The sequence below is a fragment of the Synchiropus splendidus genome, chromosome 1 (assembly GCF_027744825.2).
Source record: "Synchiropus splendidus isolate RoL2022-P1 chromosome 1, RoL_Sspl_1.0, whole genome shotgun sequence".
Classification (NCBI taxonomy): Eukaryota; Metazoa; Chordata; class Actinopteri; order Syngnathiformes; family Callionymidae; genus Synchiropus; species Synchiropus splendidus.
In genome coordinates, this window is record NC_071334.1 from 27,740,578 (window position 1) to 27,849,788 (window position 109,211).

General features: G+C 42.2%; 3 protein-coding genes across 7 annotated transcripts; 2 read left to right on the plus strand and 1 right to left on the minus strand.

Moving 5' to 3' along the window:
- The first annotated feature begins 4,699 nt into the window (after positions 1–4,699).
- On the plus strand, positions 4,700–97,489 carry LOC128752186 (disintegrin and metalloproteinase domain-containing protein 12). 3 transcript variants are annotated; one of them, XM_053853122.1, is made up of 23 exons: positions 4,700–5,122; positions 19,014–19,126; positions 23,388–23,461; positions 48,143–48,221; positions 52,692–52,768; positions 58,128–58,314; positions 63,070–63,135; positions 64,071–64,142; positions 64,489–64,658; positions 64,917–65,001; positions 69,058–69,206; positions 79,418–79,595; positions 81,290–81,379; positions 82,142–82,337; positions 82,416–82,524; positions 83,509–83,707; positions 84,458–84,535; positions 88,085–88,193; positions 88,315–88,450; positions 88,519–88,651; positions 90,740–91,003; positions 94,044–94,204; positions 95,831–97,489. In XM_053853122.1, the coding sequence occupies exons 1-23, from the start codon at positions 4,735–4,737 to the stop codon at positions 95,898–95,900; spliced, it is 3,183 nt and encodes a 1,060-aa protein (XP_053709097.1). In that variant the 5' UTR covers positions 4,700–4,734; the 3' UTR covers positions 95,901–97,489. The 3 variants fall into 3 exon arrangements, with proteins under 3 accessions (XP_053709097.1, XP_053709098.1, XP_053709099.1); XM_053853123.1 differs by having other exon boundaries at positions 90,743–91,003; XM_053853124.1 differs by lacking the exons at positions 90,740–91,003; positions 94,044–94,204; positions 95,831–97,489 and having other exon boundaries at positions 88,085–88,209.
- Positions 97,490–98,455: 966 nt separating this feature from the next.
- On the plus strand, positions 98,456–105,669 carry LOC128747585 (putative pre-mRNA-splicing factor ATP-dependent RNA helicase DHX32). Of its 3 annotated transcripts, none has more exons than XM_053845564.1 (11): positions 98,456–98,823; positions 99,740–99,933; positions 100,643–101,018; positions 101,088–101,327; positions 101,408–101,501; positions 103,194–103,343; positions 104,037–104,228; positions 104,320–104,460; positions 104,798–104,988; positions 105,148–105,338; positions 105,406–105,669. In XM_053845564.1, the coding sequence occupies exons 1-11, from the start codon at positions 98,560–98,562 to the stop codon at positions 105,587–105,589; spliced, it is 2,217 nt and encodes a 738-aa protein (XP_053701539.1). In that variant the 5' UTR covers positions 98,456–98,559; the 3' UTR covers positions 105,590–105,669. The 3 variants fall into 3 exon arrangements, with proteins under 3 accessions (XP_053701539.1, XP_053701556.1, XP_053701547.1); XM_053845581.1 differs by lacking the exon at positions 98,456–98,823 and adding an exon at positions 99,423–99,664; XM_053845572.1 differs by lacking the exon at positions 98,456–98,823 and adding an exon at positions 99,423–99,616.
- Positions 105,670–105,851: 182 nt separating this feature from the next.
- Positions 105,852–108,618, minus strand: bccip (BRCA2 and CDKN1A interacting protein). The gene is made up of 7 exons (XM_053845607.1): positions 108,428–108,618; positions 107,756–107,830; positions 107,611–107,691; positions 107,450–107,536; positions 106,957–107,141; positions 106,563–106,731; positions 105,852–106,488 (listed from the first exon to the last, which is right to left on the minus strand). The coding sequence occupies exons 1-7, from the start codon at positions 108,566–108,568 to the stop codon at positions 106,318–106,320; spliced, it is 909 nt and encodes a 302-aa protein (XP_053701582.1). The 5' UTR covers positions 108,569–108,618; the 3' UTR covers positions 105,852–106,317.
- Positions 108,619–109,211: the final 593 nt, after the last annotated feature.

Below are 109,211 nucleotides of genomic sequence, written 5' to 3' on the forward strand. Positions count from 1 at the left end.
ATCTGAAATCAGAAGCAAACAGGAGACTCAAGAACATGTATCAAATAAATCAGAAACTGTTCTGTTGGCACTCGCTCGACAATAATGACACAAAATTCTAGGGATGCTCTGATCAATCGGTCAATTTCATGATCATTATCGGCCGATTTCAGCTGATCACGCGTGACAGCCGGTGCTCTGATGAAGCCCTGCTAGTAGTGATGCCTCCGCCCCTCCCCACTCACTAAGCAGTAGCATCTCTGCTGTAGAGTTTCTTTCAATCTGTCATGGAAAATGCTGTGTGGGGAAGCGCCTTCAAATTAAACACGCCATTTAAAGCACCACCACTTGGAGTTTTCTGGACTCATGAAAATGAGACCGCTGGTTCCTCAGCAGCAGGCTGTTAGTCCAGCTGACGCTTAGCAACATCCGCCGGTCCGAGCATGACATTTGGAATTATAAGAAAAAATTATTCATTTCACCAAGCTGGATGACCAGCCTTTCTCAGGTGTCGTTTACGCAGAGACGGAAGCGAAGACGGAAGCCGAGATGTCGCCGTTTTGGAGTCCGGTGCAGGGTTCATTTGCCACCTGACTCTGAAACTTTTGAAAACAACAGGAGTGGAAACTTTCCTAAATTTTCCCTCTACAGTATGTAAATATTTCACTAGAGATTCACCTGCGACCTCTCACATCAACTTAAATGTTTTTCAGTTGTCCTTTTGACACAATAATTGCTGCATTCAGCAAAGTTTCTCTATTTTTTCCCAGCTTGAATGACGTATATAAAAAAAGAAATGATTTAAAGTTCATTTTCTTCACATCTTACACACAGAAGGTCTCATCATTTTGACTGCAAAATGTCAACTGTGTCAATCCATGTGATCGGTATCGGTGATTGGCAGCAAAAATCCTGATAGGAGCATCCCGACAAAATACGCAAGCGACTGAACACACAGAGCGATACTATAAAAATAGAAAAAAAAAGATAACGTGAGGTCAGAACACTCGCACAAAACAAAAAATAAGACAGAACAGAAGCACGAGCCAGTGAGGATTAGCGCACAAAAATAGTTGACCAAAACACAAGGCCTTAGAATCCGGGCCAATGACATTCTGGCACACTGCACTGGAACAGCAGTGGCTTTATCCATGTGGAGTCAGCATGGTTGCTGATTCGTTCTAGGTGTGTGCCATTACATTAGAGATAGAGTGGGGGTAACCACAGGAAGACATGACAAAATAAAACCAAAATAAAACCCAAATATGACATCCCCTTATATCACTTTCATTTAAATATTTTTTGTGGCAACAAGTGATACAGTTGCATTTAGAGGTTTCAAAATAGTTTCTTTCTTCTGGTGGTTTACAGAGAAATAAGGAATAATTTCATAATAATTGGAAATTCTCACATCCAAAGACTGTTTTTGTAACAGGCTAGCTACAAGAACTGTGGTAAGTGGTCAAACACAAACATTATGGATAGATGAAAAGAGAAAATTGACCTAGGGGACATTTATGATGCACTAAATAAAAATAATGCAACACGCCACTTCAAAACATGCTTGAAGTAGGCAACAGGCGTAGAGCCTGTGACCCTTGCGCAAATGAGTGAGTCGCAGCACGCAATAATAACACACTTTCCTCCTCCCAGCTCTATTATGTCTGTAAAGGTTGGAACAATTCACAGTCATGGCAGACACTTAAAGTCAGAACAGCAATTTCACTCTTCACAGCAGATCTGACTTTTAGGAAGAGAAATGTGAAGCTGCTGTGGAGAGCTGTCAGTGTGGCTACAGACTTGGTGTTTGAGGAGGACAGGAATAATACTTGGCGGTTGTCATGGTAGCCGCACTGTTGATGTGGAAGTAGCGAACAAAACACATTCACGGTACAACTAAAGCTGCTGCTCTTGTTCATGATATTATACCTCTGTAATAAATATGAAATATTAGGAATCTTAATGACACAATTTAGTGGTTAGCAGTGAATTGCATGTTGAATTACCCTAATAATGTTTGGTTTTTGGCTGCTGTACTAATGGTGATAATAATAGTTAAATATTGTGGTAATAGGTGCCAAAGCTGATGTGGAAATTAAATTAAAAAAATAAAATGACCAGTGTCAGAAGCCAAAAAAAACCTGTTGTAGTAGTAACAATACATGACTGTGATGTGAGGAAATAATGAAAGGCAATGGAACTATTCGTTTACTCATATTGGCAGAGAGCAAAAAAAAAATTCATTCCTCGTGTCTACCACTAGAGGGCGGGAGCGTCAAATACTTGCGTGTTCCTAACGGGTGGCTTTGGGCCTATTGAATACTGTGTCTATGCCAATAAGATAATGTAATGTATTTTTAAAGGGTAATTGTGGCTCCTTGCGGCTGCCCTCCTCAGCTGTCCCTGATAGTGTGAAGTGTGAGTGATGTGTGTGAGACAGAGCTGTGATTGTCCGGAGACACACAGCCCTCAGTGTCAGCGATGCCCTCGTGAGTCAACACTCAGTTGCTGAATCTCTGTGACCCCAGAAAGAGGGACCGAAACACTGCAAACAATATAGCAGGGTCTCTGCATGAGCAGCTCAGCATGATCCACAAGCTTCTGAACTGATGTGTTTGTTTATTACAGAGGCTCTGGGATCAGCTTCTCCAAAGGAGCAACAAGTAAACAACGGCTGGCGACATCTACATACACTACCAAGTTCCAACGACTAGAACTTTTCTTCTCACAATAATTGTATGTTCGTGTGAAACTGAATGTTCCGTTTGCTAGAAATGATGGTTCACTCTGTGTAAAACAAACCATCTTGATGAATCCTCACATGCTGTCATGAGATGAACGAGTGACTCATTCACCTCACCACATAATTCTACGAACAAGCACCAAATCGATAAGTGTGGAATGTCACTCCATCTCACCCTTTGTGTCTGCCAATGTTTTGTCAACGGACAGTGTCAGGACGGTGAAAAGGTCAAACCATTTTACCCAAATTTAAAAAAACGATTCATTCACTTTTACAAGCGAAAATTGTCAAACAAGGTGAGGAAATATTCTCTCAACAGATGAAGCAATGGCCTGACTGGCAGATTAAGGTGTATCTCAACCCACTAACAAAAGAATCATCATGAGACTGACTAATAAAATGAAAACCCGTGGTTGTATGTTTTACTAATGTTTGTATCTTAACAGCGTGTCGTCCATTTTTCCTTCACTAAATTTTTAAACTTTTTTTTTCTCTCCAATTTGTTCCCTCTGACTCACAAAGCACCTGTGTTCAGAATACTGAATTAAAACGTGAAAATCGAAGGCTGGACTGAACGTGGTGTTTCTCTGTTCTATTATTGGAGAGAGCACTGTCGATGCAGATTTAGATTCTGTGTTTTGATGTGAGGAGGACGTGCTCACGCTCGACGAGGCTGCCCATTAATCGTGGTTGAATATTTATTAATGCTCTCATCATGGCTGCTGCGATAATTGTTCGATGTCACGTGGCACCAAGGCAAATTACACATTTATAATTGTAATGAGCATAGCATTGTGTATAATATAAATATGCAACGTGTCTTATGATGTCAGACATGCAAGTTTCATGATAAAGTTGGTGTATCTTCTTATTCTTCCAACATGAAGATTTAAATCCATCACCTGGGCGTGGATGAACTAATATAGAAATCCAACATGAACACAATCCTATTGTAACCAATGACAACAACACACTGTACATCCGGTTAGTGGTGTGTTATGGAAGTAGTGTGTGATACTTTTGAAAGACCCAAAAGAGAGATAGCAATAAACATAAATCATACTGGCCATATGCAGCTCCTTCAAATGTATAAATAAATACATGGAGGGAAGGAGAAGAGGAATGGGGACATGAGGGAACATCTGGCTGTATTCCAGTGAGCAACCATGCGGTGGGACAAAGTCAAATACAAAATGCTCCTCTCAAAATAGGTGCCAACACACTATTCTTCAAATATACAGTACGTTCCGGTTCTGTGTATTAATCTGCCGCTGCGTTGGCAAATTGAATTGGTCAAGTCAAATGTATCATGAAAGAGAAAGTGGGCGGAATTTGAACACTTCGATTCCAAAATAAAATACTGCAATCCGTATTAGTGATGCAAACAGTATAAACAATTATTATTGCGTGTGCAGTTAAATGAGCTCTCTGGGAAGTTCGTCTAACCAACACTACAACCGCCACAGTCATGAGGATCTGTATTGCTTAGTTGTGGTGAATGAGCTGAGCCAACAGACAACACTGTCCATGCTCCTGCTCTGACTGAAAGGCCGCAAGTGGTGAGGGATACAACACCGCAGATGCAGGAAGGAAGATGGAGGAGGATTCTGGGGTGAAAGACGCCTTGCCCCTAGATGGCTCCTGCCCCATGACCCAACATTGGCTAAGAGGTCTTGGATATGTTGAATAAAATGTCTGTCAAGTCTGCTGCGTTATAATTGTATACCATTACTTGACATAAGAAATGAAACAAAAGATGCATTGTTACTTGGATGCATTATTGCGAGCTCTGACTGTGTGATGACGCTGCTCCGTAAATACTGTCTTATCATGAAAGTTTGTGCAGGAAGTAGATTCTACAGCTGCCGCTCGTGATTGAAAAAGACGGACTTTAGGACCTAGTGGCACACCACGTTGAAGCACATGGTCGTCAGTCAGAAGACAACAGTTCCTTCAGTAATAGTCCAGAATCACAGTCACACTTGATCGGGTGACACTTTCCGGACCGTCGGATGCGTGTTTTCGCTGCGTCTGCACCCGCTTTCACTCTCATCCCCTTGTATATTCTCACTTTTTATTTATTCATCCGTCTTTCACGCGGACACCGATCTTTGAATGGGGAGCGGAGTCAGCTGTCGTCGGGGTTTCCGAAAAACCGGGCGCGCACACTTGATCATATTTCAGGGAGTCGTTTTGTGTGTGTAGTGTCCCCCCCCCCCGGCCACACACACACATCAGCTGTTGCTGGACTGTGTTTGTATGATGGTGGAGCTGCTGTGAAGCACTCGGGCATCATGAACCCTGGCAGCAGGAGTGTGAAGTTGACTATCGTGACAGCGCTTCAGGCTTTGTGGGTCTCGACGTGCGTGTGTGACGATGTCCAGTCCACATCTTCAGCAGGTAAGAGCATCCTCTTTGTTTACCGAAAACTTCACTTTCTGCGCCTTCATTATTCATGTAGTCGTCGGAGTAGCGTGTAATTTTAAGGTTCAGCATTTTGCTTGCAAATCTGCAGAGAGACAAAGATGAATTATTGATGCTGCTACAACTCAGGTTGTAACTACGGTCGCTCGCATCAGTCAAAGCTGTGAGCCAAAATGAGTCACTTACAGTCACGTTGAGTGACTAGCTGAATTATTTTATACCAACTAACAAAACGATTAAAATCATTCTATGAAATTATTGTGCTGGTTCGAAATGAAATTATTGTGCTGGTTTGAAATGAAATTATTAGTAAAAATGTAACCTCATTTTATATTTCAAGTGATGATTAGATTTTTTTTTTAGCTGTAGCTGACATAGCTTTTTGCTACATAGAAGCGATGCTAGCCGGCTACTTTTCAGAGGCCAACTAAAAAGTATTTTGCTGCCGACCACCGATACGGATCGGAGTGCCAATCACCACCGATCACCGATACCGATCACATGGAATGACTGTGAATTTGTAATCAAAATGATAAGATCTGTGTACATGATGTGAAAAAAATGAACTATTAAATAATTTTAATTTAGACACGTCTTCATATACCTCTTCAAGGAAGTAAAAAACAAAAAAAAAAATAGAAAAGCCTTGCAGAATGCAGCAACAATTCTGTCAAAAGACAAACTGAAAAACATTGAATTCGACATGAGATGTTGCAGTTTAGCGAATCTCAAGAGACTTTGCTATGTCCGTGAAATATTTACCTATTGGCCGCTTGTAGCAGGACTCTGAAAGTTTCAGATTCAGGTGGCTAATGAATGCTGCAGTCGTCGAAACGTAGACGGATTCAGTCATTTGCATCTCTGCGTAAACGATATTCACAGATCATGCTGATATCGGCTGATCAGGATCAGTGGCTGATCAGAGCACCCTACTCAGAAGTGGGTCAATCTGCTTTGTTAAAAAACTTCAGCTACTAAAGTTGACTGTGTATAATATATACAAATCCACTTATATTTCGTATTATAATGTATTGTTCACAGTGGAATAGGGTTGCAATGACGCGTCGTCATAGTCGGCTATAGTCAACTTATCAATTTGTTGCCAGAACCATTGGGACAACAAACAATTCAAGCCACATCTGAGCAATCACGATGTTGAGTTTCACCACAGCACTTAACACTGTATACAATTGTTTACTAACACTCCAATTGTGTGAATATTAAGTATTCTACTTTGGTCTTTGTCCATTCTTTTTAAATGTTTGTAATGAAATTGGTCTGGTTGGTTTATATTTGCGACAAAAGAATTGCGATTTTGCTTGTTTATCATTGGTAATATTCACCATAAAACAACTGAATACATTCAAATACGAATTTATGAATAGGTAGTGTAAGCATGGTCAACTGTCACAACTGAGGAATCTTTCATTTTGATGATATAAATTCACCTTGCTTCTTCATAGCTGTTACTTAAAAGTCTGTCTGCTCAATGTTAAGGCTTTAAATTGACATAACTGCATCATCGGTAAAACATTTAAACGGTCTGGATTCTGCACTGCCTGGTAGGCCATGTTAATCCCATCCAAGAGCAAGTGCTGTCATGGCTTGGTAATAATATTTCCATCTCAATGCCAGTATTGACACCGGCTCTGCATCCTGGGAATTAATTACCAGCCAGGGCAAGTCACTGTCTCTGGGACTGAAGCTTGTGGAGGTTGTTCATTTATTCATCAACAGTTCATCGTCATAAGAGGAGGAGGTTTCCTTGATGTGTCCTCCCAATGGGTTCACACTCTCGTCAAAAGTCATCGGTTCACAGATGAAACCCGCAGCGAGTCTCTGTGTTGGAGGGATTATTTACCTTCCTGGGGAATATTTGGATCAACGGGGACAAATAAAGAGAGGCTGCAAAATCCCTTAAACCTGTCAAGTGTTGTGTTATTGTGACCTTTTGAACCGAGATGCTGTTCAAAATGTTATCTATTTCATTTGGGGAAAATTGTGAAAAAAAGACTGTAAAGTAGTCTAACGCCTGCTTCTCTTTTGTCACGTTTGTTGAAATAGTGGAGCAGCTCTTTTCCTCACTGTAGGATTCTTCCTAGGAGGCTCAAGAGAGATTGCTCATTGGGTCATGGTCAGTGGTGAAAAGCCCTTGCTAGAGATAAAATCCTTCCTAGAGGAGTTCACTGTTAAATGTGTCCATACTTAATGCTTTGGGTTGCAATGCTCCCAGAGCCAATGCCATTTCTCCTTTACTCGGAAAACGGAGCAATGATGTCACGACTAATCGATGCATGAAGCCGTCAACAGCAAATTTTAGAGTTGTATATTTTGACTAGTCGTTGACTGAGGGAAGGACGAAATATGAGACAGATTGACATCTTCATGAAGACTCTGTATTGCTCTGGAGTTGAGAACAAGTGGTGGAAATGGGTTTTCTCTGCAGGGAGCCTGGAGAGGGTGGGGGGAGGAGCTTAGTCATCTTGAAGAGACTCAGGGTGGAACCTCTGCCCTTAGTATTGAGATAAATAAATATGGGTTAATTCAAGGGAAATTGGGATTTTGTCTTTTTTTATCAAATTGAAAAAAAGCCATATAATATACCTGAAGCAAAAATCTGAATTATACTATATTAATATCATACAATCTATGCAGTTTAATTTCAAATCATATCAAAGGGCAGAGGTACTTATTACAAGAAAAAGACTTAAAACCTCCATGAAACAGAACAAATAAGTTTATCATTATCAATGTAAATACATATAAATTTGCATGTGTACTTCTCAAAAAACCTCTCTGAGAATGGTCAGTCAGATGGATGAGCATGTGCTCCAGCTCTGTTTATGCCTGCTTGTTCTTGTAAGAACTGGGAGTGAATGAGAAGAATGCGCTGCAGCAGTTCTCCAGGTCCGAGCAATAAGTGGGAATCATTAGTGCCTTCTTTCACGAGCTTGGCGCTTCGTCTCCGGCTGTCAGGAATCCAAGGCTGTTGAGGTGAAGATTGAGTGCTGCGGCCCCATGCAAAGTCATGTTTGCATACATATTTCATGACAGAGTTCCTTGACTTTTATCACCAATCTCCTCCCCACCACCACCACGCCCCCACTCCCGCGTGTGTTGAGTATGTTTCTGTCCTTGCCAGGACTCATTTGCGAACAATTTCCTCTAATGGTTGACACGTTTAGTGTCAGTCGGTATTTTACTAGCCAGCTGCTTCGGGCGACAGTGTGCAGTGTGCTCAGACAAATGAAAGTTGAGCTGGGAATGTATTTTGGTACTTGGTGAAGGATTCCTATCGCAGAGGAATGGAACCGTCACCCATGCTATGTCAGGAGAGCGTCTTCTCCCGGTGAGGTTAGATTCGGATTTTCCAGATGAGATGTATTTCAAGGAAGCTTGTCAGATGTGATTTTAACTGTTTGGGTAGGAGGAACGGCTGCTCTCCCACTTCAGGGATTCTGCATTAAGATAGCAGTCATTTCTTTAATGCTGAATTGGACTCGTATGAACCCTCCAACACACTCCCCTCCAGAAACCTGATGCTGGCTCTGGATATTCTCCCTGGACGTTCACACCCTGACAAGTCAGAGTTGAGGTCAGTGTGCTTCTCCCCGAGTGTCTTCGGTGGGCTGAAACGCTTCCATACATACTTCCCCCAAAATCTGTCATTTTCACATCATCATGGTCCACGTTTTGACTTATAGTGTGCTCGATGAGACTTATTTTTGGAGCACAAGCTTTGCTTTGAAACAAAAAAAAACTTTAATACTGCATTGATTATTGCAAACATATTATATTGAGCTTGTGACCAATACACATCACAAGTGGTCCAATCCCTTCCCTATATAATTGTATATGTGTATTCAAGTTCACGGCAAATCTGTTCATGTGTCTTCAGGGAAACAAGTGAGGTCTCATGACAAGTACAGGACCTTGATCTTCACAGTGGAAAATATTGCTATTGCGGTTTTCTTCATGGTTCTAACTTGAGCCACTGCATCTTAGCTGTGAACACCCTGAAGCATCACATGATTTTTGACATGTTCTTGAAATAAAACTGTCTTTAGATGTGCCATTAGCTGGTTCTTAAAGCCTCACTACGTCGTTTTTGGCCCAGCTACTGGTGTCCCGCCCCCATAGTCATGTGCATTTGCTTAGGAACGATCTGACAACTTACAGTGAAAAAATGTCATCACCAGTGGTAATATACGCAGTGCAATGAAGCATATACCTGAAAAGCAAACCCTTTTCTTGTTTTTTTCAATCGATTTACATCTGGACTTGAACTCTATCAAGTGAAAAGCTGAGGTGGTTGAAAGAAGACTTTCAACATAGGAGGAAAGAAGCACACACACTACCTGGATGGAGTTACCAGTGCATGGGTACATGCAGATCCCTATATAAGCCCAACGCTAGCATGAATCCACTCTTTTTAAAACTTAGCAATGGAGATAAGATCCAGCTGGCTGAACAGTTTGAGGGCACCACATATACTCTGAGAACTTTAGTTACATCCAGGTAACTATTCACTGCTTCTATTTCACACATGCATCACCCGCTAACGGACTTGGCTATTCATATTCATAAACTAGCCAAAGGGCTTAAGGATGAGCTACCTCCTAGCCAGGACACAGAAGCTTTGCTCCGTTGCCGAAACAAAAACCCACCCCACTTGACCTCACTATGCTGTAGAGAAGATATTGCATTCGGTGACAGACAGCAACAAATCGGCCATGTCAATCCGCTTTACAATGCGGTGGAAGACGCTATGCCTCTAGTCGAGTGTGCCCTCAACTCCTGACCTACTTCCTCATACAATTTGCAAACACCACTACAAATCCAATGAGAGAAATTGGGGATGTCTTACCACCCCTTTTTTGCAGATTGAGTACTGACATTTGAGTACTTTCCGGTGCCGAGTACCGCTAGGGGTAATAACTTATAACATCCATTGAAATGTTCTTTTTCAGTAGGTTCCCTGAACAAATGTGACACCACTGCTCCAGATTTAACTTTTAACATTTCAAGTTTATGCATTATGCATGCCTTCCATTAATACCTGTGAACACTGCGCTGAGTCTGCGGAATATAGTGAGGGAACACTGCGTTGGGTGCTATCATTCATGAGTATTTGATGAGTACACGTACAGCGAAATAGGCTAGTACCCTGATGCTGGTATCGGGACCCCATAACAGCCAACTGGTCTTCCAAAAACTGGCTGCAGATCTGATGTAGCAAGCCAATGCCTGCACAGGGCAAACCCTCTGCCACTACCTGGCCTCGTCATTCTGATGTAGCGGTGGATAAAAGGCGAAAAGAAGGATTAATACACAATCTGACGTCCTCCTCCCCACCACGAGGCAGGTAGGATCAATGGAGAGGGCAGAGTGAATCACTTACAGTCCAGTGGACGTCACCATTTAAGTAATCTGAGACCAATAGTAGACATCTGTCCTCGCCCCTGTATGAGTGCAACTCCAAAACCTACCCCTTGCTGGAACAGAATGTATCCATTCAGGAAGTGATCTTATGTACTCAACAGCAAAAGTAATCCTCGAGTAATCAGGAATTGAATTTTAAATTTCCATAATCCACGTGCTGTGCTTTCAATGTGGCACAACACACTGACGCGAGCCACGCAACAGCTGAAGAAGGATGGCGCAGGCGAGACACTGCTGAAGAAGCGTGTCAAGACAGAAACTGTCCAAAGCATGAGACCATTTCCACCTGGAGGTGAAGACATGGTGACTGTGTTCTGTGCAACAACACCTCCATCCACAGTTCCTACACAAGGCTGTCATGAGGCAGCTGAGCTGACAAATAGCATTCTAAATATGATTATCATGCCCACTTTCAATCACTGCATCTTCAGTATTAATTTTAATTTCATTTTAATAAATTCACTTTTTGTCTTACAAAATAAATGTATCTTAAAGAGGAAACCACTTGGCCATTCACAAATAAGTGGAATGTCATGTTTTTTATGTGTTTTTGTTTTTCCTTTTTTATACAACTACTCAATCAATAGAAACAAGATTTGGTGGAATACTCGATTACTGTGTTACTGGGTAGCAGCAGCCCTAACTACATGTGATCACTGAGGCCCTTGTGGACTAGCACATCCAGAGCCCAGCTGAGCTTTTGTTTTATTGATATTTCATGTCTTCACTGAACTGCTTTCTTAGATGTGGACCTACCATGGGGTTTGTTTGACTTCTGTGATACATATTCCAAACTAGCCGGCATAAATTGTGGGTTTGGGCTCATGAATTATGCAGAATCACCATAATCATGCGCTGTTAAGCGACTCTCGCCCTGCTGCCCTGATTCTAGATATTATTCATCTCCTGCTGACCTCAACTTTTCTCCTTTATTTTGCTCTGCTTAAGCATTTTTATGTTCTGATAGCCGGAGCCCTGTGCTTCTGATATCAGAGGGGGGTTCCATTTGGCTGCTAAAGAAATCTCTCATTGTTAGCAATTGCAGGCTTTATACCAAGCAAGTCCAGACATGGTTTTGACCTCTGTCGCTGAGGCAGACAGGCTTCACACCATGCAGCGAGCGCAAGCGTCCTATCCACGGGCGGCCATAACAGTGTCACCAACCAGTGGCGCAATTACGCCGCGTTTGTGAACATTAACGTCCTGCTGAGAATGGCGCGCTATTTTGCTGCAGGACAATTTATTTCACTTCCACTAATTTTATGCCGACATCCCGTTTGTAAATGAGGGGTGGTGATCTTAGGTCTGGCTAGGGGGCTCCATTAGGACCGTAAATATGCTTGGAGACAATTTGACAATAAATGGAACCATTATCAAACGTAATTGGCTCCCATTTTAAAGTTGACTCCTATTCCAAACGTGTCACTCAAAGGTCGCCACTTTATTCGGTCAATCCCTCCAGGGGTGTTGACATAATGTCGCCGTAGTGGGTCACATGTTTATTGTGGAGCCAAGCCAAGATTCACAGGCACTTTTCACCTTTGCTCTCTAATCCCTGTGGACCTTGAACAGTGGCTCGAATAACAAATTGCGCCGCAAGGTGAAGATTTGAGTTTGAGTTTAGCAATCTGCAAGAAAGGATAGCACATTAACTTACACGGATCGACAGACGCAGTTGATCAACAGTCTTGTGAAATAAACTCTTCAGAGGTGGACTGATGAATAAACTGGACTTGAGAAAAGGATTCTAGAAAAGCCTTTTATTTAGCAACAGTCAATGTTGTCAGTTTAATAGGCAAGATTTTCAGAGTGCTGCCACACAAAGAGCACCACTGTGTGCTGACATTTCTGTTTTTTCTAACCACAAGGATGTATTCCTTCCCAAGGTTAAGAATAAAAACCTTTTGATGTTTTCAGATCTTTCCAAAAAACATGAACACAACAGTTTTGGATGTGGTGCATAGGGTCTTGAGTGCCGGAGAGGAATTATTGAAAGGAACTGGACATTGCTGAAACTGTTGATTTAAAATAATTGGTTAAAGCCACTTTGTTGCATGGGTTTTGTTGTTTATTAGTAGCCGGAGTATCCTTAATTCGTCTTTCCTATCCTTTTTAACAGTGACAGTGCCTCTGCCATGCCTGTCAATCATTCTTAATGATATAGACACAAACATTCCTTCCTTTTTGCTGATGTCACAAGCAACTTTTTGGCTCTCAAACTTTCCTGGCTTTGTCCCAAGTTGCTGTGATTAAAGACATCCGAGGTAACTGGATGAAAATGCAGTTCATGAGATCATTTTTGCTGCATTTGCTTGGACATGCTGTCCTTTTTAGCTTGCTGTTTTTGGAGTCTCAGCCTTGAAAAATGACAATGTAAACCCATCACTTTGTTCTAATAGGTTCCTTGTGTTGTCTTTGGAAAAGCATGTTTCCAATTTGAGTTTGTGTTGTTACTGACAATGTTTTGTGGTGGAATCACATCTGCCTCTGTTTACTTATTTATTTATTTTTGCTGCCTTCAGTAGAATTGGCATGTGAAAAGGTGTCCTTCAAGCTCAGAAGATGCACCTTCATTTGCTAGTTTCATTTTTGAAATGAAGAGAAGAAATGACTTTTATTAAAAAAAACCTGATAACCAAAACTGATAAAAACTGTTGACTCTTGGAATATGTTAAATCACTTAGAAACGTGATGAAGTAGTGGTTGGCACTGCAGTCTGCAGTATCCAGGGCTGCAACCAGTGACCATTTCAGTAGTCCAGTCGTCGCCAACGGTTTTAGCTATTCATCGACTAGCCAGCATGTGATGTGTACTCACATGCTGACACTTCTGATTATAGTCTTGTAAATAGATGTATATGTGTTGTGTTTGGCGAATGCTGCATCCAAGTCCTTGATGTGACCATTGTGACACTTTCCCATACTTTCAGTGCTGGAGCTTCGTACTGTAGACTGTGTTAACTCATGCATGTGTCCACGACTAATGTAAAAGTTGATCATAGTCAACTATGTCGACTAGTTGTTGCAGCCTTACTTCTACCTCTTTTCTGTTTCAAGCCGATGAACAGCCGAACACAACGTCTAGTACACAACCTCTACCCCCCATTGCTGGAGGTAATAAATGTTAATCCATCATATGAGGACGTGCATATTTGTTTTGATATTTTTTGGTCCAGCTGTGCATTAGTTAGATACCTCTGTTTTATTTTCTTCTCCATAGTTACAGGGTCAGAATTTGAGATGAGACCCTTTGTTTCCCACTAGCCCAAATCCTCTTCTGTTGAATGGAAATAATTAAGAGTGGTGAAATAAAAAGTTTGATTCTGTCTCCGAATTTTCCTCCTGTAAGGTGAAGCTACACTCAGAACAAAACCAGCTTTTTTGCAAGACATGTTGCTATTAAAGTAAAATTTATCACCTCATCAATAATCCCTCCTGATCACATTTCAGTGACCAAGATTTCCAACCACACAGCCACACGGTCCCTTTACCTTGTTTTATTGCAGCAGTATAGAAAGCACAAGCACTCCTTGTGTCCACTGGAGCGTAAAATGAGGCAATCTGGGCCAGAAGTTGGCTTTATTAGAACCTCTGTTTACACTCTGCTTTATTGAACTTATAAATAACATGTTAGTCCTGGTGCCACTTTTACCACTCCTCTCATGCTGCTGGTGCTCGTACAAGAGCCACGTAGACATTGCACTGTGGACTAGAGCAAATGTCACACAAGCATGTGGAAAAGAAATGAGCCTTTCCACTAATATAATTCCATTTATAAGCGAAATTAAACCTCAATAGAAACCACATTAACAAAACAGTTATTCACGTTTGAAGTTGTGGAACTAAGTGATGTATGGTTGTGAACCGGCTCTTTAAAATTGATGTGGTACGTTCTTTATTGAAGGCGATGGCCATTCCAGATGCAAGTTCTAACTTCATAATCCATGGAAGCTCAGTGTGGATTGGTGCTGTGCAGTGTGAGCATGAGTGTATATCACAGGATTGTTTAATTATGCAAGTGCATCACTTTACTGTTTTCATTTGTTCTTTTACACTCTTTTTAGAGCACATTATGTTTTATGCTTGTTCAATAAAGAGTGTAGAACTCAAGCTCAAGTGTGGTGCACTGCCACATCTTAAATTAAAGTTGCCACAATTTAAGAAAAATGTCTCTTTTTAAAGATGAAATCTCACATGATCAAACTTATTTTATCAACACTCAAACAAATGGATAACACATGAAGCATCATGGAGGTGGGCATGAACATGACAGTTCCTGGGGTGTTTTTCTGCCACAGTTTACAAAAAATCCTGGTGGAAACCCTGGATTTAAAAAAAATGTTTTCTAACCATTTTACTGCTTGTATAAACACAAGGGGGAAAATGAAAAGACCAAGACCACAACCTATGAAGAGGGCGAGACCAAGATAGAGACTGAATTGAATAGGAGCACAAGTCTAGTTATTTCTTGTTGTAAAAGAAACAATGGTCTTTTTTAAAAAAATTAAATCAAGAACTGAAATGAAACCATTGGAGTGAAGTTTGGTCTGAGTCTCTGAGTGCTTCGGTCTCAACACGGTCTTGTCTACAACACAGTCTGAACTATGAGGTGTAACCGGGGAAAGTGCTCAAGGACATAGATGTCTGAAGCTGGAACCAGCAACCTCTTGGTGACAGCTGCTGTTGTGCTCATTGCTTTGAACCACTTACCATTAATGGCGGCTGCTCTGCAGTTTGTCACGGACCGGAAAGGAAGAAAGATAATCATTGTCTCCTGGGTCAGTGGAGTCAAAGAGGCGGCTCTTTCAAAAACAACCTTTGTAATAGGGGAACATTGTCACAATTTGGTGTTTTACTTACATTGCGCTCATCTCTGAATTAAGATTTGAAACAAAGAAAATGTGTGGCTGTAATTTCCTTAAAAAAATCCTTTCTGAAAATCTGTTCACCGGTGTCACCACACGTGTTCTGGGAACCAATAAGCCTGTGATAAATTTTCTATGTGTGTGGTAGAATCCTGTCCTTGCCTTTGTCTGCTTCTCATCATTGGGGTAGAAGTGGGTGAGGACTGCTGAGCTGGTCACTTCTGGCTCTCCACTATCAGTGGGAGCAGCTGGGTGATGAACTCCAGACTGGTGGTTTTCATAGGAAAGGACCAAAACACTGCTCAGCTGGGGTTGTTTGACCCTGGTTAATAGTGCTGGATAATAAGCAGACTCAGCAATTTGGCCGGGCGACTCATACGTCCGTGGATGCATGTGAACCTTGAAAAAAAATCTTCAGACGGCCTGTGATAATAACATTAATCTGGGATGACCTTAGTTTCTGCGGAGTGGAGTTAGCAGCTCGCATGAAAATGAATAGACCTTAGAGCATTGGACTTACTTACTGAACATGAATTGCGTTGCTCTGGATTAGATTAGCGCGATCCAAAATGAGCAGTAAGTGAAGTGTTGTGACCACTGCCTTCAGCGAAGACAGACAGTGTTTCTGTCCCAGGAACAGGCAGCAAATGTATGTGGCATGCATCTAGGTGAGATAATGGAATGCATCTCTACAAATCAGTGGGCTCCAATAAGTTTAGGAAACACTTCCAGCAAGTTTGTTGACATATCCCCTCAGTATGAATCCCCACTGTTTTGGAAAGTGTCAGTTGAACGTCTCTGGTATAAAACACTAAATAAGCAAAGATTTGATTTCGGAAGTTTGCATGAGCACAAATGAGGCGAAATAACTCCAGCTGTGTCAGTAAGGGACCAGATCTGCCAAATGGTGTCCCTGCTGTGTCAGCCTGATTGCTGTGACTTAGTTTTGCTTTCCTGACTGTTTATGATGCACTTTATTTCTCCACCTCGGGGAGGTTGTTTTCATTGGCGTTTATTTGATTGACTGGTTGAAGCATTGTACACAAACAACACAAATTGGTTTTGCATGCATGAAAGCTTGGTGTGTCGGAGTGAGTTTTGGGACAGCAGTTGTTTACAATGTGTCAGCCCAATAATGTGTCGTGAACTGGAGCCATAAAGGTGCTAGTTCGCGAATGCTATTTTGAACCAACCGGCATGTTCAGACTGGGAATGAACCGGCTCAGAACCCGGAAAGTTGGTTCTCTGAAGGAATCTCACAGGAATCACAACATCAAAGGTGGGTGGGTGTTGAACATGGGAAACACCGAGGTTCTGAGAATCCCAAACGGCACTGGTTCCAGAACCAGAACCGTATCAATAGCTGTATCGGGTGCCTTAACCTGGCATTCAGTTCATCCCGGAGCAGCAATTCTGCTTCCTTAAAGTGGCCCACTAGACCACTTGCATTGCACTGACCTGGCTGTGACAACTGAGTTTTGGACAGCATCATCTTAATGTAGATTGGAACGGGCCTGTAGCTTTTAGGGGTGTCTTTGTTTTAGAAAAGACACTATGGACCTCTTGACGTCTGCAGTGCAAAGTGTGTAATTTGCTAAAAGCCATGGAATGAACAACATACTGCCATAGATAAACGTCTTCCTCCCATTGGCCACCAATGGTCTGATAAAAATCTTCCTTTAAGTTACATTTAGAACAGACACAAAATGTGTGATTAATTTGCATTAACCGCGAGTTCACTCAGGTTTAGTGCAACTAATTCAGATTAAAAATTGTAATCTATTGACAGCCCGAGTTGTGATTTGTGTTGTCAGAGTCTGTGTGTCCTGTGTCTGTTCTCTGTCCTGGAACTTTTTGATCTTGCTCATCAAGGTTGCAAAATATGAACGACATTTGAACATTTCTCAGCTGCTGGAAGTGGAACTGTTGCAAGTCTTAGTTCTTTGATTGACACTTTGTGTCACAATTTTCTCCTCTGTTCGCTGCCAGCTTAACTCCACTCACTTGTGTGGGACAATATTGTATTTTCTGAATTAAATACATCCAATTGTATTCATTCTGGACCCTGTTAGAACTCTGTCAGAAGAGACTGAGCACAGATAATAGCGCAGTGGGAGCAATTCCCTGAAGCTGTGTCTAATCCCTCGTCGCATCCTGGACACTTGCCTCGTGCTGTGAGTTATCATGTCAGCAGCAGCTCCTCCTTGCTCCTCATTGTGAATTTCTTGGAGAGGTCTGCGCTACTGAGGGGGTGGTTACGGCTTGTCCATGAGCTAAGGACTCACATTGCTTGAGAGAACCGATTAGCAGTGTTCATGTCGTTGTGGCTACAGCTCAATTCCACCTAGGGCTGATGAAAAGTAGGTGGACATATGGTGACATCTGATGTAAGACACTGTTATTTCTGCAATGTGAAGTACACAATGGGCCTATAAATAAAGGCAACCATAGAGAAGTAGCAGTTTGGATGACAGCTTTACTGCCAGCAGACCTAGAAGCTGCTGTCCTCACATCCCAGTCATATTTTCGTTTACATTTACAAATGATTGCACTCATGCTCACTCATAACATTGTGTATACTTCAAAACATGTTACTCTAGACCAGGGGTCATGGACCTATGGCTCGTGAGCCAGATGTGGCTTTTTGGCAAAGGAGTCTGGCTTTTTGAACGGCTTTCTGACAACAGCACTCGGAGAGCAAAATGCTGTTAAACCACAGCTTCTCTGACTACGTTCCAGCTTAGTCATCTTGTTCGACGCTTTAGCAAGTTCAGTAATGGTGACTTCCTATGATGCTCATGCAGCTCACTGAACCAGTCACGGTCATTGATCACTATGTTGTGGAAATTTGTGGGCAAATAAGCTTCATGCTGTCAAGATTGCACCACGTCACATCAGACCAATGAAATTATAGGCCTTTTGTTGACATCGACATGCTAAAATGTGCTGTTTTTGACCGCTCTTCGGAGTGCTGCGCTGCTCAGCTGAACAGTTATAACGGCAGGACCATGTTGTAGCGATCAACCACTGTGGTTGGTTGAATGCATCATGGGAATAGTTCAGGTCACCATAACTGAGTTTATTATGCTCTGCCCGATGTAACGTTGTCAACGGCAGCATTAGCGGGATATGCTGCACTGTAGGCCTGGAAGAACTCTACTTTTGTTGGTCTTCACTTTCCATTCGGTTGTGCTCTTACAGTATATATATATATATATATATATATATATATATATATATATATATATACATATATATATATATATGCACAACTAGGGCCAATTTTAGAGAACCCGCGCACACACGGAGAACATGCAAGAAAGTATTAGCCACATTTTTATTTATCGAGAGTGTTGCAAGCTGCAGCTGTTTATATAATTGTTTAAGCACATGTGCAGTAAATTGCATGTTTCTAGGCAAGAGCATGTCTATGGACTCCCACCTTCTGATGAGTTTCGACGTTGTTGACTGTATTCTTTCTCTGAAATTACCCTCTCTGTAGAATCAAAAGTCCTTTGTGTCACAGATGGACAGTTAAGGCTTTTCAATTTTCTTCGACAGGAAACCTGAGTGATTATCACAGACCAACAATAAAGCAGAAGAACTATGGGACAACTGTACCTCTTCTGTTTACTGGACAGGACTGGAGACCCTTCAGTTGGCTTAGATCGCAGGTAAGCTGTTATTTTTTTTATGTGCAGAATTTTTTTTTCTTGTATTCAATTCTATTTGTTATGTTGCCATTGTAGCATTGCAATACAGTACAACGGGGTCGTGGTGGGTGATATGAGGATATATATTTTTTGTACAATATAAAAGTATTGTGTCATTTCCGGTCTATCATTGCTATTACCACTACATCAATGCGTGACAGCTAACAAGACAGAACAGTGAGGAGCGTCGATCGTAGTTTTAAGTTTAGAGTTTTGTTAAATCAAGCGATCCATGATATCAGCAGTCAACAGTCCCCCCCCGTCCAAAAACATCATCAAAACAACGGCAACAGATGTTGATCTCACTGGATACACAATATCTGCAGTACCCCTTTTGTTATATATATAAAATAAAACACATTGTTAGTTGACGCTGACTTTCAAGATCCCTGCATATACTGGTTTTATTTTATTTTTTTCACTTTTTTATTTCGGTTTTATGAGACAACACTTAGTCATTCACATGTGACAATAAGCACATTGGGAAAGTGTTGCTTTTTTCCTCCCCTAGCAAAACTGAGCAAAATAAGAGAATTGACAACAACCCCAAGTCAACTAACGTTATCTTACAAGTGACAACAATGAAAAAATTGTCACAATGAAGCTGGTAGGTGGAAGCCCATAGTAAACAAAAACAGTGTATTTAAAATAGGGAAAAAAGTTATCTTAATAATCCCAGCTTTTAAATGGAGTCCAGAACATCTATAAAGGAGAGAACATTTTTCCTTTCAACTATATTTTCATGTGTCTCTCAAAACATACATTTAAGCAATGCATTTGGATCTCTCCAAATGTATCTGGATATATTAACACTATTTTAATAGCCACAAAAGAAAGTTAGACAATCATTGTTTATTGCACATATAATTATCTCAATACATTTTTAAATGTCTACAGTAAAATAGTCTTTGTGTTGGCTCATGCCTTCTAACTTCTATGATCATCTTTTCTTTTTGATTTAACCTTTATCCTACTCCACACTTTCTTCACACTCACACAATAAATAAAATATGTCATCAAGGATGTAATGTACGACAGGTTTTACTGGTACTCACTTATAGGGAGTGTGTTGAGGTGGCACAAAATTTAGCTGTGGGAAATAAGTTTTTTGCTGATTCTGCATCTGATTCACCTCATTTATTTCCTCTCTCTTCACATCTTCTTTGACTTTATGAGCACAAACACCATGTGGTACAACTGTACCGCAGTCTCGTTTCCAGAGATGTCTTTTCTACCTTCTGACCTTGACGATGGGCTGTGAAACTTTGCCCATATACAGGGCAAAAGTAGAAATTTCTTTATTATATAAAAAACAGCTGCAAAAAAACCCACTCTTTCAGATATATACATAAGTGTTTGAAGTAAAAGAGAACCAAAGAGATGCTATAATTTGGATGTGATAAACAAGATTTCTCGCAGAGCCGCTAGATGATGGTGGACTGGGCAATAATTTGTTTTAAACTTTGGCCATTATCATGTTGTGCATTTTTTGGTCTGCCATGTTAGATTCTGCCTGTTGGCAAAATCACAGTGTACAGATGTTTCAGTTTTGAGGTTATTTCCTGCAGTTTAATGCATACCTATGTTGATGCTTATTTTTGCAAGAATAATTTACGTCAATTTATTGATAATGTGATTAAAAAAATGTACATGTCAGGTTGTTGGTATTTTGCTCCTGGCTATTTGTTTTTGTGGTTATTAAAATGTACTTAGATTCATCTAAGACAAGCTCAGGAGAAACTGAGCATGACGCATCATGCTCAACTTAACATAAAGGACTTGACACAGGATCCATTGTACTGACATCCAACCAACACCGGAAAAATAAAACTAACACGTAGATTTACATGAAGTGGCATGTAACCTGTTCCTTCGCTCTCTACAAAATGTATGAAGAAATGATGCTCACATCCGTTAATGGAAATTCATGTCAACTGATGCAAGGTTTTTGAAATAGACATTCAGTCACCAAAATGTAATCATTAAATTCCTATGTATTATGTTTTGTAGATTGTTTGTCTCAATTTCAGGAATTTATTTTAGCTTTGTTGTCTTCCCTGGAGCCACTCTCCTGCAACACAAATACAAACCTAATTGCAAATATAGATGGATTACCGATGCAACAGCTTGGACCAGGCCAGATTATCCATTAATAATGTCATTTTTAAGCACTTTTATCTTGAGCGTTGGCTTGAATGTCTGTGCTGCGGTTAGTTCAAAGCACTTCCTGCTTCTGCAGGGTTCAGCACGGATGAACACACCATCTCCATCACAGTGAAATCATGAAGCTAAATGGAGATCATTTGTTTGACTGCAATTCCCACTTGAATAAAAAGCGATATCTGTCAGCCACGAGAACAACGCCTTGTTCTTTACCCACTCAGTTGAGTTAATTAAGTGGGGCAGTGCAATGAAGGAGTCCCTGGACTCAAGCTGGAACTGAGTCAAATTGAGTATGAAATACATGACGTAGATCATAAACTACAAAGGAGCGTGATCTTTGCTTGAAACTTCTGTCTGTCCCTCATTTTGCAGCGGTATACTTTTATGATCCATCCACATTTGCGCCTGTTGTGAAGATGGATGGCTGCTTGACCCACAGCGTCCGCAGCGCTGACCACATCTGACCCAGCGTGAAGTGTGTGCTGGGGATGAGTGGGATCGCTGGGTAACACGAGTGCGATGATTGATATTGAGTCAGGGCAAGATGGTGCAGGAGGGGGGTGTTAAGTTTGTCCTTGCAGCGCAAATAAAGCAGTCGAAAGCAGCTACAAAACAAGCATTTTAGTGAACAACTCAGCAAGTTGATTCAGAAGTGTTTTCTACTCTGTTTTTTTCTTTTCCTTGTTGGATTATGGCAGCTACTAGAGAGTTGAAGTGATATACAAATTCATTCATGACTTAATGAGCTAACTCGATTATTAACATTTATTTATTTTATTTCGGGAGGGTGTGTGTTGTGGGAGGGGGAGGGAGGCCTGCTTCAACAGTCCTCTTGTAAAGCCCCACTTGTCCGGACTACAGCACATTGTGAATGGTGTGAGAGTGAACATTCTAGGAGATGCAGCTGAATGGTCGGCTCTGTATTTTATGGCTCAGGGAAGATATCCACACATTCATGATTTACTTGATGCGCATTCCAGAGATGAACTGTGAGCATTAAATATGGGCTTTCACCTCAGCCGTCGCCGCTGAAATAACCACGATTAACCACAATTCTCTAGAGGAACAGCAATAACAGCAATACTATTCCCTGCAAGAAGCTTGTCAACTGAACACCCTCAAAAGCCTATCTGAGGATAAAATGAAACGAAATGGAAACGGAGCATCATGCGTTTACACTGACACAGTTTCTCCTGTCAAGGTCACCACAGGTCAAGTCATTTAATCTTGGCAAACCTCGAATGTTATCAAGTTTACCATTCATTTTGAACAAGAAAAGGTTGAGAATTGCAGAAATATAATTGTTGAAAATGCGTTTAATCGTGTGGAATCCATTCCTTGACTTTTTGGGACCCAGGTTAGTTGAGTTGTTCTGGAGAGCCTAACTAACACCAGATTGATGACAGTTGTAATGTGACGTAATGTTTGTGCTTTATTGTGTGATGGGACTCTATATACAATTGACAATAATAAATGTTCATTTAACAATAAATACACAAAAAATGCTTGACATGCATTTTCACTTTGTTGACATTTCTGGTTAAGTCCAGATCCAGTTCCAAGTCCCCATTTTTAGGGAAAATAACACATTCCAAACAGCATAGTATTTGCCCTTTTAATTCCACTTTCCTGAAGTGACTGAGCTTGGTTTTCGTGAAGTCTTCTTTTTTATATTCTTCCCTGCCTATCATGAGCTTATTGTTTTTGGTCAATTCATCTGTCACTGTCTGAACAATTTCACAGAGCCATGACTTCGCTCTGCAGCCTCTTAATTACCAGTTATTATCATATTTGGCTTTGCTTTACAATGTTACCCAGCGTCTTTTAGCCTAATAACAAATGTGTCCATTCATAGAAGGCATTCGCCACAATCGTGTTTGCATTTTGCCAAAAGATCATAAGCAATCCATTGTTCTGTTTTTATATTCAGAGCCGTCTGTTTGATTCAATGTAATGCATTTGTTTTTGGCTGGTATTAAAGATAAGCAAAGTGGGAAGCACTGGAACATACTGAAATGAACTCTCTTTATTCAGTCCTATTCCTCTGTTTTCTCTGCAGCATCACCCAAAGTCACTGAAGCTCTTGATCGAAGTAGATCGTGATCAGCTGGTCCTGCTACTGAAGAAGAACGAGTGAGTGCTCTCCCATTCATGGATTTCTTTGTGTCACAGAGGTCTCTGGACTATAATTATGACAACAGATGTTGCACTGAGCGTTTGGGTTTTGAGTCAAATTTATCTGCCAGTGAGGACAAGTCATTTTCCTCTCCTTCGGAGTGTTTGTCAGTGCTCCCAGTTCAAAGACTTGAAAGAGGGGAAGTTCTGCATACATCGCTGAGACGTTGATGAATAGTGACATACTCCCTCTTCTTGTTCCTTTGTCTTCTGTATTTGATCTATTGGAGGAACACAAGGGGAAAGGCTGCTTTGTTTCAACACAGAACGCTGGCTGCTCTCAGAGTATTAAGATACTGTCAACACAGTGTCAGTCTGAGACTCTTAAGAAAGAAGCGATGCTATAAAGAAAGGCGCCGTTTGACATTGATCCATTTCAAGGGGAAAGTGGATGAAAACACATTTTCTATCTTTTTTTCATATTTGCATTATCAATCTAATGATCACATTGCTCTACAAGTAGCACAAGCAGTACGTACAGCATGCATGACACAGTTTGTGAGGACTTGAGGATGGACGAGGAGGAGACGATGACACAGTTACTCAAAAAGCTCTTACAATTATGTCAATGACAACTCCTGCTGCATTATTCTACATATTCCAAACACTTCATTTGGACAACTGCTAGTACCTCAGGACACAACATCGTCTGCTGCATCACTTTCACTGCACCTTTACTATAACTGTAAGAATTAGGCGACATAAAAAAAACATACTGCTTTAACAAAGGAATCAGCAACGATGCCTGGGAGAGGAATTGAAACTGCAACTCGTCTACCGCCTGTTGTGCAAATATTACGACAACAATAAACACAAAAGCAGGCTTTTGCAATAAACCTGCCGGAGCAACTGGAATTCTGTCATTACCTTTACTGAGCCACTGAAGTGTTTTGTTTCCTACACTAACCGAGCAACAAAAGGCAATATGGCCCACCTCTGAAGTGCGTTTGCAATCTCAGACGCTGACTAACTAAATGTGTCTCTGGCTTCAGTCGCTGATGTTGTTAGGAAGAACCTGATTTGATTGATGGGACAATATGTTTTCCATCCACTTCTCCTGCCACACATGAGCAGCCAAGCAACAAGCCAGTGTAGTGTAATAGAAGGAACAGAGAGAGGGAGAGAGACAGCGGATGTGTTTTAGAGCCAGACCCATCAGTGAGCCCCACTTGTTCCCTTGATTTAATATATGTAAATTCCAACCGCAGACAAAGCTTTCAATGCTAGAGCTACATTTTTATGTCTTTGGAAATATTTTGACCTTCAGTTGGGTCTCTCCGGTACCAGCTTCTGCACAGGTGGGTATTTTGACTCGCCACTGTCAAAAGTCTTGCTTGACTCATAAGGACTGTCCTGTGAAAATCATTTCTAAATGGGGTATTTCCAGTGGAAAAGTCACAGGTGCAAAAGCACCTTGCCTTTACAGCTGTTTTTAATCCACTCTGGCTGTCATGTCCCTCCAATACTGGGAAATTTAAAGTCCACATTTCAACACTGGTGCCAAGCAGGTGATAGATTGGTCTGTTCGGAGCGATTCCATTGAGCCTGAACACCTTTGCTTATGCCAGCATCTGGGCTTGTGCTGGACAGCACGCAGTATGCTGGCAAAACAGTAGCATGTTTTGAAGTATCTTATTCTAGTGAAGTTAAAAACCACATCATGTTCAGGGTGAGGATATTGTTCTACAGTTTGGAGCAAGGGTCTCCAACTCGATTGACGCCAGAGGCCAAGTCTTGGTTGAAAGGCTGATTTGAAGAAGACCACAAGCACCAGTGGTGACACAAAGTTAATAATGTGCAGCATTCATGGTACCAGTCTTCAATACCGTGTTGGTCAACGTTCTTGTCTTGTCCCAGCATGCACTGCTCGGTTGAAAGGCTGAACTTCAGTTTGTTTGCTGTTGTTTTTTTTTTTTTCTGTATGTTATCTTGTATTGTCACGATCGCATTTAGCAGTGTTTTGGTGATATACTGCCCTACTGTGGCTGCACCTTTGTTAGAGTTGGAAGCCTTGTGGCGGGCCGTGTAACTGCATCCTGCCTAACGCAAATGGATCTCAAATTTCATACGCCTGGATTAAGACAGTGGTTAAGGTATGTTCAGCTGTTGGTGCATCTGACCTGAACCTTATAACCTTATAACCTGAACTTTTTTTTGTTATTATTGTTGGTTTAACTGAGGTTTGAGATTGGTGTGTGTATGTGAAGTGCCGTTTTAAAGCTGTAGTCATGAAGAGAGGGGCCAAAAGGTGATTAATACGTGATCATTTTCCCAGCATGCCCAGCCCTACTAAATTTAACCTCTTGATAGATGAAGATGAATCGCAGAACCCTCTGAATCTTAATAAGTGGCAGCAGTGCCCGCTGCTATGGGCCACGCATGCTTGACAAGATGGATGACAAGTAGGACAAGGATCTGAAGAGGCTCTGTTTTGCTTGGTGGGAGTGCTTTGTGGATCCAGACCTGAAGCCCGCTGTGCTGACACTCAGTGAAGGCGCTTGTCAAGCTGACTGGATGTGTGCCATTGATGAAATCCAGTTGTTCAAACACAGACAACATCTGTAGAGGGGGAAAAAGAAGACATTGAGAGCCAGGATGAAATGATTTAAATTAAGCCTCGGGATTTGTTTTCTCTGGTCCCTGATAATAAATATCGCCTGCAATGACTGGTTGTGCGTTTGAACTGAAGTGAACCTTGTTGGGATCATCATTGTTTTGTTCTTTTGCTTTAGTGCTTTTAATTTTTGTTGATAATTATGATTCTGATTGTTCCGTGCTCGCATGGCCATTTATAGAAAACAATATTCCACCGCTCGGGGTGGAGCCGCTGCTCCTCCACATCGAGAGGAACCAGCTGAGATGGCTCGGGCATCTGATCCGGATGCCCCCTGGACGCCTCCCTGGGGAGGTGTTCCGGGCATGTCCTACCGGGAGGAGACCCCGGGGAAGACCCAGGACTCACTGCAGAGATGATGTCTCCGGTCTGGCCTGGGAACGCCTCGGGATCCCCCAGGAGGAGCTGGAGGAGGTTTGTGCAGACCGGGAAGTTTGGGCTTCCCTGCTCCGAATGCTGCCTCCGCCACCCGACCCCAGATAAGCAGTAGAAGAAGGTGAAGGTGAATATTCCACCGCCAAGAGTGACCAAAATAATCTTTTTGGTCTGCTTGGGTGCAAGTACCTGTGACTTGACAGCATTTTTTACGGTCACCAGAGAGGACAATAAAGAGTTTGTTTTGTTAGATCGTACATTGGTAACTCATGTGCCCACATTCATTCCATACCGGCTATGTTCCTGCCCCTGCAAAAAGTATGCTAGACTAGGTTCACCTAGGGTAAAGGGACACATTGGTAGTCTGCCCAAGACGAACTTCCCCGGGCCGCTCGGTAGAAGCACAAGTTGTGCACATAAATGTTTCTAAAAACATATTGCAGCAGGTGGGTTTGGTATTTTCTGTGTGTGGCTATCCTGGCTAACAAGGAATTATTGTATATATTTGGTGTGTGAGTCGTTTACTATCTGTCAATTCAATGATTTGAGTGATTTGGATTCCAATATCTGGGTTCATTGTTCAATTTAAAATCAATTTTCAATTCAAAACCATTTTTTTCCTTGACAATTTCTGGTGTGATTTCTGATCATGATCTACTCCTACTCTACTTTTCTCATCTGCTTTGCAAGACAGAACAATGAACTCTCACATTAGTGCTTCTTTTTAAATTAAAAATGGTACTTCTCGAAACAAAAGTGGTACTTCTCGAAACAATAGAATAATATGAACCGTGTCCAGGATCACTATCCGCAGGTGCTACATCCAGGTTCTTCTGTAAGAAAAGAAGCTTATCCACATGTGCTGCAGTAAGACTACTTCGCTGTGCTGTCACTATATTTCCAGCGGCAGAGAAAACTTGGAGTGAAACGTGACATTGATGTTCCTGGGATTTGAGCAGCCACTTAGCTATGTAGTGAACGGTGAATGTCAAAAAAGAATGGGATGCTCATCTCCAACATGTTTGTTTAGATACTTTCCGCCTCTGCGTGCATTCCTGAACTGACAGTGTGGTGATGCCAAGCCATCTCGCGTAGTTACAAAATTTTTGGTTGGATTTTAAACATTGTAAACTGATTTTGAATCGCAGCTAATGAGAATTTTTATGTGAATCGCTATATGTACGTTTTCTCCCAGTCTACGCTCATTGAAACGGCAGTCTACCAACATGCTTAGATAACCCATTGTCTGTCTTCAGTTCGTGGGCTCAGGCCTCAGGTCTCAGTGATGACAAGGATGTTCTGTTTTGTTAAGTTTAATGTGATTTCATTTCATTAATTTCATTGATCTATACGTATCGACTGTCCAAAAGTAGGCCTGAAATTTCCAGGCAATGTCTACAAATTTTATCATGGTCTGAATCCCTGTAGATGCATATAGTGCTCAACTTCTGCACTGGTGAATCGTGGCAGCTTAAATTTTAAAATTCTAAATGAATCAATGCTGCAGTCCTGTTTACCTCAACAAAAATAAAGTTTATTCTGAGGTAAAAAGATTTCTGTGGATCTTGAGAATTCCTTGACACCTAGAGTTGTGTTTGAATTGACCTATTGACTTTTGTGCCTGGTCTCTAGTCTTGCTCATGGTCCTCATTGTCAAGATGTACAAATTTGGATTTGGATTTCTTGTGTTACATCGATGTAGTTGCTTGTCAACATGAAATGCTTTCTATGTACAGCGTTTGATTGGCTTCCCTATGTGAATTGCCAGTGTAGGTAAAATATTTTCTTGGCTTCCAAATTCTCTCATGGTGGAGCTGCATGGCATTTCTGCAGATGACCGATTTCAATATATACGACCAGTGTCAGTATAACCAGGGCTTGCACACTAAAAAGTCCATGGTCGTTTTGGTCTTTCTTGAAGAAGCAGAAGCCTCGCCCATCGAAAACGCTAGTATCCCGGGGGCTGTAATCTTGTTGTCCCGGCCACGCCCACTCTGCTGTCATTGGTCAGGAGGAAACCTTCAGCCCCCTCTGCTGACAACTGCTGTCAAACAGGATCTTCTAGCTGCACTGCTAAATGCCACGGAAACGGTCCACTTGTCAGTTATCATCCCTCGCAGTCGAAGCTCCACTTCCTCACCAGTACAAGCGAGCTGACATGGTCCCTCCTGTTCGCAGGCTTGATAGTTCAGAGACGAACATATACAGGAATATGGACTGGAGGATGGTGATGTCACTGGAGCATTGTTGGACTCAACACAAAATTAAAACCATGAACGAGGGATGAGTTAATGCTCTACGTATTACTGAAAATTGTCTCCAAATAAAAAAAAAAAAAATGGTTCTGTCTCTCTGTCACTTCCGTGTCTGCTTCTGAGGGCGGATGCATCGGCCCTATATCAGCGTACTGTATGTTGTTCGTGCACACACGCAACACTTGACATTGAGATCATAACAATGGCAAACGGCGAACTAACTCACTTGAGTGAAGCACACAATGCATGTCTGATCTGATGCAAAGCAGGCATGTCTCAGCCATGGCTGGATTTTATCAGAAGGTGGGCGTGTTCAGAGCTGTACTGGAGGCAGGTTTTTTTTTGTGATGTAATAAAAAACGGATGAGATTTCTGACAGGGGAGAAGTTTAGAAAGCATCTTCACAAGGACTGAATTGTGGACCAGAGGATTTCAACACCTCTCCCCTCTGTGGAGCTTCTCCACCAATATTCAGCTTGCAGGAGACCTCACTGATCATGGCAGTTCTTGTGCACTTCAGTTTATCATTTCCAAATAAAATGTTCTTTGTTTTCATGTTTTAGATGAGCTGGTGGGACTTTTGGCTACAGGATTTGTTTTCATTTTGAACCTGCTGGTTGGCTGGAACAACTCATCAAGGGCCTTGTACTGTTTCCAAAGTCCCATTTGAGCATTTCTCTTGTGTCTGTGAAAAATGCTTGTGGTGATGCAGTATGTTTCCGGCAGTCATCTGTTTAACGAATGGACAGTATATCGTTCATGTGTACATAACAGTCGTAGTACACACTTCTTTTGAAGCCCAGAAATCCCTTTTTTTGTGTTTCAATGTACATGATGTACTTTCTAAAATGTATCGTCTGGTTTGTTCGCAGTTTATTTTGTTGTGTGTACTGAAATGTGGCATTTGGTGCACTTAGCCACATTTATAAATAAGTATGTAAAAATGTGTACATAGTTTGCTGTCACGGGTTTGAGTTGCATCAATAGTACAATGAATGATCCCGCAACCATGGCTGTGCACAGGATCACTATACCCCAAAACTGCTCTTATTCACTTGACCTGTTTTGCAGTAATGATGCCTTGTTATGATTTAGGAATAAGCCAGTGTGTCCTGAGCAACTGAGATTGGCTCCAGCCCCTTGTGACCCGTAGCTGAAATACAGGGAAGAAAATGAGTGGTTACATAGGGCATGTTTTATTCAAACACACACATATACCCTGCAATGAAATGGCGACCTTTGCTGCGTGTCCCATGCCTTTCGCCTTTTTTAGGAGTTATAGGCTCCAGAGCCCAGTGACTCCAGCATCCTCGAACAAGTGGCAGGAAATGAATAAGTGCATGCATGAAGGAAACTTTTACATGACCTCGGAAGGTTTGAATATGGCAACTGGACCATGTAATAGTCCATACTGGTCTGGTTGCTAAATTCAAACCTTTTGTTGCATATTAGTTGGGACTGTTGTCGAATTTAGCGCCACCAAATCATTCCTGCATGAAGAGAACCCATATTCATGGATTTATGGTTGATAGTTTGATATGATTCCGTGATATACACTCAATATTTTATATAAAATACTTACAAACTTGATTGGAGATGCCTCTAAAAGTCTGCCACACCTCATTTCACAGCCTCACCAAACACAGGCTGTTTACGTTTTTGCATCTGTTGCTCCTTTATGTCTTTACAGTATATGCACACCTCATGGAGTATTAAGAACCAAGCTTAGTCTGCCGCACACTCTCCATCTCCTCCTCTAATGGATTGTACGGAAGAGGCCGGGGGCTGCTCGCTCAGTCGGACAGAGGATTGTTTCAACTTTATGCATTTGTCTTTCTCTCTGCTTGACATGATGTTTAGTCTTTAGGGTTCTTGAGGGTGGGCTCTCCATCTTCTGGAGTCCTTTGTTGCTGCTGGATAAACAGAATGGAGTGAACTCTCGCAGACACTCATCCTTTCCCCAATTAAAGGGAGGGATGCTGTTATATATCCTGACTGAGAAGAAGCTTTGCATCTCTGGATTTGATCTAATAACACTCTCTGACTACATTATTTATTGGTGATGTGTCCGGTCTGCTTCAGTGGAGACATTCTTTAGTCTCAGTGAAACCATGTCGGGAAGCAGCAAACAAAAGTGAACAAGTACTAGTAACCAACCCTCTCTTGGTAGACAAAAATACCAGAGCGTCCTCCTAAATAAAATTATAGTCTCTGAGCAACACACAGACCATTTAAATAATTCAGGCAGTCACGTCTGTGGAAGAAACTCTCGTCATTTTAAGCCAAGTGTGTATATCTAAACCTCTCCACAAGGAAATAAAAAGGATGTTTGTTAACTTGCTGCCAGCAGGCCAAATATTTTTTTTAAATCAGTTCCACATTGTTTTGTGATACTTATCATGTAATAAGTATCAGTTCTTTGAGATGTTGGGTGCGTTCGGGCACCGCCTGGATGATCTGCGAGGGCTTGCAAGACCAGACAGCCACAGCGCAGGGGGGTACCAAGGTGATGACAATGGAGGTGGACACTGGAAGTTCCCGTGTGCTGCTTACTCACCAAGTGGCGACTGCTACACTTGTCTGCAGGCAGCTTGTAGTTACAAGAAACACTTGTGGAGATTTCAGAGTAATTTCTGACCCTAGCTCACAGGAGATAAACTAGTTAGAAGTTAGACTGTTGGCCCACAAATACAGCTGTCAATTATAATAATTCATATAATAATATCATGAGCTTGTAATTTATCCCCTGGGCACAAATTCGGGGACTTTATCACCAAATAACATGATAAATGTCACGAAAAAAGCTTATCCAAAAATAGTTTTGCACCAGTTTTTTTAATGGTAATTTCCTTTTTGGTTCAATTTCTTTGTTTTCCCTTGAGTTTTTTCCCCATCTTCCTTGAGGCACACAATAACTGCGATGTATTTGTAGTCCAGACATTAGGGACTCACCACGAGGTACTTTAGGATTTTAAAAAAAATGCAACTTAAGGCAGAGGTTTGAAATAGAATTTGCGTGGTAGTTCCATGCATTGTAAACTCTGGGGCAAAGAGCATTGTGCTCTTCCTTTCATCAGAATGGAGATTACATCGGCTGTCTTTACAGCCTTGTTCTTGATTGCTTATCTGAAACAAACCCGTCTTGCATCTCGTGTCGCTCCATAATCAGCCTCTTGGACCCACATTTCAAGATAAAGGAAGACATATTGATGGGGAGATGGTGGTGGAAGCTTTGTGAATTTCCAACTTGAAGCAGTTATGTCCTCTGATTCAAATCTTGCAGGAACAATCGCACGCAGCTCCACTTGGTGCAAGAGTCCTGACAAATACGTCTTAGCTATCTATGATGACAGACAATGGACAGCCAGTTCACGTGGCATGGAAATTACCTTGCAGCAATAAGATTGTATCTTGCTTATATCGGTGTCTGGCTTCAAGTCTGTACATTTTCCCACCGTGAAAAAATACATCATTGTGCAATGTTAAGCATCACCTGACTATTATTTACTGCTGTTCTTCCACTGCTGCTGTGCAGCTATGCTCATTTATTCTCTCTCTTCACGACCTTTCTTTCATCACGAAAACAACACACAAACATATTTTGAAATTCGTTGAGAACCTCCAAACTTTCTACTCCACTGACGGATACATAAAAGTTACTTGGAAGTCTTTGTACCTTTCTTCGTGTGCTCCTGGCTGCAAGGCCACGATACACTAGGATTCATTAATTTCAAAGACGGCCAACAGAAACAGGCTCGTCTTTCTTTTGTAAGCTCCTTAAACAACATCCTTCAAAGGAGGGTTTTTGGGAAGGTCCGTCTTGAGGGACGCTCCAATAATTTCGGAGCTCTCAGCAATAATTAATAAGCGGGGTGATCCGTTCCTCGTACCTAATTACTCCAACAACCAAGGAGAAGTATGGCCCTTGTTTAGTGAGGCCTGTGAGAGTCATGCATGGTTTGCTCTCAATGCTTTTTTCGTCTAAGGCTCTCTCCTGAATTGGAATATGCAAAGGTCAATTCAATGCCTTCCTCATGGCTTAAGGTCTGCAAAGACTGATGATCAGCTAATAAGTCTTGTTACGCTTGCTCCTCAGCGCTTTGAATTGAGTGAATACAGAGAACAGAGGAAAGTGGTTGCATTTTCATAGGAGAATACTAATGTTGCCAGCCAAAAGATGAGCTGCCACATCTTCTTCAATCTGGTATAAAACCCGGTGAAGAGGCTCCACCCCGTCCAACATAATGAGCTGTTTCTGTTGATTTTTTTAATTTTTATTTTATGAATATATAACATTCATATTGATATAAAATGATTCAAGACACAGCAGTATAACATAAAATCTAAATGATCTACTTATACGAATTAGAATGGGTCTGGATTCTTTTCCGCTGCTTTTTCCAGATGGACCACGGGATCTCCAGCATCCAGCTGCTAGACCTATTCTGCAGCTTCCTTCCGTAACACACAGCCAAGTGAAACGCACTGTACGCTGCGGCGAGTTTTCTCTGGGGAGGGGACATGCAATCGTTCACTCACCTGGCTTCACTCAGCAGCGCCTGGTCCTACTGATAAAAAGACGTCTCAGACAGTTTGCAGATGGCAAAATGATTGCAATATTTTAAACTCGTCATGTAATCACTGATGTCTTTCAGTCACCTTAACCTCAAACATAGTCGTTCTAATGCAGCAGACACCAGATACTTCCGTTGCTTTTGATGGACACGTGGCCCGATCTTAGTTATGGATTTTATTGTTTAACCCTATGCTGGTGTTTGGGAAGTGTTTTTACTTCTGTGGTTTGTCAAGTCTCCCTCCGCTACAGCCTGAACAACCTGACAGTGAAGCCACAATTGAGACGTAATCTCACTCCATTTGCTCCTGCTGGACTCCTTTCATCTGTCTCTGTTAAAATGAAGAAAGCAGATTGAAATGTAAAAATGATTTGCTTCAGTTTGTAATGAAATGTTTGTCATCTCCGTCTCCTTCATGACTTGCAGTAGGTTTCTGTCGATTCGCTTTTCTAGAGATGTAACTGCAGGTCTCTGACCGTCCTGGCTGTGAACTATGGAGATAATAATTCCAGGCTCACTCCTCTTGACAGACATGCCTGTGTGATTGAATGTCAGCAGGGAGGGAAGTTCGTGCATTTCATCCTGTTCGGTCCATTTTCACACTCAGTCGACCTTCCTCTGACCAAGTCTTGCTGTGAGCGGGGTTGTTGACCGAGCGGCAAAGCTATACATGGTCATCCATCAGAGGGTGACAGAAACATTTCCTTTTGGAATATGAACGTTAGCATGTGTGTCTTTTGACCAGCGCACCAGAAATAAACCTGAAGGTTTCCTTTGTTGGACTGATACAGTGGAGAAAACATGGGATTGTAAGCCTGTTGTTGAAGTTGCCGTGGGTTTAGGAGTGTCTTGAGATGTTATGAAGTGAGTCTTGATCCTTCTGTTTCAGTCACGCAGGGCCACTCTGTTATCAAGTGGAACTGCTTTTCCTCCTCATTGAGTGAACCCAGGTTGCTCATGGGCATGGGAAACATGAATTATAGAAAAACAAAGACGAAAGAAATGATTACATTACATCTATTGGCGTATTGGGGTGGCCCTGGGCTGGACCCTATCACACGGCACACAGAGTGAAAATGTGTTGAGCTAAAGCAGAACACCCTGATGATATTAAAGGGATCCCTGTATAAGATAAGCATGTCCTGTTTTCTTACTTAAGATATATTTGCACCTATGAGCCTGGACAAGAACACTATGGCCCAGTCTGACCTATTAAAAAGAAAAAAAAGGAAAAAAAGGCGCCGCGGCTGATGAACCTCTCAGACGGCACATTTGTCATCTTTATTTTTTTTCCCTATGTCTTCCTGCTTTTGCCTCATTTAATATCCTGCCTGGATGGGAATCCTGTGTTGGAGTCTGACGCTTCTTCTTCATCGCTAAATTTAGTTTTGTGATAAACGGCAATGGTGCAGAACAAGTCAGGGACTCGGAGTGTCTAAGCCGGGCTCTTATTTCTATGTCATGGAGAAAGCAGATGCTTTGGTTCTCCATTCTCTGTCTCTGGCCCCATGGCGTGGAGAGATGGACGCGCAGGGAGCCGAATGTGACCAGAGAGTGCGGTTTCTGGTGTTGCGCTTCATCAGATGAGGTGTAAACCGAGCCCCCCTGTTCTTTCGTCCACCTGACCTCTGGTCCTCCACAAACTTATTTCCTCCCTGTCAGCAGCTTGTAATAACTCCCTGATGGGGTATTGGACATGGCAGGTTCTTTTCTGGTTGGCCGTCTTGCGGCTTCCTCACTCATTCTCACCTAATTTGTCCAGTTCTGGGGACAGCAGTGGGCGGCCAACAACAATAGGAAGTGCCTGGGTTTGATGAAGCGAGTCTGGACTATAGTGCGGCGCAGAAATTGGTGTAATGTGGGTCAGTGTATACACTTTAGGCAGGTTATATATGGATTGGAAAACAAACGGCCGCGGTTATTGACTCCTACAACAGATTAAATTAAGTGTGCACTTTTCTTGGCAGCAAGATATCAACCGTTGTTCCACATCTAAGACAGATTCCAGTAACCTTATGTCCACGTGAAAGTTATGGATCTGAACTGTTACTTTAATGTTACTTCTACTAAAAATACAGACATTTGCCCCACGGCCAGCTGAAAGAGTTTTTTGCCTCATTATGAAGCTGTTGATTTATTGCTTAGGTTTTCTTGCAAGTCCTTAGTTGGAAAGAAGAAAACAGATCAAGTAATGTTTCACAGTATTATTCACATGTGGTAATATGTGGTAATATATAGGTAATCCATGAGTTAAATGACAAGAAACTAGGTGTCTGATTGTAATATTCCTCTCTTTTGGAATATTTAAATTTGGATTTCTGTAGAGATAAAGTAGTCTTATCTCTTCTAGTCGTTCTTCTGACATTCTTTGTGGTCTGTCTTTTAGTTTTCATGAGCAAGCTTACAAACAGAAAGCAGGAGGACACGTCCCTGTGGACACCATCAGTGATAAGAAGACGTGGACTATAATTATTTGATTTCCCTGAAGGCAAATACAGACACGTTTAATTAATTGAAACACTGCTTTGCGTGTGTCCGTTTACCTTGTAAAAGAAAATGATAGTCTCCGAGCTCCCCTGTTACTCATTAGTGCTAGCACTCTATTGAACGAATGTAGATGCATTTGCTCTGCGCCTGGAGCCAGTTCTTTGTGAAACATTTAAATGAATGTGTCCTCAATGATGAGTGTGTATTCATCCCTCCCGGGGTATGGCCTCGATTCTATGAATAAGCCCATGGAATGAAAGAGTTAAAGAAAATATAAAGAGTGACCACTGACATCTCGAAGTACCCGTTGCTTCTTTTGGTTATACACTTTGACTGAAGACACGTGTTGTCCGGGAAAATATATGCCTTTTTGTTACTGCATACACCAACCACCTTCACAAGCCAATTTTCGATGCTGCACTCATTGCTGTGGGTATTTATTACCTCTGTCAAGGAGGTCATGTGACCTTGAGTGTTTATCCACCTGTAAGCAAAAATAATCTTGACATATTTAAATGACAGTTACAGATAAGGTTTTTTTTTTTGTGGAGTTACGTGTGGCTTTGGGAAGGTTTCTTTCATTCCAGCGATGCTCTAAGTGGAAACTTAGCTTTATTAATCCCAGCGTTTCATGGAATCACCAAAATAAATTTCATGTGGCTGTAGTTGATTTTGTTCATTCTACGTTGCTCTAGGATTGATGTATAAGATCGCTAGAGTTTTGAAAATTGTATATACTGCCAGGCTAGAGTTAAATTTGATTGTTCAGTATCATGTCATCCTTTTATAGACTTACCGGTATGTGAAATGAGCTCCTTGGTGGGTGGTCAGTGGACTATTTTTTGTCCAAGCTGTCCCTCATGTTGACCAGTCTCTTGAATTTGAAATTGAATTTGAATGAAGAAAATAAAAAAGAAAGACTCTTAACAATGCATCCTCCTTTTAGGGTGAAAGTTAAAGACTTCACTCCTACTCACCAAAACAAACAGAACCCCAGCAAATGATGATATTTATGTAAATATATAAATAAAACTTTATAGTAACAAGTATAACCCAGAATATAGGAGCTGAAAGCGCTTGTAATGGTCAGAGTTCATGGTACTGAAAGACTCTCTGGAAATGAATTTCATTCCCTTTCAAGTCCATCTGGTGTGCTATGGAGTCACTTCATGCCAAGCTCTACCTGCTAACCTGGTTGAATGAATCTGAACCAGATTCTAAACCAGAGCATGAGCCTGTTTGGTTACCAAAGCAGAGACTCAGTGCACGGGTAGTGGATTTCCCACAACACTGAGTTACCCCCCACATCTCCATCCATAAGCATTGGCCTTGCAAATGAGGCAGAAAATTTGTTTGCTGATTGTGCTGAATAAAAAGAACGTGCGGCAGGGATTGGCCCTGCAGCTGTCAAGATTGGGGCAAAAACAATCTGCAACATTCAACAAGCAGCAAAGCACGGACATGCTCCCACACAGACATGCATAAATCATGGCCTGACTCCCGGCATATGTGCTCGGTCCTCGACATAAACCGGGTCACATTCTTGCCTTCCCACGTTGCTGCGCGAAGACACACAACCAAGGCTGTCCGGAGGGAGATGGCAAGGCAGAGAGGCTCTGTGCTGTAACAGAAACCCTGCAGGCAGATGAGGGGAGAGAGCAGGATGAAGGATCTTCCCTCCAGTGATCCACTGCAACAAAGGCGATTTCAGAGACTGCTGCTTTGGCATCTGGCATAATTAGTTTTACACAACAATGTCACTGTGCTATACCATGGAAATAAAGAGAGGTTTGGGGGACTCTCCGCTCAGCGCATACCTCCCCTCTTCTCACTGAATGTACAGCTTTAGTGTTCATCCACAATTCATAGCTTCTATAAATCATGACCAAAATAAGACTTTTTTTGAAATGTCCTCACTGTAGCCGTGGTTGAGGGTTGATTGTTTTCAGACATCATTGATCCCGTTGTGAACGCCTCAAGGTGGCGTGTCCAATTGGACGGAAGACACACGAGAGCCTCATGTGGTGTTTTGAACTCAGAAGACTTCAAACGGCTGAAACAACTGTATCATTTAAATCCTTAATGATCCAGTCCACGCCTAGAAGATTTCCCATAAAAACCAGTAAACCAATAAAAGTTCACATAAATGTTGTTTTTATTGAGATATTAAGTATTCATTGTTGGGCTTTATGGTTCAGGCTGCACTGGACGGCAAAAATGGCATGCAATTCGTTTCACAATCGTCGTGGGGTCTTCTGACACAACAATAAATGGGAGGTGTCAGTGTTGTCCAATGATAAGGTGTTTTAATCCCGAAGCTCCAAACTGTTGACTGGGAACAGGTTGTAGAATTACACAACTCTTCAGCTTTCCAATGAAGAGTCCAAACCTCTCATCGGTTTGAAGGAAATCCACATGGCGTCTCTTGTTACTCACCCACTTTCTCATCTTGTCACATGCAGTACAGGCAAAGTCAGGACCCACCTCTCACTCAGTGCACACAACTATTTACATAGTAGATTCTCACAGAAGGCATCAGAACTATGAATGAACACATATGGAATTCTGTTTTTTTCTTTGCTACATAATTCCATATATCCTGCTTCATGCATTTGATGTCTTCAGTATGTAGCTACAAGCGCCTACCACTTGATTCCAGTTTATTATTCGGATGTTTGACCATCTGTTTGAAAGTAAGTGCCCAGCTAATGCCTCTCAGGTCAGCAGCTGTCAATTGTTTGTGGCTCAGACCGACAGAAGTGATTGAGAAAGTGACGCCTGCTTTGGTCATTTTAAACGCCTGTAATAGATTCATGGATTGTCATCTGCAATGATTTGTGTTTATGTTTTTGTTGTGACTTTTTTTTTTGCATCAGATTCTCAACCCAACAGCTGTGTCATGTGGGGCCCAAATCTCAGATTAATAGACTAATATGTTTTCCACACATATTCAAATGTTCAGGCTGGATCTCTCTCCCGTCCCTCATTGGCTCAGCCATTGTTGATGTGTATTCATCATGCCGTCAGTGTAATTGGTCTCCCGTGGAGTCATCCATCTCTCAGACAGTGTGCGGAGATGACACTTTATTGATTTCATGGCGCATTCCTCCGCCTCACCGCATCAATCTGGAGGCGACAGTTTGAGCAATAATTGCATGGCACTGCTGCTAATTACTATTCTGCGGACCATCAAGCTGACCAGTTAGTCGCCCTGCGACAGACTGCAGGTGCTTACATGGAGACGGAGTCCTTTTTACCCGCTGAGCTTCCTTGTCAGAATCTCATCCGCACCAGTGGGTCGACCAATCCGGTGTTTTCAGATGTGGAAACGGCGACTTTTTTAAACCGGGTCATGCTGATTTCTTCATACAGTCCTGGCATGTGCTCGACATGGTTTCCCCTCATTTTGTATGGTTCCATTTTTGCGTCGCTGGGGAAAGGATTAAAACTAGTACGATATTTTTAGGGACGAGACCTTAGTGAAGGCTTGAACCATGGTATGATCCTTCCATGCTCAGGTTGTTACCAAAATACTTGGCATCAGGCCTTCAAATTCATTTTAAAATATTTTTATATTTTCATTTTTAGATATTTATATCAGGGGTGGTGCTCGATTAAAAATTTAATTTGAGAAGTTGTGATTAGTTAATCTCAATTCATTGCAGTTTAATTGTATAAGAATATTTGCCACAAGCCACATTTTTCAATTTGAATGAGTTTGGAATATTACTGAATCGAATGATGGACCATACATACATTTAAACCACAAAATATTGTTTATTTTGCATCAGTTTGACAACAACACAATAAATCACGATGGTCACCTTATTTAAACTGAAGATCTTTTAATGTCTTGACAATATTTGTATAAGAATTTCATACATTTCATTACATTCAGAGTAGTGGAAACCCTGGCCATTGTGTAGAGAAAAACATCCCTGAACAAAAGCAAACAGATGCTTTTGTTTGCTTTTGTTCAGGGATTCCTCCATGTTTGTTGTTGTTGTTATCATCCTAGCTGCCATGTGTCTTGTGCATCAGTGTGATCAGTGGACCAGGAAGTCCTGCACTTACAAAGGTTCCCTGTTGTCTGGAGAGCAAACTGTTACATTAAATGTAATTCAATTAAACCAATTTCTCCATACGTCATACCCTCATGACTGCTGTTCTCCGATTAGTCATTGTGGGCTTGAAAAAAACCCAAAAATAGTTTAAACATCAAGGAGTTAAAGGAAATAATTTCAGCAGAAAACACCTTAGGTGTCCTGCTTTATTTGCACAAGTTATTGCAATATATTGACCTTTCGTCTGTGTTTCTGTCGGTTCCAGTTATGGTGCTCTGTCAGTGACACGAGACACGTTCAGAGCAATTCTTGCTTTGGGGTCCTTTGACTGATGTGCACACTGTTTGACACGTCAGCCTGTTTTTCGTGGATTTAAGCAGAGACTAGGTGCAAAAGAGCCTTTAATGTAGAGTATCTGCTGAACATATAAATAAAGTCAAAAACGTCTGACTTCTTTTTTTTTTTTTTTGCGCCACCATGTGCTTGTGCAGAAATAAATTGGCTGGCAATGCTTAACGGCTCCGTTCATGACATGCCTGGTGGAAGAGTTGCATTGAGATCAGGGGAAGCAAAGGGGAATTCTGCTTCTCTGCTCTACTTGGCGGCCGACTGATGTCAGGCAGATCACAGCCAGAAAGACTGGCCCTTTTCCCTCGCTTCTGGAAAATGTTTTAAACTTGGAACGCTTTTATCCCTGAGATTTGTGAGGGATCAATGTGGCCTGCTGCACACGACTCCACTGTTTCTGCCATCCGCCACATGGAAATAAGAGGCGGTGCGACAGTCTCATCGCTCACATGCCAAATCACAGTCCTCGTAATGAACTTACCAGGAGTCCACCTTCATTGAATCTGTTACAATATGTGTACTTGCATGTTGTTCTTCCATCATGGAGAAGTAACCCAGATCACTTGGCTCTCGCGATTCATAGACAGTTCTCATCTATCATGGTTAACGTAAGGATTTGTCCAGATTAACTTGTTTGAGTCTAATGAGACACATCGGAACCTGTGACAGAAAGATCAATGGGCATTGATTCCGCTTGTCTTTGGCTACTGTGCCATAACAGCTCAATAAGCATTATGCACCCCGCATTCTTTGGAACAGCACTCAGGTACTTGTTGCTGAAAGATCAGTATAATCCTTTCAAATGCTTGTTTGGACACAAGAAAAGTCCTGCTTTTCTACGGTGCCAAGTAAAGTCTCTCAAACAAGGTGTTTTCAGAATTTATTGCCATGGTCAGTGTGGAGCCCACTAACTAGGAAAGTGTTTTGGAATGAAGTGCTGACAAAATAAAAATAAAAATAAATAGAATAACAACAAGGCTGTTCACGAATTCAACAGTCAAAGAAAAGAAAAAGGGAAAGAAGATGAAGAAGAAGCAAGAAGAAGCTAAATAAAAGGATTCTCAGAGCATGGTATCTGATGGAAGCAGACAACACTCTTCTCATGGCCAATTTGTTTTACCTCTTTCTCTCTTACCTCTGTTGGAAAGTTGTTGACAGATTGTGTTGCATGAATTCTTAGTTAGTTTTGGAGGGATGGAGGGGGAAGCATGGCCCTCCCCTTCAAAATAACCTGTGCCATGCAACCGGCTGTCAAGAAGCATAATCGCTAAAACCTTTCATCTTACAGTAGCTGCATATGCAAATATTTAGATAACATATAACCCACAACTGATTGCAACATTATGCTAGACGATACCAGAGATCCACCAAGATGTATTTTTCAGGGCCGATAGCAATTATTACTAGTCATTTATTAGCTTTCGGTATTTGGAGCCGATATTTATTTGCAGTAAATAGCTAAAAATAATCCAGCTGCAACTCTTACAAAGTTCGAAAATGAATAAATAAAATAGCTCCATGAAAAAATCTGCAACAAAAAACGAAAACATTCCTGAAGTGACTTATCTTTGTGATAAGAATCAAAAGGTGATGTCAGTTCTGAGACTCAAGATAAACTTGATGAACTGAAATGGTGCCACAGGTTGGAAGTGTTTTTGCTCTGTCCCACTGTTGCGCCAATGCTGACTCCTTGAGTCCATGCTTTTTTACACTCAAGTCCATCCATCTGTAACATGGGATGCTAAAAGGACATTGTGTTTTGCTGCACCTCAGCTTCATGTGTAGTACACACTATTCAGAGCTCTGTAAGCATGCTCTCCTGCAAAAAAAAAAATAGACTTAGTTGAGTTTTTAATCTCTCTCCATCACACACATAGGCTTCTACTATCACATATCATGTTCAAGTGATATCAATGTTTTTATATCAATATTATTCTTGGCTCTGTTCAAGTGATTCACAGACACGTTGGGATATTTATTTCATCTCCGGCAGCGTTTTCTGTGTTTATATACCTCGGAAGTGCGGACCCTCTCCACATTTCTCCCAACTTCTCTCTGCTGTTTGAGGACGTGCTGCCTACATACTGTACGACCGCGGCTTCAGATTGGCTCAGCCTACCCATGCGTGGTACGCATACCAATCAGATGCCATAAATTGATACTGCATGAATCTGTCAGATTGAAAAATACACAGATGTTTATAGCATGTCATTATGCCAAATATCGGTACGGATAATCGACCTCGCTAGCACTCAGGAGAACCCTGCGAATGATTTACATCTATTGAGCATCCACAAACTAAAGTAGAAGAAGTGTACGTGTATTTTTACACTGGATTATGGGACTTTTAAGTGTTGGGAGTGATTTAACAGGGGTAGCGATTAGTGAGAGACGTGAGTGACTAATATAGTTGAGAGATTTAAGGGTTAACAGTATAACCACTGTTGAAGCTAGCAACATATGCAATTCCTCACTAAGCACAAAGTCACCAGTGCTGCATCCCATCTGAGTCTCTCATCTCATTTGAACATAATCGTGTTGTTTTAGTGGTAAACCCCGGGCTTCTCATGTTATGAAAAAGAGTGGTGACCTGATCTGAACTGACAAAATGAGTGTAGCACCCCAACACTCCAGCACTGATATAAAAGTAAATAGAGAAGTGCAGTGCATTTTCTATGCGGTTCACTATACAGTATGTGGAAGGCTGAAGTTTTTGACCTTCAGGGGATCTCTGTCAAGGTCACTTCAAAATGACATGTCCCGGAATGAGTAGTCACGACTCCATCAAGGCTGGGGCTCTAGTTTCCTCAACACACCTCTCCATTCAGTCTCTCCTACATGCAGAACAAACACAGCAATTAAGCCCACGCGAAAGATGGACTTGCTGTTGTATTAAAATGGATTAATCTTTTCGTAGGTCAGTGCGTTTGGATTTTGTCAATTAGCTTGGAATCTGATTAGTGGCATACTGCATCTATTTGCATTATTCTGCCATGTAATGCTTCACAAGTTATCCAAATAGGAATATTTGCTGCACTTTTGAGGTTCACTATCTGCTTGTCATTCTGTCTGTGCAGGCGACACTCAACGCTCAAATGTCTTAAAGGGATGTCTTCTAGAATGTAGACAGCATGTCAAGGTGTCAACCAAAATGGCACCTGGGCTGCTTTCCTTTCTATATTTAACATGCAACTATCAAGGCAATAACCACTATTATTTTAAATGCTGTATGTAAAGATATTGGAGCTTTCTGTTTACTTAGTGGATCATTATCACTCAATATATATAGATTATTATTTTTTAAATCTCTCACCGTCAGTCGATCTGTCAACCAGGAATGATGTAGTTTGAGAAAATATATGTACATTTGTGTGAACAGTGCAGTTGAAAGGGAAATGTACACCTTGAAGATACAAATTCCTGCAATGTATAAAAGTGAAACTTGAAAACCTCTGCCAAACAAAGAGGTGGCTGGTCTTTGTTACTTACAAAACCACTCATAATCCTTTGGGTTGTTTTGCCATTTTGGATGAACACGCCTAACCCCCTTGGTGTGAGTAATGGTTTAGAGCCGTTGTAATTATGAATAAAATTAGTCTTTCTCATCACACCATTGTATTAAATATTTGATGACTAATATTTTTAAATATTAACAAATACAAAATACAATGAAGCCATTTTCTGGGCAGCTCATTTGTCATTGGTCTGGTCTTTTGCTCTTCCTGGAAAAAGAAAGTTTAGAGAGATGACAAGTACTGAACCCATAAACAAGCAAACTGCTGCGACAGAAAACCAGCATCTTTAGAATTGTCCTCGCATCACCTGTCAAACGTCTTTAAAAAGGCCTTGCAAGTCACAGAAGTAACATCACATCCCCTTGTTGACTGTTATGATACCTCTCCAAAAGGCTAGTTTACTGTCAGTAACCTGTTGGAGGTGGTCTCTTGTGTATTGTAAATTAAAAGTGAACCCCTGTCCATCCCACTTCATCAGCTGGTCAATACAGTCTCACGAGCGACGGCCGAGTCGGCACATGACGACCAAGTCATGTTGGAGTTTTCCTTAGATCTGCCATATTTGTACTCACATTCTGCCTCCTCCACTTACTTGGTAAACATCGCAGTGATCTGTTTGAAATCCCCTTCAGTTGGCCTGTTGATCTAAAAGTTGTTTGTCGTTCAGATGTCGGGAAAATTTGCATTTTTCTGTCCTCATTTAAAGCCCTTCCCAGTCTTGCAGTCAGATTTTTTTTCCCCTGATATTTCCTGATTTATCAGTTTCAAAGAGTTTAACCTCATAATGAGACATGCCTGCCAAAGACTTCCAAGCTACTATCATTTAAATGTAGTATTTAAAAACAGTCAAATTGTCTTTCTTGAAGAATTATTGATGTTTGGGGACCATAGCTTAAAAGTACAGCGCAGATCTGTGGTGTGGGACACTAACATGTCCATTTGGATTTACGAATTACAGAAAATAATAATTAATTGACAAGAATAATGTAGATTAATTCACGTCTGAACTGCTGGGAACAACCAATTCCAGGTGCACTACATTACACAAGGTGATGGAGAAGTTAGATTGCTGTGGTGGATGGAAAATTGGAACAAAAAAAAACGTTTTATCATGTAATATATATTAAAGAAAAGATGTATGATATATGTATCTTTTTTCTGTGTCTTTCTCTGCATCTTTAAATAACTATTTTGCAAGGTGTCACCAGATGAGTCTCACACGAGTGAATAAATTAACTTCAGTTTAAATACTGCAGAAGGTTAATTTAGTCACAGAACACCTACAGGCTAGCAACACAACAGCGCTGTGTCCTGAATATTATTAGATGCTGTGCATAGATAGTCGCATGCAGAACTCAGAGAAATCATTTGCTAGCTCATACATTGGTTGTACTGTTCATCCTTAAATCTCTTTATAATCTTGGTCTGTAATAAAGAAATTCACTACAAGTGCATGTCATAAAAGACCGGATGACACAGTGGTACAGAGATCTGTATGTTTGCCATAAAATGTTTCACTGAAATTCCATAGAAACTGGCTTAATGGGAAAGTTAATTTAACTTAAAAGTGAAATTCATAATGAATAATAAATATTAAGGAATATTTGTTGTCATTTTTCTTTTAAATTGTGCAGAACTTCATTGTTTTTGAATGTATAACACAATTATTTTAAAAAAAGCAACGTAAATCATTAAAATCCTTCATCACATCTGACAAAACAAAGTATTTTACTAATTCCACCTGTTTTTCTATGTTCCAGTTTAGTATGTGACAAATTGAACTGAACTGCCATTTGTTCAAAAAAAAAAGGAGTTCAAACCAAAGACTTTTGTCTGCTACACTCTTGTGTTCCAAAACTGTCTTGTATCACACTTGTATCAAAATAAATGTCTTGACACGAAAATTAATGTAAAGTTAATGCAAAAATTGTGTGCTTTATGTCCACTATAGGACACTATACTTTGAGATTGCTAGTTGAAGACTATTTTTGAGCCAGGTGTGCTACCTGCTTTGCAGATCGACCTATAATAGACATGTATTGAGGAATAGGTTGCCTTTTTCTCAATCCTTCCATTTGACCAGCTTTTAGTCTCGTCCCATCAGCGGTGCAACCGTCTGAAATGATAAAAAAGCACGATACACGCCGAATGCATGAGACTTAAGACCATCCCTGAGGGTACCGGGACTTGGCTCTGAATGATGGATGAGCGACTTTAGACACACGCTCGACCAGTGGTTCTTAACCCTGTTGGAGGCAACGAACCCCACCAGTTTTATATGCTCATTCACCGAACCCTTCTTTAGTAAAAAATAAAATATGATCCACTAACTGCAGACTAGACTGAGGGGTGGACCTCTGCGGTGGAGGCTCCACCGAACCCCTGAGACCGACTCACCGAACCCCTAGGGTTCGATCGAATCCAGGTTAAGAACCACTGCGATAGTCCAAGACATTTCGGTCGAATCGTAGTTTGGTGCCCAGTCCTAGTTGATGTTCTGGTGTCGCCAAAAAAGAAACTGGATTGTCGAATTGTCATTTCTTTTAACTACCCAACTAGCAAAAACAGCATACTAGTCACAGTTGTATTTTGTTTGTTCTTGACTTTGCTAAGATATTGGTTCCTTTCTTTTTCTGAAATGGTATCTGTTATTTCAACTGAATTTTTTCGTTCCTTCGTAGAATAAACCGGTCATATTTTCACATAACTTTTGTGACTTGGTTCTTGCTGAAGGAGAATGCATGCTGCCTTCCAGCCACAGATAACCACTTGTGTCTGTGCAGTCCTGCATCAGCAATTATGTCCCCGAGCTGTGTGTCTGACACGTCCGAACGAAAAGCAAATGTCCATTATGGGCAGATGTTGTGGTTGTGTATCCAATATCCCCGAAATGCTAATTAAAACCAAAGGGTTACATTGTTTTATTTGGCGTTCCCGTCTCTCTGGCCTCACTTTGATCCGGTAATTATGACCGCTCTTTGGCTCCGCAGAGGACAAGAGGGTGGAGAAGCATCTTGTGTCATGCTGACTGCTCCAAAACAAAATAACCCCCATCTCTGGATAGTAACAGCTGACACTCCCAGCTGTGTTGTCAGCGGTGATGTAAGTAAGAGAATCCAGCTGTGGATTGTTCTCTCACCGGATTAGCACCATCCAACATCTGCTGGTGTTGAGGAGTCTCCACGTGCACCGTGGGACGGTCACATTCTTACTGGTACAAATCATGATCACTAATGCACAGGCTGGAACCGTTTTGAAGAACCTGGGGGAGATGTCATCTTTTGATCTCCCTGCTGTTGGTCTTCTGCTCTCTGCTGCTGAGTGGTCTTGGTCGGGTTGGGCTAATCGAGATCATATTCCCAAGCGCAGAATGAAGGCTGTTTAGCAATAGTTTATTTGCCAGCTTGATTTCAAACATATTGCAACAAACTATAATTTCAGGGTTGATTCACTCCTGTCTTTAGAAGAGCTGTCGTCACTTTTTCTGGAGTTGGCTCTGCAAAGCCTTGGCCTGGTGTTCTCTCCCCTCGACTCCCCATAGATGCATTGGCCTCCACATATATACCCAATATGCTAGAGCAAATCTCCAAAGGAATCTGGTTTGTTACTTGTATCCTTGATCTGTCTAAACAGTCACAGAAGAGATTTTAAAACCTCAACAGTACAATGCTCATGCGCTGTCTCGGCTAGTACCTTCAATGTGAATTACATCTAAACACTCACAATAACGTCCTAATAAATGTTGTCATGATTCTGGCTGGAACACAGGAGACCACAATCTGGCTGTTTTGAGCAGCACATTTACGACTCGCAGTCCCCCACCGCTGTCGTCCCTCCGTGGTTTTCCTCAGTCAGTTGCCCAGTTGGAGAGTCGTTGCACACATTGTCAATTGACCGCTACCTTTTCAGTTTCTCACTACGTTGGACCTCTTCCCATCTAACTGACTGTGGCATTGACCCATATTTCTAAACTCATGTCCGTCTACTGCTGAGAAGTTGTTGTTCCAATTCTATTTTTCAGATGTTCGGAACCACATTTTTCTCAGACAATGTTTGTGATTATGATATTGATTCTTGTATCTGGCCTAAACAGCCATTTGTCAGAGTTCCAATCTGATATTGTACAACACGCCACTGTCCAAGATGAATTGGTTCACGCTGTCCGTCACATTGAATACAGATTGATTGAGGTTGTGTCATTCCTTACTGTTATATCCTGCCCTGACACACATTCCTCAACCGATTCATGCTCTATTGACGCTGGATTTTCTTTGAACTGACTATTTGTCTTGCACCAGGGTCTCGCTGGAGTGGGACAGCTGATTGTTTTTGTTTTTTTTTCCTTACTTTTGATGATGTCCCAAAGGGTTCCTCCTGATCTTCTCTTGTCTTCTCATGTCTTTCCAGGGGGCTGTTTGCGAGCAACTATAGAGAGACTCATTACCTGGAGGATGGCAGTGAGGTCACGGGATCCCACAACTTTACGGTCTGTACTTAAAACGTATTTTTGTGCGCTTTAATACTTAAACAGGTGTGCATGATGTCTTCTCCACTTACTCACCAACCTCTTTCAGGTTGCCGTGAGCCTTTTTTTGGAAATCTGTGAGAGTAAAATTGTGGTCCAGGTGGAATTTAAACCACCTGGAGTAGACTTCCGTGCAGTCTTGTGAAAGGAGAAGTGTATTATTATATGTGAGTAGAGCCATTTTTACTCTCTGCTTCCTGCCTGCACTAGCAGATTTATATTTGATGGAATAAAAGGTTGCCAGAAGTCAGAGAACAGGCTCTGTTTGAGGGAACAGCTCAAGCCTTCCATTATGGATAAGTTTAACACCAACCAAAAATTGCTTTGTTAGATCAATGTGCAAGGGGGTTCTTACTAAGGGCATGACTAAGACCTCCAGCAGGTGTCTCACCAAAAAAAATATCTTTGTCATCATGCCCAGACGATTCATTTTAAGAAGCTCAATTCAGTGTGTCCACCAGGATTTTTTGAACCTGTGGTGGCGATCTGAGTTTGAACAAAAAGTTAGAGATTTTTTGCTTCGGATTTGAACGAAAATCCAGAACTCAAATGTCCCCCAAAAAAGCCGGAAAAAACGTAACGTGTGCGGACCCATCAGCTGACCCACGACACGCTTTGTTATTGTGTATAACGCAGCCTCTGTATGCAGACGTGTCCCGTTGGCTACATTTTTCTTCATGTTGAGGTGTAAAACCTTTCCTGTCTCCACACTGGACCGTGGTACAGTGTCACAGGGGAGGTGCTCGCTCTCCACACCTCCGAGGCTGGAGCTCACGCCAGGATTTTAATGTCCTGTTGTGGGCTGGAGCTGGGACAGGGATGAGGCGAGTCTGGGACAGAGCGTTACTTGGTTTATGACTTTGTCACAGCCAAACTGCACAGAAGCGCACATTCAGAGCTGGACACTCACCGGGCACCTCTTCACTTCTGGAGAGACGTCACTCACTCGGCAACCCCTCCCACATGCAGCGGCCACACACATAGACGAACAGCGCACCTGCAGCAGACACTCTACATTGACTCCTACAAAAGCCTATTTTAAGGCTTGGAACGCATTATTTCTTTTCCCATTCATTGTAATGGGAAAAATCAATTCAGATTTTGAACAAATCGCTTCTCAAACAGCCGTCAGGAACGGATTGTGGCTGAGAACAGAGGTACCACTGTATTTCCAGTCAAGTATCTGAAGTCACAGACATAGTCAGATTTCAAAAACGTCATGAGCCCCTCATAACTCATGCAGAGTCTGTCTGTGTTAGATAAAACATCCAGTACACAATGTAAATATATATGGCCTGTGACATAATTTCATCATATCCACCACCAAAGCTACAGTCTTCAGGTCTAGAATTCAATAAACTATAATCCTGTTTGGGTTGTAGAATTTCTGAATCATCGAAGAGGACGTCATAACTGCCATGTGCACCCAATGTTGCATCAAATTAACCAAAACATATTGTTTGATACGCTCATCATTTTAATTTTAGTTGTAATTGTTTTGAACAACAACCTTTTTGATTTAAAAAAAAACTGTTAGAGCATTACCCAGTCCGATTTGTCTCATGCAGACAGTATTCTCCCTTCTGCTGGGAGATTCAGGATTTTAATCTCTCGTTGGGAAGCAATTATAGTTTTTTTTTTTTTTTTTACCCTGTTATCCCGAACGTATAATGATATTCTGCCTGCAAAGTCCATGTCGGAGACGCCTGGCCTACTTATAGCTATAAGGCACAATACTGGAGATGAATGTAATTCAGTCATGTCCAACCCACACAGGAAGATGAGCAATATTTTCCACACAAGACTGCAGCGAGACCAAAGCGGCTCCATTAATGGTTTGACTTGGCCGACTTTCCTGGATTTCTAATTCCTAAGTGGGAAGACAATGAATTAGCTGAAGGGATTCGTCTCCTACCCAGGGTCCAATTTTCAAGCGGAATAATGATGAATAACTTCCATGGCCAGGCTCGACGGAACGCTCCGTGGCATACACGACAGAAACGCTGATATTTGTGGCTGGTTACTGTCTGACTGACTACAAATTAGTACTGTCCAGATTTTATAGAGATAGAATAATCCAGTGAAGATAGAAGCTAGAAGGTCAAATCATAATGAGATTCATCACATGAAAGCTTTAGAAAACAGTAGAAGGCAGTGGGCCACATGGTTTGTGAAAATTGGCTTGATATTCTTGTTTCATAAATGTCAAACATGTGCAACAAACTGAGTGTGCAGCTAGAGAATGGCTACCTGGTTGTCTTGTGAGGTAACACCAGTCATTTTGGATCTGTTGGCTGTGTGAGTCCTATTTTTTCCAGCCTCAGTTACGGTAACACGTGACATGGTGAGGGCATATCTAGCCTCATGTTAATGGATAGAGATAAACCCATGTGATCCTGTATGGAAGATATGAGTACCAGCTTATCTTTGTGATATATGCTGAGTACATCACACGCATTTGAAGGTCTCATCCCACTCTTTAGCTTGTTCGAAATTCCAATTTAATCGAGAGCGCCACGAATTAATTCTGTATTCTGGATTTTTGCATGCGTCCGATGATGAGTGCTGTTTAAAACTATCCTGTTCTTCAACACACGCTTCTCTCTGCTAAGATCCTTGGCCCTCGCTAGGGCGCTGTCCGAACGTGGGGGCCTCTCGTAGATTACACACTGCCTGTCATGGCCTTATGGGAAGTCACCTCACGGCTGCTCTCCAAAGTATTAAATGAGAAGAGCCTCCTCACCCTGGTCCTGAACCCCATCGTCTTGCTAATTAACCCATCGACACCTTTCACAATCCATCCATGTCTTCACTCCTTTCACTTACCACCAGCTGCCAATTCTACATGGGTGGACCTTTCTTCTTGGAAGCGGCCGGGTCCTGTGAGACCGACCCGTAGTTATTATGTTTGTCCTGCCAGCAGGGAGGAGGAATACAATGATCTCGGAGCGAGGGTTGTAAAAAGTTCACCTTGTGTGAAAGGCAGTGTTCTCTGGAGTCTTCACTGTGAGTCAGCCCTCCCTCACCTCCTCCCATCAGTCCAATTCACTCACGCCAAATCTCACCCAGTCAATCGGGGAGACAATAAATTATTGTTATTAGCTGTAATGAAATCCATTTAGAGGGAAAATGAATCACTCGCAGGCCACGCACATATTAACTGGGAATAATAAACAAGCTGACGCCTCCCCTAATCCTGGTATCGGTTATTCATCTTTCCAAATTCACATATGCAGGCGTAAGCACTTTTGTCGCTCATTCATCTTTGGAGAAAAAGTCTATTCATGTCCTGTGTATCTATGCATCACAGTCATGATCTCATCAAAGAAACATGAGGCGATAAGATTAACTCACCCCACTGAATCCAGTCCCGCTCCTCCCTGTTACACAAAAATGTCATATTTCATCCAATGTGCCTCCTGTCTTGCCACCTGTTACCTGAGCATAATGGAGTGTTCCCTCCACGGACATGTCCAGCTGCTTTCAAGCTGTGCAGTTATAGATGTTTTAGCATAAGGGAGTTCATCTCTAAGATTAGCATATGAGGGAAGAACTGCACATGATGTGTTTGCTTTCTAAATGTTGATGTCGGCAGATAGTCGAAGTGAGGCAGACCAACAACACGTATGGCGAGGGATTTGGTGGCACCTTTTGGTCCTCTGTGTTACATTGAAAGGCATGTTTAGGTTTTAAATGGGACTTTGAATTATATTTTGAGGATTAAGAAAACATGCAATCTTCTGCAAAGATACTGTCACATTCAAAATGTGAGATGAACTACTCTGATCACAGAGCAGAGAACATGACTTAGATTATGGTAATTGAGTGCAGAATTAATGTGAGTTGAGGAGGTATGATGCAAGACGCAGCAAGAGTCCCTATTAAACAGACATCCAACATTTTAGATCCACCATTTACAGAGGAAATTTGACATTTAGATTTGCTATATTTGGACAGCAGGTGGGTTAAGAAAAAAAAAAAAAGCGTATTTTCCAGGACTGGTGGTGAAGTGTGGTGCCGGTCAAACCTCAGTACCGGCAGGCAGCAGTGGCGGGGAAACTGTTTTCACAATAAACCAGACATTTCCTCCCCACCCTCTTTCTGCCAGCGATGTTTCTATAAACATGGGCTTAATTCACTTTCTACACTCCCTGTGGCGGCTTGACAGGTGGTCCATGTAACTGAGCACCTGGGACAGCTGCCGGAGAAGCGAGGTTGTGATAGGAAATGTGAAACACTGAGAGGATTTCGGCGTGCATTAACTCTCATTATTGAGCGGGAATGACTCCTGCTCACCTGACCAAATACATTTCAGTTGGGTGCTGTGGTGGTTAAACTGTACTGACACGAGAATGTTTTCCCGCCACCAGGGCTAAGATCCTTTTGCCCTTGATTTTAAATCATGTTGTCTTCTCACTCTTGCTCCCTCAGGCGAACTGTTACTACCATGGTGAAGTGGAGCATCATGACGACTCAGACGTCAGCCTCAGTACCTGTGCTGGAATTAAGTGAGTGTCTCAAATTTAACACCCATTGGCGTGTTGCTGTAGCTCTTCCCATCATCCCATTGAGTTTTATTCTCTTGCAGTTACATTTTTTAGGTGCCTCTCCTAAACTAATGACTCCAGAATTCATTTTTTTACATCAAATTTAGTTTTAATATGAGCAGCACATCCTGCTGCCATCATATGTCACAGTTACCATACGTAAAGTTGTACTAGTAGTACTACTCAGTTGATGACAACTAATGCTAAACTCAATAGCAAGTGGTGAGTTTGATACGGAAGAGAATTAGGGCCAGTCAAGAAAAAAAAAGGCAGAATTCTGTCTTTAAAATGAGAATTCTGACTTTAATCTCAGAATTCTGACTTTAAAGTGAGAATTCTGACTTTTTTCTCAGACTTCTGACTTTAAACTGCAGTATGATGATTCCCGCCATCATCCAACATCGCAAAGTGAGAATTCTGAGATTAAAGTCACTTTAAAGTCAAAGTCAGAAGTCAGAGTTCTGAGGAAAAAACTCAGAATTCTCACTTTAAAGTCAGAATTCTGAGGGAAAAAATCAGAATTCTGACTTTAAAGTCAGAAATCTGAAGAAAAATGTCAGAATTCTCACTTTAAAGTCAGAATTCAGAGATTAAAGTCAACATTTTTCTTCACTGACCCTAATCCTCTTCCGTAGTTTGCAACATGGATTTGGCCCACTCTCTCTTTTTTTCCTGGAAATTAACTTGTATTTTCATGAACTGTTGACTTTTATGACCAAATCATAAAATGACAGGTTTTCTTCATAGGTTTGCCTCGCTTTGTTCTTTTGTACAAACTTAAGGTTGAGACAGAAATCCTCACCACTGAAGTGTTAGCAGTTGAGCTAAAAATTAGCTTTACATAAGGGCTCCTTTGATCTTGACCATGTAACATTCAATGTTATGTGTGATGTCTCTATGATTCATGTGAGGTCCTTGCTACCCGTATTTGAAATGAATGTGATCTTCAGCAGACGGTTGTCATAGATACGGCTATTCCATTAGTTGCATCTGATCTGGTGAGCATCAGTCAAGTTTGACTCATGCCGACTCAAATGCAGATAGGAGGAGAGTGAAGGCCCTCCAGACATCCACTCACCTGCCTGCATTTATTGATGACTACCCTCTTTTTCAAAGCCTAATTAATTGGCAGATGATTTTGTTTAACCAGCCATCTGGTTACATGACCAGCTTTGTTCGTATTCCAAGATTTTTGGATTGTTATTAGGAGTCAGAATTGTTGCCTCTGGCTCTGTTTATGAGTCAACTTTAATAGCATCCATCCAACCCAAGGATAAAAGGTGAAATATCTCCCAGACTCTGGAGCAAGTCGAAAGGAACAATGACCTGGTTCACGAGAAACTTTGCAGATGTCCAAGTTCATTTTCAGTGTTTTCGGTTCCTATTCAGCAACAAATGTCAAACTATTCCTCAACCAAGAGAATAAGAAGAAAAGCAGCACTTCATTATTAGCATCAGTGTTGCACATGTTAAAAGAGTTTACATTGTTTCATGTCCTTGTCATATTGTTGGCATCAAAACCAGCCCCAAGTGTGACTTAGTTCGGTTGAGGTGTAGATACACACAGGAACGCGAGCAGTCTGCGTATGTAGTTCAGATCAAGTTAGTTTGCCTTAATGTGAGACTTACAGCCTGAGGAGGTTTTGTCTTTATAGGCTGCTGAAAAATGGTTCTGGGTTCGTATAAAGGCTGAGCCAGGGGCCGCATTACATGAAGTGACAGGTATTGGGGGCAAAATTCAAATGAAAAGACAGAAGTTCACAGGAAAAATAATCTCCAATATCTTTTGAATTTTGCAACTTAAATATTCTAAATTGGAAACTATGTTATTATGCCAAGAATTACTGTATATGATTACAGTATGGTATGTGATTGTTTCATCTTTTCATTTACATTTGCATGTAAATAGTTATCTTAAAAAAAAAAAAAAAAAAATATATATATATATATATATATATATATATATATATATATATATATATATATATATATATATATATATATATATATATAAATAAAAATTAATAATATTTATTATCATTGCAAACAAAACGAATACGGAACCAAGGCCATCACCAAACCGGGGGGAAAAAAACGCAAACGAACAACCAAGGAGGAAAACCTGAAATAAACAAACCAGAAGTCCCAGTAGCCACAAACACGTCTATGATGTTTATGTGTCAACTTTTATCACATCCATCTAACCAAAGGATAAAAAGTGAAATATCTCCCAGACTCTGGCGCAAGTCTAAAGGAGCAATGAAAAGAATCATTGCCAAATGTATAAAATAACAGTCTATTGGTTTCAAAAGAACCTATTCTTTTGAAACCAATATGCAAAAAATAGATTCTTTTGAAACCAATAGACTGTTATTTTATACATTTGGCAATGATTAAAAAGGAGAACAGAATCCTCAGCAGAATAACACGCTGGTAAGAAATAAACAGAAATAAGCAGAGGATGATGAGGTGATCGGTGGTCACAACTCACACACAATAAATAGACATAGCGGAAAACTCAACGCTTAGGGACAGAAACAGAAAGGTGAAAAAAAAGACACGCAGGAAAAAAAAAATCATAAAAAATAACAAAAAAGCACCAGAGAACAGAAGAAGCACAAGAAAGTCAACTTGGAACTAGACTGGAACTAGCAAGGTTACAGGCTCACAGGTACAATGGTTTGGTGATTGGTTCCACTTGGGTGTCATTATTCATGAAGCAAGACAAAGGGAGAACAAACGCAGAAAGTATAACAAAATAAAAGCATATGCAAAACAGACCATGACATGATTATGTATTTCCAATATTTGCCCAATATTCCTCCAGTATTTGCAGGACAAGAAATGCTGTCAAAATGAGCGTCACTCAACAGAAGAATCAAAAAAATAAAACCAGCAAAAAATAACTAACAACTTACATTTCATTCAAATGATGCTAAATAATTTAAAAGTGTCATTTCCTCTGAAATATTTGCTCGGACCTCATGAGGGCTACATATGTACTGTCAAAGTGTGGAGCACAATCTGCCTCCTGCCCAGGTCTGGGCTGAACTTTTCCAGATAAAAACTAGTAATGCACTGTTAACCGTTGTAAATGTACCAACTGATCCAATATATTTGAAATGTGTCTGCTTGTTGTTGTTGGCTATTTTTTACGTCAGTTATGTGGACATGTGTAACCACCAAAGTGAATGGAGAGCTCAGTGGCTTTCGGGGATTCGTTGGTGCTCATTGGATGAAGCCATGTGACTATTTTTGGGCTGTGATTTCTCACGCCCCAGGAGCAGATTAAGAGGATGCTATATAGTAGGTGACATGGTAGTTGTTAATTGTAACTTTAAATATAATAAGCACTATATAAAACTGATGTATTATTATTATTATTAAATCATAAACAATTAAAAGTCCCATAAATATGACCAATTGAAACGCAATCAGCACACGTGAGAACATATTTTAAACGTGAGTCATAATAATGTAAATAATGCTGTTTAAATAATAAGTCATTAATGTCTTACCGTACTTGTGTTGCGGTCGGGTTTAGGATGCATTTTATAGTGGGAACTGGAAAAGATGATGACAGATGCGGACGTATCATTTAAGAACACTGAGCCTTTTGAGATAAGCACATCCCAAATGAATATCACAATGACGAAAGATGGATCACTATTTATCTGGACTTTTTCCACAGAGATGTTCCAACGTGGCCAGCTCTAGATAAATCATCTACAGTGTTGTAATGAGTGCAACATGCATCCTGAATTCCTTAAAGAGACATTTGTTTCTGGTTTGGACGGTTCTGCTGATGCTTCAGGGTGGGGGTGAAAATGAGTTCATTGGGTTTGAATGTTGTGCAATGTTTTGTGGATCTTGCTGTTGATCCGGAATCACAGCCATTTAAATCTTAGACTGGATGTTTAATACGTGAGGGAAGAATTATAAGGAGCCAGGGTGAAATTAAGAGATTTTATGGAGACGTGCTGTTGATCTGCGTTTTATTGGATTCCTTGAGATGATCAGTTGTGGTAGGATTCAACCGGAGTGTGTTTTTATTTTTTTCTTCTACTTCATTGTGTTTTCCGTTTGATGGTTTTTGTTTTCCCCTGATAAATATGTTGAATAATGAAACATCGGCACGTAGTTACTGAACCTAATGTAGCATCTTTAGTCATGGGGTTTTTTTTTTCAGATGCCAAAATAAATCCACTCCATTGGAGGGAGTGTGACTTAAGCAATTCCCCCGACAATTGGTCTTAAAAACGCAAATCATTAGTGGATCCTTAATCCACTATACTGCATGACTCTGAAGGGTTTGAGCCTGGGGAAAAAGTGTGAAATTGTTGCGGCTATCCCTGTGGAGAGGTAGAAGGTAAGAAGGATGTGGCCTGTGATTATAATTAACAACAAACACAGGTCTAAAAATGATGTTGGCGTGGGGCAATGGAGACTCTCAAGGTAACCTCCAAGTAAATAGCATATGTGGGTGGATTAATCCACTGTGGATAATGCTGCAGCATTTTAGCCTTGGGACATGCAAGGAATTGTCATGTGCAGATACTGTATATTAACAGTAAAAGGGATGAGTTGGCAGGTCGCTGCCATTAATGCTTTTTTTGAAAAAGAGAATTAGCTTCATATGAACTGTATAATTCAACATCAAGACAGCTAACAACAGTACATTCTTGCTTCAGCTGTTAATATCCATGCAGTATTTCTTTAGGCTGCAGGGTTTCAGCCACATATTAACTAGCGTCTTGCACCGCCACAGCTTAAATGTGAGCCACCACGGCATCAGAAAAGATCTCTTCTCACATAAAACGTATGATAGTAAAGTGGAAACATCTAACCAAGAGGATAACACATCATGGGGGTTTTGACTTGAAGGTTTTCGCTATGTTATTTGCTGAAGAAATCTGAAAGAAAACATCATAATGACTGGAGTCTGTTGCTCGCGGAACTCAGGTCACACATTCCGACCGGACATATGAAGAGATGGACCACGTGAGGACGGCTGCAGATTGGAGGCAGATTTTTGACAAATTTTCACAAATTCAATAGAACGTTCCTCTCTGTTTCTCTCTCACTTCGTGATTGGTTGTGTTCCGTACCATTCGAGGGGCAGTTGTGCAGCAGCTCCGCCGCAGAAACCCTGGGCTGCACTTTGTTGGTATGTTGGTACAACGTTGTTTGAGTTTGCTTTCGCTTTAGGTCTATAAGGGCTGCAATTCTCTCATGTGTCTCAAAGATGAGAATTCAATATGTAATTACAGCGCTGAGGTGTAGTGCCATCTTAAGTGTCTTCTTCTCTCTCTCTCTGCAGGGGCCTTGTATCGCTCAAAAACAGATCCTATATACTGGAACCATCCACAGATCACACAGACGGGACTCACTGGATCTACACAACGGAACACCTCAACTTCACTGCGGGAACATGTGGCCATGATTTCAACATTTCGCACCCATTTGAGCACTTGGCCAGCAGTCCTTTCAGGGCTTTCAACACGAGGGTAGGAGCATTCACGCAAAGTAAAATCACATTTAGATGTCATTTAATATGATTTTATTGCCAATTTAATAATGAGGAATGGACTGGAAATAATGCAGAAAACGTTTGGCACTTGTTCTTTTCTTTGGCCCCTGGAGATTCATATGTCTTTTGTTATTCTCATATCACCGCCTTAAATAGTTCAATCTGTTATGTTATAGTTTGGACTGCAACTTAAAAGAAGGCGTTTTATTTTGTGCACCAGCTGGCTTGGCTCAGTGGGAGCTGAGGAGATTCAAGATTCACTCTGCGGACAAGGTACTTGGTAACTAGGAAGAGCAGGTAGAGCAGAGAGTACAAGAACATGCATGGTAATCTGTGTTCCATAAATTCGCTCGTTTATATGCTGACATTTTCTGACCACTTGCTACATCAAGCATGGACGTGTGGAATTAAACACGTTCCCTATCTGACAAGCAACACCACTCCCTCGATTCTTCACTTTACAGATAAATCATCCGCTCCATGGTCCTGGAGAGTCTCCGCTATGGGACTTCAAAGATTATCATTGTGATAAGTTGAAAACAGACTGTGAGGACGGCTATGAAGTGAGTTAGCCTGGTGCGCCAGTTACACACAAGGAGACAGTAGTAGCATCAAAACAACCCACAAAGAGAGGTATACAAAAATAAATCAAAGAATCAAATCAAATATATATATATATAAAAGTATATATATATATATATATATATATATATATATATATATATATATATATATATATATATATATATACTTTTTTTTCAGTAATACATAGATCTGCAGTTAACCAGCGCTTAGTCCTGTTCAGGGTTGCAGGGAGTGCTGGAGCCTATCCCAGCAGTCGCTGGGTGAGAGGCAGGAATACACCCTGGAATACACGGCAGTCCATCGCAGGGCACACACACACACACCAAGGGGGAATTTGACAGTGTGCAATTAACCTAGTGAGCATGTCTTTGGGCTGTGGGAGGAAACCAGAGTACCCAGAGATTTGCTTAAATGGCCTTTATTAGTCCCACAGTGGGAAAAGTCACCCACACAGGGGGAACATGCAAACTCCACCCACAAGTAACTGTCTTGTTTTCCTTTTCATATGCATTAATTTAATACTGCAGATGTACAGAGGGATAGGCGAGTAAATAAACATATCCTCATCTGGTCTACTGACGTGATTTTATTTATATTAAAATTTAATTAGTCAACTAATCATGTCAGTTTTGGATCACTATGAAAAATATAATGAGTTCCAGTTGCCAGGGTGTGTTACACAAACATGGCTGCACTCGCCAAGTGCTTTTGAGGCAGCATCCGTATAAATGAGATGTTTTACAAGCACACATGGTAAAATTCGAATCAAAGGAAGACCAGATTTGTTGGCCCCGAAGCAACAGATGAGGATGAGATCACCAGGAAAAGAGAGAAGGGAAAGTCATGTTGATGATTCATACCAGTGTGAGGAAATATGGTTTCATTTCCAGGCATAGAAATGTGCGCTAATGTTTTTATCTGATCACAAATATCTGCAGTCTCCACCTAAAGCAGCGATAGATTAAAGTGTTGCAGGCAAAAACTTTTTTGTCTAAGTAAAGACAGATGGATTGCGTAATGGACTGCAAATACCATTTCGTTTCTCTGGTGATGAAGCATAAAAATCAATAAAGCGTTGAAGAATTTCACAAGGAAGTGGACACAGAACGCCAGAGATTTGCTCAAGTTTGAAGCATGTTGGCGAGTCTTCACTGGCATGTGACACTTGGGCGCAGTGGCATTCAGATAAGCGCGGATGTGTCACAACCTCCGGCGCTGGAGATAAAAAGTGGAGCTGGCAGAGCGCCACTGGATGAGGACAGTCGGATTGCAGGAGGAAGAGAGAGATAGTCAGGTGACTGAAGCTGCCCTGCGCCAGCTGCAGTGGCTGTTAATCTTTCACATTGTAGTGCTGAATTGCACAAATATTGCCGGATTAATTCAGCTGATATTTGTACAGTGCAACTGTGTTAATGACCAGTAGATTCTGCACTGTTACAGCTGGTAAAGCAGTGAGCTATCCCAGCTAACATAGCTAGTTGCTTTAAAGTGACTCCCATCATGTAACAGAGAGCTGAGAATATCCGTCCCTACTTGGCCTCGAACACCGATGTTCCATGGTGCTACACGCTGACCTTTACATGAACACTCGGCGCTTTGCGGTGGCGTTGTATGGGCTGTTCCAACCTTGCAACTATGGTCTGTCACATTTCTTCGCCCCTTCTAAGAGAATCATTTACTATATCGCGTCCGGAGGCTCAGCGTGCCGTTTTTCCCCCCGGATCAACAGTTAGCATTGTCATTGTGGGTTCCCTCCCCATCAACAACAGCGGGATGATACATACATTAGATACTGTATGTAGATATTCTCACTCCCAACCAGTCAAATAGCTACTATTTGCAAGTTCATTTTTTGCGAGTGACGCTAAAGTCAGCCATTCCCTTGCTTGCTGACATACTTGGCTTTCAATTTAAGCACATTACATAGTGTATCCTGATGTTTTGGGCAAAGCGTCACGTAAACGCAGTGTTAAGCCATGGGGTGTGGCTCCTTTCGCTCTGGACAAAGATATTCACTTGTGTGTGCCATGTTCTACGCCCAGCCCCTCACTTTCGAACGTCACACAGCAGCGCAAACATTTCCAACACTCCATTGAAACAGCCAAATATTGACAAATAAAATTGGACGTTGGCATACATGTAAATATTGGACGCAGATGTCCACTTGAACATACTGTATTTGGGAGTGAGAATGTGTCGAATGATGAACTCCAAACAGGCCTCTGGTGTTCTGTCTGCATGTTGTAGTCCCACCAATAGCTGGTGTTTGAAACCTGATATGGACGGGTATTAGTGTGAACTAGAAGCCTGATTCTCATGTTAGAATTAGAATAAAACCAACTCATAAGGTGTAGAACGAAAGGCTTGATAACGAAAGTTATCGATAGCAGTTCTTGGTGGAAATGTGGTGGTTGTATAGGGCTGAGTTTTTATCATATCTGTATCACAAAATGAAAATATAGGAACATTCACAACATAACATATCAAACCTCCCAGGTCTTGTCTTGCAATGTAAAGCAGAAGCTACCACAAATCCACCACTATCACTACTGCACCTGTCCTCCCAGGTGCAGCCAGTGACAACTGCCTCAGAAGGAGCGCAGCGGGGAGACTGGCATGTTCCACTGATCTAGTGGCTAAAAAAAAAGGTTGCTGAGAGACTGGTGTCTAATTCACTGACACAGCCCAGCCAGTGCTGGTGGGATGATCTGTGGAGCCTGTATGTCCACGGCTAAACTACATAGAGGTAAAGTGGGCGCATAATACCGTGGTATGTGTCTTATGACTTATTGTTTCACAATCAAGACACGGTTTCCAGAATGTAAAATGAAAGAAGAGAGACAAATTTACCTAAAGGTCCTCATCATAAACTGGAACAGGACGTTTGGGCTTAAAGTAGAAAGTGAATTCCAACTTGGTGGAAAGCTGCCTTTGTGCTCCCAAGTACAAGATAATGGCCACGGGCGTCATTTCGAGCACACTGGTCCATTCTGGCTTATCTATGGAGGCGACAGATAAGAGAGAGGACGTGGTTCTGCCAGGCCAGCGTGGATCAAGGGCCTCAGGTTGAATCAGGGCCATGATGTGAGCGCAAAACACTGAGCCAGCAGGCGAGTGGCAGATCTCTGCGAGTGAAGGGACAAACACAGTCTGAGTGTGTCTGTGCCATCGATTTTAAACCCAACCAACTCGACGTTCTGCAAAAGTCTCACATGCAGAGCAAGAGCTTTTTTGCCTCAGCCAGTCACATCATCAGTCATTTGGATGAAGCTTTGTACTTACCAACTTTGTAATTGGAGATTTATTTATTTTTATTTTTTACAGCTTTCTATGGTTTTAATATTTTAGCTTCAGATACAAAAAGTCAAGTTGCTAGTCGTATTTTCTTCAGTCCCCATGAAAATGCTTTGTTAAATTGTAATCTCTTCAAGGTCATGCCTTAAAAAATATACTTTTTGTGAGTAATTCTCATGTCTTTGTAATGATATTCGTTCTTCGACATTTTTCTCTTAGCTCATCTACCCCGTAAAAGTTCATAGACAAATATAGAATTTGGCCCCATGAACTGTACACCCCTGCTCTCTATGTATTCTGGAGTAAATACTTGATTCATGTGACTTGGCCATAAACTGCTCCCGGTGTAATTACTCTGTCAGAAGAATCCACAAAATATAACTTGATTACAAAGCTAGTATCTGAAGAAGGCTGTTTTCTCCCTTCCTGCGCCGGCATGGCGATTTGAAGAAAATTTAAAAAAAGTATGAACACATCATATATTGTCTGGTTCTCACAAAGAACGGCTGTATTTGCAAATATATTCTTCCAGCAGTGCAGATGGTGCCGCAGTGATTTATTAGTTAATAACCAGAAGGTAAGAGCCGGGTGTTATCGGCGACTGTTGGTGTGACCTCACCGGCTGTTACTGGGTCAATTGTGAAGTGTAGCTGAAGGCTGGGTGCCGCTTCCCGTTTCTGCCGCCTGATATAGCAAGTGTACTTGAGGTGAAAAGCCAACTGGAATGGGCGTCGGCTAAATTTGGGGTGCATCAGGATGAGATTACGCTTAACCTATGAATGTCCTTCACATTACCTTGTCCTCCTCCCTCTGTCACATCTCCTTTGTATCATTCTTCTCCTCTTCTCTTTAGCATAAACGCCACGTGCAGTCTACGACCAAGTATGTGGAGCTGATCATTGTGGCTGACAACAGAGAAGTAAGTGGAGCTCAAGCGATTCATACTGTCGACACTGCAGGCACCGTCATGTGTGCCCTCTGTGTGTGCTTATATTTGAGGTTAAATTTGTCTGTGTTTAATATATTAAATAGGTGTGTACATCCCTCTAACCATTTGTGTGACACATTTGGGACCTCAACTTACCGTAGCCTTGTGTGTTTTTCTTCAGAATAAATAGTGTATTTTCCCCGCTTACCAGGAAAAGTCCTTGGGTCTTTGAGAACGGTGTTCAATAAAGTCAGCGATGACAGTCATAGGTTAGGGTCATAGGTCTTTACGACTGAATTGCAAGAGAAAGAAGGCTTCTCCATAGGTGCAGTGGTCAGAACATGACAAAAAATGGACCAAGGATACTGAACCTGTTTACTGAGCTATTGACCGGGGAGTAGAATGACGACATGTGATATGGTCAGTCAATTCAAAGTTTCATTTGACGTAGAAATGTGTACCTTGTGAATTCATGAGCCCTGGTCATCCATGGCCACTGCTTTACCTTGTGATGTGGAGGAGATAATGGGCTTAGACAAAGGATTATTTTCTGAAAGAGTACGCCCATGTTTTTGCCTCGGTTCTCCAAAAAACTGCAGAAGAGAACATTAGGTAATAGTGAGGATCTGTCTGTTTCACCAATGGGTCCATACAGATGGATGACAAAAGACGACAGTCATTGACCTTCCCTTCAATCAGAACCCATTGTCTTCCCACTCAAAGAGCTCTGAGTGTAAAAGGGTCGTTCATTATGCCAATGTCATGCTCCTTACTGAATCCCTGAGAGCCGTGGAAGCCGGATTTCGCCTGAGCTCCTCTAGGGACCTTTGGTGACAACACATGAAAGTGTGAACGTTTTCAAGGCATCTCACAATCAGAGCTTTCAAGTTTGATCCTCACCTTTCTCTTCTCTTCTCGTTGCCCAGTTCCAGAAACAAGGCAAGGACATGGAGAAGGTCAAGCAGCGGCTGGCTGAAATCGCCAATTACGTGGACAAGGTAACAAAGGATGGGGGAGGGCCAGGCGGCGGCGAAATGTGATTTATTAGAGGTCACGTCGAGCCTGCTGAGAATTAACCGGCCTGTGAGCAGAGGCTGATTGGATTATGTAAGGATGATCAATTCCAGAACTCCACTCAGGGATGTTGTTGGGGAAAATAAAAAGCGCTGCAGGAGGTGGTTTCATCAAACACTGGCTGATTTATGCATTTGGAAAGTGCTGTTCTGATAAATGCGTATGGATTTCTTCAAAGCCGCGTGTCACACTTTTCCCGTGGAGGGTAATGTGCTGTCAGAAATAAAATGAGGGGAACATAAGAGTTTAGCCTCATCTCTGTATGCTCAGTTCTACAGGGCTCTGAATATCCGTGTGGCTCTGGTGGGCTTGGAGGTGTGGAGCGATGTCGACAAGTGTCCCATCACCCAGGATCCCTTTGCCACCCTGCATGAGTTCCTGGACTGGAGGAAAGTCAAGCTCCTCCCTCAGAGGCCACACGACAACGCCCAGCTCATCAGGTCGGGTCTTGCTGAAAACTTCATGACGATTAAATTTATAAGTCTATTACATTCAGCTGCAAGCACCAAATATTTTTGAGGTCCTTTCATTACGATAACATTTTTATTATTTTATTGCACTATAGTGGTCACAATATGCTTCTTGCTCAGGAAACTAAGATTCGCATCAAATCTGGAATTGCAGTATTTTCTTCTGCAGTGTTTTTGAAAGTAAGTTTTCCCAGCTGCAGTGCTGAAGTTTTTTTTTTTTCTTCCCAGTGGAGTATACTTCCAGGGCACCACCATCGGCATGGCGCCTATCATGAGTATGTGCACGGCTGAGCAGTCAGGTGGGATTGTGATGGTAAGTTGTGCTGAGTTTGGGCTACAGAAATATTATTATACTCCAGTATAAAGTAGTCCAAGTCAACACGGAATTTTTTTGTAATATGAGTAGGTCATCCAAAGTGTTTGGGTGTGGCTTGATGCAGACAGACTTCCCAGCAAATATCAATCTGTGAATAAATACCGAAGCTTTCTGAAAGTGTGAAGCCCCAAATACAAGGAGTGAGAGTTTGGTGTGGTGCGGGCAACTAGTATCAGTATCTGCAATTCCTGCCACTGTGCAAGTGCCCTCAGTTGAGTTGTCTGGTGTTTAAAATGAATGAGGAACTGGAGTCTGTAATAATGATTAGTTTTGTTGCCTTTGTCTGTGACGTGCTCACTCTGGATACAATAATGTCTTTTACAACCGTGCAACTGAAGATGCATATAAAGTGGCAGCACTTAAACAAAGCCACCAACATGAATGATTTCTTATTCTCCAGCCCTGCAGACTGTTATCTCTTCCCTCCTGGTAGACGGCTGTTTGTCTCCTGCGTCCTGCTTGGCAGGTTAACAGCTATTCTCCAGATGGTCCTCAATTCATGTTCTTCCCTCATGTGATCGTAACCACGAGTTGAATAGACGCCTGAGCTGGAAGCATCAGGAAAGAAGTGATAACTTAATTACATCCGGTTTAATATTAGACAGTAAAGCGTTTCCTTGAGCTCCTCAAAATGTAATGAGTCAACGGGGGTTCTGCTGGCTACCTGTTCACTCACTCATAACGGAATATCAGCATTACATTATTACTCCCTTTATGTTGTTTACATATCTGCTTTAGCTAGTCGATTAATACTTTTTAAATGTAATTCCATCAGAGCCATGTTTTTTTAACATTGAATACAGCTAACAACCAACAATTGTAGTGTATTTAATATCATTCAATTTAATAACGAAATTACAATAACCTTTACCACTTAGTACGTGCCATGTCAACAGTTACCATCAGGTGACAACTCAGAACAAGACATATGCTGTATTAAGCACACTTCTCTCTATTTGAGATCCAGTGTGATATTGACAACAAGGCACCGCAATATTATGCAGTGCGATCACTCTTAACAATGAACTCAGTTATGGTGACATGAACCTAAAAAGTTTCCATGATGCTTTGCAGTCAACCAATCGCCCTGGATGGTCACGACAATATGGCTCCGCCTCCACAGCCCGAGCAGCTCAGCACTCCAAGACCAGAGGGGTAGTAGGAAAAAGAAGTCGTAGTACATAATGACCAAAACACAGCATTTGAACACTTGTCATACATAAATATAAGTACTAGTAATACATAAATATAACACCTGTAATTTTTCTGGTCTGATGTAACAAGGCTCAATTTGGCATTAAGCTTGTTTGTAACATAGAAATCTATGGTTTACTGGGCTGCAGAGCATCATGGGAAGTCAGCGTAACAGCGCATGTTGTTGAGCGTTCTGAATTCAATTGCTAAACTAGTCTGAAATTGGGGAAAACTGCCATCTGATGATGAATCTACATTATGCAGAGAACCAGATGCAGTTGTCAAAACATCCAGATCTGGCTCGCGAGCATTAGGCTCCTGACCACTCCTAACCCTTAACTCCATAGGCTCCCGATGAGTGTGACAGTATGATACTGTTTTTATCTGTTTCCCTCTGCTTTGTGCTTAGTTCAATGTGAGCGTCCGTTTGGGCAACTCTAAGTGAAAGTGTTCAGTTCGCTGTCAATTTGGTTTCATTCGATATTGCATCCAGCTCGCACACCAGTTGTAACATTCCAATATAAAACTGTTAACTATGAATCATTCTTGGAGGATGTCATCAGTGACAGCTGCGGTTCCCAAGCCTTTTCAGGAACGACCCCTTGGAAATTACATTTTCACGGACATAAACCCACATAAGGTTTTGGTTAAAAAAAAAAAAATGTGTGTTTAATAGAAATTTGTAGCAGCTACATTTTTCAGTCTCTTTCATACAGTCTTCTTATTACAACACAACTAATCGGTAATTATATAATCTGTATTCTTTTTACAAAAGGAAACAATAAAGTTTCTTGTAAATCGAGATTTGTGCACATAAATCCATCTTGTGGATGTAAATTACAGGTGAAGGTGTGATGAATCTCAATCATGTCAGTATTTGACGGCTGTTTATGGCTTGTTTTTCTGTCTTCTCTGCAGCATTGCGACTGCAACCAGGACCCCATTGTTGCCGTTATGTATACTCTTTTAACTAGAGGTCTGTGTGGGCATTCATTCATGAAAACCTGTGTCTTCTCGGCTCATACACATAAGGATTTTTCTTACACTTGGGAAAAGCTAAATTACCGTTTGGCTTGCAACCTCTAGGTAACCAATTAGCCATCTTAATTTCAATCCAAACTTTATGGAGCCCTCATGAGTAAGTCCAGCAGCATCCGACTCTCCGGGGAGAGTGAACTAGATTTGAATCAGCCGCTTCACACTTGCAAAGCTGTTGGTGCCGACACTTGATGACCGTTGTTTTCGCAAGCCCCCGGCGGAGCTGTTGATCAGTCTGAGCTCTGGCACAACTGAATAATGTACTGTGACGAGAGAATCCGGAGGCGAGGCACTCTGGCGCGCAGCTCCTAGCTGCCGCTGCATTATTCATCCTGCCTCTTGATGTGTTCATGTTTTACACACCTAGCAGGAAATCACAGAGCTTCAGCCAGCGGTCGCTTTCACTCAGCGTGTCACTTCATCTTTCATTGGCTCTTCCAATGCTGTTAGCGGTCATTGCTGTCCTCGACTGACTGGCTTTGAGTCCTACCACTTCCTTAAAAGACTTCAAATGGGTGTTATACAATGTATAATGATGAAGTCGTGTAAATCTGTCCACATGAGCTTACAGTATACAGCGAGGTGAAGTGTCCGAGAGACGAGGCAACTCTTTGCTACATAAGGTGCGCAGGACAATGTTCTTGCTTCTGTTTTAGAAACTTCATATCCCATCCTGCGCAGTGTCATTCATTCTCTTTGGACATGCATGTTTCTGTGAAGACATCGCATTCTATAATTCAAATCAGTTTATTTTATTTGTTTGGATTATGGGTTTTTCACAAGCAGTTTATAGAAGGTATCGTAGAAGAAGGTCACACATAGCAGAAGAAATTTTGGTTACACTTCATATTTTTATTTTTATTTTTTTAGTTCATTCATAAGACATAATTTCACTCAGTGAATTATGGCTTTATAGAAGATGTTTTTAATGTTCATGGATGACAACTAATAACAATGTTCCTTACGTATTATAAGAGTTAGGGCCGGCGGTTCTTGAGTCCATACAACTGGATTAAGTTAGGTCCACACGTAAACCTTAAGCAGTAAGTTACCATACATTATTACGAACATTCATAACAACATGTTCTATAAAGGCGTGTAAATGCAATAGTAAAGACAAGTTGGTATGGTTGAATTTCTCCTCATGATATGCCCTAGAATGCACTCACAATACACTCCCAGTAAGCTGCACTCGTAAGTCAAAATGCTGGTTTTGCTCAGACAGTCAAATGACTAAGTTGGGCCTGGGGTGTTCTGCAGGTAAACGCAGGACAACACCTGAGGAAGGGTCTTCTCATGCTGTTACGATTGAAGTCAGAAGTCGGGTGCATGTCTAGTGTGCTTTATTTGCTTTTATTTGGGCAATTTGCCCAGTAGTTACAGAGCCATATGTGAAGATCTCAAGAATTGCTGGATAGTTCCATTGTGAAGGTCAACAGGTTGCTCTTTGTAAATCTATCTGACATTTCAAACTTGTATGGTTGTAATAGATAATGTTTTTTGGGCGGTTAAATGACACTTGTTTTGAGAGACTGCACCACTGGGTCCACTTTGGCAAGCATCGCCATAGTTCATCACATCCCAGGAGTTCAGAATTAGACACTTCAGATTCTAATTAGCTCATTCTCTGCTTTGCTGCAAGATTGCAACCAGATTTTATTGAGGCTCATCGTTCCCCGAAGAATTTGTATTTGAGAGCGCAGACTTCACCCAAGAGCTGTTGAAGCTTACGTGTAATTGAAAAATCATCTTTTGTTGAAGGACCACTCTGACAACCCGCTGGGAGCAGCAGTCACCTTGGCCCACGAGCTGGGACACAACTTTGGAATGAACCATGACACGCCAGAGAGAGGGTGTGGATGCAGAGCCACAGTGGACCGGGGCGGCTGCATTATGACGCCCTCCACTGGGTGAGTCACTACATCTGTGTTTGTACTTCAACTGCGCTGTTGGGGGATCTATTCCAACTATTCTGCTCTTATTCATAACACACTAGAAGCAGCGCATTTGATGTCCTTTGCATTTCATCTGTCCTGCACATGTGACAGACACATTTGGAGCGATTTCACTTGCATTTCTGACAGCAGACCAGTAATATGATTTCCATTATGTCCCTTTTCATCCACACACTTGTTATCGTTTAAATATATTTTTTAAACAACTTGTGCTTTTTAAAACTTAAATAGTGGTTTTAAATATATTTGATCTTGAAGAAATAACAATAGGCTTCAGTAACTAGCACCTCCTGTATGCTTTGCTCTTCTTCTTCTCCTCCTGCTGTTTCTCTTCATTGGCTGCTGCCTTTCTATCTTTTTTTTCTTCCCTCCTGCTTCCTCAAACATTTGTCTTATTCAAATGTATTTCCTGACATAACACTTTCCAACACTGTATGCCTGATGTTGCTGCTGCAGTGGAAAGAGATGTGTGCACTCGTGCTCACTGGCTGCACAGAAAACAGCCCTGATCAGTGAATCAATATTCAAGTTCCAGTTATTCATAAACCTTGATGTATTGTCAAATTGTGTTATGAATAGTCTGAACATAATCTGCATCTTTGTTAAGAACGTAAAACATCATTTGGACAGACACAAACTCTTGCGTGGCTCAAGACTTTGCACTCGAGACTTGGCATGTGTCATGTATTGGACTGAAGGCTCCAGCTACACATTTCCCACTCGTGTCGTTCTCCCCCAATTCTCTCTTTCCCCCACGCTCGCTCTCAATTAACAATGGTCAGGGATCTGTCGACATTTGAGATGATATCGTTTTAAAATACACACGCCAGGACGCACAATGGCACGAGTGAGTGGCTCCTTATCAGAGGTGTGTGGATGTGTGCGTCAGATCAAAACAGATTCTGGTCTTCATTGTCCGCTTCCCAAGTAATCTGATCAGCCAGAAGATATTTTTCCCCTTCCCAAGTACTGACGTTGAGCCAACATGATCACGTCAACTTTGGGTTTCACATATTACTGAGCATATCATCTAATATGTACTGCAACAACTTCTGCTTCTAGTACTTTCTCCATTACACTATTGTCCCTTCTGCATGTGTGTGTTTTCACTGCTATTCTTATTAAGTGACCCCCACGACGACCATTATTACTCATGTACCTTACTGTTGCTATCTGCACTACTACCGGTAACTATTATAATGGTAAAACTGCTCTTTTTTTCTTTTTCACTATCTTTATGATTACTTCTTCATCTTCCTTTACTACCTCAATAAAGTCAATCACTACTCTAAATACTATTGTTCTAGCACTTCTGTTTGTTCAACCACAAATATTACAGCTACTATAACTACCACTGTAATTATAAGTGCTGCGATCATTATTTATATAGTATATATATCTATCTATCTATCTATCTATCTATCTATCTATCTATCTATCTATCTATCTATCTATCTATCTATCAATCAGTGGTTCTTAACCTTGTTGGAGGCACCGAACCCCACCAGTTTCATATGCTCATTCACCGAACCCTTCTTTAGTAAAAAATAAAATATGACACATTAACTGCAGACTAGACTGAGGGGTGGACCTCTGCGGCGTAGGCTCCACCGAACCCCTGAGACCGACTCACCGAACCCCTATGTACTAGGGTTGGGAGTCGATTTAAAAAATATCTTCTTCAGTTTTTTAATGTATTTATTGTGATGTTGAATTATGACATGACAAGTTGAATCCGTACTCGTGCCATGAGCTTGAACACCCGTGCGGAAGTGCTGCAGTGATGAATGTTTTGTGCTTCTATCCTGAAAGTTTGTTAAACTTAAATATTCCCTCCAGCAGCACAATCTCATTAAGTCCTCTTCATCAGGGATGTTTTGGTGATGGCATCACCTTGTGGTGCATATGGAAATAATGTAGTGAAAAATGATCTGTGGAAAAAATATGATACACCATTAATCTGTGTTATTTGCATTGAATAATTATTTTTGTCTGTAAGCATGATGTATTTCAACTTCAAGAACAAAAGACAATATTGTTTTTAAACTCAAAATAAATTACTGATATTTTTTGCAATATACAAAAAAAACTTATTTTTTAGTATGTATACAATGGTGAGTCTGACCATTGACAGGCCAAACCCTGAAATGGGACCCTGCTGAGGAACCGGAACTCTCCAGTGAAGCGTCTTTAATTGGGTCCACAGGGAAATCAACGTGAGAATGTTCTTCTCTATCTACCATGTAGACTAGACTGACTGGCACCAAAGGCCAAAACAGATCATATCACTGAAATGTCATCGCCCCAAGCAGAGGAAGCCGTTAATTCGCCATTAATTAAATGTTTGGTGAGTCAAAGCCAGTTTAAACTGATGTGAAATTTGAACGCTCGCCTCAACTTTTACTTTTGCTTCATTTTCAAGCCAGTCACCTTTACTTGAGTTTGTGAAAGTAGCTTTTATTTAGTGCAAGTGTTAAAGCAGACCTGGACAAAGTGTGGTCCGGGGGCCATATGCAAAAAATTATATATCTGACAAGTAATTTTTCTGTCATTTTTTTTATTCTGTTTCCATTTTAGCTTGTACCAGAGTAACAGTAAATACAACACATTCATGACTAAATCTTTGTTTCTTCTTTTCATTTATCAATTCGTATTTACCTCTAAATTCATTGCAAGAAAATTCAAAATATATTTTGAAATAAATTGCCTTTTTATCTGTTTGATTTTATCTTTTATCTGATGTTTGGTCCATATTTTTATTTATTGATGATTAATATTCAAAAAAGATGCATGTAGAACATTTTTATAGGTTTCATGCCATATTTACACTTCTTAATATCCTTGCTTCCATTCAATATTTAATGGTTCATTTCGTCCACGTCACTTAAGATGTTTTTCCGGCATGATGGCCCCTCACAACAGTCACAGTTTATATGTTTATAAGTCACAGTCTTGTGGCCCTTTAAGAAATTTAACTGCCCACCTCTGTGTTAAGGGCATACTGTACATGGGGAGATAGCTGCAGCTTCTTGTAAAGAAAACAGAAGGTCTGAATTGGGAATCCCGCTTGTCACTAAGGAACCGTAACCTGCAGCCAGAGCACTGTAGTGCTACTGTTGGAATTCTGCCTTACACTTACAGATCCATACTTGCAGTATACATGTCCTGACACCCACAAAGATGCATATTACTGCCTGTTAACTGACTCTGTAATCACATTTGGGTTTGTCCTGCAGTGTGGCACTAACACAGTTAACTGTAATCAGAACGGGGCACATCATTCATGGCAGTTACGCTTCAGGAGCCCCGGCTTCAGGCATCACTGGTCTGTAACTGATCCAACTTAGGACCACCAGGGATGTCAAACACGTTGGAGGCCACTGGGTTGCCCTGCGATGAGGGTGTTGCTCTCCAATTCTTGTTTGGCTCATGCGAAATGACGCTGTTCTCAGATCAGACCTGAATGTGAGCAAGGCGGAGTTAGGTTAGGTGACACATCGTAGCTGAAGCTTTGTTACATTTTAAGAAGAACAACACACACTGATGCTCTTGTCTCATATGTTTCTACTTTTGCTAGTGCTCAGTGGCCCTCAGTATAGCAAGTGCACCCGCTCCTGTTGAATGGTGTCTCTGGTTATTGTATCATAAAGGCCCACTATGATGTATTGTACAGTTAGGGGAAACGTATGTCAAACCTTAATATGTCACATGTTTGGGCTCCATGGCCAGGACGGAACCCGCATTGTTCCTCTTGAATCCGAGGTTCGACTATCGATCGGACCCTCCTTTCCAGCACCTTGGAGTAGACCTTACCAGGGAGGCTGAGGAGTGTGATGCCTCTGTAATTTGCACACACTCTCTGGTCCCCCTTTTTAAATAGAGGGACCACCACCCCCGTCTGCCACTCGTCCGGTACCGACCCAGATCTCCATGCAATGTTGAAGAGGCGTGTCAACCACGACAGCCCATCAACACCCAGAGCTTTCAGCATTTCAGGACGAATCTCGTCAACTCCCGCAGCCTTGCCACCGTGCAGTTTTTTGACTACCACAGTGACTTCAGCCAATTAACAAAGACTGCCCATCAGCCTCCAGCTCTGTCTCCCTTACAGAGGGCGGAATATCCGGATTCAGGAGTTCCTCAAAGTACTCTTTCCAACGGCCAATTACATCCTCTCTTGAAGTCAGCAGCAAACCATCCCTGCTGTAAACAGCTTGAATGTTCCGCTGCCTCCCCCTCCTGAGGTGCTTGACCGTTTTCCAGAAGCGCCTTGGTGCCGATCGAAAGTCTTCCTCCATGGACTCTCCAAACTTCTCCCACACCCGCTGCTTGGCCTCAGCAACAGCCGAAGCCGCGGCCCTTCGAGCCAGACGGTACCTTGCAACTGCCTCAGGAGTCGCACAAGACATTAGGTCTCGATACGACTCCTTCTTCAGTCGGACGGCTTCCCTGACCTCTGGTATCCACCAAGATGTCCTTGGGTTGCCGCCCCTTGAGGCACCGATGGTCTTCAGGCCACAACTCGCAACTGAAGCTTCAGCCATGGCGGTTTTGAACACCGACCACTCATGGTCGATGTCCCCAACCTCCACAGGGATGCGTAAAAAAGCTTCCCGGAGGTGTGAGTTAAATGCTCCTCTGACGGCTTCGTCCTCCAGACGTTCCCAGTTCACCCGCACTATCCGTTTGGGTTTACCTGGTCGGTCTAAAGGCTTCCCCCGCCATCCCCCCCCCCCCAGCCCCGCTGGATCGGTTTGCGTCTGAGTGTGAAGCGGCTGACATGAGGATCAGCATCTCTAAGTCCGAGACCATGGTTCTCAATCGGAAACGGATGGATTGCTCTCTCCGGGTAGGGACTGAGATCTTGCCTCAAGTGGAGAAGTTTAAGTATCTCGGGGTGTTGTTCTCATGTGAGGGGATTAGGGAATTGGAGATTGGTCGGCGAATTGGGGCAGCAGGGGTGGTATTGCAATCCCTTTGCCGCACTGTTGTCCAAAAGAGAGAGCTGAGCCAGAAGGCAAAGCTCTCTATATACCGATCAATCTTCGTCCCGACCCTCACCTACGGTCATGAGCTTTGGGTCGTGACCGAGAGAGCAAGGTCCCGGATACAAGCGGCTGAAATGGGTTTTCTCCGAAGGGTGGCAGGCGTCTCCCTTAGAGATAGGGTGAGAAGTTCTGTCACTCGGAAGAGGCTTGGAGTAGAGCCGCTGCTTCTCCACATTGAGAGGAGTCAGTTGAGGTGGTTCGGTCATCTCATCAGGATGCCCTCTGGACGCCTCCCTTTGGAGGTGTTCCAGACACGTCCAGCTGGGAGGAGACCGAGGGGTCGACCCAGGACCAGGTGGAGAGATTATATCTCTACGCTGGCCTGGGAGCGTCTCGGGGTCCCCCAGTCGGAGCTGGTGGATGTTGCTCGGGAGAAGGGCGTTTGGCGTGACCTCCTGCAGCTGCTACCCCCGCGACCCGGCAACGGATAAGCGGACGACGATGGATGGATGGATGTTTGGGCTCAATAATTTAAGAGTTACATTTGGGTTAGAGACTTTTAGAGCCTTATCTAGAATTAGACTTGCAGAACAGGTTGTTACAGTTAGAATTATGAATTTACATATAAGATTAGACATTTGAAAGAAATATATAATCGATGTATAACACTTGGGCTTGGTATTACATCAGAAATACTTAGCAATTATTCATAATGGATGAATGGGTGCTACTTGGAAGCTGAGGTCACAGAGTCGTATTTTAGTGGGTCACATTTTCATTTCATCATGCGCATGATGCTAAGAAAAAAACAATTATTTTTTATTATTTCATTCGTGAATGACAGTTTTCCTCTTTCGATTAGAAAGTGTTTTACCTAGATCAACTCCTACAAACCTAGGCCAAGGTCCTCTCTTAACTCTAATAAGTGAATCGCATTTTTGACCACTTTTTTGTGTTGTGTTATTCAGTCAGCACTTAAAGTGTATTGATTTCGATTTCCTCCGTCTTCTTGTACAAAGCTATGTTTTCCCGTCGCAGCTGTTTTCTATCTCATGATCACGGTGGTGTCTGGGAGTGATTCTTACAGTAATCCCACTAAGATGTATAGAACCATGTTGTCCAGTGGCAGCAGTTATTTGATTCACCCGACAGGTCAGTTGCAGCACCATGTGCTGCAGAGTCAAGACAAACCAAATAGGAGATAGCTGTGTGACTTTCCTGCAGTTCGAATGGGGTTGCGACAATGGACAATAAGAGGATGGCACTTTCTTAACACTCGTACTTGGATGTGCATTCTCCAAGGCCTGTGTATTGATTCAGGTTTTCCAAATGGATCCGAATCACAGGGGCTCAATTCAGTTGAATTTTCTTGTGGTTAGGGATTTTCCAGTCAATCTGTACCAATTTTGCTGGAATATAGAATGGGTTCTCTGACAACTTCATGCTGTAAATAGTAGTAGAACCCTTTAACTTGTTGCATAATTAAAAATGCTTATGTTTACATTCTGGTTCAAATGCAGTCCGTGATACACATCAATTGAGGCATTTTATGAATCAATATGGATTCCCTCCGATACTGGAGCATGTAGTAAGCACTGCCAGAACACCACTACCTTTGCTTTGTACTGCAACAGCAGTGCAGTTAACATGGCACTAGGGAACATTTTAGGAATCCTTGCTGGTGACACCCATTAAGAATTAAATCACATAGTCTGATCGTTCTGTCCTCCACACTTTGCCTAGCCTCAGAGATGAAGGGTAAAAAAAAAAGTCATCCACATTTTCTCTGCAACTAACCCTGCCGAGAGCAGTCTTGATGGTGGTTCATCATTCTTCAGCCCCCTAAGGTGCTGGGAGGACTGAAAGGAGGGGTTCTTCCAGTCAAGCTGTTATCATAGCTTTTCTCTCATCATGCCACTTCTCTGATCTTTAGCTTAAACTCAACATGTCTGAAGATCAACTTTGAGGAACTCCTCGTGCACCCAGTTTAACCCCTGGGATGTTGGAAAGCTGGAGACTGTGGTTTTAGAAAGCCAGGAAGCTGATGCAAGCCCCCTCCTCACACGATGGAATCAAAGGCAATGAGAGAATGAGGTCGAGTCAAAACGTTCGTGTCTTCTCCTGTCATGACGTATTTGGAGCCGGGCAGGATATTTTAAAAAGCTCATCGGGGTGGTGTGAAAGGGCACTCGACATTGATCTGCCTGGAAAAAGGTCTCCTTTCATGAAATTGAAATAATTAAAAAGGAAAAGCTATTTTCCCGTTGCTTTCACCAGTAGCTCTGCATTCAAGGCTGCAGGCAAACCAACGATTGCATCACATTCAGAAGAGTTGTTGCCTGTAGTGATGAGTTAAAAAGCTTTGAGCAGTTCCCAGTCTGTCAAGGGAAATTATGGCACTGAATTGTTGTACATTATTGAGCCTCCATTACCTACAGCAAATGTGTTTTTCTGGTTTGTATTGCCAGGTATTTTAGCCTGGGAGATTTGTCTGAGAGAACTGTTCCATGAAAACCAGCTCACAAGGACAGTGATTTCAAATCTGTTCTGTGACTCTTTTGGGGCGGGGAAATATTTTTTATTTCTTGATGTTTTTGTGAGAAATCTAAAGCTATTCAGCCGTAAATCCGTCAATATTTCTGACACTATGCTGCTGCTTGTTGTAGACAGCTTTAAGATCTACTTAGAATGTAGCCTGAGAATCCTACGTTTGGACAGTGAGTGGATTCGTCTGTGCATTTTTTGCTGCCATGTTAAAATTAACCTGACCTGATCTGACCTGTACATGAACGTCGGAGTGAAAAATCATCCTAAAATCGGATCAACCAAGATGAATCATCATCATCATTAGACTCACATTAAAGATGAAAGCAAAGTGTCTTCAAATAGGAGTACAACTTGCAGTGGTTAAAAAAAACTCCTCCTAATCTTGTATTTTGCTCATCCTCATTTCACACGTGCATAATCGAATACACAGAGCAGTGTCATCATAACAGACGAAAAGTTCAATAAAACCGCATGAGGTTTGTAACAAAGCTTTTGGCAGGCAGAGCAGAGAGCCTGAGTCCGAAAGACAATATTAAAAACACACCATCACCCAATTCTCCAGTGTCTGTGCTGCTGCAACAAGACCCACAAAACAGATTTCCCTAAGATTTACAACCTCATAAAGTGTTTGAGCCAAGAATGCATTTCTGGATGATGACTGAATGATTCTGAGCTCCACATTTCGTGATGAGGCACAATGCTTTTGGATGACTTCAGGATGGAAAGTGTTCCCAGGGGCATCAATTGTCCCACCCTGAGGGGTGTTATCACAGGGTGACTCACAAAACACTGTGAAAAATAATGTCACCATACGCGGCTCTCTCTAACACAAGGCATAAATCTCAAATTTGTTGAAGCTGAAACAGAACACGTCGTACTTTTATTATCCATAATTATGTTCCCATTTTGAATTATGATGTTTCTTACTTTACTGATGAGTGAGTGCCGTATCAGATGACCGAATATACGTTGGAATATTGGCACATTATAATCAGGGCATTTGCTACATTCCTTAAGGTCTTTCACACTTCATTACGCCAAACCGGAGTTGCAATTCTGAGAACTACACTTCAACCAACTCCTGTCCACCAAGTCCAACTACGCCCAAGACTTGAGGATACTTGAACTCCTCCATCTGGGAAATAATCTCTCCTCCAACCTGAACAGGTCATTCCACCCTTTTCTGGCTAAGGATCGTGGAATTGGATTTTGACAAACTGGTTATCATCTCGGGAACTTCCCACCCGTCTGTGAATCTCACCAGTGAGAACCAAAGCTCCAGATCTAAGGGAGTCAACAGCACCTCATAATATGGAAAATACACTGATGGGACCAAACAGGGGTCGGAGGCGATCCAGTTCGGGAACCACAGAATTTCATCTCTGCTATTTGCGGACGATGTTGTTATGCTGGCCTCATCGGACTGGGACCTTCAGCATGCACTGGCGCGGTTTGCAGCCGAGTGTGAAGCGGCCGGGATGAGGATCAGCACCTCCAAGTCTGAGGCCATGGTTCTCGACCGGAATAAGGTGGTTTGCTCTCTCCAGGTCGGTGGAGAGTTCTTGCCCCAAGTGGTGGAGTTTAAGTATCTCGGGGTCTTGTTCTCGAGTGAGGGAAAAGGGGAGCGTGAGATTGATGGACGGGTTGGTGCAGCGGCAGCAGTGATGCGGTCGCTGTATCAGACCGTCGTGGTGAAGAGGGAGCTGAGTCACAAGACGAAGCTCTCGATTTACCGATCGATCTACGTTCCCACCCTCACCTATGGTCACGAGCTTTGGGTAGTGACCGAAGGATGAGATCGCGGATACCAGCGGCTGAGATGAGTTTCCTCCGCAGGGTGGCTGGGTGCACCCTTAGAGATAGGGTGAGGAGTTCGGTCATCCGGGAGGAGCTCGGGGTGGAGCTGCTGCTCCTCTACATCGAGAGGAACCAGTTGAGGTGGCTCGGTTATCTGATCCAGATGCCCCCTGGACGCCTCCCTGGGGAGGTGTTCCAGGCATGTCCTACCAGGAGGAGACCCCGGGGAAGACCCAGGACTCGCTGGAGAGATGATGTCTCCGGTCTGGCCTGGGAACGCCTCGGGATCCCCCGGGAGGAGCTGGAGGAGGTTTGTGCGGATCGGGAAATTTGGGCTTCCTTGCTCCGAATGCTGCCTCCGCAACCCGACCCCAGATAAGCGGCAGAAGAAGGTGAAAGTGAAGGGACCAAACAACCCATGTTAAAGTGCTTTGGTAGACCCTACTCCCAAAGTACTTCCCTCAGGATACCCTGAGGATCACTAAACTAGCTGGGCTAACACTCATGAACCTTCTGATATCCTGCCAAGGGTGAAGATTTTGTCGGCGGTTCACCATCCATAACAAAAACCTCTGCTGCTCTTGTAGCCGAGGTTGGGCGACTGTACCCATCAGCATCTACAGCACCGGAATACACTGTAATGGCAAAGTGTGGAGTGTGATTCCCCCTCACGTAGAACACACTTCCCTGTTACTCATGAATGATTAAAGTTGTTGTGAACCCCAAATCCCATTACCTATCCATTACATTTGAACTCGACTTTGCTTGCTGCTCTTTTTTTAAAGTCATTAAGAGAAAGTTTTTTTTTGTTGAAAATCCCCCCTCTATCAACAGGTATCCGTTTCCAACAGTTTTCAGCAGCTGCAGCAAGAAAGACCTGGCGGCCAGTTTTGAAAAAGGCGTCGGGATGTGTCTATTCAACATGCCAGAGGTCAAAGTGCTCTACGGTGGACAGAAATGTGGCAACGGCTACGTGGAGGAGGGAGAGGAGTGCGACTGTGGAGAGCCCGAGGTGAGAGGACTGCAGGCTGTACATTGCAATCTGCAGACCTTTTCAAATGTGTTCCCTTCTTTTGCCAACAATTAAATAACTTCCTCAGCTGCAGGCTATAAATCAGGATTATGTCAAGCACTTTTGAGAAATGAAGAAAGCCATTTCTTTGAATTCCCTGACCGATGCATCATGCAAAGCAACTTTTTAAGATGATCTAGTTTGTTTTGGCTTAATCTGCCATGGCGGCTATGTAGAGTCAAGTTTATTTATTTAGTCTGTGCAGCAAGGAACGGGGTCAGAGGAGGATCTGTTGGTGGGGGTCTGTAGCAAAGATGAGGATCAGCACTTCCAGGTCAAGGGTCGTGGTCTTGACAGAAACCAGATGGAATGGTCAGCCAAGTCTGTGTAAGGCAGCTACTATACGTCTGGTTCTGAGCGGCACGGGGGTCATGACCAAAGTTGGGCTTCGGTTTCTTTCTGATGTCCTCACTTGTGGCTGTGAACTGTGGGTAATGGTGAGATGGCGTTCGAAGCGAAAGACCACAGACCACAACATCCGAGAGATTCTGTGCCAGGCACTGCTAACTTCTCGGACCCGAGCAGTGGGACTGGGAACCCAGACAAAACATCCATTATACATTATTATAACATTTATTGCCTGCATAAAAGAATGCCCCGTTGTGTGGTGTTTACGCATGCTGAGCCAGCAGAGCCATTGTGCGCTGCTCACTTGCTGGACTGATTCTGCCTGCAGATTTCTCAAACAAAGTGGTGACATGAGCGCTAACGGCAGGAGCCAACTGCGATAATGAAGCTCGCCACTGAGTCCAACAGCGTCACGCCAGCTCTGAGCACCTCTCCCTTTTAAAGAGTCTCATTAAAAATCTTGCGCACAATCACGGTCCACTTCTTTTTTGTTGGGCTCCTCTTCTTTGTTTGGCCGTGCAAACCATGGGAAATGGCCTGCTCTAGAAGTCCTATCATGGCAGACTGTTTCTCAGTGTCTGACTGATGCGTGGTGACGCTGTGTGCTGACTGCAGCAAAAGGTGAGATGATCCTCAGGGGCCCAAAGTGTTTTCATGCTTGATGCCTCACGAACCAACAGATGCATGGAATCGTCTGATACGTGCAGCCTTGTGCTTCGGATCCATATCGGTGTGTCGCTGATTGGTGGGAGGCATGAATCACGCTAAAGGCTGACACGAAGCAGACGGTGAAACACAGGGGGAAATATATAACCATGTCTATCTAAGGTTGTCTCTGCAACCGTTGTATGTACCAACCATGACTGGCTGAATCACAGCTTCAAGCTGAATCATTTGCCTAGGTTCTATCAAACCACAATTGAACTTTTACCTGCAAAAGTTTGCAGACGCGCTGCGGTTTTACCTTGACTGCTGATGCCACCACAGAGATATGACGTTATAGAAACTATGTAAATGCGCCGCTCCTTTTTTTTTAATCGGAAAAACAGCTGACCAGAATTGTAGTTTGTTAGCTTGAGTTGTTTAACTTTAATACAAATGACCCATGACGTAGTTCACATTACTTGTTGCGCCTCAAAATACGAATGTTTATCAGCAAGTAACAGTAAATTGTAGCTCGTGTATGTATTCAACTCCATGTGTCCCCAACAAGTTTTAGTTGCTGTACAATTCAATTTCTCATGTTCACTGCTCACTGAGAACGTTTTATCTGATTCCATCCGCAGGAGTGTCTGAATCCCTGCTGCAACGCCACGACCTGCTCTCTGAAGGGTGATGCTGTTTGCGCTCATGGACAGTGTTGCCAGGATTGTCAGGTATGTTTGCTTCAAGAATCTGTTTTTGCTATTGCTTGGAAGTTTTCCTGCCTATACACATTTTACACAGTACATACAGTATTTTGCTATGCATTTTAAACAACATTATGAACTGTACTGAAAATTAGAAGAAGAGCAATTTTCAATTTATATGTGTGATGGTATCTAGGATCAATGAGGTTTTAGTCTTTGTTTTTCTCTTTTTACATTACGTCTGTTAAATTATAAATTGGACCAGAATTGTATGCTGTTGGTTAACTTTCTTCAGCTTTGTCAAGCTATCCTGACGTGTCTTTTTACCTTGTTAAATAAAGCAAATACAAAAACAGACAGGTGTAGATGTTGATATATATCAACGTATTGTGGGTCATTGACAGTTGAACTCACCATGTTTCATCATCTTTCAATTCATTCCTGTTTTCATCCAGATTTCATTGTTCTGTGCATCATTTTAGCATGCTGCATTGTAATCTTTGTATTAAACTGGTCTTGGTGACGGCAAACCATTGTGGGGGTGTTTTTTTAATAAGACACAGAAAGTCTATTTCAGTCCACTTGAATCTAGAAGTGGTGACCGTCTTTATTACAGCATAAACGTGTGCAAGCCTGTCAAGCTTTTCAGTGGCAAGCTCAGTGTTTAGATTGGAAATACTTCGGTTGCTTGTGTGTGGTGAAGCTAATTAATAAAACAGTAAATGAATCAATTCCAGCATATCTTTTACATCTTTAAATTAATTCAATTTTTTTGGTTACAAATCTCAGCTTAAGCTAGCGGGCACTCCCTGCCGTGAATCGGGTAACTCCTGCGACCTGCCTGAGTTCTGCACCGGCAGCAGTCCTCACTGTCCCGCCAACGTCTACCTGCACGACGGCCACGCCTGCCACAATGTGGACGGCTACTGCTACAATGGCATCTGCCAAACCCACGAGCAGCAGTGCATCACGCTGTGGGGCCAAGGTTGGTGCGCGCAACTCTGCGGTGTTGCTTTGATACCAGTCGCCAGCTTTTCATCAGGTCTGTCTCCCGGTGTTGTAGGAGCCAAGGCAGCCCCGGGCATCTGCTTTGAAAGGGTCAACTCAGCGGGAGACCCCTATGGCAACTGTGGCAAAGACTCCAAAGGCTCTTTCGCCAAATGTGAACCGCGGTAAGACCTGACTGTGGATGTTGAATATGGATTGAAAAGTGATTGAAAAATGAAGGTTGGACATGCAACACACGCATCATAGTGCACAGAGGTGTTTATATTTTAAAGCTCTCTAGCACATGCATCATAGATTCTTGTGAGCATCCGTAAAGTAGAAAAATCCACCTGTGATAACTTATGTACTTCATTTGTACGTTTTGACTGAACTTATACATGTATGCAGATGTTATGTTAAGTTATAATCTTTTTGATCTGCTGCACTTTGTAAGGTACATTTCACATTTTTATTCCATGTTGAAACACATTTGTTTTTCCTTTATTACTCTGCTATTTATTATTGTGAATTGCTAGAATCACGCACATTTTGCTCATTACAAACCTTGGTATTTACAGACCATGATCTCTAATTTTCTTGATAGTGCTGATGAAGGGGAAATTCTTCATTAAATTATTTAAAATTTGTTTTATGATTACGAGAAAGAAAAAAATGTGAAAGAAGTTTAATGTCAATCGCTGTTTCTGCACATAAAAGTGCCATGTTAAACTGAGGCAAAGCATATATTTTATTAAAAAGCACCAGTTGTGTTTTCGCTTTTTCTTGTTGAGACAATATATTCATGTTTGTTATTCATTTTAAATTCAGAATGATTTTTTTTATTTTAAAAAAAATGTCATGGTAGTCAAGACAGGATAATGGAAGGCAGAGAGTTACCTGAACACTGACATGAAAGCCTTTAATTCAAACCTGTAGCAGTTCTAGTGAAAAGTATTGTGAATGTTTTTCTCTCTCTCTGGCTGCTTTTGCCTGTAGCGCTTTCGTTAAATGGCACAAACACGGTCCTGTGCGCGTCTGCTAATTGGTGGCAAACTATGTTTGTGTGTGTGTGTGGAGAAATGTGTGCCCATACATATGCAGCTTTGTAGAAAACTACTCTTGCATGAGATTGAATAACCATATTGTTATTCTATACCTTCTCTTTTCAGAGACGCAAAGTGTGGAAAGATCCAGTGTCAAGGAGGCGCTAACCGGCCAGTAATTGGCACCAATGCTGTTTCCATAGAAACCAACATCCCTCTGCAGGAAGGCGGAAGGATTCTTTGTCGAGGCACTCATGTGTACTTGGGCGACGACATGCCTGACCCTGGGCTGGTCCTGACCGGAACCAAGTGTGGAAATGGAATGGTGAGTTGCGAGTGAAGACCAGTATCTGGTCTGCTATATGATGGGTGGCAGCCACTCCCTGCGGTAGAATTTGGCCCCAGAGTCTCCGGGAATTGAGGAATGACTCATTGTAGCTTCTTAGCTCACTATGTTCTGTTGAGCGAAAGGTCAGAGGTTCAAATTTGAGTTGTGCTAGTGATCATTGTTTCCCAGGGGTGAGAGTTTTAGCGCTTCATGTTTGCTCTATTGTTTAAGTGCGATGCATTGCAAACATTTATCGTTGTTTGTTTTGGACTCAGGATTGCTCCTAACTCCTCCTGTCTCAAGTGTGGTGCCACCTCTCATTTACTGAATGTGTGGTGTGTCCGTCTCTGAATCTTCATCTTATTTCTGGGACGCGACTCACAATCAAATCACCATTTCCCCCCTGTCTTTAAGAAGCAATCCACTCGCCATCAGTCACTCTAGTGAAACACCTTCTCCATTTAGTCTGATTTACTTCTGTCCAAACCTGCACCCTTCCTGAGGAGCCCGTCTCCGCTCTCATCTGTCAAGCGTTTTGGCATTTGCGACTCTCCGCTCACCACTGCCAAGCACATCTTCATCTCCAACTGGAATATTTTGGGACACCCACTGGATGGTCATAATGTATTCATGTATTCAATTTCTCAATGGCAGATAATTTGTTCTGTCGTTTTATAAGATATTCAGTGTTTTGGTTATTAAATAGACCCTCCTTGTCTGAGTACAACCCTTTTTGTTTCTTGTTAGATGTGCCTGAATCGTCAGTGCCAGAATGTGAGTGTCTTCGGTGTTCTGGAGTGCGTCGCCAAGTGCAATGGCAGAGGGGTGAGTACCCGACTGACCGATGACAAAATGATGTAGTGGATCATCAAAACGTGTTTACAATAAATGCCCTCTGCTGTGAGTAAATGTTGCCTCACTAATAGCTGTATAAAAAGTGAAGTGAAAACTAACAAACTCAGTTCCTCAACTATAAGTACAGTATTTAATTTATTTCCTTTAAAGGAACACGCCACCTCTAATCCCGAATGAAATATGTTCTAACCGGACGTGTTGACACACCCCTCGCTCAATCTGTCCTTCACCTTCAGCTTCACCTTCTTCTGCCGCTTATCCGGGGTCGGGTCGCGGAGGCAGCATTCGGAGCAGGGAAGCCCAAACTTCCCGGTCCGCGCAAACCTCCTCCAGCTCCTCCCGGGGGATCCCGAGGCGTTCCCAGGCCAGATCGGAGACATCATCTCTCCAGCGAGTCCTGGGTCTTCCCCGGGGTCTCCTCCTGGTAGGACATGCCCGGAACACCTCCCCAGGGAGGCGTCCAGGGTGCATCCGGGTCAGATGCCCGAGCCACCTCAGCTGGTTCTTCTTGATGTGGAGGAGCAGCGGCTCCACCCCGAGCTCCTCCCAGATGACCGAACTCCTCACCCTATCTCTAAGGGTGCACCCAGCCACCCTGCGGAGGAAACTCATCTCAGCCACTTGTATCCGCGATCTCATCCTTTCGGTCATTACCCAAAGCTCATGACCATAGGTGAGGGTGGGAACGTAGATCGATCGGTAAATCGAGAGCTTCGTCTTGTGACTCAGCTCCCTCTTCACCACGTCGGTCCGATACAGCGACCGCATCACTGCTGCCGCTGCACCAACCTGTCTATCAATCTCACGCTCCCCTTTTCCCTCACTCGAGAACAAGACCCCGAGATACTTAAACTCCACCACTTGGGGCAAGAACTCTCCAACGACCTGGAGAGAGAGAGAACCATGGCCTCAGACTTGGAGGTGCTGATCCTCATCCCGGCCGCTTCACACTCGGCTGCAAACCGACCCAGCGCATGCTGAAGGTCCCGGTCCGCAAATAGCAGAGATGAAATTCTGTGGTTCCCGAACCGGATCAATCAATCTGTCCATTGCACAGAACTAGACAGTTAACATGGAGCATAGCTAGTGGTTTCATTAGGATCCAAAACACACAGAAGTTGAAAGCGACCAAGCTCTTACACGTTTGACCTATTGAAATAAGGTCATCTGACCCAAGTACAGTTGGAAAAAGTAAAGCCTGGCAATTTTCTAAGCGGCTATAAAGGAGAGGAACAATAATGTAAGATGCATTCACTCAGGGAGCACAACAGCATTGCCATTGTATTATTTCGCCGCGTGTCATTCATTTGGTGAAACTTGAAGAAAAAGCAATCAATTTTAAAGGAGGGAAATAATAGCGCTTTTCTCATGAAGGGAAAAGGGCTGGTGCTTGAGCGCCATTAGAGGTCCATCTGTGCCTGAAGTATACAGCCTGTGTATTTGATAACAATATATTAATGATTGCTGTAAGGTTTTCTCAGGCTGCATGTACTGTGGTCACAAGTCTTTTCTAGCCCCAATATTTTCTATTGTTACTCAATAGTTTTGGACAAAAAACAATGGTAACGCCGCTGCAATCCATCATGAGGCGCTGAAAGGTTCAGACAATTAGGTTTATTGGATTCATTTATGTTTTGCCACTTGTGCCATTTATCAAAAATCCCCGGAGGTTGTCCGTGTCCCCAAAACTGTTGAGAATTCAAAGTTCCTTGTTAACCTCAGCAGCTGTGGCACGATTTAAAGGGCATGCATATTTGATGTTTCTCATATACTTGATTGTTTTTGGCTTGGCGAAGGGTCACTGCTGAGCCAACTACAGATTTAAGCAAAACGGTTTATCATAAAAATTGCTGCAAAAGTGGTCATATACTGTATGAAGAATATTAATAACCGTTCCCAGCGGTAAAGAAATAAATCAGATGTGATCTATCAAATGTGAGAAGCTCTTTGTAGACACCGCAGCAGATTCAATGTTGAAAGAAGGTTTGATGTCATTCATGTGTGCTTTGGAATATTCAAAACAGAAGGACTGGTGGTTCTTTAATTCAGCATTGGGAGTTGGTGTCCCAGATTACACTGATTTCAGGCTCTTTTGAAAAGAGCACTTTGGTACACTTCCTTAAATAAACCTTCGGTAAATCTCAAAGTATGTGCAGTGCAGATGCATCTTTTCTCCTCCCCCGACCACGCCTCCTTTGTCGCTAAAGTGCATGGAGCAAGTGAGTCCAGGACAGAGGTGTGGGCCGCACACAACAGCGGCAGCACGACTGCTAGAATGCGAAATAGGCATAGCGCCCGATCAAATTTAACCAGCTATAAATGCAGTGAACCTGATGTTTTCTCCATACTGTACTTGCAGGCTTGCATGGCCACATGCCGGTGTGTCACTTTCACTTACCCTTAACCAATAATTCCAGATGATTCTTTCAGTTTGAACGTTTTAGAAACCTCCTTTATAAAGCACCGGTTGCCATTCTGGCCTCAAAACACCAGGAAGTGTCTTTCTCTCCCCCCCTTGCATTCTCAGATTAGATCAAGATGTTGCCTTGGATGGTTGCCCTCACCTGCTTCACATTATCATGTTGGGGAATCCTCTCAGACTTTCTTCCACTCCACATGACAGGAAGACGAGTGAAAGATTATAAAAATGTGGTTTGGAGCAGCCGCTGTGCTGTGGTTTTTATACCAGACATCTTTACCATGTGGACTTAAGCTGCGGTGGCTTCATGCGGTGAACTCCGCCTGGTTCGTGTATCAGGGGTATTTGTTTGACTGAGTCGCTAAAACGCATCATCTGCTAGGAAACTATTCAGACTTCGACTTCAAAGGAACCCGTTATTATTTGTGCTTTCAGACTGAATTCAGAGAATGAAAAATGTATAGTGAAGATCTTGTGCATTCTCAGTCTTTCTTTTCCTCTCTCTCATTATGACCTTGTTCATTCTCTGTGGCACTGTGCTGACTACTTTAATATGAAGCAGTAATCACATCCCAAGTTGCAGTACAGTCTGTAAATCCGAAATGGAACGTGAGCTTGGTTTCTTATCAGCGCAGTTTGATGAAGATATTCACTCGTGCTTTTGTATAACTAGCTCTGCCAGTTATGGTGTGACTGGGGTCCCAATGCAACACCTCAAACTGACTTGTTAATTGTACAGTTACTCTTGGGTGCATTACGAAACAAGCGCTTTGTTTTTCATGCCTGTCTTGTGCATCAGATGAATACACATTAGAAATTGTACTTTCACATCCATAGGATGTTTAGGTCAGCAATACGATATGTTGACTGCTTACGATCATGTTGCTGCTCTCAAGTAGAAGAAAGAGCGACTGTTTTGCCTCCCAGGCTCTTCGAGAGAATATACATTTGAAAGGGATCAACCCTGAAATGTACCTTTTTGGTTGGGATTCGATTTATTATATGTCATGAGAACTGTTGATTTCTTTCACCTGAATAACAAAAGATGCATGTATCTCACTGTGTTTTGCTCTTCAATCTAAAAATCTTTTTTTTTTCAGGTTTGCAACAACAACAAAAACTGCCACTGTGAAGCGCACAGTGCTCCTCCTTTCTGTGACAAGACTGGCTTTGGAGGGAGTCTGGACAGCGGCCCCATCAGATTAGCAGGTAAATCTGCCCTCAGGTAAACTTGCAGTTTGTTAGAGCTGTGAACTGTTTGATGTAAATGTAGCCTAAATATCAGACTGTACTTGTTCTAAAAGATTACCATGGCATCTCTTGTGCACAGATACCGGGAGTCTGGTGGTGGGCATTCTGGTAGTTCTTCTCTTCATCCTGGGAACTGGATTGATCATTTGTATCAAGAGGAAAACTCTCCTCGGCCTTCTCTCCGTCAGTAAAAAGAACCAGATCGAGAAGCTAAGGTAACGCTTCCACAACTCGAGCACAGAATGTTTTGATGATAATCACATATCACTTGTTGTTTATTCAGATCTGTGAGTGCCACAGTGAGTGGAACCTCGACTCCGTCGCAGACACAGACATTCACCACAGCAGCTCCATCTGGCACAGCATCCCCATCTCGCCCAGCACCGCCAGTGCCAAAGCCAGCCCCTGTCCAGAAGGTTTTTACGGTCTTGCATTTGTTCTTCAATGGTTTCATAGTTCTGCTGAGTGAGAAACTTGTCTCAGCGCTCGATAGAACCAATAGCATTGTTCCAGCTTATAGAGCAAACTACTTCCAGTGTTTGAACTGCAAAGAAAAAGAGAATATTAATTTTATTTTCGATTCATTTTTCATTCAAAAGTGGTCACAATTGGCTTGTGATTCGAGCTGGAAAGTTATATCCATGACACAAACAAAGACTCCACAAAGTGAGGGTGGGCACTTTACCACCCAGTTAAGTCCATTACTCCGTTATTGTAATAACATACTTGTGTATCAAAATCTAAACACTAAGGTGCTTAAATAGCTGAATGTGTCTAAGTGTGCAGTGGTGTGATATAAAGTACAGTAATGTTGTTTATGAGGAAGTGAGCTGGAAGTGTGTTTACATCACCGCAGCCTGTTTTAACTACTCCATTACGGCCTGGACACGCTTGCTAATACGAAGTGACCCGTGATCGATTGTGTTTGGAGCGTAGAAATACGAGACGCTCTGTCAGAATTGACATTTGTGCTGCAGGGTGGCACACGCACGAGGAAAGCCGCGCTGCATTAACATGAGATCCGTGTTTCCAGTTAGGAACATGTGTTTTTCATTTGTGGTAAGAAGAGAAAGGTTGCAGTGCTGTTTGATGTAAGAACAGTGCAGGTGAGGTCATTTTCCAGTGGTTCTCCGTGTGTGAGTTTGTGTTTGTCTTGCTCACATCTGGCTGAGTTTAAATCGCGGGAGCTTACATTTTAGCCCAATTCCTACACTGTGATGCTTGGTAGCTTGCTTCCTACCAAGGCTACAGAAACAAGGGTGTTAAGTTGTCCCCAGGTGATTGGAAAACACTCCAGAGTGCATGCTGCTCCCTGGGACCTATCACATTATTATATATATATTTATTATCTAAAATCATTTTCAGTGTAATTTTGTCAAGGAAAGCTTCCATTTCATCGCAGTGGCACATTTCCTGATTGAAATATTTCCTATTTCCCCACTCTAATATCAGCTCTATAAAGCTTTCTCCCTTTAGGCTCAAATTCAGGTTGTAGATCTAAAGCAGCAGCAAACAGACCCTGCTTTTTGTGTTCGTTTCCCTCCCGCAGAATTATTTTTGCACTCATTAAATGTGAAAACATATTAGTCATCCTCATTTTTGTTTTCATTTTTTAGGGTTGTGCCTTCATTAAAAAATGATATTATTTGACTGCAAAACAATGGGATTGACGTTGAGTCTGTGCACATCATCTTAAGCATCAGAGCTCCAGAGATGACGATGTGTTCTGCACTGAGAGCGCAGAATGTTTTAGTGCCTCCATCCTGAAGTTTCCTTCTCATGATTGTTTGTCTTATGACATCACAGTGTATAATGTGTTGAACCTGGAATTGTTCCCTTAAACTGTTATTTAATCGCTAATGTTGTACATAACAGTATATATCACATGATCTATGTGTGGCATGTGTCCTTACTCTTTATATGGTTCTTTAATGGTCAAATTTCCCCTTTGGAAATATCCTTTTGAGATTATTCCTGTACAGGTTTTGCTAAATTATTATTATGAACAGCAGCACTGGGACGTCATCAGCCTTCAGGACTTAATGCAAACAAAAGCTGTGGTTATAAAATGCCCTTTGCCATTTGTTCTAAGTTTTACCAGCATTATATCTGCTGGCCTGTGCGTTGTGTTGTTTGATGTAAGAATAGGGAAGAGCTGAGGAGCGGAAATGAAGCCCCAGAAAAATAAATGTGTGTTTGTGTTGTTCACATCTGGCTGAGTTTAAATAGCAGGAGCTCCGATTTGCACTCTATTCTTAGTCTGATGAGTCGAAGTAGTGAGCGTGTGTGGGCTCTTTAGCTCGGAGCCACTTCTGAGTGAGACCAGATGGGCTCTGATGAGACGGCCGTGATGTTCTCACTGATAAGTTACCTGAGAGGGGACGAGCGGGCGGGGCTTGGGGGTGGAGGGGTTGATTCATGCATCTTCAGGGAAGAGCTGCACGGAGGTTAATGTGATTCTTGATACGAAGCAGACTTGCTCACTGTCTTTCATCTGTGTGCAGCAGCTTCCTCACCGGGGGTCAGAGACCACGCTCCCACCGCCACCCTACCCCTCCCACAGCCTGCACCGATTGCCCCAGTGCCCTCCAGTTCACCTCAGACACCCAGTTCCCGTGTCTCTCACCTTGTCGCTGTCACCTCGACCCCTCCAGCCCAGACCACCAGTGCCTCCGCCTCACCGAGCCCCTCCGCCCCACACCCAAGTCGTACCACGTGGGGCTTCATTTCATGGTGCACCTCGGCATCCGTCCTGCAGAATGGTCATGGTAAGCTCAGTTTCTTCCGCTGTTTAGGTGGAGTCATTCCCTTCAAGCTTAATATGACTTCATTCCTCTTCATGTGTGTATACATTTTGTTTTCGCCCCAAGACATGTTGGAACTCCCCTTTTCCCAGCCAGTTTAGAAAACAGCCTCCAAATTGTTTTCAGCTCTAGAGAGGATATATAGTCCCTCCACCTGAGATCCTCCTAGCTGTGACACATGAGTCAGACACCCTGACAAATCTCCTGGCAGCTTTAATATCAAGTGTTTTTCTGCTGCATCGTAACGATTAAATGAATATAAATGCTGGCTTTTACAATAATGCAAGTCGGGGTTGACTCCCCTGCCCTGTTAGCCAGGACAAGAGGTGGAAAAATATATGAACTACTTGCTGTTTCCCTTAGATTTAACTTATGGTCCAGATCCAGCACAGGCTTTACTGCCTGTATTGGTGTGAATGTAGCTGTCCACAGCAGAACTATGGTCTAGATATTGCAGCGGCTGTATCATAGCAACTCTGCCATGTTCTCATGGTTCTTCTGTGGCCTGTAAATGTATGTATGTTGACAGTTACGCTCGGTCTCGGTCATAATAACAAGGTTATTCCAGAAGCAACCAACGTCCAAGCCAGACTCTGACCCCTAAATAGAATTAAGGAACTGAAAGAAAGCAGTCTGGGCCGGCCCGGAGGAGAGGAAACATCAGCCAGAAGTGAGTCAGCAAATTTCAAGAGAGAAGGGGAGTCGGTGCTTTTTGGATACAGCGGATTTAAGTTGATGGAATTTTGGCTGTCAAAATAGAGGAGAGGAGAGGAGAGGAGAGAGGTCCAGGGTTCCCACTGTTAAACCCTCTTTCAATGCTTCTGACAGAGTGCTGTTTCTTCAATCGTGTGGTTGAAGTGGAGCAAGAAATGGAGGAGTGAATAGTCAATAGATTTTTAAAAAATCAATATTTTCAAAATTTTGGAAAATCAGGTCCGTTTTGCGTCTGTAGGGGGCGCTCAAACACCTTGGATGCCACTTTTTTCTCTACCATTGACTCATTCTTTTTTTAATACAGCACCTTGTCTTGATGTGTTGCCATGGTGAATCGTGTAATTCAGTTTTCATTTTTTTCTTATAATTGTGTCCACCGTATTCATGCGGCGTTGGTTGGCGGGCAGCCGAAGTAGTGCTTTCAGTTGGATATTGTGCGTTCCGATGGTATTTTAACAAGGAACTGCTAACATGGAAAGTGCGCACACAACTTTCGATCTGTCAGTCGTTTAGTCAACAAAGCATTTCCTCCCAGTCATCGTTTTTCATCATTTCGATTTCGATTCTACACCAAAACAAGATGCGTTACGGTTTCTGGCCCTTGTGTCCGACGTCCACCACTGTGAGCATGCGTCTCATTCAGTGGACTTCTTTCTTAGTGTATCACAAGTGTATTTGTGTGTAGTCTTCATCACAACTGGAGCAGAAAGTCATATGTTTCAAGACAAACAGCAAGTAGATGGTTTCTCACTGTGGAGAAATGTCTGTAAAATGAAAAGGAATAATTGATTTGGAGCAAACCGCTGAGAGTATTTCCGTTTTGGTTCCACTATAAGATGTAGATCAGCAGTCACTTCAACCCTGAAATTATCCCTGAGTGAACCCTCATTTACTTTCACACAGGGGAGCAAGTCGAAGCGATGGCAAAGAATAGAATCCACCTAATTAGAGGTTCACTCATCGATCGTGACATTTAAGTCTTGTCCAGATTAGTGGAGAGGTCAGAGAAGGGAGAGTGTCGAGCACACTGATGCTAGCAAGGCAGTCATACTGAATGAAAACACCTGTGTATGCTTTACGCCTTGACATTTAAGATGGATGAAAGTCACTGAGGCCAGGTGAAGTGCATTGTGATATATATATACATATATATATATATATATATATATATATATACTTTATGTTTGTATTAATGTCCATATCTTTTATTGCTCTTTCACATATTTTGTGATCAGTAGTTTCATTTTGTATCCTTTCAGATTTTTGTTTGTCATATTGCGAAATACATTTTATCAACCTGACTGCGCTTATTGATTCCTGGATTAAGTATCACACTTAAGCGCTGCAGCTCTACATGATGGTTGCTAAGCTTCAGTCCAACCACAGGGGGAGGAAGCGAATATAGACCGGCTGAGACTTGGAGACAGGTCTTCATTATGACCTCAATGTGTGAGAGAATTTCAACCTCACGATTGTAGTCCTCGCGGTGACTATAGAAAGAACAAGCTCGTGAGTGCCACCTAGAGGATATTTAGGGTCAAAACCTTTGCATTAACGCAGTACTATGTATGTGTATGAGCTCCGTTTTTGTCATATAAAGCAATATAATGAATGGGTTCTGATCCTTTTAATATCAAATGTCACACATTTATGCAATTTTATATATTACTTTTTCATAGTAGTTTATGTTCCTCTGTCATTTGCCATGGCCTCTGGTGCCACGGACAGTTATTCATCTTTGATTTTTAGGGTGAAGACTGCAAAATAACTAGGTCCTTATACTTAGGTTTAAGTTTAGTTAAGGGTCCCGGTTATGGTTATCTATTTGTTCTGGATGGTTAGGTGTAGGGTGCGAGGCTGGGGAAGACATTATGGCGATGAGCAGTCCCCACAAAGATAGAGATACATGTGTGTGTGTGTGTGTGCGTGGGTGTGTGTGAGTGTGTGTGTATTTCTATAGCTACACTTGTTGGGACAAATTATTGGAAACACACCTGTGGAGACTGTATGCATTTATAGGGACATTTTGCTGGTCCCTCAATTTGAGGATTAAAACTTCAAAATAACTGGGTCATTATAATTGAATTTAAGTTTGGTTTAGGTTCTGGCTAAGGTGAGCCATTTGTTTTGGATGGTTAGGCTTAGGGAGAGGAGCTGGGGAAAGCATGAAAGTCAGTGAAATGTCCCCACAAAACATTAAAACAGGACATGCACATGTGTGTGAGAGAGAAAATTTTGACACTTAAAGCCGTGGCTATTTGTGAATCATCATATGTGTGATGTTTTTCAGGAGCTGGAGAAGCCCAGTCCACCTCAGAAGCCTCTGCCTGCAGACCCACGGAGCGCTCGCCTGGGAAGAAGTCCATCTGTGGTGAAGAACCAGAGCGCAGCTCCTGCAGCACCCAACCATGGTGCATCCAGGCCCATCCGTGGTGCCCTGTACCCCGAAAGGTGAGAGTTTTGTTACACCCACCTCCCTTTCAGAGTACATACTTTTCATACATTCATACACCCAGAATTAAAGAAACACTGCAAATAAATTAGGGCTGTCAATCGAATTTTTTTTTATCTCAATGAATCGCAGTAGAGCAGTGTGAACTCACGATTAATGCCAAATTAATGTCACATTTTGTATCTGTTCTCTATGTGACTTAGAGGCACATTTTCTCAACAGGAGAGTGGACGATAATTCTTACTGTGTTGCGTTTGTAGCAGGTGTTTGAGCCTCTTCAGTGCCTCTGAGGTGATTCTAAAGAATGTTGGTGTGTTACGTTGAGTCGTAGGAGGAAACTAATGTTTGCATGAAGCAAGCATGATTGGCCATCTAAGTTAGATTTAGATAGAAAGTAGAGAAAAACAGACACAAAATGTGTGACTCCGTTAATTGCAAGTTAACACAACTTTGATGCAACTAATTGTGATTAGAATTTTAATCTAATGCCTGCCTTATAAATAATGCAATTTAAGTCAAATTAAATATGTTATACCTGTATAAATAAAGTGGGACTGTCAATCAATTAAAAATTTCAATTGTGATGTATCGCACTATGGCTGTAGTTAACACCCAGCTACAGTACTTGAAGTGCGTTTGAACATGGATGCTGCACAGTATCAGGGTGAGACAAGCGGCTGTGCAGAGCTCCGCCCCTGGCAGAGCTGGCGGTGTTGAGGATAATCACCATTTCACACAGACAGAAATGATAGACTCCATCATATTCCCTTGTCACGTACTGCGGAATATGACCACTTCTGCAAACAGTCAGAGCCTTCAGCAGTGATGGTGGATACTCCATGAGACTCAGCGTACTCCGCCGACATCAGAGTTCACATCAGTAGAGTACTACAAACCTCACCAAAACCTCACCAGGCGTGACTTAAAGCTGCACCTGACAATCTAAACACCATCTCACTTTCATCTCCGCTCAAAACGCACACACAGAGAAGCAGATGGTCCAATACGAGTTGTGTGCAAAATGTGTGCCATTGCAGGTCAAAACTATTAGCAGAGCAAAGATTGTCTCTCGTGTTTTAACGTGTTTTTTGGACACGTTTACTTTGACAGCCCCAAAGTAAAGATTGCTGAGCAGTCATTGAGTGCAGTCGTTGAGTAGTTTAGTTTCAACGCTTTAGTACATCAGGTTCTTTGATTCCACTTATTTCATGATAAAATGACTATCAACACTTTTCTCCTTCATCTTACAGATTTGAAATGTAGCCGTAATCGCTCCCCTGCATCTGTTGACCACATCACGCATCATACATATACACATCTTCAGTGAACCACTGCTTAGTCCTGTTCAGGGTTGCGGGGAGTGCTGGAGACTACCCCAGCAGTCATTGGGCGAGAGGCAGGAATAGATGCCGGACAGGTCACCAGTCCATCAGAGGGCACACACACCATTCACACACAATTTAAGAGTGTCCAATTGAACTAGTGAGCATGTCTTTGGGCTGTGGGAGGAAACCAGAGTACCCGCAGAAAACCCACGCAGGCACTTGGAGAACATGCAAACTAGCTACACTACACATCTATATTTCAAATGGTTCCAGTGTCTGACCGATGTGATCTCTTCCCAGACCCAGTCCCAAGCAGCCTCCAACTCTACCAAAGCCTTGCATTATCGCCAATGTTAAGTACAGCAGATGAGGCTTTGGCCCGGAGGGACGGTGAACGAGTGACACTAAGATAACAATCGTTTGCACTACAGAAACTCTGAAAACCTTAAAGAAAATGGTGGCCTCTCCGAGTTTCGAACACGAAGACCTGTCGTGTCCCTTTGGTGCTCCGGTCTTGCCATGGTGCTATGAGTCTGAGCTCAGGTACATGTACATTATTTATAATGTGTATTTATTGCCACACCGTGCACTGTGCCAGACACCTTTTTCTACGTGACTTAGAATTTTGAATTTCTCTCATCTGTGACCACCCGTTCTGTTTAAGGCAGGATTTTGATCCGAATTGATGTCATCTGTGATTTAATGAAGGGAACTGCTAAATTAGGATTTTTTTTATTAGTGAGATTGTGCAATTACAAGTGACAGCAAAATCTGGATTGTTTGGGGGGTGGACAAAGCAATTCTGACTTTAATTCAAAACTTCATTTAAGAGCTTCAACTATTGCAGTGCATTATGGAGCAAAAGTGGTGACAGTTGTCAACATTTCAAATGATCTTGTCCCAGGACTTTTTCATTTTGAGTTGGACGTGACCGTCTCAATATATAACATATGTCTGCCATTTTGATCATCAAAACTGACAAATGAGTTGTGATCGTGATCAGAGACATTTGCTGCCAGTGATGTTATTTTAAAGATGCACTTCTGCTACACATTCTTTGGATGTATTGTAGGAAGTATTGTGAAATGTCACACATGGACTGAACATGACACCAGAATGTTTCAGGAGTGAAAGAGAAAGTAAAGGACTATTATGTTTTGCATTTGCTTGAGAGAAAGTTGCTGTTGTGAATTTAATGTTCTGAATTGTGACAGACTGTTTTGATTTTAGATACCCTTTTCCTGAGGTTTTTAACAAAGAATTACTGTTTTTGAAAACATGATTATTCAAATTTTTCTTTGTGACTTAAATATTTCTTTTTAGCAAAAAAAAGAGAAAGAGAAAATATATTTTTAGAATAAAAAGCTGTGACTAAAAACAATAAAATATTAGTTTTTTTAAATTAAATAATGTCAATTCCTGTATCATTTAAATATTGTTTTTCTCTCAAGTAAATGCAATACATTACCATAGTATGTGCACAAGGGTGTTTTCAAGAATATAAAGGCTAAATATTAAAGGCCACATTTGAAGAAACTGAATTATTACAAACTGTTTCATTTCTGTGCTATTTTTGTTGTGCATCCTAAAATTATGAAATCCACTTAATTGTGAAAAGAAGGCACGAATCTTAGCTTTTTTCCTTTGTAATAAATGTATTACCATTTACACTGAGCAGCATTTCCATCTTACATCATTATTCTGACATGGACTTTGTTACAGTTATTTTTCACTTACAGTGCACTGTGTACTTGCTTAAGATGGTTGTGTTGTTTCATCGGTTTTGTCCTTATTTGATGTTAGTTGTGTTACAGGTGAACACATCTCAATGGTGAATGCTTTTTTTCTACAATGACTGTTTGATACATCATATGTAAAGTAAACACTACAATTGTCTGTGTTGTCCACTGTTTTTATTTTATATATATATATATATATATGAGGGGGATCATCACGTGTTTGGAACTCAGGCGGGTGAGAACATCATTTTACATTACTTTTTATATTTTACAAGTGTAAACATACTATTTCGGTTACGTTTTTATTTCTAAACAAATTTGAAAGCACCAGAATAGCTCCTGTGTGTTTCTCAAAAAAAAAATTGTCTATTCCTTTGCCATTCTCAGTCAGACAAATATGCAGTACGCCTGAGTACACTGGAAATTGAAACAGAAATTCTGGAAATTCTGCGTTCTGTCTGACTTCATGGCCAACCAGATGTTGTACGTAAATTTGTCATCTCATTTCGAGGTTCAACTTCGAGCCTGCTAGCCAAGCGTCATGTCTCCCAAGATTATGAGTGGAGAACCTGAGGTATGATCCATGAATTTCCAAATCTTTGAAAGTAAAAAAAAAAAAATCACCATTATGTCAAACATCACAGCAAATGAAAAAGTGGATGGATTCTTTAATGACCTCCACTAAGGAGGATAGACGGATAAATCGTCATTCTGCGATTGTGATGAACGGTAGATAGAAGCTGCCTGGTGGAGGTTTGCACTCTCTGAGTGCTTTTCCAGTTTGATGAGGAGTTGAGGTGGAAATCAGCACATATGGGGAATTCGATTTACAGAATTCAGTAAACTTCTTGGGCAGAAAGAGGAATTCCAGGCACACACAGGGGACCCAGGTTTCAAAATACAACAGAAGAATGAAGAGTCACGAGACAGTGTTACTTGTCGTTACGTTGTTACTGATGTAAAAAGACTTGTGTTTAAAGTCTTCATGCACGGTTTGGTAGATTTGGCTGAAGTAGATTCAAATACGTGATCGAAAAGAGCGACGACAACTAACAGTTAAGAGGCTCTATGAGGGGTGAACGCGGATGAAGAAGTAAATGAATTTGACGCGCGGGAGGGAGGGAAATCACGCGTGATAGGGTCACGCGCGCGGGAATTGCGCGCCAGTGCACACGGCACTGCTCATTCAGCGCCAGGACGCGCGGACGCAGAACAGGTGCACTGATGTGAAATTGTGATTTGATGGTGAAGAACTTGCAGATCATGTTCTGGGACTAAGGTTCGGGTGCTATGGCGGAGGAATCGACTTCCCCCGGACTGGACCCTCGGCGGGACGGCAGCGAAGTTAGTGCGTTAGAAGAGACGTCGGGCTTTGGAGACGACCTGGAGTTGAACCAGTTCGACGGTTTGCCTTTTTCCTCTCGGTACTACACGCTCCTGCAAGAGAGGAAAGCTTTACCAGTGTGGAAGGTGAGGAGTCAATTTGAAGATGCCCTGGTCCACAACCAGCTGCTTCTGGTGTCGGGGTCGGCCAGGACTGGAAGGAGCACTCAGGTTAGTACTCGATTTTAAATCCAGTTAAAATGGTTGTTGTCGTTTTGATACGCGCAGTGTTGTTTGTTTGTTTAATTTAAAGTGTAGCCATTTCATGACAATGTTTTATATATTCATCCATGTTCTTTGGAATATACAAAAGTGTATATTTCAGAAAAAAAGAAGTGCAAGTATTTGCTCGTAAAAAAGGGAAAAAAAACATAAGCATGATCAGGAAAAAAAAATGTAAAAGGACATCAAACAATAAAAAGTGTATATATATATATATATATATATATATATATATATATATATATATATATAAATTAAGTAATTTATATTAAGTATATGTAATTCGTGATGAACTAAAATCTGGAAACATAAATTAACTCATCAATAACTCAAGAATAATTTTACATACACAAGGTGGAAGTTTTTGTCCTAGAAAATCTGCATTTGTTTCCATAAGCGTGACGTTTTGCATGTTGATCACAAACATATGCAGTTGCTAGGATTATATTGTAACTACCCATAGATTCTGTGTATAGAAAGTTATGTGTGTGTGTGGGGGGGGGGGTTTCTACCTTGTATGCTGTGTGGCAGCTTTGTGTATTGCAGACTTTTCTGCACTCAAATGTTTCTGAGTGTGATGCCATGTAGTATTATGTGGACACGTTGTCAAGCTCAGCAGATGCAGCACAAAAGCCTCGACAGAACGCAGGACCGCCTGCTGCTGATCCGCTGGAGCCGCCACATGCTGCCAAAGCAAATTCTGCATTAGGAGTGATAATACCAAAGGATGTCTGCTGTGACTGTGTGTACAAGCTATGTCTACTAGCAAGAGGGGACATCGATAGAAAATGTCTGAATGTTTGAGCAAACCTATGGACTGAGTTTTGTACTCCTAAATAACTTTTGGTTTCCATTATTGCTCCAGATCCCCCAGTGGTGCGCAGAGTACTGTCTGTCTGCACAGTACCGGCATGGCATGGTGGTCTGCACTCAGACAGACAGCCAGCTAGCGGTGGAGCTGGCCCTCCGTGTGGCAGATGAAATGGACGTCAACATCGGTCACGAGGTGGGCTACAGTATCCGTTTGGAGGCATGCTGCTCACCTGACTCAATCCTGAGGTCAGTATAAGATCAAGGATCACAGTCAGTTCATCTGCTCCCCCATCACTCTGTTGTGGGTTTTCTGTAGTCCATGGTGTTCAAAGATCACCCTCATATTTAGACAAGCGAAGAAGTGAAGTTGAATATAGATGATCGTGGAAACATGTTAGAACTAACAATACATCTGAAATTAATCTGCTCTTCCTCTGACTAATCCTCTGCCTCAGTTGGATACAGGAAAGTGGCCTGATCCTCAGAGTATTGTGACATCATTCATCATGGGCTTCTGAACTGATGTTGTAGCCTGAAGTTCCAAACTTCCTGATGTACTGAACCAACTTTTAAACTTCTTTAGCTGGGCCTTTGCATTTATTTATTGATTGCACGACACTTTCCCCATGTCTCTCTAAATGTTCGATGGCTTCTCTCAGTTGAGCACTGGAGCACATTAGAGACAGCCAACCAGACGTTTTGTTTTGTTGAAACCTAAGAAAGATCCATCTCACCCCATCAGTTTATCATGTGGACAATGACGTTGTTCCCTTTAAACACAAAATGAAAAAACACAGTTGAATGCCAGTGTATTTGAAAAGGGCACTTGCACAGCCCTCACTCTTCATCTATACTGTATTTTCACTCTCCCATGCTTTAGTTGTTTTTTATGGTCTTGCTGCTTGAATATAATTATTTTGTTGACTTCTCTCTGTCACTTAATTCACTCACTCAGATACTGCACTGACTACATCCTGCTGAGGGAGATGATGTCGGACCCTTTCCTGGAGCAGTACGGCGTCATCATCATTGACCAGGCTCACGAGAGGAGGGTGAAGACAGACATTCTGCTGGGTCTCCTGAAGGACATCTTGTTGCAGAGGCCAGAACTCAGAGTGGTTATCCTCACAGTTCCACCGATGACGGATAAGCTTTTAAGCCACTATGCTGGCATCCCACTCATCAGTGTGGAGGTCCCGTGTCCTGCTGAGGTCGTCTACACCAACAGCAGCCACAGCAAGGACTACTTCTACTCTGCACTAAGACTTGTTCTTGAGATCCATCGTACCAAAGAGGAGGGAGATATTGTGGTGTTCTTTGCTTCTGATGAGGTATTTGTGAATTTGTTTCCGACATCATTTCTGTTGGAGGGTCTGATAACTTTCACTCTGCTCCTGCAGGAACTCCATTGTGCCTACAGCATCCTCCAAATGGAGGGAACCAGACTGGGAGCAGATCTGGGACAGATGGTTCCCGTGATCCTCTGTTTTCGCCAGGGTGGCCCTGTGACCACACTAGGGGGCCAGCCATCCGCCAAGAGCTCAAGGAACGTTTTCCTGTCTACACAGCAGTGCGAGGATGTGTGGTGGTCAACAGCGTCTGTCAATTTTGTTATTGACACAGGAGTCCAGAAGAAGATGGTGAGCCGGTGTTGATATATTTAAGTTTCCCGCACATATGTATGTATGTCTGTGCTGAATAAGTAAATTTGACTTCAAAGGTTTACAAAACCAGAATTCGGGCCAACTCTGAGGTCCTTCTGAACATCAGTCAGAGCCAAGCAGACTTACGAAAGCGGTTGTGTGGACCAACAGGTACGTCTCTCTGTGAGCTGATACACTGGTGTGCATGGCGGATTTTTTTTTTCTGCTCCAATCTAACCTGTTAGCGAAGTCATTTCAATTCTGAACATTTAACATTAAGTAAAATCTGATGGTTATGATGTGCTGTTTTGTTCCAAGTGACATTGCAAAACATGACATACAATTAAGGCTGTCTGTTGGCAGGTATCTAGCAAGACAATACGTATCCCGATACAGGAGTGGTGATACGATACAGTCGGATATATTGCAGTACTGTTTCAACAGTATAGTGGAATTAGAGCCATCATATGATCAGATGATGCAGTACATTATGATGTACATAAAAATGAGTTTATGTCAGACGGTTAGACTTGCAGTTCAATTTCACACTCCAACAGAGGAATGAATTGATCCCTTAATCGACAAAATACTGTAACTCCAGTGTACAAAAGAAAATGTTAGTATTGACCACGTCAGACTTGCATCAACAAATCCAAGTATCTATGGATTATATATCGATGTAGCTGACTTTAAAAAAAAAAGAGAAAATATCACTCAATCAGGAATTGCACTATTTCAGAAAAAAAATGTAGATATAATATTCCACAATCAAGTAACACAGTGTTTGAGTGTATCTATTTTCTTACACCCCTACATGCAATTATTATTATTACATTACAAATGTAATTCAGCCTGGCAGGAGATTGAGAGATTTCCTTTTTGATGCCAGTGAGGAGAACGCATGAATTAGTTTTTCGTAATTCGAGCACGGACTGGACTTTTTTTTTTTTTAATGTTTTTTTATGTCAAAGGAAAGAACCAAACAAATACCGAAAAGTAGTTTTAGCAGCTGCTTTTACTCATTCAGCGCATTATAATCTGTGTCAGCATAAGTATGTGAAACAAAATATAGTCTCCCATGTACACCTAAATTGTGACTGTGGATGCATCTATATCCAGCATCTTGTAGGGGCTTGGGTACGGCCATGGTTCCGCTTTTGTGTCTGTGGACACGCTGTGTCTAGTGGCCGGCAGGTTGTCCATGATGTGCTTGTTGCAGCACATTGCACTTAAGCTATTTAGTTCAACTACATGTAGTTTAAGTCTCCCAGTGATGGGTATGACTCTGTTGAACAGTTCTGTTTGAGTGGATTTATATAATTGTTTGCTCCTTGGTGGACGAAGGCCATGTCTCAGTTCTTTTTGAGAAGCTTTTTTTTTTCGTTATTATTTTTTGACAGTATGTAAATGTCCCTTAAACATTTCACACCATTTGTTGCGGTGCACCGAGATGAAAACAAAGCTAATAGAACTTAAGGTCGTGACCACAAGACGGAGTCAAGATAGAAGATGCTTATCACAGTCCATCTATGGCCACCAGGCAGTGCAGGAGGCTTCGTAAAGAGCTGGTGTCCAGCCGCTGCTTGTCCATATAGTTGAAGCTGTCCGGATATTGAGCATAAAAATGGCTGACACAGAACCAGGCGGAAAGAAAGGACAATGGTTGGAACTAAGGCACAGGCATTTCATCCAGTGTCGCTAATGTTGTGAGCACCTACAAAGGTTTTCGAGGCATTTGAAAATTGAACATGGCAGCAGAGATAATGGCAATCCCACGTGCACAGTGATGAGGAGGGGACAGTTTCACATGCCCTTTTTTTTTTTTCTTCCGTTGAATGGCATTCTGGTTTTACCCCCTTTTAGGTAAATGTTTCTGCTTGTATCCTGAAGACCGGAAACTTCCTTCAGAGAGAACCCCCCAGATTTTGGAGACCAACATGACTTCATTGGTGCTTCTCCTAAAAAGGCTGGAGATTGGTGGTCTGGGACAGTGTCGTTTCATAGACAGACCAGGTACAGTATCCAGGCAATTCCATGAGCCCTCATCTAGCGCTCAGTTTTTGGGAGGCTTTTCTTCCCACGGACGTCACCTTTTTGTGGGGGCAAATGAGTTTGTCCACCAAGTGTTTGGGCTCAGCCAGTCGTGATTTAGCTGAGCTGACAGGAGCCTGCTACTCACCATTGTCTCATCTTTAACACAGACCAGCAGTACCGGCCATAAAGGGGCCAGCTCATTAATGGTTACACAACTAGTCTTGTTAGCGCCGCACCAGACTGGATCACTCGAGGGGAATTACATGCAAAATGTGCCAAAATAGGTCTGCAAGCTTTTGCAGTCTGGCGAGAACCTCCACAGCCATTGTAGGAGTTTCTGATTTTAAAAAAGGTCCTTAGCATCTGGTAAACAACACGCAATGGTTTCTGCTCTGCTGCCTGTGAATTATTATGGCACAAAATAAAATGTACAAGCCCTGAAGACAAGAAGACAAATGGATAGTCCAACAACCATCCTACAGCATCTAATGTACGAATGTCTGAACTTTAGAATATTGGTATATTATCTGGAATATTTATTTGAAATATTAGAAAATGTCCATAATAATAAACTTCAGCGACTGAAATGGCTCAACACTGATGTTTCTGTGCTATCATCATCTCATTGTCTACCTTCAACATATTATATATTATATTATTATCCCATTGTAGATCCAGAAGGTCTCATGCAGGCCCTGGAGGAGCTGGACTACCTGGCGGCTTTAGACAACGATGGCAATTTGTCAGAGATCGGGATCATAATGTCCGAAATCCCCCTGGAGCCTCAGATGGCCAAAGCTCTGCTGGCGTCCTGTGAGTTTGACTGTGTGAGCGAGATGTTGACCATCGCTGCCATGCTGTCAGGTATGAAGCGTTCTCAGTCATTTACGAACAATGAGGCTTCTGATGTTCACTATATTGCTTCTGATAACCAGGTCCAATTCTTTGCTTCCAGCACCAAGCTGCTTCCTGGATTCGCCAGCTGGATTGAACCACGAGGTGGCCCTGTGTCATAGGAAGTTCCAGCACCCAGATGGAGATCACTTCACCCTCATAAACATCTACAACGCCTTCAAACAGAGTCAGAGGGAACAATGTAGGTGATGCGAGTAAGAGACACTGCACATGGGAAACCGCAAAAACCTACCATAGTTGTGAAATGCTTATGTTGTATTGAGGTTGAGGTCTTGCATAACAGCTAGGCTTGAAGGGGGGGTGGTGGATTTTTGATGCTATTTAGGTATATCAACTAGTAAACTAATTGTGGCTATTGCCTGTTAAGTTTCCACTGTAAACAATCTTCAAATGTGTCTCCTTGGTTGACTTATTTTTAAAATAACGTGGAAACGTTCAGAGACCGATTCCTTAAATAATGTGACGCTGTGACAGAGAACTCCAGTCTCCTAACATGCTTCTGTTGGTTGATGCTCAAGACTTCACCTCAGACAGGTGGTGCCAGGACAATCACCTGGACCATCATGCCCTGAAGCAAGCTGATGCCATCAGATGTGAGCTGATCGACACTCTGAACCGGATCGAGCTGCCCATCTCCGAGCCGTCCTTCGGCACCAGGACCAACATGCTTAACATCAAAAGAGCCCTGCTGGCTGGGTTCTTCATGCAGGTACTGTCGAGCCTGAGAGTAAACAATGTTTTAGGACCGTAGAGGACCTTCACTTGGGGGACAAATTCCATAGTCTTCTGATGAGCTGTTACGCCATCTGTCTACTTGGTTGAACAATTTGAAAGATGTGGTGGAATGAATGAAGTTTCTGTGCCGTAGATTGCCCGAGATGTGGATGGATCAGGGAACTACTTCATCTTGACCCATAAGCACATGGCACAGGTTCATCCTCGCTCCTGCTATGGAGCTCAGTCCCACAAACTGGGTCTGCCCGAGTGGGTGGTTTTCCACGAGTACACCCTGTCGGAGAACAACTGCATGAGAACGGTGTCGGAGATTTCCCCTCAAGTGTAAGTCACCGCTGCAGTCTGAATTCTGAAGCTGCGTGACACAAAGTCTACTCCTTTTCCCATTTAGGTTTGTTCAAATGGCACCGCTGTACTTCTTTTACAACATGCCCACCAGCGAAAGCAAAGACATCCTGCAGGATATGTTGGAGCCAGAAGGATCCAACAGCAGCAAAGACAAAGTCAAGTCTACAGACGACAGCAGTAACTGCACAGCTGATGCACAGAATTTTGACAGATGTGTCATTCAGTGAGCAAACGCTGAGTCAAATCATCAAAACACTTTTGGTACATTCCTGGATCATTTACAGTTTTGCTAATAAAATACATCATAACTGCCTGCCATGGTTTTTCCAGAATGTATGTTCCGGTTTGTATGGGCATTATCAGCATGAGTTTTGTGCCAAAGGTTTCTGTTGTCAGGAATGAGGTGTTGAACGCAGAGGCTAGTCTGTTCATGCAATGGCAACCCAACAGTGCCGGAGGAAGGACAACAAAATATTTTCTTTACACAGAAGTATTTTTATTTTTAAGATATCCCGATGATCCACATAAAAAACAATGCTTATTTTCAATTAATAGCTTTATATATGTGAACATTTTTCCTTAAAAATCTAATTCATTTTCCTGTCCTTTATGGTTTGTTTTGTGAAACAATCTCCTTTTCCATCTCATAACTTGTTCTGTTGTACATCAGTCATGTACTCATGGAATTTCTTGTCAAAGCAGGTCCAGTTTGATCATGTGACCCATTCAAAGGTAGTTAATATGCAAACCATTTATTCAAAAAGGGGAATACATAATTTGTCGGGAGACATTTTGGTTCACACAAGGTTTAGAACTTATGTTGGTTCTTGTGATCACAAGGGTTTAGCACATGAATTGTGCTTTGCTTCTGATGAACGCTTAAATGTGGTGAGAGGAAATTTCCCTGGTGCGAATGGTGTCATGATTTGATAAGATCTTTGATTTTATTGCAAAATCACACAGTCAGATACTCCTTCAGTTTGTCCATAATTGTGGGAATTCTGTCAGTGGGGATCAACATGACAGTCCGGAACGGCTTCATGGGAACGTCATCAAAAGACCAGCGACCGCTCAGGCATGAGTCCGTCTCCTCCTGAACCGAGAAGTGGAACTTGATGGACGCTTGCTGTGAAAAAGAAGAGGGATGTGAGAATGAAAATGGAAATGGAACTATTTCCATTCTAGCTCACTCATTGGTACCTCATAGAAAAACTCTTCCTCTGCGTTGACGAACATGTAGTCTTCTTTTGGAGCGCCCCCTCTGGCTGGAATGCTCTTACTAGCTTCCCTGCAGGTCTTGCAGATCATGAGAAAGTAGTTGCACTTTCCACTTGGTTTGTTTGTCCTCTGAGCTTCCAATATTTCCTCCCTAGATTGACGAAGGATATACATTAGTGGATGTAGTGGTCCCATGTTCATGGATGCATTACAGCATAAGCACATTTGCACTCAATAGTTACATTGAATTGGCAAGGCTCAAATTACTCGTTTTTTAAAGAGCAGATTCTGGTGATAGTAGCTTTGTAACTCAGTGAAACAGAGTTGTTGCATTGACTTCAAGGCATATATGCAGCAATTTAATTTTCTGACTCACTGGAGCTGTTTGTGCAGGGGAAGTGCAATCTGTGGAGGCACGTTGATGAAGCGCTCACTCAGCAAAAAGCCAACAGGATTACTGGTGTCATCCAGGATCTTCTCCAACTGCTCCACTTGACTATGAGAGTTCTTCTCACACTGGTCTATGATCAGCTCTTTCACATCCTCCAAACACTTCACACCCTGGAACACACACACAAAAACATTCATGGGATTTGATGCTGGGTGCTTGGTCCTTATTACCATGTAATCTTCAAATAGGCAACTACTTGAAGATTAAGTTAAGTTTACAGAAGTTTACTTGAAGGCAACGTTGGGGCTACCTGAGACACACAAATATATATAAATATATATATAGGGTGACATTACTTAAGCATTATTTACAGTGATCATACACAGCTAGAAGTGTGCGTGAACATTAATGTGTGTGATTAAATTATCAACGTGATACTGAAAAGTATTTTAGTGAACAGCGTTTTGTGCGATCCTACCTTTCTCTCTGTCAGGTTCAGCATTGAGATGAAGCCAAACACCTCATCGGGGTCTTCATCGTCACTGTCCTCTGGCACCTCACTTTGCTGACGAAAGGGGAAAAGGCGATACCATCATGAAATATTGATAAATGATGCAAAGCAATTCATTTTAAACCCACCTTGATGACACTTCCGATGTGATTTTGTTGGATGATGATGTCGGTCATCTCCGACACGTCCACATGAGCCTTCAGAAACAGCTGTGAGAGACACCAGGGGCATTAGACCAACGGAGCCAAAAGGTTATTCAATGCTGGGACAAACCTGCTGAAGAAGTTTTTTGATGCCGTTGTGATCATTGTGTGTAATGGCGTGGGCTTCGAAGTCCACCATCACCTCCTGGGTAAACCACAGTGTCAGTGAGCAGGGTCCCAATGACCATATTGAATCAGTTCCAGTACGTTTCTGAACACCTGAGGCTGCTCGTCTGACCTTTGAGGAGAGCTGCTGCAGTGCATCATTGTTCTTAGTGGAAGCGCACCAGTTTGTCATTGTTTGATCACTGACATTGTAAAACTATGACACGGAGGGAGTTGCGATGCAGCAATAAAAATCCAATCCAAGTTCAACATCAATAAACGGCTCCATAGGCTCCACAGATTCTCGCGTTTTTACCATAAATCGTCAGCTTTAGATGGTTCAGTAGTATATTTATACAGACAATCACAAACTTTTAACGTTTGTTAAATTAAAAATACATGTAAAATAGAAGTCCATCTGGTTTTGGCCGCTTCGCTTGTGGCTGTTTCGTAGCTCTGACCGCATGACAACGGCATTGGAATCCGCGCCATGGCTACAGCCTAACGTGAGTTAGTCCACTCATGTGACGTGAGCTTGTTAAAGTAACTTACAGGCTGCGCGACGTCTGTTTTGTTTCACGTTAGCATCTGCCAGGAGAGTTAGCATACCAAGGCCAAGTTGTGAATTCATCGCTACCTCGTTAATCTCCTCCTCCGACCCTTCACTGTCTTCCTCTCCGGAGTCGCCGTCATTGCTCAGGTCCTCCTCGGAACTGTTTTCGTCTTGATTTGGGTCGCTGCCTAAACCGACCGCTCTTCTCTTAGCGGAGGAAGCCATGCTGGAAACATGCAGCACGCGTTGTCAACCGCGTGGGAGGGGCTTCCCCTACTGTGCATGAAACTGGCCCACTGCCGTCGCCATTTTGGCTCCGGCTGTATGACGCCAGGTTGTACAGTTCTGTTGCTATCAGACATGGAGTGATCCAGAAAAGTAAAGGAAAACGGAACCATAATGTTTAATAAATAAAAGTTATAACTCAAAAAGATAATAGAAAAAGAAATTAAACAGAAAATGACACACAAAACTCCCCCCAGAATGAGTCACCCTTCAGAATTCTTGAAGAAATTTGCCTCAGACGAACACTGTGACCAGCATGTAAACATCCATGACATTGGATGAACAAACTAGCCAGGGCTACAGGCAGAGGATGCCCTGGTCAGGTCACCATTCCATCATAGACAGACAGACAACATGCTAAACTGCCCCTTTTGATGCTATCACGATGATAGGATGCTCATAACATCATATCATCTCTTTTATGTTCATCTGTAGTAGAAAGGTTTTGGACAAACCTTTGACTTGACTATGTTTTAGTGTAAAGTAAGGCAAACAAAACTTATATGTGTTGACAAAGTGATTTTACTGATGATAACATTATACATTACTGGAGAGGATTTATTTGCCTTTGTTTTTGTTTTGT

Excerpts from the sequence above, each read along its gene's own strand:
- LOC128752186 (XM_053853122.1), top strand. The coding sequence starts at position 4,735 with ATGCGTGTTTTCGCTGCGTCTGCACCCGCTTTCACTCTCATCCCCTTG. Across the intron at positions 65,002-69,057 it reads AGTCAGGTGGGATTGTGATG|GACCACTCTGACAACCCGCT; the intron begins GTAAGTTGTGCT and ends CTTTTGTTGAAG. Across the intron at positions 69,207-79,417 it reads ATTATGACGCCCTCCACTGG|GTATCCGTTTCCAACAGTTT; the intron begins GTGAGTCACTAC and ends CTCTATCAACAG.
- LOC128747585 (XM_053845564.1), top strand. The coding sequence starts at position 98,560 with ATGGCGGAGGAATCGACTTCCCCCGGACTGGACCCTCGGCGGGACGGC. Across the intron at positions 101,328-101,407 it reads CAGGAGTCCAGAAGAAGATG|GTTTACAAAACCAGAATTCG; the intron begins GTGAGCCGGTGT and ends TTGACTTCAAAG. Across the intron at positions 101,502-103,193 it reads GCGGTTGTGTGGACCAACAG|GTAAATGTTTCTGCTTGTAT; the intron begins GTACGTCTCTCT and ends ACCCCCTTTTAG.
- bccip (XM_053845607.1), bottom strand. The coding sequence starts at position 108,568 with ATGGCTTCCTCCGCTAAGAGAAGAGCGGTCGGTTTAGGCAGCGACCCA. Across the intron at positions 107,831-108,427 it reads CGGAGGAGGAGATTAACGAG|GAGGTGATGGTGGACTTCGA; the intron begins GTAGCGATGAAT and ends TGGTTTACCCAG. Across the intron at positions 107,692-107,755 it reads TCAAAAAACTTCTTCAGCAG|CTGTTTCTGAAGGCTCATGT; the intron begins GTTTGTCCCAGC and ends TGTCTCTCACAG.